General features: G+C 41.2%; 2 protein-coding genes across 3 annotated transcripts in view; both read left to right on the top strand.

Annotated features, from left to right (window-relative positions):
• Window positions 1-14,395: 14,395 nt before the first annotated feature.
• tnrc6c2 (trinucleotide repeat containing adaptor 6C2) lies at window positions 14,396-89,259 on the top strand. Of its 2 annotated transcripts, XM_079840135.1 has the most exons (23): window positions 14,396-15,085; window positions 43,185-43,279; window positions 47,646-47,667; window positions 58,255-58,569; window positions 66,703-68,931; window positions 69,222-69,428; window positions 70,576-70,730; window positions 72,775-72,852; window positions 72,964-73,021; window positions 73,124-73,269; window positions 73,404-73,550; window positions 74,049-74,195; window positions 75,144-75,263; window positions 75,489-75,572; window positions 75,728-75,971; window positions 76,223-76,387; window positions 77,023-77,211; window positions 77,385-77,534; window positions 77,691-77,801; window positions 79,233-79,448; window positions 79,670-79,743; window positions 87,004-87,143; window positions 87,407-89,259. In XM_079840135.1, the coding sequence occupies exons 2-23, from the start codon at window positions 43,223-43,225 to the stop codon at window positions 87,786-87,788; spliced, it is 5,436 nt and encodes a 1,811-aa protein (XP_079696261.1). In that variant the 5' UTR covers window positions 14,396-15,085; window positions 43,185-43,222; the 3' UTR covers window positions 87,789-89,259. The 2 variants fall into 2 exon arrangements, with proteins under 2 accessions (XP_079696261.1, XP_079696262.1); XM_079840136.1 differs by lacking the exon at window positions 77,691-77,801.
• Window positions 89,260-97,577: 8,318 nt separating this feature from the next.
• rhbdl3 (rhomboid, veinlet-like 3) overlaps window positions 97,578-144,179 on the top strand; it is a 76,346-nt gene continuing 29,744 nt past the window's right edge. Inside the window, exons 1-2 of the mRNA XM_079841363.1 lie at window positions 97,578-97,739; window positions 97,989-98,420. Coding sequence (XP_079697489.1) covers window positions 98,256-98,420 — 165 coding nt within the window. The 5' untranslated portion in view covers window positions 97,578-97,739; window positions 97,989-98,255. The remainder of the gene's footprint in view (window positions 97,740-97,988; window positions 98,421-144,179) is intronic.

Consider the following 144,179-nt stretch of genomic DNA (forward strand, 5'->3'; position numbering starts at 1 on the left):
GGATGTGCATCCCACAAATCTCCATCAACTGCAAGTTGCAGTTCAATACTATCAATACGGGCCAACATTTCTAAAGAATGCTTTCAGCACCTTGTTGAATCAATGCCACGTAGAATTAAGGCAGTTCTGAAGGCGAAAGGGGGTCAAACACAGTATTAGTATGGTGTTCCTAATAATCCTTTAGGTGAGTGTAAAATGAAATAAAACGGAAGGGCATTCTATAAAGCTACTCTGAGATGGGTCATTCATTTTTTGTTTCGAATTTCTGCATCAAAAGAAACAAAATTTATGCATTTACTAAACCCAACAAAACAAAAATGTGGAGAGTCTTACAAAAGACACACAATCTATGATCAATAAAATATACTGTCTATTGCATAAGGGCAGACCTGACACATAAAAGAATGCTGTTTCTCTAATTCCCTTTAGTGTTAGTGTCTTTATGACATTGTGTAAATGTTCCTGTTGGAAGAGAACATGTGTTAGGGTTTTGGTAGACATAGTGTAATGTGTTAATTAATTATTGTATTTTGAAAATTAGTTTTAGAGTTTAGTTTACAATGTGTGATTTTGAGCATGAAATTAATCGTTTTGGCAATTGTGTGATGTAGGTGTGTTGGTGCGTTAAGAGTTTAGGAAATTTGTTAAAAGTATTGAAAAAATTGTCATAGCGATTGTATTAAACTTTAATATGCAAATTAGATGCAGTGTATAGATACATTGTATTGGATGGGAAAAGTATGGCCATTTTACCCACATATTACCCACAGATGTCTGCAAGGCAATGAGCCGGATCAGCGCACACAAGGCTGCTGGACCAGACAACATCCCTGGACGTGTTCTCAGGGCATGTGCGGAGCAGCTCGCTGGGGTTTTTACAGACATTTTCAACCTGTCTCTTGCCCAAGCAGCTGTACCAACATGCTTTAAATGCACTTCCATTGTGCCAGTGCCAAAACACTCTGGCCCGAGGTGCCCTAATGACTACCGCCCTGTAGCACTCACACCCATCGTTATGAAGTGCTTTGAGCAGCTGGTCCTGGAACACCTAAAAGACTCTCTACCATCCACATTGGACTCACACCAGTTTGCCTACCGCAGCAAAAGGAGCACAGAGGATGCAGTTTCCATGGCACTGCACTCTGTGCTCACTCACCTGGACAATAAGAACACTTATGCACGTATGCTGTTTGTTGACTTCAGCTCAGCATTCAACACTGTCATCCCAACCAAGTTAATAGCCAAACTTGGAGACCTGGGCATCAACACCTCAATGTGTAACTGGATTTTAGACTTCCTAACTGACAGACCCCAGAATGTTCGATCAGGATTCACCTGCTCCACGTCCATCACACTTAACACTGGTGTACCACAGGGCTGTGTGCTAAGCCCGTTTCTCTACTCCCTCTTCACCTCCGACTGCAAGCCTGTGTATGGATCTAATTCCATCGTCAAGTTTGCGGACAACACTACGGTGATTGGTCTCATCAGTAACAACGAAGAGAATGCTTATAGGCCAGCACCTGGCCACATGGTGCACTGAAAATAACCTGCTCCTCAACACCACCAAAATGAAGGAGCTCATCGTGGACTTCAGGAAGGATTCAAGAGGCACACAGGACACCATCCACATCAATGGAATGGCTGTTGAGCGTGTCTCCAGTTTCAAGTTCCTGGGGATCCACATCTCGGCGGACATGTTGTGGACAACCAACACCTCCAGCCTGGTCAAGAAGGCTCACCAGCGCCTTTTCTTCCTGAGGACACTGAGGAAGAATCAGCTCTCCTCAGCTATACTGGTGAACTTCTATCGCTGCGCAATAGAAAGCATCCTGACCAACTGTGTCGCAGTATGGTATGGGAGCTGCTCTGTTGCGGAGCGCAAGGCACTGCAGCGGGTGGTGAAAACTGCCCAGTGCATCACAGGGACTCCACTACCTGCCATCGAGCACATCCAGAGGAAACGCTGTCTGCATCAAGCTCGCAGCATCCTTAAGGACTCCTCTCACCCAGCCCACAGACTGTTTTCTCTCCTGCCCTCCAGCAGGCATTTCAGGTGCCTCCGGACCAGGACCAGCAGACTAAAGAACAGTTTTTTCCCCAGAGCTGTCTCTTTACTGAACTCTAACCCTCGTTGATCCACTTCCCTCATATACTGCTAACTCTCCTCTCCCCCCTCACATCTGCATTCACTTTGTTATTTGCACTACTGGAATGTCAATTTGCACTACCGACTGTTTATTCCAGTAACAACTGTTTACTTTTGCATTTTGCCCTACCATACCTTAACTGGATTATGCTCATTTGCACTGCCGACTGTTATTTACAGTACCAACTATTTACATTTGCATTTTGCACCGTACTTCTAACTGTAATATGCAATCACTTTCCACTGCACTTTTACACTATTTTTCGGATAGCTTCTGTCCATACTTCATTGCACTACCTTAATCCACTGCTATATTCCTCATCTTAGCCTAACATATCATTGTATCCCTCTATCTGTAAAATTCTGTTTATAGTAATAGCCATCTGTATATTATATTATATTCATAGTACATATTCACCTGTAAATTCTGTTTATAGTAATAGCCATCTGTATATTTATTCACTGTACATATTCACCTGTATATTCTCCATCCATCCATCCATCCATCATCTTCCGCTTATCCGGGGCCGGGTTGCGGGGGCAACAGTCTAAGCAGAGACGCCCAGACTTCCCTCTCTCTAGCCACTTCCTCCAGCTCTTCCAGGGAACTCCGAGGCGTTCCCAGGCCAGCCGGGAGACATAATCCCTCCAGCGTGTCCTAGGTCTTCCCCGGGGCCTCCTCCCGGTGGGACATGCCTGGAACACCTCCCTGGGAAGGCGTCCAGGAGGCATCCAAAATAGATGCCCGAGCCACCTCAGCTGGCTCCTCTCGATGTGGAGGAGCAACGGCTCTACTCTGAGCTCCTCCCGAGTAACCGAGCTTCTCACCCTATCTCTAAGGGAGCGCCCAGCCACCCTACGGAGAAAGCTCATTTCGGCCGCCTGTATCCGGGATCTTGTCTTTTCGGTCATGACCCACAGCTCATGACCATAGGTGAGAGTAGGAACGTAGATTGACCGGTAAATCGAGAGGTTTGCCTTAAAGCTCAGCTCCTTCTTCACCACGACAGACCGGTACAGCGACCGCATTACTGCAGAAGCTGCACCGATCCGTCTGTCATCCCGTTCCATCCTTCCCTCACTCGTGAACAAGACCCCAAGATACTTGAACTCCTCCACTTGAGGCAGGAACTCTCCACCAACCTGAAGTGGGCAACCCACCCTTTTCCGACTGAGAACCATGGCCTCGGACTTGGAGGTGCTGATTCTCATCCCAGCCGCGTCATACTCGGCTGCAAACCGCCCCAGTGCATGCTGAAGGTCCTGGTCTGAGGAGACCAATGCGACAACATCATCCGCAAAAAGCACAGATGAAATCGTATGGCCCCCAAACCGGACACTCTACGGCCCTTGGCTGCGCCTAGAAATTCTGTCCATAAAAATTATGAACAGAACCGGTGACAAAGGGCAGCCCTGCCGGAGTCCAACATGCACCGGGAACAGGTCTGACTTACTGCCGGCAATGCGAACCAAGCTCTTGCTCCGGTCGTACAGGGACCGAACAGCCCTAAGCAGGAGGCCGCCGACCCCATACTCCCAGAGCACCCTCCACAGGATGCCACGAGGAACACAGTCGAATGCCTTCTCCAAATCCACCAAACACATGTGGACTGGTTGGGCAAACTCCCATTAACCCTCCAGCACCCTGGAAAAGGTATAGAGCTGGTCCAGTGTTCCACGACCGGGACGAAAACCACACTGTTCCTCCTGGATCCGAGGTTCCACTATCGGCCGAATTCTCCTCTCCAGTACCCTGGCATAGACTTTCCCGGGGAGGCTGAGAAGTGTGATCCCCCTATAGTTGGAACACACTCTCCGGTCCCCCTTCTTGAAAAGAGGGACCACCACCCCGGTCTGCCAGTCCAGAGGTACTGTCCCCAACCGCCATGCGATGTTGCAGAGGCGTGTCAGCCAAGACAGCCCCACAACATCCAGAGACTTGAGGTACTCAGGGCGGATCTCATCCACCCCCGGTGCCTTGCCACCGAGGAGCTTTTTAACCACCTCGATGACTTCAGCCTGGGTGATGGACGAGTCCACCTCCGAGTCCCCAGCCACTGCTTCCTCAATTGAAGACATGTCGGTGGGATTGAGGAGATCCTCAAAGTATTCCTTCCACCGCCCGACGATATCCCCAGTTGAGGTCAACAGGTGCCCATTTCCACTGTAAACAGTGTTGGTAGGGCACTGCTTCCCCCTCCTGAGGCGTCGAATGGTTTGCCAGAATCTCTTCGAGGCCAACCGACAGTCTTTCTCCATGGCCTCACCGAACTCCTCCCAGGCCCAATTTTTTGCCTCCACGACTACCCGGGCTGCAGTCTGCTTGGCCTGCCGGTACCTGTCAGCTGCTTCAGGAGTCCCACAAGCCAGCCAGGCCCGATAGGACTCCTTCTTCAGCTTGACGGCATCCCTTACTTCCGGTGTCCACCACCGGGTTCGGGGATTGCCGCCTCGACAGGCACCGGAGACCTTACGGCCACAGCTCCGAGCGGCCGCATCGACTCAAACCCCTCCACCACGATAAGGTGACAGTTCAAGGAGAGGCCTGTAAATTCTGTTTATAGTAATAACCATCTCTATATATATATTTATATATATTCAGTACATATCCATGTCCTGCACTTATTCAACCATTGTATATCCTGCACTTATGCAACCGTTGTATATCCTGCACTTGCTGCTATTGCACTTGCTGCTATTGCGTAATGACATGAAAAATACTAAGTTTTAAACTTTTAAAATGTTAAACTTTTTTTCTGGGTTTTTTCTGGGTCCCAGGAGGATATGGTATACAGTCAAAGAGGGCCTATTTAGGCTGCTCTTGTGTAAAAAAGGAACAATATAGAGCAACACAAAGATGTTTGTCTATCTAAGGATTCAACGTCTACCTCCCTCAGGGGGCAGAGGAAAGCTCCTAAATGAAGAAAAGGAACTTGTTGTCAACATGGTGATTGCTGATAATGAAATAAAACTGAAGGGCATTCTATAAAGCTACTCTGAGATGGGTCATGCATTTTCTAAACCCAACAAAACAAAAATGTGGAGAACCTTCAAAAGACACACAATCTATGATCAATAAAATATACTGTCTGTTGTATAACGGCAGACCTGACACAGAAAACAATGCGGTTTCTGTAATTTCCATCTAGTTTTAGTGTTTTTATAACATTGTGCTATGATTGACTAAATGTGTTAGGGTTTTGGTAGACATAGTGTATTGTGTTAGTGAATTATTGTATTTTGAATATTAGTTTTGGAGTTTAGTTTACAATGTGTGATTTTGAGCATGAAATTAATCGTTAATTGCGTGATGTAGGTGTGTTGGTGCGTTATGAGTTTAGGAAATTTGTTAAAAGTATTGAAAAAATTGTCATAGCGATTGTAAAAAACTGTAATGGTTCATAAACTTTTGAAGGGGGTTATTTTAATAAATTCAGCTATTTATGTAAAATATATTATTCAGGACAGTACTAAATAAAAAATAACATGCATTTTGTATGATCTCTTTTATTTAGTTAAAATTATTCAAATTTTCACAGATTCTGAAAGTGGTTCACATACTTTTTCTTGCCACTTTATACAGTAAGTTGTATCTAGTAAAGAGCGGGAGAGTGATCCAACTCACAAACATATTACACCTGTGACTCGAAGACTCTTTATAAATATATATATGACTCCTGTCCTGTCCAGCTGCTGAAAGAGGTTTGAATCAACAATTAATCAGTTTTGACTGTGCTAAGTGCGTGTTCTATGTACTTCACAAAATACGTACTGTAGTTTTGTCAAAGCAAAGCAACACAAAGGTAAGTGCATTGTTATTTTTTTGTTGGTGGATTATTGTACAATATCAATGAATTACATATTTTGGCAGTGGTGTGTGCATTAACGTGCGTTTTATGCCTGCTAATTACGTTGCTTTTTCCGATCTCTTATAATAGGCACTTTTTGCTCTTAAATTGGCTTATTCCTATACTGTTGATATTAAAATGATGCACATGTTTTTTCTGAGGGATTGCCGTTTTGACAGTTTCCACCTGGACAATTATATCTTTGCTAATTATCTTTAATGTATTTGCCCTGTTTGATCCATTTTCCTGGGAAATTTTTTCATCAACAAAAAGGAGATACAAATTGTACTTATCAACCTTGATTGGTATGGCAATAAAATGATATCACATTATTTTGGGTGTTAAAGTTTTGAATGTTTATGTATATTGTGACATACGTCCCGAGCCTCTATCAGCGTCGCCCTGGAAACGGACCAGACACACCTGCACCCACTCATCACGGGCTGAGCGGTCACAGCTGCGGGTCATCCACCATCCCCTATATGAGGCTCAGAGATGAGCAGAGAGGTGAGAGATGTCTCCAGAAGACTCGGCTAACCTTACTTCTGCTAATCCCCACAGACAGCAGCGTGTGACCGCCAGCCCACTCATGGGAGAAGAGCACGGATCCACACTGCACCGCACCACTGGGAGAACGAAGGACGAGACGCCGAGCACCGAGTACCCACCGACTTCACGCCGAAACGGCCCACTTTCACTCTTCCACTTAAATAAAACCCACCCTTCGGGGAACTCACCTGCAACCTCGTGTTAGCACTGACACATTTCCCTGCACGCTGAGTTCGCCACACTTCCGGGTTCATCCCGGAAGTCCTTCGCATTGTTTTGGTTGAGGGATTTCCGGTTGGTTTCTTTTCACTCACCTTCCCTCTCTGTTTCCCCAGGTGGCGCTCCTCCCCCAACATGGACGAGCTGCTGAAACACCTCACCGAGGTGAGCATCCGCCAGCAGCAAATCATGGAGAATATGGCCTCCCGCCAAGGCGAGTCCGAGAGAGAGCTCGCCGCGCTCCACGACGCTGCTGACCAGCGTGCTCTGCTGCCTGATCCCCGCGCCCAAGCAACACAGTTGGTGCCACGAATGACGATGCATGATGACGTTGCGCTGTATTTGAAAATGTTCGAGGCCATTGCTGTCCGGGAGGCGTGGCCCAGAGATGAGTGGGGCCGGATCCTGGCCCCGCTGTTAACCGGAGAACCTCAGCGTGCCTATTTCACACTGACCCCCGAACAGTGCAACCTATGAGGGGCTGAAGAGGGAGATCCTGGGCCGTGCAGGGCTGTCACCGCTGAACGCTGCACAGCTGTTCAACGACTGGACCTATAACACCCGCCGGCCTGCCCGGGCTCAAGCCGCGGATCTGTCTCATCTCGCCCAGCATTGGCTTCTGTCCGGGGATCCCACCGCACACCAGGTAGCGGAGCGCGTCGTCATTGACCGCCTTCTCCGAGCCCTCCCGCGGCCGCTTCGTCAGGCAGCAGGGATGCGGAAGCCTACCAGCCTGGACGAGCTCGCAGAGGCCATTGAGCTGGCGGAAGCCACCCAACAGCGGGAGGTTGGGGAGCGAGCGCCACCATTTCCCCGAAGGGTATATATTCCCGGTCCGCAGGACGAACCCATGCCCACCGAGGAACCCCGCTCACCAGGACGAGCTTGGCTGGCGGGCTGCGTCGCCTGGACCGAGAACGCTCCGTGGGCAGAGGTGACCATCAACGGCCGTCCATATCTGGCTCTCCTGGACTCCGGCAGCGCGGTCAGCCTGGTCAAAGCCACCGTCCTACCCCCACGAGTCGAACCCAAGACCACCTTGTCAGTCACCTGTGTACACGGCGATACAAGAGAGGTACCGGTCCGGCTCGTCACCATCGCGGCTCCTCCCGGAGTATGGCCGGTGGAAGTGGGGATCGTCAAGGATCTCCCGGTCCCCGTTCTTCTTGGAAGGGATTGGCCAGGTTTTGACCGCCTGCTCGCCGCCGTCACCCAGCCCGCCAGCACGGCCGGGAACCGCCCCAAGCGGAAGACCAGAAGGGCCCGACGGCGTCCCGTGCTGCTGGCCTCGGACAGCCCCAGAGATGGTGAGTTGACCCTTAGTGACACTAACCTCTTGTTTGACCTTTACCAGCAGGTCTCCGGGGCTGGGGGTTTTTCCAAGGAGCAGCACGAGGACGACCGCCTGAAACACTGTTGGGACTGGATGGGAAGGAGCTCCAACCTGCACCCCACCCCACTCCGCACTTCGTGATCAACGATGGTCTGCTTTACTGTGTCGCTCAGCGGAGGGGGGAGGAAAAACTTTTGCTGGTTGTCCACCGCTCCAAGACCGGGGAGATAGCCCACGCCCATCCGATGGCAGGCCACCTGAGTCCCCAGAATACGGTACAGCGCCTTCGGGACCGGTTCCACTGGCCCGGCCTGGAGGCCGAGGTCAAGAGGTTCTGCCAGGCCTGCCCCACCTGCCAGTGGACATCGCCCCATTGTCCTCCCCCCAGTCTGCTGATTCCGCTGCCCATCATTGAGGTGCCCTTCGAGTGGATAGGAATGGATCTGGTAGGGCCGCTTCCGAGGTCCGCCCGGGGCCATGAGCACATTCTCGTCATCATCGACTATACCACCCGCTACCCGGATGCCGTCCCTCTCCGCAAGGCCACCGCCAAAGCCATCGCTCAAGAGCTGTTCCTGCTCAGTAGTCGGGTTGGCATACCGTCCCAGATACTGACTGACCAGGGCACCCCGTTCATGTCAAAGGTGATGGCCGACCTCTGCAAGCTCCTCCAGGTGCAGCAGCTCCGCACGACCGTCTACCACCCCCAAACCGACGGCCTCGTGGAGCGGTTCAACCAGATGCTGAAACAGATGCTGCGCCGGGTGGCGGCAGAGGACATGCGCGACTGGGACAAGATGCTGCCTTACGTGCTTTTCGGGATCCGAGAGGTTCCCCAAGCCTCCACAGGCTTCACCCCCTTCGAACTCCTCTTCGGCCGACAGCCCCGCGGCCTCCTGGACGTCGCCAGAGAGGCCAGGGAGCAACAGCCAGCCACCCACCGAACCACCATCGAGCACGTAATGCAGATGCGTGAGCGCATCGACCGGGTGATGCCCATCGTGCGGGAGCACGTCACTCAGGCCCAGCGGGCCCAGCAGCGGCACTACGATCGGGCGGCCCAGCCACGGGAGTTCCGGCGGGGTGACCACGTCCTGGTCCTGGTGCCCACGGCCGCCTGTAAGTTCCTTGCCATCTGGCAAGGGCCGTTCACCGTCACAGAGAAGGTCGGCCCTGTCACCTACCGCGTGTGCCAGCCGCAAATTGGCCTGTATATAGTGTTTAGGTGGGGTTTGTGTATAAGTGAGTGTAGGCCTAATTTAAAAAGATGTAGTCATCGAATTCATTTTGTACCAAAGCGATGTTAAATAACCTTTAATTTAGCCAATATAGACTGATGTTGTGTTCAATGTATGAAGAGTTTTGAAAAAGTGACTTAAGTATTGAGAAATGTGTCCTAGCGATTGTAAAAAAAAAAAACTGTAATGGGTATTTAATAAGCCTTTAATTGAAATTGGATGTGGAGTCCTCGCGTTGATTGGACACCCTGGCACATCGACCGTGGCATGTGCAGCTCATATTATCACGCTCAAAACCAAGCCTCTCTTCCTGGACTTTCGAGAACGTCTTTACTGATCAGCAGGTTCAATATTGTTAAGGCTAGGGTTGGGTGTAGGGGAGGGCTTTATTGATAGGTTTATTGACAAGTGATGTCCCATTAAAGCTATTTGTAATTATAAAAAGCATCTAAAAAAAAAATTCTGTTTTTTTCAGTAAAATTTTTAAACATTTTTACAGGGTAATTATAAGAAAAATAGGCCTAGATAAACTTGTTTTGTCTTTCTCTCTCTTCATTGTTATGTTACATCACACTGTTATCGATAACATCATCAGTTCAGAGAGGATATATGAATGCTCTGATTGTGTGTTTATGGACTGGTGCAACCACACAAGTCATTAATTTAGTTTCACACATTTACTGTGCTTATTAGACTCTAGCTGTGTTACTGACAGTGGTCAGATTAGATTCTGTGTCTTTTTTTATATGGTCATTAGTAGAGACTATGGAACATGTTTCACCCGAAGGCAAATCCTCTCCCATGAGTACTTCTGATGTCTCTGACTGCTCAAAATGAGACTGAGAAAGACGGTTGGAAATTGTGTGAGCATCCCTAAGGTTTAGTCTGATGTGGGATAGCTGGGGGGAAGTGAATGGTGTAAAGCTTCAAGAACAAAAGAAAAGAGGCTTGTCTTTTCTTGTCTTTTTGCCTGTCTCTCAAGCTTTTTTTCCTAAAAGAACCTATAGTAATAGCTGCTCAAAAGCACAGTCCTGCAGTATGCATCAATTTGTCATTCTCTGTCTCGCCCTTTCTCTCCCTCTGTCTCCTCTGGTGTAAGGTGTGTGTGTGTGTGTGTGTGTGTGTGTGTGTGTGTGTGTGTGTGTGTGTGTGTGTGTGTGTTCTGGGAGCACGCCTCAGGGATTATAGCAAGCGGCAGAATGAAAGATTCATGATGCCAAGGAAACGTGTGTGTGTGTGTGTGTGTGTGTGTGTGTGTGTGTGTGTGTGTGTGTGTGTGTGTGTGTGTGTGTGTGTGTGTGTGTGTGTGTGTGTGTGTGTGTGTGTGTGTGTGTGTGTGTGTGTGTGTGTGTGTGTGTGTGTGTGTGTCCAGACTGGAAATAAGGAAGGAAGAGAGAGAAAGCATTACTAACACAGACGGAAGAGTAATGGATGGTACTACATACTGCAGACTCAAAAGGAAAGTCTCACTTTGTTCTTGGGAGTTGGGAGTCTTGAGCTGTTTAAGTCTGACTCAGAAAGATGTGACTCATATCAGCATAAAGTAATCACTCAGAAAAACTGTGACGCTATTAGATATTCAGTCAGAGCCTGCCCATGAATCTCAAAGCCTGTGCTGAAGTTCTATAATGGTTCTGTTTACTTGCGCATGAAAAGTAATTGAATACTTAAGGATGCTTGGAACTCAAGTGTCTGGTCTGGAGTGGCTGTTAGTGAATATGTAGACAATTTTGTTATCTTATCACAGTAGTAATCCTGTAAAGTGCACAACAAGATTTGGATAGGTTCCTGGATCAGTATTCTTCATTGGTCCTAAAACAAATTTCATGTCCTGAATCTTAGTTCGACTCCTAACCCTACAGTTTTGATAAGAATGTTGTTTCAGGGCCATCAAAAATAATGATCCAGGAATAGCCTATGTCTTACTTGATAAAGTCAAGGTTGTCATTATTTCCTGTTGTCTTTGTTTGTGTTTCCCGTCACTTGTTCGTTGGATATTAATTTAATCATCGCAGCTGTTCGTATTTGAGTTTGTTATCATTGTGTACTTAAGTTCCTGTGTTTTCTCAGTTCGTTGTTGTTTATTGTTTGCATTATGTGCACTCTATGCCTTGTGTATTACCTGAGTTTATTTTATTATTAAATACCTTCGTATTGGAATCTGTTGACTTATCGCCTTTGGACCTTTATAAACTGTGACAAGTGGTTAACTTTTTAGCTTGAAAGCAAACTGGGAAAAAAAAAACAGAAAAGGGAAATTTAAAGACAAGATCTCTTGATACACCAGCTTAAACCAGATCCTCTGTTCCTTCAGTCCACCTGAGATCTGCCACCACTTTGGTGCCACCATTTCCTTGGTTCAGCCAGGGACTATCAACCCTCCATCTCCACCCAGATCTCCACCTTGGCTTTCCTAACCTCCAACTCGACCCTGGACTAGTTCCACCAGCTCCACCATGGCCTGCTGATCCACTAGCTCCACCCTGGTCGTCAGTTCCTCTGACCCTGCCTCTGTCTCCAGTCCCTCTGGCTGCACCCCAGTCTCCACCAGATTCCTTGTGGGGCCTCCTTATCATGCTCCTTATCACACACATCTGCAATGGACTGCATATCCTGTATATGCAAATATACGCACCACATACACACTATGGTGTGACTCTTGATCAGGTGTGTTTGTATGCATGAATGTGTGCGTCTGTGATTCAGTTTGTATGTTTATATTCATGCATACTGTCTACCATCACCCCCCTGCAGCAATCCTCTGCTTTTCTAAGGCAGTTGTATTAAAGCAAGTTTGATTACATTTCAGATTAGAGCAGCAGAGAGGCGTTTACTGCAGGAGTGAATTATGCACTGCTTTACCCCCCTCAGTGTCACCCCTCACTCCCTCTGTTCCTCTGACCTTGGGGGTCATACAAAAGAAAGCTGCATTAATCACAACGACACCTTGTCAAAAGAGAGTGAGAGAGAGAGAGGAGGGGTTGTATACCACACCTCCAATCTCTTTCTTTTTCTTCTGCATTTTCCCTTTTTTTATCTCTTTTCTCCCCCGCTCTGTGTCCGCCCGTGGCAAAAGACCTCTGTTTCTCTGCTTCCCAAAAACTAAATTAACCCATTTCCAACCCCTATTACAGCTGTGTACTCCTGAATATCACCCCTCGCCTGAGGGAATGCCTCTAACATTCACAACAGAGGTGGAATTCAACTGTGTTCTTTTGGCAAATAGAGTTCATAGTGCGAGCTATAGCTTTACCTCCTTGCATAGTAAAGGACAAAATTCATACTGTTAAAGCAAATCAAGACAGAGGAATGCTGCCGTTAGCCTCAACACTCAATTTGGACTTTAGGGACTGTAATGAACCAGGTGTCCACCTATGACTGAAATGAAGTCCAGCCAAACTCTTACATGATAAGAGGCATCAAAGGTTCTGGTATAAGTCCATTTGAAACGTCTACACATTTGAAGTAATGTGTTGTGCTTGGGGTATCTTTATACCAGATTTTTTACCAGATTTTTGTTCTTCTGGCAGATGAAAAATCCCACACTTGAAGGAGAGCTCTTTTCGCTTGGCCAGGAGGCAGCCACCTATATCTCCTGTAAATCTGTTGGTTAATATGGCTGCTGCTGGACAGTTGAAAGGTCAGGTGTTCATCTAATTTACACAATGACAGAGATATATTGACAGTGATTTATAAACAGGGTTTTGCTGTTAAAATTATCCACAATTTTACAAGTTTATTTCTAGATTTTTGTTATGTGGTCCCAGAATTTAGGATCCCTTTGCATATATTTCAGTCTCTCTCTCTCTCTCTCTCTCTCTCTCTCTCTCTCTCTCTCTCTCTCTCTCTCTCTCTCTCTCTCTCTCTCTCTCTCTCTCTCTCTCTCTCTCTCTCTCTCTCTCTCTCTCTCTCTCTCTCTCTCTCTCTCTCTCTCTCTCTCTCTCTCTCTCTCTCTCTCCCCACTGGTCATTATCCTCTTTTCCCTGTTCACTTCCAGGTTCTTGAAACAAAGACAATCCTTATTAGCTCCTCATTATTCATTTAAATCCATGAAAGCAATCAATTAAACTTAAGTGTGCAATAAATCAGATTAACCAGTCAAGTCCCAAAACACCATAAAACACCAGCACTGGTCTGATTTTCCGTAATTAGTTTGATGAGAGAGGATGAGCAACAACAGTAGCAATTTTTTTTAACTAAGCTTTAAGGCTTATTATTTTATATCATTAGGTGTTACTTTTGCATAAGACAATTTCCTGTTGGAAGTTTTAATGTAGCCATGCACGTTGTGTGCTGTGTCATACAACAGGCCTACTTCCTTGTCCTCTGTGATGTCAGGTATAAGCAGATTTCATGTAAAGCTGCTCTGAAATTAAATATAAGTTATAAGAGCAATGTTTTTATTATTATTATTATGTAATTAACTAAAGTAAACAAACTAAACAAAAATAACTAATAAACAAAATGACTCTGTCTTGTTTTCTTTCTCTAGCCCTTTTTGTCCCGTGGGAAATTACAACAGCACAGAGCCCCTGCTGCATGAATCTTCTCTCTTTCTCTTTTGTATTTCAAAATCTCACAGAATCACGCACTATAAACAGTGGCAGCAAACCTGGATACAGACTACGATAGATAGATAGATAGATAGATAGATAGATAGATAGATAGATAGATAGATAGATAGATAGATAGATAGATAGATAGATAGATAGATAGATAGATAGATAGATAGATAGATAGATAGATAGATAGATAGATAGATAGATAGATAGATAGATGGATGGATGGATGGATGGATGGATGGATGGATGGATGGATGGATGGATGGATGGATGGATGGATGATGTCACCCAGTGTCAAATGAAAACACACAGTGTTTGTTTGTGTACAGAGCGTGCAGTGGTCTCAGCTGACCGCCCATTCCAGCCCTTGTGAATTCATTCACTGGACGCTTTGAAACCTTTTATGGGCGGTGCTTCGCTGTAAAACCAGTATGTTCGCTTATTGGTTGGTTAAGCGTGATATGGAAAATGCTTTCAGTGGAGAAACCCCTCCCACCGTAGTTGAGCTGCACGTCTGCTGTGTTGATACCGAACAAAATGGCTGCAGAGGCTTGATCCTGACCCGACACTCTCAGCGCTTTATCCGGACACTCCGCACTTATCCCAGGATATTTCCGCAGTCGTTTTAAAAACGTCGCTGGATTTTTTCTCACGACTGCAGCCAGACTGCTTGCCACATCGCTCGCTATCTTTATTTTTGCACTTTACTGAAGCAGCTCGCATCGTAACTGTCAGTCTACCAGACATGTAGCAGCTTCAAACTGCCCTCTTCTTCATTTTGCACCATAGATCAGATGCTATTACCGATGACCAATTTACGCCAATACTTAACAAACTGCCTCGCCGTTTTAATGTAATTTTTTTCTGTCTTTTCGAAGATATTTGGTAGCGTCATGTAAATGTCGTTTGCTGTTTTTCCAGCATGCATGCATCTATAATCTCCATCAGAGCCCAAAGCTCTGAGTCTGCTTAGAGATTTCCATTTGCATATTCAATTTTGTGTTTATTTTCATTCTGCTGCTTTTTGGGACACTTTCGGAAGTTCAGCTACTCATCAGTACAGTGTTACTTGGGTCTGTCTGTTTTTACGGGTATTTCTGTTTCGGAAAAAGGCCTTTTTGTACCGCTGTACGACATGCAACATTTTTTTTTACTGAAAGCTGCCAAAGCTCGACTTGTGAACAAAGGTAAGTGGAGATATTGTCTCTGTCTTAACCTATAGGCTGCTGACTCCTAACATTTATGACTGCAACCAATGCTGTCTAGGTGGGCAGATGACCAGGTTTAATCTTTGGTCATACTGTATCTAAAACGGGCTGTTCTCTAATCCTTTAGACATAGTGTGTTGTACCGTAGTGGTTAAAAACCTTGGACTACTAACTTGCCTAAAAGCTTGCAGGCAACTCAGCGACCAAAGTGACTATAAAGAAGCTTAGCCACGTTACTGCAGGAAGACTGAGCCTTTAATGTGTTTACTGTTACTCTGGGTTAACGCTTCCGATAAACGATAACTGATAAATGGATGTTTTAGATTTTGCCAAATGCTGATTATTCGTGTGATCTGCTGTTAGATCCTCCAAGACTAAAATAAGCTTTATATTTTTTTTTATTCTTTGTGCAATTTTGTTCTGTTTGTTTATTTATTTATTTATATCTCGATACTGTGCTAAAATACGTTAATTAGCAAGCTACCGCAGTTGCATACTAATAAACTATGTAACGTTATAGTGATTGTGGTATTTTGTTGCAAAGTTTATGCTGCTAATTTCTCTCTAAGGGCATACGCTCTGTCAACATCGAAAACATAAGCAATTTTGTGTGTGTTTCCTGTGCTGAGGTGTTACAAAATGAAGGTCTTGATGGGCGCCTGTTACTCAAAATAATAGATAATAATACACAAATATAGAGCTAATATCACATGCATCTGATCATATTGCACATTACAGTTAAAATCCTCAAATTTACAGGTTCATCACTGCTGCCATATTTCTTCCTTCACATTAAGGAGATTAATTCACCATGGTATTACATTTCTGTTGATTATATGATTCCCAGAAGAAAGACACAAAGATGACAGCCTTTAAGTTAAGTCTACTGACATATGATTTACAGTAAAGTAAAGAGAAATCACTATTTAAATATTGGCTGTTGGCTAGCTCAATTCAGCTGTTTATATTATAATATCCAGTGTCATTTGAATAATCTTGTGAAAATAAACAAATGTCATTATTATTTGCTAATTAGTTCAGAGTTGGATATTTGTGCTTTTTAAGATGTAGACAAATTTAACTTAAATAATTTTTGGAAATTTTTGCTCTTTGATTACTAGGTATTTAGGTTTATCATCCTTTATCATCCTTCTTTGCTGCTATTCTAGTACTTTTTTGTCCATATCATCGCCATATTCTTTTGTAGCTTGTGTGCTTAAACGAGAACCATAATTTCATTCTTCAATCTATTTTTCTCTTTTGAAAATCATGTCACACTTGGCTGATGCTGGTGATAAAATGGATTGGGCAATTCACTTGTAATTCATAACCCATCTACCCTTTGAGTGTGTGCTACTCAGCCTTAATTATAAATCACACCAAAACGGAGAGTTCCTTTGCTCCAATACACCCAGATTCAGCTTCCCCCATCGTCTGGGTTTAAAGAACCACTGCCCCTCCTTGCGCTGCAGGGGATTGGGGTCAAAGCTTGGAGGCGTGAGATGCCAGTGTTCAGCTTGTGTCAGAAAGGCAAAAAGGGCAAGCCATACGGATTAACAGTCTCGCTCAGGACTGCAAGGGTACACAAAACCCCCTGAACTGCAGAGCTTGTAGCTTGCAAAGCAGATGAGTGGCTGATGTTTGAAGACAGGGAATTCCTTGTCTTTCATTGGATTCTCTGTGTACATTCACTTTCTATTTGGTGTCTAGCCCCACTTTATTGCTGGACATAATTTAATCTTGGTCTCTGTGGCTGTGGGCTGCCTCAGTCTTGCTCTGATAAAATTAGAGCACATTGTTCTCAGATTTCAAAAACTGGATGTGGTGAACTCTCCTTAGCCGGAGTTCAGTTTGCATTTCTGTAACAGTAGCATCATTTCTTGATTTTAATTCTTGCCTGTGCTCCAGGTTTTTTATATTTTCCTCAAGCAGTTGTGTACTACAAACCACATATAGGCTATCGTATTGCTTAATTTAAAATGAATAATCTCAATAGAGCTGCTCTGGCATCAAAACCCCTGTCTGGTTATTCGATATGTAATTGAATTCTTTTTTTAACTAACTATTTTAGTAGAGTTAATCTTTTAGTTTAAAAAGGAAATTCCTCTCAGATGTCAAATTTTGAGGGGATCATTACAAGGTCTTTCTACCCATATTTCTCTCATTACCTCATCGTCGCACGATAGTACAATTCAGTTGAACATTGAACCCTCTGGCCTCTGATGTAAGAGACTGAAATCCTCTTGTCCGTGTGAGAATGGTGTGCCACGCAGCAGGACAGGATGGGGTACGGGTAAGGGAAAGAGTTGGAGAAGAAAGGATTTGTGAGTGTTGGCTAGTGTCCCAGGAAATGTCCCTTCTGTGTTGTTGCAGGGTCCTGGGCATTTTGCTATAAAGCTTCATGTCTCTGAAATTTTGTGTTTGTGTATTGTGCTTGTTTGTGGATTATTGCAGACTCCTAACTAATTTTGTTTTAATTATTGTGTTCTGATTGGAGTCTGGGGCCCTGTTAATAGGTCAGAAAACATACATGACTTTAGATGATCAGGTTGAGGTTTAATGACTTATATTTGAATAAATGATTAAGAACATTTCAGTTTCACAACATACTTTAAATTTTTTTGAAAAACATTTTATGTTTGGGGTCTCAGTAAACCTAGATAATAACATGAATAAATGTACCAAGCCAAGCAAATATGAAAGTCAATGTCAGGGGAATACAAAGATTTAGATTTTAGATTTGTTTGGTTTCTAAGTATAGTGGAGGGATGGTTTTTGTACATGGCTCAACCATAAGAATTTTCTTTCTGTTCAGCTTTTTTTTTTTTTGGCCAGTACTACAGATTTTCACTTGCCTTGCCAACATTTTCACTCGCCTACTTAAAAATTAATTACGTACAAATATAGTTTTAATTGAAATATATATTTAATATGAAATATAATTTATTTGCAATAAGCTTGTTTATAATAATTAATTATACATTTTATACAGTGATAATGTAACCCCTGATATGAATAAAAAAACAGTTGTTGTAAAATAATGGCATATTATCTTAACATGTTCTGTATATGGTAGGGGTGCTTAGCACCTAAGTCAAAGAACCGCTGAAGAACCACTGAAGCACCAAAATTGGTGCTATATAGCACTTAAAAAGGTTCCCCTATGATTACGAGCCAAGAACTGTTTTTGGTGCCATATAGAACCTTTTTTTTTAGAGTGTGTGATTAACGAATGCCATTGGCAACACAGCATTGGCCTATTAGGACAAGTGACAGTTTTGTCAACAGCCATAAAGCCATCCCTATCATTGAGCCCTAATGTGTTGTAAATAATGGAAATTACTATTGTGAGCGATGAGAGCATTACTCTGAAAGCACCATTATAAATGTGAGTTGGGATGCATTAAAATGAAAATTCTGGGCCAAAACCGAAAATTCAGGATGAAATTGGCTGAGAACCAAAACCAAATATAGATGTGCTACAGTTAGATTTACCTAAAAAAACAAAACAAAGCACTGTTTATTCAATTTGTATCTTTGTTTTATTGTATTTATCTATTCTTGCAATTTGTTTATTATTTTCTGTACAGATGTACAACACTACAAAATCACCCCAATCTTCCTTGAATTATTAATTCTTTACAAATAGAGCTATTCAAATCATCTGGTAAATTGTTTTCATATCGCAATATCAGAGAAAAACAAAATGTCACAATGTCAGTTTTTTTCAATATGGTGCCGCCCTGAAATGAACAATCAATTATTCAAACTTCAATTATTCAAATAGCTAAACGTTTTTAATAAGAGTTTTCTACTTTTTCTGTGTATAGCACTTTGAATTGCCACTGTGTATGAAATGTGCTATACAAATAAACTTGCCTTGCCTTACTCCAGTTTGTTGATTAAATATAACCATTTAAATGACAAACTGTTTTCATGACAGATTTATTCAAACATGCGTATTTTAAATAATAAAGACATCACTAGCAGGTTAAGTAAAATTCTAATGAATATATAATACTGTGCATATATTTAGAAAAATGTTTGGTAACACTATAATAACTACACGCTATGAAGCATTGGTAAATAGTTAATTCATCATTTATAAAGCATAAATAGACATTACTAAGCAGTTTATAAATTCAGCTATAAATGCTTTATTCTTGATTTATAAGCATATGTATAATGTGTTTAATAATTGTACTTTCATACTTTACAAATTATCTATTTATCATTTCTAAGTTAAGTATTACATTATTTACAAACCAGTTATTTAGGAGTTGTCAGTGTCAGGAGTAAATCAGATCATTTAGAAAGTGTAAGTAAAGGATTAATACATTATTTAAATATACATTTATACATCTTATTATTTAGACATATAGTAATAGTTACTCATTGTGTTAATAAATACTTTATTAACATGTATTTCTACTATAATGCATGATTAATTCAGGTAGTTGTCAGTAAGCTATTTTTGTGAGCTCAAATAAAGTGAGGACTATTTATGCCTCGTAAAGCTTTTACAAAGGGGATATAAAGGCTTAGTTCTTTTCTGCACTGCTGTTCTCTAATGTTTTAAAGTTACTACTGTTTTGACACTGCAAAATATTTTATTATATTATTATTGTTTTATCAAAATTTTATTTGTTGTATTTTGGCACTCCTGTAATCCAGTGTGATCCACTGGTACATTTTTATTCAGCAATGTTTACACTTTACATAAATGTATTTTTATATCTGGGGCCAGTTGCATAAACTAAGCCATTATGTTAAAGGTTTGGTTCACCCAAAAATGAAAATTCTGTCATTAATTACTTACCCTCATGTCGTTCGACACCCGTAAGACCTCCGTTGATCTTCAGAACACAAATGAAGATATTTTAGTTGAAATCTGATGGCTCTGAAAGGCCTCCATTGGCACAATGCACGGTTCACTCTCAAGACCCTTAAAAGGTACTAAAGCTGCGTTACAAAGTCCATCTCACTAAAGTGGTTCTACAATAACTTTATGAATCGGCGAGAATAGTTTTTGTGCGCAAAAAACCCCTAAATAACGACTTGTATAGTGATGACGATTTCAAAACACGGAATCATGAAGCTTCGAAGCATTATGAATCACTGAGTCGAATCAGCAGTTTGGATAGCCAAATTTCAGCAGTTTGGCGGTTTGACACGCGATCCGAATCATGATTCGACTCAGTGATTCATAACGCTTCGAAGCTTCATGATTCCGTGTTTTGAAATCGTCATCACTATATAAGTCGTTATTTAGGGTTTTTTTGCGCACAAAAACTATTCTCGCCGATTCATAAAGTTATTGTAGAACCACTGTAGTGAGATGGACTTTGTAACAACGTCTTTAGTACATTTTAAGGGTCTTGAGAGTGAACCGTGCATTGTGCCAACGGAGGCCTTTCAGAGCCATCAGATTTAAACTAAAATAATTTTTAAAATTGAAAATCGAAAATTCATTTCTGTTCCGAAGATCAACGGAGGTCTTACGGGTGTCGAACGACATGAGGGTAAGTAATTAATGACAGAATTTTCATTTTTGGGTGAACTAACCCTTTAAGACAGTGTCTTAAGGTCTAGTATGACCATTAGCAGTTAGTCAAGGGGCATTCAGTCTTACTTTTCGTATCAAATTAGGCCAGTCTATGTTTTTATGTAACTGATTTGAAAAAGTTATGAACAGTCTTAAAGAAAAAAATGGATGTCTAACTTCTAAGACTAGTCTTAACGGTTTATGCAACCAGCCCCAGATTGCAGAGGCTTAGTTTCATTTGACTGCAGTTATGTTTTCTGGCGGTCTACATGAATATTATTTTCTATGACATTGAAGAGGTTTAATTTTAATTTTATATTAAGTTACTAGTTGTACAGTCTACATCTTTGCATTTTGAAATAAATATTTCTATGTGCTATATTCCTCTGTGTTGTTTGTTTCCTTTTTCTGTTCAGAAGAGAACTGAGCCTTTATATCCCCTTTGTAAAAGCTTTACGAGGCATAAATAGTCCTCACTTTAGATGAGCTCACAAAAATAGTTTACTGACAACTAGTAAATGTTTTATAACTACCTGAATTAATCACAAATTACAGTAGAAATACACGTGTTAATAAATAATGTTAATAAACACAATGAGTAACTATTACTATACGTCTAAATAATAAGATGTATAAATGTATATTTAAATAGTTTATTAATCCTTTACTTACACTTTCTAAATGATCTGATGAACCACTGACAACTCCTAAATAACTGGTTTGTAAATAAAGTAATACTTAATTTAGAAATTATAAATTGATCATTTATAAAGTATGAAAATACAATTATTAAACACATTATAGATATGCTTATAAATCAAGAATAAAGAATTTATAGCTGTATTTATAAACTGCTTAGTGATATCTATTAATGCTTTATGTTACCGTTAAGGGATGTACAAGCTGGTTTATTGACGTCTTTCTCCGGTTGAAACTCTGATTTAGCGATTTCATGAGAGGGGATTTATTTAGGTAAGTTGTAATGCATCTTTCAACATACCTTCTGGTGTTCATCCATGTGTATTTTGTGCTATAACTACTAGTAAAGAGGAGGTGAGATGATCGGTTTACATGTGTTTGATCCGACATTAAAGGGCACCTCTTATTCAAAATTCACTTTTACATGGTGTTTGAACATAAATGTGTGTTGGCAGTGTGTTTACTCAACCACCCTATAATGGTAAAAATCCACCCACTCCTTTTTTTTTTTTAATCCCCATAAATCATAACCATTGTCTCAGAACAAGCCGTTTGCAGATTCCTGGGAATGTGATGTCACATTTCACAGGCCCTGCCCACGAGTGTTGATGGACACTGCCTTATTAGCAAAGACCCCGCCCTCAGAGAGCGCTACACAGTTCGCCATGTTTATCTCCTCACCAAAGAATTTAACAGCAGCATTAAGAAATATGTTCTTAATAAGGCTACTAAAGTTCATTCAGACAAGAGCAGTGAGTGATTTTCTGTTGTTCTTCTGTTTGATTCGTATTAACAGCAGATATAGTAGTAGGTACTGTATATTACACTGCTTTCACTTTAGTAGTACACAGATCTAACATTAGGGATGGCTCGATACCACAATTTTGTCTTCGGTACGGTACCACAATCTAATACCGAAGTACCGATATTAAATCGATACCATACAGGGTCTGAATTTTGATGCGGGTATTGCGCATAATTTTACTCACTCTCGCAAGTTTTGGGTTTATGAAGCGGGAAATTACCGCAAATGTTTATTATTAAATTAATCAACAAAGATTATCAATCAGTCATTTGGAAACTTTCTTGTAAGTAATTTCAGCATTACTGCGCGTCTCCATTCTCTCAAAATGAGCAAAATTGCTTCTGGCTTCAAAATTCATCGCACCTGCACTATAAAAGCAACCTGCACGCTCAGATTCAACACTTTCGCTTCCGTTGCAGGACAGCTGACGGAAATCACTGCCCACGTCTTTTTAAACCTCGCCAATTTGAACATGCAAGCGATTTTATAGCATTTCGTAATACATATGGGATGAGAGCTCTTTGAGAGAGTTTTCTTTGCGCTTAAGCCAACAACAAACACACACACACACACACACACACAAGCCTAAAGAGCTCGCGCATTCCAAATTAAGTTGTTTTTCCTCAGTCAAATACACACAAAACTATGTCAAAAATGTCAATCTTTAGTGAGTAGTCACATAAACACAGTTGGTTATTTCTTTCACGGATGTAAATAGTGCAATAGTATGCGTGCAAATATTATGAAACCTAAACGTCACTGGTTGAAACGAACGCTGGAGATTTCTTTATATTTAAACGATACGATCTTATGTATGTGCGTTAATCAGTGTTAAAAGAAAAATGAAAAATCGTTAGAATTATGCACTCACCTGTCGATCTCTTAATGTCTTACAAGTCAGGAATTAAGTGACCGATGCTTGGCAAGGTTTGATGGTTCTTCAGCAGTTTTATAAGCAAAGTAATTCCAAATTTCACATCTACTCCTCTCTTTATTAATGAGTTTTGTGCGTGTTGAGTGAGATGAGTTCTTGTTCTGTTGCCACATTTGCCGGTTTCACGTCAGTTTGGGTTGCACGCTGCCACCTAGCGGTGAACTTCGGAAAAGCAGCATATACCGAAATAAGCAAAATCAGGATATCGTACCGTTTGAAATAAAATATATACTGGTATTTTTCCAGTATCGGTATACCGCGCATCCCTATCTAACATACACACGGGATTTCTGTAACTTACTTGCTGCATACATGCAGAGACATTACCAACTGTTTTCATGTGAACTTTGTGTGTTTCAGACATAACCTTGTGTGCATTTGACAGTTTAATCGCAGTAACACATGTAAGGGAACTAGTCTAGTTTAATAGCCTACTCACGGACGCACCGACATCCAGCTCTCTGTGCGCATGCGTCGGGTGTGTGTGCTCAAGTTTAGAGTGATAAGGCTTTAAAACGCATGCAGATGATATTTCATGTTGATGAAGAACTGCAATGTCACATGAGCGTGTCTGCGATAGAGATGTATCATGTTTCAGTTTTCATTCGCGTGTTCACGAGCTGTGAAGGCTCCGCCCTCTGGGGCCGGGAGCAGCAGCTCATTTGCATTTAAAGGAGACACACAGAAAACAGCTCATTTTTCTCAAACCCAAAAATTGGCATTTTCAAAATGGTATATTAAATGATCTGTCAGGAATTTTGATCTGAAACTTTACAGACACATTCTGGGAACACCTTAGACTAATATTACATCTTGTAAAAAGGACTTTTGATCTGAAACTTCACAGACACACTCTGGGGACATCTGAGACTAATATTACATCTTGTAAAAAGGGGCATAATAGGTGCTCTTTAATGTTGTAGCTTATCCACACTGTGCACAAAATACACGCTGAACACAGTCAGCAGTCCAATATACTGTTACACATTCGTTTTCTTTCTCAACTGTTTACGTTCAGTTAAGACATACTGAGAGTGTTTACAAAGATACTTGGCAAGACAGGCATTTTGACACCTTTTTTTTTGTGTGTGTATTTTTCCGTTCAAGCGCAAGAAGATTCAGTACTAAATTCAGTACTCACAAGCTGTTTTCTGTTTGCTCGCAAAGTCTTGGCCAAAGTCCCTTTCAAGGATATCTAAAGTCTTTCGACTGTGTGTGCACGAGTACTGGATTGAGTTCTCTTTCACGTCTTCTTGCGCTTGAATCTGAGGCAAGTCCTATAATGCACAGATCTGATCTTTTGACCATATCCATTTTTTTGTCCTGCCTGTTTACATTTACTTTAGACACAACTGGTATCCGATATCTGTGTTTACATTTATTTTCGCCCAAAATGAATCTGTTCTGACTATGCAACATAGTTGACCCTCAGGTTTTTAATGTCTGTGCTATTAAAGCTACACTGTGTGATATTTTCTCCCATCTAGCGGTGAAAATGTATATGACCATCCAGTGAATATTAGTTTCAGTTCCTCTCAATTTCGTTTGAACTCCTACGGTGGCCGATTTAGTCCAAGATTAACATGGCTTCCAGTTCGACCTCGTCCACATTCGACACGGTGCCATCGAGTGTTAAAACGCGAAAGGCGAAGCTTGAATTTACGGGTATGTCCCTCTTTGGCTAATGTACTTTCAAGATGGAGGGGCGACCCGCATTTGAACCCCTCACCCGTATGTATTTTCAATGGCATATTATAAACTTACGAGAATACTTTATTACTTGAAAGAAGTAAATATACATTAATGAGCACATATATTTTTGAAAGAACTAAGTGTTTTTAGCTAAGAATAAACTAAAAAAGTTACATAGTGTAGCTTTAAAATCAATTATATAATTCATGTTGAGTGTTATCTAGGGCTGGGCGATAAAACGATAACGATAATTATTGCCAAATAATTTTCCTCGATAAAAACGATAACAACAGTTTAGGGCTGTAATCAACCAAAGAAAATCTTGGTCGACTGAAGTCCTGAAATTTTCGACCTAAAATCGACTAAAACGTTAAATTAATTAGCTGCGCACTGTGCGCAGTACTTGGTAGCCTTGTTGTCTGCCTAAATGAATTATAAATAAACATAAAAAACTAGTAGGCTATTTGCAGTATATTAAATAGTTTTTGAGCTGATTATTTTGCACTGAAATGAGTCTGAGACACGAGTCTGACGGCTCTGACAAGCGTTGCATCGCGTCCACCTGCACAATATTATAGCCTATGACTTCTGAAAATATAGTACTATATGTTGTCAACTAGATATCATCACAAGAACTTTTGAGGAATATGCAACATAATTTAGACAATTGTTTTTGTCATATGTATTATAATAACTGACAGACACTATCATTTCAGCCGCTCTGTGCAGCTGAGCTCAGCTTCGCGGCTGAGACACGAATAGACTATTAACTTAAAGCTTTTACTCTTAAACACAAAAGGCACGTCCACTTTAATAAAAAAATTATATTTATTAAACAAGCCAGATCAAGAGCAGAAAAAACGCTCTCACAATTAAATAAATAATATTTAAGAAAACTAGCCTTCTTCAAACTGTCTCTCTTCTTCAGTGGGTTGGGCTAATCCAAAAGAAGTGGAAACAATGGGGGTGTTCTGAAGACAGTCTGTTACCTGTGAAACAGGGGTGCTCTGAAAACACCCCCATTAGCAATTAGTGCTTTCCACCTGATGAAAAGAACGCGGCGCGGCAAAACTGATGAAATGAACGCGGCAAAACTGGCAGTACAGATCCACTTAGCGCGGTGTTGTGAAGCTTCCCCTCATGTGTATGTTGATGGGCGTTCCTCAAGTTTACCGCTCTGGGCGTGCGTTTGAGCCAGCGGGAATGAAAAACAAAGGACCCGCGAGAGACTTCTCTTCGCCAGTGGGTTGGGCTAATCCAAAAGAAGTGAAAACAATGGGGGTGTTCTGAAGGCAGACTGTTACCTGTGAAACAGGGGTGCTCTGAAAACACCCCCATTAGCAATTAGTGCTTTCCACCTGATGAAATTAACTCGGCAAAACTAATTAAATGAACGCGGCAAAAAATCGACCAATCAGAATTTTGGTCGAGCTAGAACGTATCGACTAATAATCGACTAATCGACTGGGAGATTACAGCCCGACAACAGTTCATTAAATGCTTGATATAATGCTTACGCGCAATGCGTAATGCTGCGCATGCGGTGTGCAGACCGGGCTTCTGGGTGCCGCCCGCGGTGTTGTTAACAGTCACAGTGGCCGACAGGCTGACAGGCTTGGAGGAGTGGAGTGGAGCAAGAACAATGAGCGATAGTGAAGAAAATTCAGCGCTCACGACCAGCTCGGAGAACACAGATATCGTTGACAAGAAAGGTCACTCAACTTCAACTGGTTTGACTTTGGAGATATTTTGGCTATTTGCAATCCGACATAAAACAGAGCGACGTGCACTGCTTAACATAGGTTCACCACACGGTAATATAATAATTAAATTATCTTGCTTCTTCGAAGTTCTTCCATATAGCATTGAGCCCAACACAGCGCTAAATTAGCCTAATATCAGTTCATGCATAGGCTTATATCGCTTTGTTAGTTGTAGTGGGTGACTTTTGTTGTGGCTAACCTTACCAAACTATAATCACTAAAACATCGGACCTATGGAAAAATACATCGGTATCATAATTTGTCTTTGGTGATTTATTAATAAGTCAGCATTGCCTGTATTAAAAGAGAAATAAAATAATTTAATCCGATGTTTAAAGTGAATAAAATAGACTTGACAGCCCTTACTGGAGTTCCACAACTACATTTGTGTCGGTGTGGTGCGCGGTGGACCAATCCACTGTAAGGCAAGAGAGGGGGGGACTCAAAATGTTTCTAAATTTAAAATGCATTTTTTGCCCGTTTGTTTTTTATTGTTTTACTACCTACACAATTATTTTAATTAAGTATATTATATTATATTTTGATATTGATATTGTCAATGTCATTTATTTATAAGGTTTGGCATGCTGACCAGAAATATATTTTTTTTAATTCTATTTTTGTGTATTGACAAACATTATCTTTAAAGCACTTTAACTTTGCATTTGCAGTCAGCAAAGCCAAATGTTATATCATTACAGTTCTAGATTTTACTATAGATATTTATTGTATATATTCTAATTATATGAATAATATTATACTCTATTAATATTGATTTTATTAGTAATAAATAAATCTACCTCAGTTCTGATAAATTGTTCAACTGTTTGGGAAGTGTTTGTCATGTTTTGACAATAAAGGATAGTTTAAAACCACAATTAACTGTCTGTTTTCTACATCTTTCACTCAGGAGCAAAAATATGCCTTTAAACTTTAAAGAAATAAAGATTTGACATTTATTGTGCTAATTATCGATATCGACTGATATGGAAAATGATATCTTGATAATTTTTTGGGGCCATATCGCCCAGCCCTATTGTTATCTGTTTTTTGCCAGCAAGAATAAGTTAAAAGCTGGCTAAAATGATACATACTGATTTTATGATTTTATAACAGTGATTTTCATTTTTTATCTACGGTTCATTTATATAGAGAATTCTTAAGTTAAAAAATAATGTGTTAAGACTACATAAGATTTTGAATGAATTTGAATAAATTGAGAGAGAGAGTTGCTTGTGTCCAGGAATGGAAAGAGTAATGGAAAAGTACCATTACTTTCTAACAGTTCGATTCTTTCAAGTCTGCATTCTGTCCATCCTCGATATCAAGAACACAGATTCTTTTCATGCATCCTCTGTACTTGCGGTATTGGAATTGAACTTTGATGGTTGATGATGACGTAGTACAAGAACACGAGGACACAAGATCGATTAATAACGTTTTCCTACCGTAGTTTTCATGATTTTGGTTTTAAGAATTTAACCTGATTTCTGGATATGTCCGTTGTATTGTCCTTTGAATTGATTCAGTAGTGCTTATTAAGCTCTCAGACATACTGTTAAAAATGAGTGTCTGGTTTTCCTTTCTCTATTTTTAAGTAGGCTGCTTGTTTGCCTTTATTGTGCTTTGTACCCTTGACAGGCTGTCAGAGGCGATTGTCTGTTCTTCTGTGTGTGGCCTGTCAGTATAACCTTCAGCATGAAAAGGAGAACCATTTGGGAATGATACTGACTCCATCTCATGGACCTGTGTGATAGTGTCTTATCCAATTTCACTTTGATAAATTTCATCAGAAAATAGCTGACATTGATGATTTGACAGCTTAGATGGAGCTTTTGTTCCTCTGTTGGCCAATCCTGGCTTATTTAACCTCAATTCTGCTATATGCTTAACATCACATGGTAAGGCCTGAACACAACATAGGGCTCTTTACAAAATTTAAGTGTAACAGTATGATTTGGTTTTGGTCTCCATTTGGTTGCAGAAAGAGTGAGAGAAATGTTTACACAAAATAGTAAATTCTGTCATAATTTATTCACCATGATGTTATTCTAAACATTTTTGTTTGTCTGTGAAACAGACACAGAAGTTTAGCAGAATGTTGACGCTGCTCTTTACCATACAATTAAAGTGAATTGTTACAAGCGGCTGTCAAGCTTAAAAAATGACAAAGTACCACCATATATTCCAAGTCTACTAAAGCCGAATGGTTTTTTTTTTTTGATTGATTGATTGATTGATTGATTGGTTGATTTTTTTTAATGAAAAATTGCAAGTTATTTACTGATATTCCCTTCCTGTGGTCTGTTGTAGCCAAGGCAGAGATTGTCCAACCCGATCTCACGGCAATTTGTTCGTGTTTTACGAGGTGGCTAATTCGTACGAATTTGATGAGTTGGTCCATTTGTATGCTTTCGTATGAATGACCTAACCCCACCCCTAAAACCTTCCAATTACTACAGTATAGACAAATCGTACAAATTCATACGAGTACAGCATTTTTTTTAAAGGTCCCATGGCATGGCATTTTTCTATTATTTTATAATGTTTCCTGAGGTGTACTTATATTGTTAGTATGATTTTTACATCATAAAATGTCATAATTTAGAAATAAAAGGCATTTTTTCTATACTGCTGTTTGTCCTGTGGCTGAATGCCCTGCTTCAAGAGGCGTGTCTGCTGTGAGACTTCAGTAAAAACGCCCACTGTTGTGATTGGCTGTCATCTTTGCATTTTAAATGAGCGGAGGGGGCGTGGTTTAACGAGGCACGAGCAGGCACGAGTCTGCCAGAGACGGATGGACCTGTGTTCACTTCTCATCAGTTCTCTCAGTATGTCTCAGTTCAGGGTAAACTGTTATGTGGTGTTCACACCGGACGCGATTCGCGCGAATAATTCCGCTAATCGCGCGAAGGTGGACGCGTGTACATTTTGAGTTTACTCGCGCGAATCGCGAGTGACATTCACTGCACAACAGATGCGAATTCGCGTCATGGGCGGGGCTTCCGCCAGCAGCTCGTCTCGTTGAGAAATGGCTGACATGGGCTGTGTTTACATGTCTTTTTTTTTGTTCACATCTACTGTTAATGTGTGACAAAACGTAGTTTTAAGACTTTTTCAGTCGATAATGTAGTTGTTTAAAGCTCAAATCTGTGGTTTATTTACATAAACAGTGCCTATTTGAACATTTTATCTGCCGTTGTCGGAGCTGTGAGCTCCAGCGGACAGCGCGCTCGGCGCACGTGAAAGCCGGCGAGGGCAACCTTTCCTCGGCCAGTCCTTCTGCCGTCTACCGCTGGCTCTGATGTCTCTGTGGTGTGTCTCGAGCTATAATTCGTCTTGTAACGGCCGATCTTTGGTCTCATGGATCTATAATTTGTTCCCTGGCAAATCGTTTAGGCTGAGGGCAAAGATAAGTTTCATTACTTTATATTTTTAGGCTATAACTGTACGTTGCAGTTGTAACGTTAGCCGACTAGCACTGACTTTGAATGTTTGACTGCATTGTTTGCTTTATTTCATGTATAGCTTGTTATACATTACTTATACTTTTGTATTATTGATCAGACATAAACTTGCATTTAACAAAAAGAGACTGGGTTGTGTTTCATGTCATTTAATGTTATCACAGTGATAATCATATTGTCTGAACCAGATATTAATATACAGATTTTCTCCTCATTGTTGTCACTACTAGAGCAAGCTCCTGATTGGTTAACGCGGCGCGAAATATCCGCCAAAGTTCAGATTTTTCAACTTGAGCGTTTCGCGCGTTTCGAATCGCGCGTTCAAAACGCTCAATTCGCGTCCTTTGCGCCACCTCAATCGCGCGAATCGCGCCGCAGAATGCCATTTCGCGTCTCTGCATTGACTTAACATGTAAATCACTCGCGCGAATCGCGTCCGGTGTGAACGCACCATTACAGCATATACTTCAGGTTATTAGTTTATTTCTAGTCGGAGGGGCTGTCACTCATGTCAGAAAGTTAGTAACTTTAGTAAATTATGGATCAGCGCTGACTGGAGACGCGAACCGTTTAGAACGATTCAGTCCGATTTGGTGAACTGGTTCGGTTCACTAAAAAGAACCGATTCAAAAGAATGATTCGTTCGCGAACCGAACATCACGGAGACGGAGCGATTGCTAACAAAGTTATTTATAGTAACTTACTGAGTTATGAGAGCGCTGTCTGTCAGCGCGAGTTTATTGTGTTTGTATCTGAGAGTTCTGAATAAACACGAGTCCCAGTCACGCCGAGTCCGTCTTCATCATTATTCTACCAACTTTGTAACACATGCAATGTACCATTACAGCGAGATGAACGAGTTAGTAAGTGTTGAGTATAGCATTATTTCTAGATATGTTCCAATCATATGAATAGCGTCATTGTGACGCGCATTGAGCAACGTTACACAGCGCAAACAAAGACACAACAGCAGTAATCGAATGTAATCCAGTTTATTGTGGGGAAAGCTGGCTAGCCTAGCCGGATACGCTCACGCTTACCCTCCTTCTGCTTAATCTCTGGCCGTGTTTGGCTCCTCCACTGTGGGCAGATGCAGTACAGGGGGTCGGGGATGTTGAAGGCTCAGCTTCGGCGTGTGTGAGGTTTATCTCTAAAGACGTGACTCTGCCGTTGTTGAGCAGAAAAGACTGTATGCACATTTTAGAACAGATAGACGCAACGAGGACATACAAAAACACTGACTCACAAGATAGAAAACACAAAAACACCGTTCTGTCGGGAGAGAGAGAAGCCGCTGCGTGTGCACGAATAATAAATAATTAGCTACACATAAGAAATCAATGATCACAGATCAGAAGGAACTGAAAAAAGACTTCTGTTTTCATTTGTACATCCAAACACTGAGAAACTGCCAGCGTTCACTCGTTCACAAGTAAGTTAATGATCTCTCGCGTTTGCATGGGCGTGCCAGATTCTCTGGGCGGAGGAAAGGGAGGTAACCACTCCTGCTTGGACGTCAAACCAGGAGACTTCAGGATTGGCTCGTCTGGCCTGTCATTTTCTCAAAGGCAGAGAAAGACAGCCAGAACTCGGTTTTACACCGATCAACATTTCTATCCACTTGGGGTCAATATTCAGGCTAGGGGAACTCATATTAATGTTGAAAAACCTCATAAAATGAAAATTTTATGCCATGGGACCTTTAAGAGATCTAGGTCTAACAATAGTTTTCAGGTACAGAAATGGAACCTCGGTTTTCTTGGCGTGCGTTTTGGATGTTTGCACGCACAACACTTCTTACAGCGCACAATTACTAAATTGAGTCCTCTTTCATGTCTTTTTGTGCTTGAATATTTAAATAGATTTTTAAAACATGTGCCTACACTATTTGTAGCTTACTTTTATGGTGTTTTTTTTTTTTATTCTTATTTTGGAGCTTGACCAATTTAGTCCTAATGCACTTTTTGGAATATTCTTTAAAAATTAGGGATGCACCTATACCGATACCAGTACTCAGGTGTCGGTCCGATACTGTGCTCATGTACTCGTACTCGTAAAATTACCCTGATACAACCACACCCGATACCACTTTATGGCAATGCATCTTCGGATGTGGAGCCGCGCGGAAAGTTTCATAATTTGCTGTGCACACCGCCATTGAAAAGGGGTCTCGCTCTCTCAACGTGCACAACAGCAATGACTTCGTTTTTGCAGCGCACCTTCGCGCTATAGTGCAGACACTGCAAGTATAAACCAAGCCTAACCTCTTGTCACGCAGATACCTTAAAGAACACTTAAACTATGAATAGTCAAATCCCATACCGAATGCCGCTAAAAATAGATCACATACATGTGAATGCTTGCCTTGCATTATGATCATTATATTAAACTTGAGCGTTCACTTAAGCACGTGCGTTAGCCGTTATAGACATATAGATTAAAATCAACTGAGTCAATAGTAGGGCTGAAATGATTCATCGAGTTACTCAATTAACTCAATTACAAAAATTCCTAGAGGCAAAAATTCTGCCTCGAAGCCTCGTTAAATTCCTATGACGTGCACTATACGCGCAGGGATCTGATTCACATGGACCGTTGTTCAGTGTTCAGGAAGCATACCATAGCGCGTGATACATTTTGAATTTAGTTGGCGCGATGGCGGAGAGTAAAGATGTAATATTTAATAGCCTATATTATTAACAGATTTCCTCAAATAAAAGTTAGTCCACATAAGTCAGCACGTTTAGGTATTCTTGTTCGTTACCACGGCAACTACTTGTGTCCAGGTATGAACGCGCTTATCGTGTATGAAAAATAACTGCACACATGACAGATGGCAAAATCGCAAGAAAATCTATACATTATTTAACCGTATTTTCATATCTTTAGGATGTTGATATTAGGGATGGGCAACAGTGGTCGAGTAATCGAGTACTCGAATGTGACAGCGATCATCGATCATGAGTACGATGATCGCCCTGAAAAAAATATATTTGTCTCTTTTTTTTATTGATTATTGTATCATTTTGCGCGGTAGCTGAGGTCTGATTGGTTAGCGTTATACAGCACGCCTCCAGACCGTGGCGAAATAAAGTGAAACTGAGGCGTGCACTGCAGTGATGTCTGGAATCACTGTGATCATTAAATGTTTAGTGCAAGATGTGCAGCACCAATCTGTCATAGCATTATAATGAGAGCACGATGGAAATAGAATGTAAATTCTGTCAATTCTCTGTGCTTAGTTCCCCGTGTATCAGCTGATCCATAGAGAAACTAGCAGGAACACTCAGACTAGCGCGTGAAGTTCATGTGCGCATTCGCGTCCTTTTCTGCAGATGCACGTTGTAAGATTACTTTTATGTTGTCTATCTGATTAATCTAATATAAGAAGCGTTTGGTTGAGCTTAATAAGCTAGCAAATTGGCTGCCGTTATACCGGCTGTTGTTCATTCTCTTCAGTTTCAGCTCAAACGCATATTTCATGCTCGACATGATGGTTTAGAGACAGTCATATTCTTTTTAGATATAGGCTATTTATTTCTCAGAATCATTGATATTAGTAATGCAGCAGTGCTATACTTTTCTCGTATTTTTTAACAGTAGACCTAGTTTATTTAAAGTTGTTTTTCGTTATGAGTTCGAAAACGCGCAGTGATGTCTGTAAACGCTTCGATCATGAATAATAAAATTAAGTGCATGATGTGCAGAGTCAATCTGTCAAAGCATTATAATGAGAACACTATTTTAATAAAATGTTGCTTCTGTGTGCTTTCGTTGTCCGTGTATCAGCGTTGTTAAGGGAAGAGCGCATTCAAAATGTTCCGTTTCAAACCATAGCCTGTAAAATCTAGCACACTGAAGTTCACGTGCGCATTCACGTCCTTTTGTGTTGATTTATGTCGTAATAGGTTAATATTAATCTTCATATTAATATTAATATAGGGTGCGTTTGGTTGAGTTTATTAACCAGCTAGCAAGCTCTGCAGGGTGGTGTTATTTCACAGTTTCAGCTCAAAGGCAATTCTCGCTATTACTGACTTGGTTATTTGAGACGGTCATTTTATAAAGATGTTTCTTTTTCAAAGACATTTATGCATCATAATCTAGCAGTTATTTTTTGTTTTATATGTTCATGTTTTCATATACCTGTTTTCATGTCACGTTTGTATTTGTCAACAACCATTTTTATAACAGTATTTTCATTATCTCAATGACGGACATGCCCCGCCCCCTGCACATGCCCCGCCCCTGAGTACTCGAGTACTCGTTTTTGAGACCTATCGATGATCGAAATGAGAAATTGACAAAAATGCCCATCCCCCTAGTTGATATAGCAACTGTTCAAGTGCAAAGTAAGTTTCATTCATAATGTTTCTCCTTTAATCAAATATAACATGTCATACCTTATTGTCCCTCATAACCGGTAGTATAACAAGCCTAAGCAAGCTTAATTGTTATACTAGTTTGACACATCATGGAAAAAAAACCTGAAAATTTTGTTAGCTTTCAAAATCCTCCCTCACCCAAGTGGAGATATATCTGAGGCCGCTGCGAGCACCAGAGAAAACCAACACATGCAAAACCTGAGGTAAAATTAAATGATTTTATTTTGCTGCAGATATACACTTTTTTTTTTTATATATTAATTTCAAGATATAACATTAACATGACGGTAATTTAAACATAGCCTTTGTAAAAAATAAATAAAGCAAAACATTAAATGTGCAACAAAAAAAAAGTTACTACTAGTATTTTCCAAGTCGTCTAGCAGCACTAACGTTTAATCGTCTCGCACATCCCTAGCTCAGTGTTACACATTGTAAACAGAAACAGGCTCATAGATGATAATGCAGAGACGCTTCTTTTCATCAAAAAGAACCTGCCTCTCACTGTTCCGAAAAAGGCTGTATGGCTATATATGATAACATATAATTTCAGTTGTTCTGCTACTATGTTGTGTAGTACTGAAATCCTCTGAATGTTACAGGTTACATTTATGTGAAATGGGCAGCAGTGCCATGTTTGTTTAGGAAAACACCAAGTTGAATGTTAAAATGTCAGCAACAGCATAAATTTGTATATTTACTTTGTTACAGTCAGAAAGTGAAAAACTGAATGAAAGTGAATGAAAATAAAACATTGTTAGAAGAACTGTAAAGGTATTATTAAATACTCGTATCGGTACTTGGTATCGGCAAGTACCCAAATGTAATTACTACTTGTACTTGGTTTGAAAAAAAGTGGTATCATCGGTGCATACCTATTCAAAATTCACCTTTTTGTTTTACATGTTTGGAATGACATAAGGGTACAATATTTTTTTTAATATTTTTTTTGAGGATTATTCTTTTTTTACAGCCATTAGTTTGGCCACTCAGAGAGTCATGTTATCAGGTTGTACATGACAGTCCAGCTTTCTAAATTTAGCAGATAGTGCCCACTCCCCCAGTCGTGCATGTCCTTAGCACTCAGTAAATTTAACACATAGGAAGTACTAAGCTGCTCTTCAGTTGTAGTTTGAGAAGGCCTCTTGATGACCTGGTCAGTGCACTGGCAAGGGGAGCTGCAGGTTGCTAATATTCGACTGCAGGAAGACCAAAGGTTAAGTTTTCCCCCTCCCCTCCTCTGTGGCCTGCCAGAAGTCCTTGTAAGCACAAGTGTCTGCTCACAACCTCAATAGGTCTGTATATATGAACCAGGACAGCACACTCCAAAACAAACAACCTTTCAGTGTGTTCTTCTGTATACCTCCCCTGTTCTTCCCTGCAGGTTCTACAGTAACCACATCCTTCGCAACTCTTCATCTTGAGCGTTGCTTGACCTAAGCTTGGTCATGCAACTTGGGACTTTTCAGGTGGTTTTATGTTTGCATGCTTTACGTGTAAGCGTAAAACCTACAGGAATGAGTCAAATGATGTGCAATACCCACGATCCTGTGCCAAAATTCAGACCCTGTAACACCAACACTATTCAACACAAAATAATGATAAACTGCAATAGATTTGTGGAGAGGGATGGTCCAAAATTGGTCAAAAGTCATATGCCGATACACATTGTATGATTTCACAGACGAAAGATGACCAATTTCTGTGGTTGTTGCTCCTAAATGGTGGTCCCATGTTGTACAGTGAGAGAGGTTATAATAAGGCAGTTGTCACGGTCTTACGACCAAAGATTGCCTGCAATTAATTTTCTAACAGTGTCAGAAATTTGGCATGATCATCTCACAGTGTGTTTCCTGCTATGACCTACATCGACCGACTAGCCAATAAAAATGCAACATGAAATGGCTCTAAAACTAAAATGTTACCTTAAGCTCCATTTGCAAAATTGGCATGCCAAGTTGGCCTCTTTTGCCTAGCCATGACCATGTCCATATTCTCCTCTTTCACTTTCTCCACTTTAATTGCCAAAGTGTGATTCATCTTTCTCTATTTGTTTACCACTAGCGCATGCTGATGTTTTATTCTTCTATTCTAATTTGTGTCAAAGCTAGGGATGCACCGATATGAACATTTTGGCCGATACCGATAACCGATAATTCTTAATATTTGAAAGCCGATAACCGATATATTGGCCGATAAATCTAAATACAAATTTTAATAAACTCTGAGAGCCTGATTACAAAAACAAAAGGCTCACCTTTAAAAGCCATGTCCCAAACACTTCAACATAAATCAAACCTATACACTACAGTAGCCTATTTGAACCAGTGTGAGATTCCTTACCTTTTCAAATTAATTTTACACTCCTATGGCCAAATTTTTATTTTTTTTAACACTTTACAATAAGGTTTCATTTTTGTTAGTATTAGTTAACCAACAATGAATGAACAATACTTCAACAGGATTTATTAATTTGAGTTCATGTTAATCTCAACATATTCAGACCCAAAGTTGTGTCTTTTAACATTAGGTATGAACTGTGAATGGACTGTTACAAAACACAAACATTTTATTACTAAAAGAAACAAAGGTTATTGCTCTCTGTTTGTTCATGATAGTTAATGCATTAATAAAATGAGACCTTATTTGTAAAATGTTACCAAAAATTGTATTGTCTAAAAAATAAAAATAATATACCTAAATAATGCAAACAAGTAATTGAACAGCATTACTTACTGCATAATAAAGAATCAGAATGCAAGTGCATGAAATAACCTCCGCACAGACGATAAAGAAATGGTTTTAATCAAACCATATTGTTGATGGAAATGATACGAGAACAATAAAAGTGCTAATTATAAAAAATAATGCTTCTGTGTTTTGAAAAAAAAATATGTTTAATATTACAGTAATAGTAAACATCTGTAATATTAGTCTAGTCTATTAGGAATAATGTTGCTGTTTGAGAGCGCGCTGAAGCTGGAGAGAATGAACGAACAACCATAAACTGAAGCGCTTAGAAGTTTAATTAACAACTAAACGCATCATATATGAGAACAATCAGATATTTATACAAAATAAATATAATATTACAACTTATATTAGCACAAAATCACGCATAGGTGAAGGGTTATAACTCCTGTGGATGCTCTTCCCCTGTTTGAGAGCGTGCTGAAACAAGATGATCACCGGTACAGTGAAGCACTGCGGGTTATTGACTTAACGAAACACATCCTATATGACTTTAATCAGATGTTTATACTACAAAAACGTAATATTACGACTTACATATGCTTAAAATGACGCGAATGCACAAGCGAACTTGACTGTGCTGGTCAGAATGCGTTGTTGACGCTTCCCACAACAGCGCGCTGAAAAACAACTAAACCCAGAGAATTCACTACGTTTTATAACAGAAATATTCTCATTGCAGTGTTATGTATAGGACAGTCCCAGTAGTTATTAATGCTGTGCATTTCTGTTTGAAATGCGCGCGCCGGTACAATGAAGTGCTTTACTGCATCGTTAATTAACTCAACCAAACGCATCCTATATGGGATTATATACACAAAATAATAAATATAATATTACAACTTACAATGGCACAAAAGGCTGTGAATGCACAAGCGAACTTGACTGTGCTCGTCATGAAGGTGTAACTCCGTGGGCGCGCGCTGAAGCTAAAGACCGGTACAATGAAGTGCTTTACTGCATCGTTTATTAACTCAACCAAACGCATCCTATATGATATTACATACACAGAATAATAATAAATATAATATTACAACTTACAATGGCACAAAAGGCTGTGAATGCACAAGCGAACTTGACTGTGCTTGTCATGAAGGTGTAACTCCGTGGGCGCGCTCTTCCCTCAACAAACACGCTGAAACACAACGCTCTTTTACAGCCTATTCTATTCTCATTATCATTTTATGTAGATTATAGAAGACTTGCGCTGCACATGTTGCACATAACTGTATTTTCCTTTTCGAAGTGATTCCAAACATATTTAGAGCAATTCAAACCCATCATGGTGGACAGCGCGTCCGTCTCAGCTGAAGGAAATAATACATTATCTATCGGCTTGACTATATCGGTCAAATTTTCTTATTGGACCGATAACGATAACATCAAAAATAATCATTTATCGGCCGATAACGATATGTTGCCGATATATCGTGCATCCCTAGTCAAAGCCTATGATTCAATAGGTATCATCATCATACAGTCTGCATTCATGTCGTACCCAAGTTTATTAGATCAATTCTGTGCAGTGTGATTTGTAATGATCTTATAGGTTTGCCGAAATTGCACAGTCTGTTGCAAGTAATTGAAGTGAAGGTGTCATCCGGTTTTTACAATCCAGTCACTCAAATGTGGTGCTCTCTGAAGCAGTTCCTATCTAATTGCAAGCATAGGCCCACATCACACTCCTGGCACATCCCTGGGGTGCTTCTTTTGTACCATATGCAATGACGCCGACCCATGCTGGCACTCTGAATGTCCTGAAGGTCCTGAATGTCACTCACAGAAACAGGCAGATGATCACATCTTCTCTCTTTGGCCTGCCATCCAGGGGAATACCTGTGAGCTGAGCAGCCAGCAGCTTGTGAAAGTTTAGCCGTGTCCATGGGCTTGTCCTGGTGGCGGGCACACAGCTCTTTGTGTAAAATAAAGCTGTTTGTCACTGAAGTGCTGGAAATTTTCATGTACCCCTTCCGTGTTTTACAGTGCACTGACTTTGTTCTTATTGTACTGTTGAACTGCTGTTGGCCTGGAAACAGGAACCCTATGTTTTTGCCCATCCTCTGTCTGCCACCTCAGCACAGTCTCTCCACTGTACACTGTGTGGACAGTTGTGCACATGGAGACCTCCCTTGTGTCCATCCACTTCACTAACAAAAGGTCATCATCTTTGACACAGCACATGGAGCCTCTTGGTGACCTTTTGTTCAAGGCATTTTGTTTGGTGGAGGGAGCACCAGCTCTTCCTTCTTGATATGTTCCTTCTGGTGCAGGTGTCGAAAGAGGAGAGGGCTTGTGTAGAAATTGTAACAGTAAATCACATAGCCTGACCACACGTTGTCTTGGTTCACCAGTGATGTCTGCTTGTGGGTTAGACATAGACTGTAAAAAAAAAAATATGGACGTAGTGTCTGCCGTGACATAGCCCATAGGATTCTGAAGAGCAGTTTTGAAGCGTATCAAGTGTCAAGCTGGAGATGGCAATGTGTCACCGCGCGTTATTTCCGGATAACTGAAAATAGGGCAAAGAGGCGGGACATGGGTGGAGCTGAGGTGACGTGTTTACTAACAGACAGCTGACAAACGACAATCCACCTGTCACTCAAAGTGGCCACGCCCTTAATTATGCAGAACTTTAAGGCTTTATATAATGTAAACGAATGAGTTATAAAAAAATTCACCCCCCTCACAGTTGCTATGAAGGGCAAAATTAGATATATAGACCAAAACCACAATTTGTACCAGGCTGTAAACATGTTTTTTTTCTGCTGTAAATATGGGCATTTTAACATGGGGCTCAATGAGATTCTGCTCCCTTTGGAGCCTGTCTCTAGCGGCCAGTCGATGAATTGCAATTTAAGTCACTTCCATATTGGCTTCAAGAGAAACTGGCGGAGGTTGCCGCTTGGGGTTAGATTAAGATTTAGTAATCAAAGCAGAAATCTAGATATTTTCAAAGCGTTCAGAAATATATTATTGTCGCTGTATAATTATATATGGGCATACAATTATGATTTGTCCATGTATCCATTTAGTGAAAAACGTGTAATGAAGGTTTCTCTGTTTGGGTTAAAAAAATGAAATAGTTTAAGAGCAAACATTGAAAATAACTATTATTGAATATGTAATTGAGTATATTGTTTAGCCCTACTTCAAATGTGTCCGACCACATTACAGACAATATATTTTTACATTTATTTGAAATGTTGAGTAATTAAAACCTAGAATAAAGTTTATTTGTTGTTTGTCTTATTTGTTCTTGCCATTTAATAATAAATTGATCAGAAATAAAGATCACAGTATGTTTACATAATTCCCAGCTGGGACTGTATTAGCACAAATTTCTAGAGCAGATGGTTTTATGAACAGCTGGATGGGTAGGATTTGGAAAATTCTGGCACACAAAGGGTGTGGGATATATATAAAGCAGTTCAGTGTCCCCCTCCACAAAATGCACCGGAGTAATTTCAACATGATCCACTGCCATTTCCTATCTTCTCACTCTGGACCTCTGCCAAGAGGTAATGTGAATGGCAATCACTCAAACGTCTGTGTTCTGATTGGCCAACAAAAGTAGGGAAGAGATTACCAGCCAATGGGAGGTGTTTGGGCCAGAGGGTAAGTCAGGACAGCTGACTGGCAACTAAGCATTAGTCCAGCCAAACTATGCCAGTGCGTTGCTCTCATACAATGCACTGTTGTCACTAGCACTCTGTCTCACTGATTGACAGCTTTTCCATTACAAACTGGCAACACAACAGAACACCTTTTCTATTATTTTGGTGTATTATTTTGCTCTTCATGGATTAATACCTCATTCGGGATCTTTATGTTTGCATTGGCAATGGAATAAGAGCTCTTGTGTGTTGTTGGGTGGAAAATTAGTTTAGATTTGGGGTGTGATAGATTGTGCACAGTCTTACGCTTGGAAAGATCAGAATCATCTGTCATGCTACAGTGCAGTCAAAATACCTACTGGCACTGACAAAATGTAGATGGTCCCCTGTAGCACAATCAATTAGCTAAATCAATGCACAGTTAGAGTTTTACCAAGTCCTTTGAGGTTATTTTGTATTGCATTTTGGTCATTTCAGTGTGGAACTATTCTAGATTCACCATAGTGACTGGTGTCCTCAGGTTGGCCTTGAATGTTCTTATTGCTTTGATGGGTCTTAAAGGGTTAGTTTACCCAAAAATGAAAATTATGTAATTTATTACTCACCCTCATGCTGTTCCACACCCGTAAGACCTCCGTTCATCTTCGGAACACAAATTAAGATATTTTTGTTGAAATCTGATGGCTCAGTGAGGCCTGAATAGCCAGCAATGAAATTTCCTCTCTCAAGATCCATTAATGTTCTAAAAACATATTTAAATCAGTTCATGAGAGTACAGTGGTTCAATATTAATATTATAAAGCGACGAGAATATTTTTGGAGCACCAAAAAAAACGGAATAACGACTTATATAGTGATGGCCGATTTCAAAACACTGCTTCATGAAGCTTTGGAGTGTTATGAATCAGCGTGTTGAATCATGATTCGGATCGCGTGTCAAACCGATGAAATTTCTTTGCTGGCTATGCAGGCATCACTGAGCCATCGGATTTCAACAACAATATCTTAATTTGTGTTCCGAAGATGAACGGAGGACTTACGGGTGTGGAACGGAATGAGGGTGAGTAATAAATTACATTATTTTCATTTTTAGGTGAACTAACCCTTTAAAGCTGATTAATACTTCTGCTTTGTTGTTCGTGTCGATGTGCAATTACACATGCAGACTGCTAGTAGGCTTTGTCCACAGTAGGGTTGGACCAGAATATTCGTTTGGTGGGTTGGTATTCGATTTTCAATTTTGGGTTTCGAATATTCAGGGGGGGTTTTCTCGCACACACCTGGCATTCCCCTCTAAACAGTTTTCCTTCACGCTTGAATATGTTTACACTATAAAATCTGGAATAAAATCTAGATTTTACACTAAAATCTATATAATCTTTTACAATTATCTTATAGCCTAGCCGCTTTTAATAGGATGGACAGTTTGAATAGGAACCCAACCTTGTTATACCTAATAAATATAGTAGCTTTTTCTTAGCCCAAGTGTTTCCTGCAACTGAGAATTCTCTGTCTAGAGCGCACAACTGCATGAGCTTATATGGAAGAAGTGCATGCCTGAGCTTGCATTTTGGGGTAATCTGCATTGGTTTGACATTGTGGAAAATAGAATAATTGAATTGAAATGTATTAGCCTTTTTAGCCATTAGGGATGTGACGGTGAGAGAATTTTTTCTCACCATCACAATACATTGCTTGTGCACTGTGAACGAATGGCCGTGCGCATTTAATGAAAAACACAACAACAAAACAGTACAATAACAAACTCACTTAAAGAGGCGCTTTTACATTTCGCTTTGAAACCAAATCTTCTGCCATCATCTTGTCATTCAGCTCCTCACTCTGCAGTGGGCAAATGATGTAACCGGTGTTATGTCTGAACACCGGTAACACCGACTATCGCAGCAAGCCTATTACCCGTTATTATCAATCTAAATGAATCTACTGTGAAATATAGGAGCTTGTTACTGGGACGTAACAGACCTGTGTGTTTTGTATCACCAGTGCAGCGTTCTCGAAGCATAAGCCCTGCCCGCGTGAGGCACGCCGCTTCTCGAGATTCCTGCCTTTATTAGAGAATATGTCCAGCCCCCTCCCTCCGAAGCTCTGAATATTCAGTGTTGATTACTACCGAAGCTTCTACGCTTAAAAAATTGTATTCGGATCAGCCCTAGTCCACAGGCATGTTGATGGTGTAACCCACATAGGGTTGGGCCGATAGACGACCGACATCACAATGTTGAGCCCAATGAATGAGTAATAAAGCTGGATTTGGAAATCTTAGTTCTTTCACTGTCCTAATCTTGCAGGTGCTATGAGAATTTCTTTGCTTTCATTTTGAGCTATTGCATGGTCTCATGGCTTGGGTGGTAGTTTGATTCTTCCATCCTGTCAATTAGTAACCATTCACCTGTTTCTTCTAGCTGAGAGAAGCTGAACATCACAAGGAGAGAACCATTTGATGGACGAAAAGAAAAAGCAAGAAGTAGAGACAAAGAAGAACACTGCAGAAAAAACGGTCAGTTTGTTTTAATTCTGTTAAAAAAAAATGTATAAGGACAATAACAATTGGATGATTGACATTAAAGGTGTCATGAACTGGCTTTTTAATTTTTTTTATACTGTTGTATGAGGTCAACTTATGACGTTTGCGTTGTTTTTACATTCAAAAACATCATAATGAATAAGTAATAGGCTATGTTCTGCCTTGGTTTTGAGGCTCTCTGATCGGTCGATTTTGATGGGCGTGCTGCACTGAAGACTTGGAAGTAAAGGCCCACGGCTAGGATTGGATAAGATTTGCATATTTAATGAGCTTCTGCTCCCCTGTCAGTGACAGCGTGTGGCAAACGGCAACCGGAATGAATCGTCCAGCCCACAGCCAGGGCTCTCAAAATGTCTTTATCAAACAAACACAGTGATTCATCTCTCATCCACCCGCGATTGATTGGAATGTTATTTCTGTTTTACTTGGCTCACCCGATCATCAGTGAATATAACCGCGAACCCTACACACACACACAGCGCGCGTCCGCTGGCCGGTGATAGCCCGTCTGAAAAACACATAGCCCCGGGGCTTTGCGAGCTGGAGTTACAAGTCCGAGTCTGATCACAAATTAACCAATAACACCTTCTCCAGCCTGTGACAGCGTGCTAAGGTATGTAATCAATAGATATCAAACAATCTGTAACAATGCAATACTAACACATATAAAAAAACATGTTTTACTCACATAAGTGTGTTGCACCGTTCCTGTCGGATCCAATATAGAAGGCACAGCATTGTGTTTTAATCCCAATATGTCTGCAAATCCAGTCTCAACCTCTGTCTTGTTTACAATCAAACAAATGCAATGTCTTACACACGTGAGCTGGAACATGGCATGTTTATTGCTCGGTAGCGACCCGTTTAGCTCCATGAGTCGTGGGCGGGCTTGAGGCGGTGCTTCTGCGTCCTATTACGTCAATGGTCGACATATTGTGAGAGCTCTCGTTTTCTGGGCCTGGTGTCTATAAAAGCTTTTCTTTGACTAACAAGAAAGTTTTCAGCTCTGAAACTTACAGAAGACTGAACAAAAAACTAAGGGCTTATGCTGCCTTCACGTGCTATCGGAATTATCGTAAAAAACAAGTTTTCTAGGTAAAAATTGCACATGAACACCCTCTGATATTGTGTTTACCACTGGGAAGTTCGAAAATAATTTTGATACCCAAATTCCCGAGATGGGCGTGTCATAAACGTTAAACATGGTGGCGGGGAGAACTACTGCTGTGGCAGGTGTGGTATTATTAGTTGGATCCCCAAAACAGCTAGGTCGTCTTGTCTTGACATTAAAGGGGTGGTAAAACACATTCGAACACTAAACATTGGCTTTACTAGAAGCCAAATCAAACACAGAACCATGTTTAGCATGCATGTAGATAAACAATACATAAAAGCTCTAATCAAAGAATAATTTACACTAATGCCAAGTTCGCTGTTGAGATTTTAATGTTAGTGTTTGTAACGTTAGGTGTTCGTCGGATAACGTTAAGTATGAATGAGCATTTAACAGACTGGTTTGCAGAACAGCGTTGTCATCTGTGTACTTCCTTGCTACAACGTACAATTAACAATATGAACTATTATACGAAAACACATCGACGAAAAATAAATCATACTTACAGGTTGTGGCCCGTAAACAGCTTCTGTTTTTAAATCCATCTTTCAGGACAAGCCGTTGTGCGAGTCCTTCATTGAACTCGCGAAGATTGTGGAAGCTTTCCTCCGTGAAATGTGCAGCGGGAGCCGCGCGCGCCCGTCGTGCTTTAACACTGGCAGTGTTTGTCTCGCGCAGCTGAACCGCGGCTCGTGAATTGCAAATACAGACGAATATTGTCCATTATGTCACATTTTCCAGTCTTCTCCTCCGACCCCTGTCTGTCTCGTGCTTTGATTTGTGATGGGCAGCATATATATGCTGCAAATGCAACCTGTTCCCCTCGGTCTCATACACACATGCATATAACATGCTGTATGTTAAACGCACTGCAACGCACCCCCGTCCCTAGGAAGGCTGAACAAAGCAAGTACCCCAGACCTGCAATCCGGATGAAAATAACAGCGTTTCGTCGGCATTGCGGCAACAACACTCCAGCCTACTAACCACAACAACGCAGCGATACAAAATGGCCCCCCTTATTCTCGGAGGAAGGGTTTATGTAAATATTGGGGCTGGTGATGTCAGCAACCCTGTCCTTAGAAATTGATTTCTTTAAAAGCAAATATCTCCCTTTGCTTTAAACTTTGAACGTTGTAACTTTGCAGATGTTGTCTATGCTCAAGCAGCAACATTACACGCTAGCTAAAGTTAGAATAGTGAAATCGTGGTTTACCACCCCTTTAATGTAGTGCATATTTACGTGTATGAGCAATAATTTGAAGCGTATTGTATGTTTGATACACATCAAAAATAGCCTGCATTTGACTGAAATTACAGAATCGGCAGAAAGCGGGCTATCAGGAATGTTTATATGGTTGTCATTGCATGGGACACTATATATGATGTTGGTTTTAATAAGATTTTCCCATTAAATAGGCAAGAATAAACCTGGTGTCCACCATGATTCATGTTCATTCCGCCAACAAAGCACTTGAATGCAACAAGCTCATAATCACAACTTCTAAAGTGATAATTAGGACATTTCCGATAGCACGTGAAGGCAGCATTAAATTCACGGGAGAGATAATTTACTAGAACAGAAACGGGTGCGGGATTAATTAACAACCAAAGCGATAAACGAGGGAACCGAACTCAGGCAAAGCAGAACAGAGAGCAGAGTGAAAATGAAACCAAAACACAACATACATGTTACAATTACATTTAACATGCAACAGTCAATTCTTTGCCTGAGATTAATGTTAGATGGCGACAAGGATAAGTACACAGTTATCCAATAACGACACCTGATTAATGAAAAAACAAACAAACAGATAATCTGTTAACTGATATGCTACAGATATGATGTGCATTCCTACAGATTTTAATAGCAGTTATGGTTTAAGGGTCTTTCATCTCTCAGGGTTTTTTCCCCTTCAAGATTCTGTAATCAGTCTCTGAATCTTAACAATTAGATGTTCTGGGATTCAGCAAATGCACATTGAGTACTTCAGTATCTTCATTCAGAAGCTTTCAGATGAGTGTTCTGGAGTTGGTGTTCTGTACTTAAAAGGGCAGAAAGAAAAGAACAGTCTTTATAACAGTCCTGGAATGGCACCAGGGAATGTAAACTAGCATGCTGGCCTTGCTTCCTTCTCTTACTCCTCTTCCCCTTAGCCTCCTCTCTGACAGAGGGCCGTTTGTAGTCAGTTTCCACTCGATTAGCAGGCCACTGTTTGTGCCAATATGATTCGGTCCAGGACCCTGCTGGGCCTCTTGTCAAGATTATGAGGCCGGGCTTGCTTTTAAGACTTGAAGTTGAGGTTTGTTTTTGGTTGGTGCTTGTTGAGTCATGCTGTTATTCTGGGCTAGGTAAAATTTTGAACCTCCCTTAAGACTGAATAAGAAATCGCTCTACCCAAGGAGGTGAAATCGTATAATGTTTGATTAGTGATGTATTTTAGCAAGGTATGAAGTGTTATATTTCTACCAATTTTAAAGCCACAATAAACGGAGCAATTCCAATAGGGTCCTCACACCATCGGTGCTCGGGCCCTAAATATGTTGTTGAATGGGTCATATAAAAAGCTGCACAAAAACACACATATTACATTTAAATATTGTATGTAGCCTTCAAGTATTTTTATTATGACTAGGGCTGGGAATCAAGAGCCAGTTCTTTTTCAGAACTGATTCCAATTTTTAACACTTAGGTACCAAATCAAGTCTGCGCTGTTTTTTTTTTTTCGGTGTCGGTTTTTATTACCAAAGTACCAGTACATTTGATGTCCATACAAACTTTGTAGTACTAATCGGGTTAAATAAAGGCTCTTAGTAGTTTGGTAACAAACACTCAAACAACAAAACTGGAAAACGCTCTACTCTAGATTTGCAAAGTGATCATGTCCATATTTTTGAGCTTGACAATAATGAGGTGGTTTCAAATAATGGATCCTTTTGTAGTTTTTAATAATTTATAATAACTGTAGTGATATTTTGCTGATATTTATGTATGCCTTCATGCATAAACATTTTCTGACAGCAAAAAAAAATGTACTCGGCATAAATTAATTAGACAATTGGAATATATAATTTATTACCAGTGCAAATGTCAGGTTAGCCTGCTACAGAATTATGGTATGAATATTCATTATACTATGCAAATAACATGTAAACAACTACACCGAACAAGTACAGTGAAATATATCATGGCTTTTGCTGACAATGCATCTCTTGCATTTACAGGTTACTGAACAGAAAACCAAAGGTAAGAACATGTTTTAAGTCCTTTTAGTCTTTGAAAATAAAATGTTGTAACATTTCAACAGAAAAGTAATGTAATTCAGCTAATATTTAATGTGACTCGTGTGTAGTAAGGTCAGCAGATATGGAGATCTTCCTCATTAGTCTGAAGATAGCTTTTGTCGCTCTGATTTCATGCCTGTGCGGGCTAATGCTTGGTGACACATGCATTATTTCATTAGCATATGTTCACTGGGTTGTGAGGAAATCCAGACAGGGAATACCGGGATGGGAGATATTCCTCAGCATCAACAAAATTTAATTTATCGACTGGTTATTGTTAGTTTGTTTTTCTGTGCAGTCTTAAAACAGCTTAAATCACTTGAAGCTCTTATTTCCTTATTTTTTTAATTGTTACTTGCTTGGTGCCAACTTCAGGTGTGGCCGTATTAGTAACGTTTTTGAGGCAAAATGGTCCATTGTCTCCGTTTGACCGTATCTTTACTGTGATAGTCCTAAAGTTCTGTGGTGGTATTGGACTGGTACTGGTAATACCATTTTCTTGAAAATGACTTTGAAAACACTACGGTTCTTAGTTCCCAAACCTAGTGTTAAATTAAACTAGTACAATGGTGCCTTTTAGTGTTTTTTTTTTTTTTCCTGCAAGGGATTGGACACAACTTGTGTACATGTTGCTGTAATGCTGTCTTGACAACATTAGAAATATATTAACAACATACAACTTTGTGACTATTGCGGTTCAGTTTGAGTTATCATATGTGCACTCCAGATGTAGGCTAACTGATGATGGACATTCATGAAGTGTTACTCATTGTGTCTAAGGATGGATAAACATCATCCCTTTGTGGTGTTTGAATGTTTTGCTTGTTCGCATTGACAGATGTTAGATATTTGGTGTGCCGGTATGAAAATTCAGCCTTGTCTGCTTTGTTCTCTTCTCTCTCTCTCTCTGTTCTCTGTTGAATATGCTTAATTAACTCTGTTAGAGCTGGGTTAACAATAATTGCCATTGTTTTAAATGTTGAGGAGATGAAGAAAGATTCGCTTGAGATCAGGACATTGAGATGAGAAACAGATACCCTTAACTCTCCTCAATAACATCCGTTGGCACCAGTTGGTGGCCACAACAGCAGTAAGCATGTTTGAGCTTTGCCTGTGCGGTACGAGGCATCTCCTCATAAAATGGAAATTAATTTACTGTGTAAGTGAAAATGGCTTTTTGCAAAGGCCACCAATTTCTTAGTGTGGCACAGCTAGGCCACAATAATACAGAGTTCAGACTGAGGCATTTTCTGCCCCAATTATGCCCTGCTGGGGTGGAAATTTCCTGGAAGACAGTTGACTTTTTTTAATGGGTAATGGAAAAATTAAATGCATAAATCTTTTTTTTCTTTTTCTTCACAGGTTCATAGTGATTTCTCATAGTAGAAAAACAGTGAATTATAGTGTCACAAATGATAACTGCATCACTTCTCTGCCTGATAAACTGCAATTCTTGATGCAATTAATTTACAATTTCACATCTAATTAATTGCATCAACACTCACCATGAGGCTGATTTTTCATGAATTTCGATCTACAGTAATTAGCGGCTAATTTGCCCAAGCAGAAAGAAAGGAGGGTCTTAAATGTGACATTCTTAAATACACAAATTAATCATGAAAGTGTAGACTGTATAATATTGATTTATTCTGCAGTACATTAATCAGTTTAGAGAACTTTATTTATCATATTATTTAATTGTCCTGTCATGCAAATCAACACTTCTACTTGTAATAAATGAATTCAAACTCCAGAATCAAGAACTGACTATATGATTATGCAAATTAACAAAGGCCAAGCTTATTTTCATCACCCTCAAGAGTGACCCATGTCAGCTTAATATTATATATTTAGAAGATTAAAATATATAGTACAAATATATAATAAATATGTAAAAAAATACAAGGGAGGGAGGAGCCATGTTTTATTCACATATAAACGTTCATCAACTCACACATCAGTTGTGGTAAACGGAAGCTCAAGTATGTTCGCTTGATGGGCGATAACCAATGAGGTTCATTCTCGTGTTACGCAGCGCGTTTGAGCTTCCTCAAGAACCATTGACGTTTGTTCTCGTGCCTCAAGCAGGTTCAGTTCAGTTTCTGTTTTATGTTCGTGATCAATGTTTATATGTGAATAAAATACAAAATTACATTTCGGTGCATCACTAGTCTCAGCTGTCAGGTTTATGTTTAGTTTGTTTAAAAAAAATTTTTTTTTAAATCATCCTCTTCACCATTTTGAACCCTGGACTTCAGGTTATGAATGAATTTTTTGACATTATCTTGCTTTTCAAAACTTGCAGTTTTAGGATCTTCTAATTTCAGGCTTGACTAAGCTTAACCAAGCAGAACAACTCAAATGCTGCCCAGAGTGTATTTTTGATAAATGTTTTATTATACTGGGCCTCTCTCTCTGCATGGTAATGTGCTTTGTCGGCAGTTCAAGCCTGTGCGCCTTCGAGAATTTCTCATTTTCTCTTTGCATCAATAAACGAGTATCCTCCCAAGACAAATGCAAATGAAATTCGTATTTAGATAGGGGTATATAATGTACATAATTGAGTAATATTTACTGGTGTGGGGGGGGGGGGGGGGTTATTAAGAGGGTCTAGGATCTTTTCATATTTATTAAAGGGACAGATCTAGAGGGAAACTGAATTAGCAGAGATGCATGCAAGAAAAATATTGTTGTATTTTAGTTCAGAATACTATAAATATTCTTGTATGTCAAGAAGCAGTGTTTTTAATTTAATTTTACACTTTTAGTTCAAGCTAAGAATGTAATAACGCAAGGATCCAATCAAATACAGATGCAAGCGGATCAAGTTAGTGAAAGATGCATATATACAGTGCTGCTTAAAGTTTGTGAACCTGTGGATGTGGAATCTGTGAAAATGTGAATAATTTAAACAAAATAAGAGGGATCATACAAAATGCATGTTATTTTTTTTATTTAGTACTGTCCTGAATAAGATATTTAAAGGTGTCATGATTTTTTTTTTTTTTTAATTATACTGTTGTCTGAGGTCAACTTATGACGTTCGTGTGGTTTTTACATTCAAAAACATCATAATGAATAAGTAATAGGCTACTTTCTGCCTTGGTTTTGAGGCTCTCTGAAAAACGATCGGTTTTGATGGGCGTGTCGCACTGAAGACTTGGAAGTAAACGCCCACGGCTAGGATTGGTTAAGATTTGCATATTTAATGAGCTTCTGCTCCCCTGTCAGTGACAGCGTATGGCAAATGGCAACCGGAATGAATCATTCAGCCCACAACCAGGGCTCGCAAAATGTCTTTATCAAACAAACACAATGATTCATCTCTCATCCACCCGCGATTGATTGGAATGTTATTTCTGTATCATTTCGCTCGATCATCAGTGAATATAACCACGAACCGTACACACACACACACACACATGTGCGCAAGCCCGTCTGAAAAGCACATAGCCCGGGACTTTGGGCTTTGGGTGCTGGCGTTACAAGTCCGAGTCTGATCACAAATGAACCAATAACACCTTCTCCAGCCTGTGACCGCGCGCTAAGGTATGTAATCAATAGATATCAAACGATCTGTAACAATGCAATACTAACACATATAAATAAACATGTTTTACTTACATAAAACATGTGTGTTGCACCGTTCCTGTCAGATATAATATAGAAGGCACAGCATTGTATTTTAATCTCAATATGTCTGCAAATCCTGTCGCGACCTCTATCTTGTTTACAATCGATTCCGCAGCGTTTAGCTTCCCGAGTCGGTGGGCGGGCTTGAGGCGGTGCTTCTGTGTCCTACTACGTCAGTGGACGACATATTCTGAGATCTCTCGTTTTTTGGGCCTGGTGTTTATAAAGGCTTTTCTTTGACTAACAAGGAAGTTTTCAGCTCTGAAACTTGCAGGATATTCTTATATCACGATTAGGGGTGTGCCGGTTTCAGAATTGGTGATGACGGTTATGATGTGAGTCAAATGGGGGGGGGGGGGGATGTTCGTCTGTTATAGGACAACTTAGTTTGAATAAACGAGCAGACACTGATTAGCTACTTGCTATAAGTTTATTTATATACACACAGTAAACAAATCCTTAACAACAAAAAAACCCTTTGCAATGAACATGCTCTGTTTTAAATAAATCACACACAGTAAACTAATCCTTTAAAACAAGTAGGCTACTTAAATTCTATAAGAGCTGCATAAAAATGAATGAGTAGCCTAGGCCTAAATTACAAATGATAAAATCTACATACCTTTACCAAAGAAAAAAGTCGAACAACGACAGTTGTGATAATACCTTAATTAAACTAACTAAATACAGGAAACAAAAAAAGTGCAATGACATTTTAAATTCCTAATCTTTTTCGACTTCCAAGTTCCGTGACAGGAACACCATGTTCACTTTACTTGGTTTTAGTGACGATCTGACAGGGGTAGCTACCGTATGTTACCTGCAGTGCTAAAAACTCGCTCTGATGCTGTGCTTGTAGCACAAATACACATGTATTTACGTGCCAATTTTGCTAAGAGCGGATAGCGTGTTTCATTGTCTCTCCACCATTCTAGTGGATTAGCCGTAGAGTCAATTGGTTGTTCTTGGAGATAGCGGGTTAACTCCGTGTCAGCGTGCGCTCTGATCGGTAAAGGGGCAGAGATTTCAGACCTCCGTTTATTAAGGAGATCTCCAAGATTTCTCTTCTTGGTAGGGGGTGGTGCACAGACCTCTCCCGAATCATCTCCAGCAGTAGCAGCCTCCGAAGCACCACTAACTCCGCCTCCGTTTCCCTCGTCAGCTGAGGGCTTTTTTTCTTTTTATGTTTGTAAAAAATATTTTAATAACACGGTTTTGGCGGTTATAGAGTTCTAATGACGGTGTTTAACTATAACCGTCGGTCTCACGGTTATATACTAACCGTCACACCCCTAATCACGATGAACTTTTATATACCAAAGGCTCAAAGGAAAGTTGATTTCTCAATTCATCACCCCTTTAAGATGTTTACATATAGTCCACAAGACAAAAAAAAATAGCTGAATTTATAAAAATGACCTCATTCAAAGGTTTACATACCCTTGATTCTTAATTCTGTGTTTCGTAACCTGGATGATCCACAACTGTTTTTTGTTTTGTGATGGTTGTTCATGAGTCCCTTGTTTTTCCTGAGCAGTTAAACTGCCCAGTGTTCTTCAGAAAAACCCTTCAGGTCCCAAAAAATTCTGCTATTTTTTTTGTAGCTACATGTAAACATCTTTTATGTAAAAATATCTTATTCAGGGCAGTACTAAATAAAAAATAACATGCATTTTGTATGATCCCTCTTTGTTAAAATTATTCACATTTTCACAGATTCTGCAAAGGTTCACAAACTTTCAAGCAGCACTGGATGTGTGTGTATATCTCTTCAGTTTCTTCTCCAGCTTCCGAACATTTTAAATCAAAGATGTCATTGGTACGAGATTTGTTCTGGGATTTAGAACCATACGTGAGTGCATACTTATGTAAATTTTTAATAGAGAGAGAGATGGAGTTGTACAAGTAGATATAGGATCACAAAGAACAGAAGATTGACACAGACAGGAAGAGATGGAATGAGAGAGGCCCCATAGCAAATTGCCTGTCTGAGATTGCCAGTGTGAAAAGCTTGTGGTCCCAGTGTCCATCTGCTTCCTGTAATGAATTCACAAGCACTTTGAACAATAGGGACAATAAACGAGCCGAACGGGCTGTGGGGGATGGAGGAGAGAATGGAGAGAGGGAAAGGGTAGAGGAGGAGGGGAAATGTGCGAAGGAGAAGGGCACAGGAGAGAAAGAGGCAGGCAGAGACTGCATCCTGATTGGCTGGAAGCGTGGTCGATGGATAGGCACGCTGGCCAGAATGTAATCATAGATGTGCGTCACCAGCTTCAGGCAGCGGCCTGCAGCTCTGTTTTCAAATATGTCCTGGGGATCTCTGTATTCAATTCACAACTGTAAAACATTAAAGGGATAGTTCACCAAAAAATGAAAATTCTGTCATCATTTACTCACCCTCAAGTTGTTCCAAACCTGTATGAGTTTCTTTGTTCTGCTGAACACAAAAGAAGATATTCTGAAGAATATTTGTAACCAAGCAGATAGAGCAACCATTGACTACCATAGTATTTTTTTCCCTATCTGCTTGGTTACAAAAAAAAAATCAAAATATCTTATTTTGTGTTCAGCAGAACAAAGAAACTGGTTTGGAACAACTTGAGGGTGAGTAAATGATGACAGAATTTTCATTTTTGGGTGAACCATCCCTTTGAGAGTTCTTTGCTCGATTAGTATATCTCCTGATCCCACAACATAACTGCAAGACAAACTCGAGGCTTTCGTTTTGTAAATGTGCAGAGATCTGCATTAAGCAGTTTGATCATTATTCATTTTCGCCAATGTGCGAAATTCCAGTCCATTTAGTTTCCTATGGCAAATCTGCTGTTCAGGCTGTTATAAGTGGCTCATATCAGCATGAAGCTTTTCTTCGAACTGTGTCTATCTTTAACCCAAATCCTTGGGTGAGTTACAGTAACTCTGCCCAGAGCTGCTCAGTGTGTGAGCCTGATGTTAATCCTGTTCTTTTCTTCCGAGCATTGTGTGTAAACTTCTCAAAGAACCTGCCCCAGATGGCCCTCCTGTGAAGTGTTTACCCAGAATACCCAGGAAATCGTGCTGAGGCTTAGGCTGACAAAAACTTAATATTGTTGGTATTCTTTAGTCACTGCAGCAAATAGCTTTTCCTAATGTGTTGTGCAGTAATGTGATGATGCTGATCTGCTCTGGATGTCTTTTACAGTCTTTTTTGAATTTTGTCACTTTTGTAAGGTTCACTGGCCTTTATTGATTTGTGGTCAGAGGTCAAGAACTACCACATCCTCTCTTCTTCTTCAGCATTCATTGTAAACAGTATTGAGGAGATCATCTGTCTGAATGTGTGCAATCCTGTGGCAGATGTTTATTTATTTTATTTTGTTTTATTTAATTTTTTTTTTACATATATGTTGGTTTTTGCTATTTAGGCTTAAAAATATTTGGTCTCACCCTAAAATAAAATGTACACTCCCTCATGTCACTCCAAACCTGTACAACTTACTTTCTTCTGTGGAGTAGTAAAAGAAAAAATGATTAGTGTACTCCTCACTGCCTGAAGCTTCAAAAGGAAACAAAAGTGCAATAAATGTTCATGTGATTTCAGCAGTAGATTCCAAGACTTCAGTAGTCATTTGATAGATCTGTGTGACAAACAGACTGAAATTTAAGCAATTATTCACCCTTGCAGTACATTTCAAAGGAATATTTCACCCAAAAACGAAAGTTATGTCACAAAACCCCATTGGACCACATTGACTTACTACATGGAAAAAATCAGCTAAAACATGAGGAAAAAAAATCAGCCAAAAAAAACACGATTGGAATGCCATGAGGGTTAGTTAATGATGACAGAATTTTAGTTTTTGGCTTTTTTAAGCAAACTTTTTAGGGTGGTTTTGTCAAGTCCATCAAATGCTTAATTTAAATAATCTAAATTATTTGTTCATGAAATTGACGTGTCTTTCATGAACACACCTAGGGAAGCTAATTATTTCATATACTGTGTAACATATGATTAAAAACAATTGAGTGAATTATTATTTTGGTCTGTTTTTCAAACAAAGAGCAGTGTACATTTGTATAGTGCTTTTTCCCACATGTAACACAAATTGATTAGCCTGTATCATCACATTCAAACCAAGTTAAGGAAGGAAAAATACATAAAGTCAGAATGTGTAACTCCTGTTGTGGATGCGCTCTTCTAACAATGCGCTAAACACTGCAACTAAACCCAAAGAATTCACAACGTTTTATTACAATAGAGTTCTTATTATAATGTTATGTAATATGACAGTCCAAATCATAATTATTAAAGCAGCACTAGGTAGGTTTTGCTCTCGGGGTCCCCCTACAGTTGGGAAACAGTATTGTCCTCTTCTACTGTCGTAAACTGTCATCCTACATCAGGGGATGCATCGCACGTGCATTTGTTGACATGACAACTATGATAGCCCTGAACACTGCAGGAGTTCACATGCAGGTGTTCTGCTTGCGTCACGTGTGAAATGTCTTCATCCCAGGTACAGTGGCATATGTTTCAGCATGTCATATGAATATAATTGCATGGGTTTTATTTTTTTCAAATGCCAAATGATCGCGATGCTCACGTTTATAAGCCAGCGTCATTATAGTAGCCTAGTCTATTAGTTACAGTTTTACAGAATCTATGATACTTCAATTCAATGTTTGAGTGGTAGGTAATAACCATACATCGTCAATATTATAATATCAAGCTACCATAGATGAATCTGCAAATTTGAAAAATCGATTTGCATTATAGTTTGAGGCAAGACAAATAAACAAATATCACAGACATGTTAGGTATCCTAAAATATGATTTTGTAAGTCTTATGTATTTACTTGCAAGAATGTAGCCCCTCCTCCTTCAGCTCACGCCAACGAGCAAACGCTGGCCCAATGTTGATCCTCGTCCTGCCTTTAATCCGATCACTTTCTCGTTTCCTCTTTTTGCTTTCCTCCGACAAAACCTTTGCTTTCTTATTTTTCTGTGCTGCTTAGGCCATGACTATAACATTCGGCAAACAAACGATAGTTGGGCTGGCACCGTCGCACGTCCGAATTTAAGGAAGTGGGGGTGGTGGTGGAAGTGACGTATATGCCGTAAAGCAGTCGAATTTTGTAGTTCTTTTTGTTCTCGGGTTACTACCCGAAACCCGAAGTTTAAAAGTACGATTAAAAAACGATACAGACCCCGTCAGGCTATGGCAGACGTGTCATTCAACCTATTGTAAGACGATGTATCATCACAAGAGTCTTGAAAATATATTATAAAGGTTGAAAAGTTACCTAGTGCTGCTTTAATGTCATGCATTGCTGTTTGAGCTGCATGTGCTGAAGCTAAAGATGATCACTGGTAAGCGATTTACTACCACATGAATACCAAATGCATCTTATATGAGATAATTCATATATATATATATATATATATATATATATATATATATATATATATATATATATATATATATATATATATATATATATATATATATATATATATATATATATATATATATATATATATATATATATATATATATATATATATATATATATATATATATATGTGTGTATGTATGTATATGTGTATGGGTATGTGTATATATATATATATATATATATATATATATATATATATATATATATATATATATATATATATATATATATATATATATATTATACACACACCAAAATACATATAATATTACAACTTACAATTGCACAAAACAAAAAGCTACACGTGCAAGTGAACTGTTATAGTCATTTAAGGTGTAACTCTGTGGATGCGCTTATCCCGTAACATTACTCTAAAAGATGGGCAAACAAAGAATTCACAACATTCTTTTACTGTAGTGTTTTCATTATAATTTTATGTATCCTATATGAGATATTTGAGCTACACATGTTGCATTAAACAGTACTTTCATTTTCAAAGTGATTCAAATCATATTTCAAGCAATTCAAAGCCATCATGGCGAACAGTATCTCAGCTGGAGGAAATAATCCATTATTTATCGGCTTTAATTTATTACAAATTTTCTTTAAACTTTATAAATTAACTTGTATAAATTTAAAAATTAAAATATATTGGCCAATACCAATGTTGTGGTATGTGGTGCATCCCTATTAGTATTTTAGACATACTGTAGTGAATCAGGATAAGGCAAAAATATATATTTGCCTCTCTTAATAATTTGTTTTTAACCAGAGAATCAATCTTCTGTGGTGCAGCTTTAGGGACATATTTATTAACAGCTTGCGCCAGCACAAACCCTCTTTTTCCGTTTAAAAACTACTGGACATGGATTTATTTTTGTGTCTGACCTTATTGCATATGCATTTGTAGGAGTTTCCCTTTCAGATGCAACATTTATGAGAGGAGAGTATTTAAATGAATCATGCAAGGTGATTTACTGAGGTTGGCGCATGTCAATTTACTGGGATTTGCGCCATTATTTACCGCACAAAAAAGCATGTCTAAAACCAGACGCTAATTTGAGCTACTCTTGGTTGATTGCGTTGGTAATTATGGAAATTATCCGACTGTGTCTGTGTTATTTGCGCGTTGTCAGTAGATCACGTGCAGAAATTTCTACTCCCATCTGCGCTTTTTTGGAATTGCGCTCTCACGCTAGTTTGCCCTGTTTAGTATATCTGGCCCTTAAAATCTGACAAAGACTAAAAGATGTTTGCAGTTTTATTGTAGTTAAGCTTGTTAACTGGTAGCAGGACAGTTGGCATGCTTTTTTATATTCCCTCATCACATATTTTACTATATTCTAAAGCATTTTTGAATTACAGCCATTTAAGTTCAGATCTATGCGCTAAAAGGGGGTGACAAGTTAACATGTTAATATATTACCATTTATTTTATCACTTAATTTAAACTGTCTTTTTATTTCCCCATCTCTTGCAGTGCCAGACTCTGTTACACCCAATCCCAGCATCCCTTCAAGTCCCATTCTGACCCTGCCTGTACCTTCTGCCTCCACCACCAGCAATGGCAAACGTAGCCCTAGTAATGCCCTACAACAGCAGTTACCTCCATTGCAGCAGCCCAGTCCCCGATATGTGCACAGAGAGGTTCCTCCACGCTTCCGACAGCAGGAGCAGAGGCAGCTACTAAAGAGGGGTCAACCTTTACCTACAGGCGCTCTGAACCCGACCTCTGCTTTCACTCAGTCCGGGGTCATCTCCCCTCCGGAGACGCCCACCAGCAAACGGCACACGGGTGAGAATCATGTTTTGTTTTTAATGGAGAGACTGATATTTATTTTGACAGGCTTTTCACTTGACCAATATCAGGTATGATTAGAGATAAGTTGTGGTATTTTTTTTGTCATTGGTTGTCTTACTAGAGAGAGATTTTCTTCCTGCTCAGGGCCCAGCTGGGATGTAGAAGTACACAGGGACTATGATTTAAAGGGTGGGGGATTGTGTCTCCCACCCTGCTACGCCCTAACAAAGCCTGGCATTGACCTCTTAAGTGTCATTCTAAGCCTAAGGTCATGGGAGCGGCATGGTTGAGGGACTCTGTCTCGAGTGTTTTTTTCCAATTATTGTTTACTTGACCCCCTCCTCTAGACCCCTCTGGTTGATGCCTGAGAGTGTTTGCGATTCACTCCAATCTGGTTTAACGGCAGGTGGAAGAGCAGAGCTTGAGCAGAGGGGACTCAGCATCCCTGGGAACATGGGCTCACCAGCTGTTTCATGGCTTCTAATGGCCTTGTCAACTCTTGGATCATTATTGTCCTCACTGTTTCATATGCATTTGATTTTCTGATGATAAATATTTTAAAAATCTGGGATTCTAATGCCATTAAAAATCCAGGTTAAGCAAAGAACAAGGTTTATTTGTTTGAAATTGAACACTGTTTTTTTTAAACAGAAAAAAGCTGATTTAATTTTGGTTTGTGCAATAATACTTTATTTTCAAATTGGTCTGTATGGTTTAGGCTTTACCCTGGTCGGACACATTTCTTAGGAGCGTTTACAAGCAAATATCTTTTAAGTTATTTTCTATATTTTAACACAAATCATCTATCTATGCTTGGAAATACAGATACACTATTACAACTAAAGAGAACACACAAATGTTTTATATACAGGGAGTGCAGAATTGCTGACCCAACGAGCATTTCACTGTCCAATGGTCACGCCTTAACTGCAATGTCTAGTATTGCATTAGTATTGCATCCTTCTCATGGGCATTTAATAATTTTTGACTTTTCAGTCTGAGTTAAATCTCTTTTTTGGCTCAATTTATCTGTAAAAGAAAACATGCCTAATAATTCTGCACACCTGAATATAAGGTGTTTTTCATTTCCAGCCTTCATGAACAATTATATATCACTTATACATTATTAAATACTAAATTAATAGTAGTTATTAGGATTACTGTGGTTTGGAATTGGTCAAATGTGCCTGGAAAAAAAATATGATCAGAAAATCAACGTGCCTAATAATTCTGCACTCCCTGTATGTGTGTGTGTGTGTATATATATATGTGTATATATATATATATGTGTGTGTGTATATATATATATATATATATATATATATATATTAGTGGTGGGCCGTTATCGTCGTTGACGTGCTGTGTTAACGTAAGACTCTTATCGGGCGATAAAAAAAAATATTGCCGTTAATCTATTCTCAAAGTTGGGTTGGGAGTTGGGTCTATACTGTGCAAGCTATGATGACTTTCACCTTGATATTTTAGCACGGATGTATACCTTGGCGAATTGCACTGTAGGCTGCGAGAGAACGAACCTGTGTGTATGCCTACTAGTGTTGTCAAAAATATCAATATTTCTCTATGTATCGATACTGAAATATCTGAAACGATACGATACTCATTTTCTACAGTATCGATATCAGCTGCGCTCTCCTCTCCGACCGACAGCGAGATGACATGCACCTGCTTCTTCTCATTCAGTCCGTTTAATCCTCTGAACATTGCGAACGGGTGTTCTGCTGGATTTTTCTTTAGCTTGTTAGTATTGGTGTGACCGGTCTGAATTTCGCGCGGGGTTGCATATAACGTTAATTCTACTAATTCCCGCAGATTTTGCGCTCTCATCTGAAGCGCACACACACATACCGCAATAAAGCTGCCTCTGACATACAGGTGCAAAAATGAGCTCCTTTTTCCAGTTTATTAATGGTCTAATACACTCAAAAATGTCTCAATGCCCATCTTGGTGAGTTTTAACGTAAACACAGTCGTAACCAGCTCACAGGAACACTGGGATCCATGCGTGCGTCAGGTCTTAAAGGGACAGAAGTTATTTATTATTCAAACTACAAAAAGACAAACGATCACTTACGAGCACACATATTCTGAATGCCTTCGGCAGAATTCAAATGAGCCATTTTAATCTAGATTAATTCCAAGATTACAGAGAGATTAATCTAGATAAAAAAAAATCTAGATAAAAAAAAAATTATCTATGCCCACCACTAATAAATTTATATATATATATATATAAACAGGCCTATCGAAACAGGTATAAAGGCAAGGACATGCTAAAATAGCATAGTGATTCTTGAGTTATGTTACAGATACAGTATGATCTCATCCATGTCTACACTAGAGGTGGTCTCGTCTCACATGCCAGCCCCCTCTGTGGCTTCATTAGCACAGTGTCTCCCCAGCTGATACCCGTCTGGGTCTGTCTTTTTCTTTCTCCTTTCCCTAAGAGAACACCGTGATGTGATCAAGTTGAAAACGTGACTGAGGACATTTAAAACATGTTTGCCATTTCATTCTTGGGAAGAAGTGAGGCCTTTGATCTGGAGAACAGAATTAGTATGAAGGGAAGTTATTTTCAGACAAAAGCATAGTCTTATACGTCACTGAGACTTAGAGAAAGTCTGGCACTGGAAAGCTGTAATTGTAGACTGGGTTGGGGTGTAATTTTCCAACGTTTGGAAATTCTCCTTTCTGGGCATTAACCAGGATGAAAAACAAAAATACAAATAACTGATAAGCAAATTAAATGTACCATTTAATGCATTGGCAGTACAGGCAGAGACAACTTGCTGCATTAAAAACCCCAGGCCACAGCACTTGCAGAAATTTGTTGGCATCAGAGTAAGATAATACTGAATAACGAATGGGCAGAGCATTTATCTCGCTGGTGTTTATAAGACTAGTAATGTGGAGCCACTAGTAATGTGTGTAAACTAGTAATGTGTGCAAACTCCCATTTCCTGCCTCTTCATGCATCTATTTTGTTTTGTCCAGGATGTTTGAGTAACAAGGTAAAGGGAAAAAGCTACCGCCTTGTGTGTTATGAATTTATCATGCAGTCTTTTTTTTTGTCTCTCTCTCCTCTCTGTGGGGAGAGTGAATGTGACTAATAGTGAGAGCAAGCAGAGGAGGGTGTGTGAGAAGAGAGTGAAATAGGGAATAAAAGCAAGAGAGACAGAATGTAGACAGCAGCCTTTTTCTCTTGGCTGCATTTCAGCTCTGATAAAATGGCATCCCTGAGAGTGCCTGGCTGCAGGAGAATGGGTTGCTAGTTGGGTACCGAACTCGATACTTTTAAGGGCACCGACCGAATTACGTCGGTACAACCGAGTACCGATTCACATTAAATCAATCGGTACCAAATTTCGGTACCTGAGAACGCATCTGGTGATATAGACTAGTGTCTGTGAATATTAAACTGCAAAAAGACTATTTAAATACGAATCCTGCATGTCTCTGTGCGAATGAATACCATAGGACGTGTGGTTTACTTCACATACTCACTCACTCACTCACTCACACACACACACACACTCACTCACTCACACACACACACACACACACACACACACACTCACACACACACACACACACACACACACACACACACACACACACACACACACACACACACACACACACACACACACACACACACACACACACACACACTAATGTAATAATAATAAATTAACAAAACTTTATTTTTTAAGTAATAAAATTAATGTTCTTCATGTTTTAATTTTAATCGTATAAAGCTCAGTGGTGCAGCACTTTGTTTGACAAAAATGTTTAAATAAATTAAAAGATACATTAAATTAATTAGACTTATGTCTTCATATGATTACCAGAAAATACATAACATAATTTGTGGGAAATCTTTTCATAGAAATAAAATTAAAAAGAAAAAAATATAATAGTTGTTTTTATGAATTAAATTAAGTACCTAGTAGCCTACTATTTACTAGTAAATATTAGAGTATACAAACATCACAGACAATGGCAGACAGCGACCAGGGCAGCTCTGGCATAATGTCAATAACACTTCTATAAATGACTTACAGGTTCTTTACAGTTATTGATGTAAACATCCCTAAAGTACCGAAAAAAGGTACCGTTGGGTACCAATACCGGTTAAAATGTGAACAGTACCCAACCCTAGTTGCTAGATTGCTTGAACTCCATCAAAAAGTTTCTATGCCACATTCAATATGTTTTTGTGTTATAGTTTCTTAAGTCTAATATGATCTAACATTTATTCATATGTGACTTAAAGTCTGTTAATCTGTACTTGACAACTACCTAAGATCAGGTTATTCAAATGTCCGGTTATTCAAATATTGCTGTTTTGCCAAAAAGATAATTTCAGATCAAAGATCAATGACATTTCAACTCAATTGTTTCTTTTTTGATAATAGTACCTCAAGAAATCTTTTAAACTCAGTGATATTATGCATTATGAATGATACAGATAACAACACCTTCTTTTGCATTTAATGTAACTAGGCATGTGCTGGTATCAAATTTTCATGTTGTGATTAATTGCTGAAGCTTTTATCACGGTATACGATATTATCACGATATTGAAATACGTTGCAAAAAAGTGTTGTCATACTATAACAGGTTTAATAACTTCCTTATAACAAAAAGAACCGAACATTTAAATACAATAAATCAATACACAAAAATGTATAAAGTAAACAAATATTTAAAACAGTGCTAAAGATTTATAAAGAACAATAGGTAACACTTTACAATAAGGTCTCACTAGTTAATGCATTAACATTAACAAAGAGCGAATAGCTACATTTTTACAAAAGTTATTATTATTTGATAACGTTAGTTTAAAAAAAGCGACTGTTAGTGTTAGCTCAGGTCCAATAAATAATACAGTTACAACTTTTGATTTGAATGTGTTATTAAATGCTGAAATTTACATTTAACTAAGAGTAATAAATGCTTTAGAAGTATTTTTCATTGTCAGTTTGTTAATGAATTAACTAGTGTTAAATAATAGAGCCTTATTGTAAAGTGTGTGACTGAACAACAAAGAATCAGAACATATTAAAACAATATCTAGGGCATGTAGTCCAGATTAAAATATGAATTGTTTAAGTTTAAAAATGAATAGCCTTAAGTCTTTAAGTATTAAGTAATTGGTTATGTGATGAGCACCACAGCGAATACAGAAAACTGCATGGCTGTGTGAAACATTTAAATACTGTTTAGTAGCGCGAGTCTGCTTTAAGAGGTTTCCGGTGTAATGGCTGCATTTCTACTGTTCCATCAGGAGACTGTTCTGTACTGTTCATTACACAGTGTATACAAGTACAGTATATATACAAAGATGGTGCACATATTAATATGAATGGGAGCGCAACGCGTAATATGGCGGAATAAGTCACAACTTCTAAATAAAAGAACCATTCGGCAATTGGTAAATTCATTGTGTCATTGCAGCTGCCGTTATAAAAATCTGGTTGCCATAGAAACAGTCTGGGTCCTGAGACGCATGGTTAGGTTAGGTGCTCACGTTCACATTGGCTGGTCCAGCCTGCTTGAGATTTTAGGATTTCACCATTAAAGTAAATAGGACTTGGTCTTGAATGCCCAAAAATAGCTTCCCGGAGGTGTTGCAAATATAGCCGCAGAGTGAACACACTTTCCTTGAAAGGGCCTTTGATGCAGGAACATTTTGCATGGTGCAGAAATGCACTGTAGTCTGATAGCCATGTGTGATAAGGCTGTCTGGAAAGAGGAGATAAGTGTATAGATGGAATAACTGTGTTCTGAGGGAGTGGGCACTATCATAATCCCCATATTAATTTGAGCTGACACAAATGGATTCCTTCTATTTGACTGACAATCTTCCATACATTGAATCACTATCTGATTAGTTCATTGTCTAAATGAAGTGACGCAATGCAGTCAAACACTAAAGTAAAGTGACAATGCTAAATTTGCAAAAGACTACACTAGATGCTTATGAAAGCACCTATCAAGAAAATATATAAACATTTATGTTCATGAACAAAAGGGTTCTTGACAAAAAAAATTTCTTGAGGTTCACTTAAAATATTAATATTGTTTTTCACAAGAAATATATGCTAAACCGCCATTTGCAGAAAATCTTATCTGCAGTCAAATGGTCCAAAACAAACATAATCCTCCGCAGGGGCGGCATTAAAAATAAATCATCTACTTCAGGGTTCCTCAATGGATGTCCTGGATGACCACTGCCTAATCAAACACACCTGAACAAGATAGTCAAGGTTTTCAGAGTTACGAAAAAATTGCCAGAAAGTGAGTTTGATCATGGTATGAGCTAAACTCTGCAGGACAGTGGCCCACCAGGGCTGGTTTTGAGGAACCCTGATCTACTTTTTCCTGACACTGTTTGGGGTCCTTCTGATGTCTGTAGAGAGACGCAAGTGAGCTGTTCAAACAGGACAGGACAAAGCGAACATCCTTTTTCGCGTTGTCGGCAGATTCAAGTGCGTAAAGTATGTCAAATTGAACGGGTATCTGTATACTGTATCCATTGTAGACCGCATCAATGATTATAAGGGGTTCTATGTTTCTTTTGATGTGGTGCTCGCATCTGGTGTAGACAAGTGTCAGCTGCTTGATTAAAAGCTTTTTTTATAATGAGGAGGATGTTTAAAGCTATGCAACTTATGTCATGACCCCTAACTAAACCTTAGGTTAGTCATGGGCACCATGTTTGATTTATTTAGTGAATCATATAGCTGCCACCTGACCCTTTAAGGGGATGGGTAATACACATGCTTTCTGTTTAGGATGAATACTCTCAGTGGTTGTAGAAGAGTGCAGTGTGTTTTGCATTGCAGATCAATGCCCTCTTTCTACTCTCATACCATAATTTACACACCATCGATTACCTGCTTGCTCATGATTGATTATAGCTGGAAAGAAGTAAAGCGTGTGTGTGTGTGCGCGCGTGTGTGTGTGCGTGTGTGTGTGCGTGTGTGCGCGTGTGTGTGTGTGCGTGTGTGTGTGTGAGAGAGAGAATGTGTTTAGTTCTGGCATCACCTCCATCAGTCTGATCCAGAGTCAGTCCAATATAAAGCCCTCCTCACCAATGAAACCTCAGCAGTCTCATCCTCTAAACACACTCGCTCTTCAACTAGTCCATCAAACTCACCTCCCAATTGACCACAGCTACAACCCCAAAACTATTATTAAAGAAATTGACAAAAATCTAAAAGACACCCATGATGAATCACTAAAAACACATTTTGACCTAAAAAATAAACTCCAATGCTATTCGACCCTAAATAGAACAACTAAATTGGCCAATTATCTAATAATTAAAGAATTTAAAGAAAGACAAATCCTCTCCAGATACAGATTGAGTGACCATGATCTAGAAATAGAGAGAGGAAGACATAGACAAACATGGACAGAGAGAGAACAGAGGATCTGTAGACACTGTGATCTACAGCAAATAGAGGATGAGAGACCCTTTCTGCTTATCTGTACTAAATATCATCATTTAAGAGAAACATTTCGGACCAGATTTGAAACTCTGATTCCATCATTCACTGAACTGAGTGATTCTGAGAAAATGGCCTTCATGCTTGGAGAAGATGTGAGCACAGCCGCACTCACGGCACAATATGTGTTAGCCATTCATAATGATAGAGACCGTTTACTCATTCATTGAGATGGACTTGATTTACTTATTTACTGTGCTACATGTGACATGATCTGTACATAGTATATATGTTTGTTTGTTTGTTTTATTTATTTTTTTAATTATTTATATATACTATGTTAATGCTTTGGCAACATTGTGACACACAGTCATGCTAATAAAGCTGAGAGAGTGAGAGACTGAGACTGGAGAGTACATCTTGGTTTAGTATGACAAGTTAGACTTGGTTTTTTTTATAGAACATTCCACCTCAGCTTTCCTTTCAATGATAGAGATGCTAAAATGAATATCCCTTGCTAATAGTTTTATTTTAAAATAAATAAAAACAATTTATGATAAAATAACTAAAATATATAAAATACATAAATTATGTCTTGTAAAAAATAATATATAGTAAATAGTAAAATCTGTGCTGTGTGCTTGTTTTACAGGACTTCCCCATCAAAGTAGCCTGGGAGCCCAGCATGAGAATTGTCATTGGAGCATCCAAGTCACCAAAAGCAGCAGCGGCAACCAGGATAAAGTGATTATTAACCATAACTACACAGACACTTGGCCTTCCATTACATACGGCAAGAGCCAGCAGACACCAGAATGCACCTTGGACGCTAAGCACGCATCAGAAGTCGTCAGCAACAGTAGTGGCACTATTATGGCTACAGGAGCTAGCCAGCAGGGTCATTACCCAATCAGTAAAGCCAGCGTTAATCTCACTTCTAGTATGGTCTCTAGTCAAGGTGGCCCTACCAGGGGGTGGGTCTCAGAAGGAAAGATTGACTTGCCCATGGATAGTAGAGGGCAGTCCAGCTGGGGTGCCTCTAATCTAAATCTCAACCCCAGTGCCAACCCTGCTGCTTGGCCAGCTCTTGGACATGAGGGGCCTGGGGTAGGGTCAGGCCCTAGTAGCATGGTTTGCTCAAATTCACTTTCACTTAGTATGTGTGGCCAAGGAGGAGTGGCACCACCTCACGGCACCATTGGAAATGGCAGTGTTGGTTGTGGCAATGGAAACCTTGTAGGGGACTGTGCATGGGGCAACCCGGATATCCCAGAACAGCACCAGTCACCCACAAATGTATCTTTCAACATGAAACCTCCTAACCTTAAAACTGATGGACCAAATAACACTAAACCAGAGCCAATGAGTCCAGTGAACAGCTGGAGAGGAAACCTCAGTCAGTCACCTACTGAGCCTGCCAGCGAAGATGGAACTGCTTTCTGGGGCAACGGAGATGCCAAAAATGGAGAATCAAAGGACTCAGGCTGGGATTCTGCAGGCGTCTCCTCTTGGGGGCAGGGAGGAGCTAGCAGTGGTGGCGGCTGGGGTAACTGGGGCAAACAGCCAAGCACTGATGGGACAGGATGGGATGCTAATGATGGTCCTTCCCAAGAACATATGAGTTCCTGGGGCCCTGATACTCCAGCAAGTGAGGGCAGCAGGGGTAGTAGTGAGGGCCACCCAAGAAGTAGAGAGAGGTCCTCAAGTGATGATTTGGCCCCTTTGCTGCCAAGGCAGGACTTGGACCCACGTGTCCTCTGTAACTCAGGCTGGGGACAGACTCCAGTTCGTCAACACACTGTTTGGGAAATGGAAGAAAGTCCAGACAAAAAGAATGATGCAGGGACTGATGTCTGGGGGTCTTCCTCCAACACACCTTTAACTGGACCTACACCACCACCTCCTGGATGTGGCAATCCCAAACTGAATGCACCTCCTAGAATGGACACAAGCAAGAGTGAGGGACCTTGCAGAGCCACGCCAAATGCAGGCTGGGGAGGGTCAGTCCCAGCCTCTGCTCAACCTAATGCTGGATGGGGGGAACCTCCTGCAAATAAAAAGATTCCCAATGGATCAGTATGTGACTGGCGCGATCCTATTGCTGAGAGTCTCAACACCAATGGCTGTAATGGCCAATCTTGGGCTTCTGAAGAAAAGGCTCCTAGCTGGGATGATAGTACTTCTCAGAAGAAAACACAAAGTTGGGGTGATGGACCCAAAACTTCCTCAGGCTGGGGAAGTAGTGGCGGTGGGAATAGTGGAGAATGGAGTGACCCTTCAGAAACACGGAAGAATGGCTCTGGAAGTTCTTCTAGGGACCCTGAAAACAGAAACTGGAAGGAAACCCAGAGAGGCTGGGGTAAAGCAGCACCAGCACAGGGTGGTGGCTGGGGTGATGCTCAACATTCCAATGGTTCAGCCCAAGGTTGGGGTGGAAAACCTCAAGAATCCACATGTGACAACAGTGGATCTGGAGGCATAGGATCATGGTGTGGCCCAAATTCTGTGAAACAGAGCAAATCTGGCTGGGCATCAGGAGGCCGCCATGATCCAGGAGATGAGTCCACAGGCTGGGAAGAACCATCTCCATCTTCTGTTCGTCGCAAAATGGAAATTGATGATGGGACCTCTACCTGGGGTGACCCCAGTGCTTACTGCAAGACTGTGAACATGTGGGACAGGAATAACTCCCAAAATCATCCAGGAACCAGCAACAATGGCAGCAGTAATAGCCTCACTGGGCCAAACAACAACAACAGCAGCAACCATCATCAACACCACAGCCAAGGTCCCACTCAGAATCATGTCAATGGCAGCAACAACAATGGCTCACCCAGACAAGGTGAATCTCCTCTTAACAGGGTGCCCATGGGGAACCCAGGTGAGAGAAAATATATATATTTTCCCCTTTTCAAATGCAAATTTTGGTCATCTGTACATCTGTTTTTATCACGTTTCAGTCAATAATTTGACTCTATTTGATGTAGTGCACTTACTCTTTTTGTATTATAAGAACAAGTTCATAAGACAACAACTAACAGTTATTTTGATAATCGATCTATTGATTATTTGTTTGATTAATCAATTGGACATTAATGGCAAATATTATTTTCTGTATTTTAAATACTTCATCTTAAGTTAATAAACTGATCATTTTTGATTCTCTATCAGGCTGGGGAGAGCTCCCTAATGCCCAGCCAAATACAGAACCCTCTTCATGGGGCGAGCCAGCCAATTCCAACCACTCTGTGGACAATGGCACTTCAGCTTGGGGCCAGTCCTCTAGGGGCTGTGGAGGATGGAGTGAAAGTGCCCATGACTCCAGTGGACCGTATGGCAGAGGAAATGCACCTGCTGGATCAGGCTCCTGTCAGGAAGGTAATGAAATAAAAGAAACCTCTTCATATTAAAGCACTTGCTATAGCAAAAGTGGGGAAACTTAAGCCATTGCTGATACTTAAATATTTTTTTGCAATATTATGATGAAGTTAAACTACACTGACCTCTGGTGGTAGAATAAAACCCCAGTACCAGTAAACACCCAGTTTTTTGTGTTAAAATAGTTTATACTATGCCTGCTTAACATGCTAAGACAAGTAAATTCTTTGTATTATAAAGTGTAAATGTTGTGGCTCTCTGGGACTTTCAAATAATGGCTCTAACATCCGAACCAGCCTGACATAGAAACACTGACGCAACCAGTGGTGTGGGTTTTGGGCAGTACTATCTATTTATCTGACCACTGACAGAAAGGGGCAGTCCGCCATGTTGTCACTTTCATGTGACCTACAGCATTAGTTGCGTGCTTTTAATGTGATTTTAACAATATTTAACGCAATTAACACAGCATCTCTTTTTTTCTGGCATCCATAGCGTTACATTTTATGATCACGTTCTTATTCATGCAAATGCTTTTAAACCATTCAAGCGTGACAGGACAAATGTGCTGTCTGTCAATGTCTTGACACACACAACGCACAGAAACACACGCCAGTATCGTGCGCATCGAATCAAGTTATCTTTCGTGCTTGAACGAACAATAACACACACACAATTATGCCTGTTTATGTCCATTTTTTTGAGTATCCTCATAAGAGCAGTCTTAAATTAGTTAAATAAAGTCTTAAATGAATGTAAAGTGTTGTGAGAAAATGGGACCCGATAGATCCGCATCATGTGCAGCAGCAGCGGCAGATCTTAAAGTGACAGCAGCCTAATAAATAAACACTGCTGATGCTGTGATTCCTCATTAATGTTAATCAAAGAACAAAGGTAACAGAGAAAATTACTCACTGCTCTTGACTAAAGAACTTTTGTAGCTTTAATAAGGATTGATCTATTTTTAATTTGTTATTAATGCAGTGCAGACTGTTTAATAACTTTAATCAATTTCTGTTGTTTTCATTTTCATCGAGACATCAGTTGCTGTATTAGTATCAGTGATACTGGCCTTCAGCACTAATTAAAATATATGGTGTTATACAGCCCTGATTATGAGCAATCTTGTCCAATTGTATTTTTCCAGGTCCCAAACCTATGCAAGATGGCTGGGGAAATGGAGGGGAAGAGATTGGCATGAACACCAGCCAGTGGGATGCTGACGCTGACATGTGGAACAGTCCCACATCCCAAGACTCCTCTTGTAACTCCTGGGGTCAATCCAAGAAGGGCCCACAAAGGGTAATTGAGGCCATTCAAAGCCATCAGTACTCTGTCCTGTAATGATACTAAGTGTCACATATTAATTGTGTGGTTGATAATTTTCTTTCTGAATAATATATACATATACATAAATATATACATATGGGTCAAAGACGAGACGTCACCATTTTGATGTCCATATCAAATTAAATTTACTAAAGTGGTTTTATATACATAAAAAAAAGAAACGATTAAATGCAAGTGAAGTGTCTGCTTTCATGTTGTTTCAAATAACTTTCATGAAAATAAAATGTCAAAATATGAGTGAAATAATGTTCTAAAGTGTAAAATTGTCATTCAACGTAATGGTCCAGACTTTGACCATTTTTACCGTTTACATCTTTAAATAAACATATGAAATACCAAGTTAAAAAATATATTTGTTTTCTTGGCATTTTCCAAGAAATGTTGGCTGTTATATTAAAAATTAATATGTTTTAATGTTTTTTTTTTAAGTGTTAGTGTTAGTGGTCATTCAGTGTAAAGGAACAAGAAGCCATTCTGAAATCATATTAAAAACGTAGTCATTCGACAGTCTGTGACATCATCAAAAGGCACCCTTAAGACTGAGTGGTGCAGCAAAGCTCTTAAAATCATTGCTCTTAAATATTTGTTAATTTTACCTTTTCATTGTGTAGTAACCTAAGTTACAAAAACACACGTCATTCAGTAAAATGCCAAAAAAACGTTTATTGTTAGATTATTTGAAAAATAATTAAATATTGTGAATAATTGTGATTAACTTAACTGGTCAAGCACTCTGTTTGATATAAGCGGCTTTTATAAGCATGCAATTATAAGCTAATGTTTTTGTCATTCAGTGTAATGTAAATGTTCTGTTACACCACATTACACTAAATAAAAGTAACACTGTTTAGATAACAATTTTAGCATCTTATTTATATTACAGATAAATGAGGAGTGTTTAGCACTGACAAATGTGTGTTAAACTTAATAAATATTACTGCATTTTGTATAGTTTTATTTGTGTTATTGATTTATTTTAGATGCCCATGAACAGTGAGAGTTTCTAGGCACTGTACTTTCTGTAAAAAGCCAAAAAGTAAATGCAGACCCAGTAGTTTTGCGTACACACCAAGAATGGTAAATATAAAGATAACCATAAAGATAACTATATTAGCATCCACACCAGCAAACATTACGCTCTGGCTATTCTAAGCATACTCTGATGTTTTGTCCTCTGCCTCCTGTGACTCCAACGATATCGTTTTTCTCTGCCAGTGTGCCATTATCTTTATAGATTGATGTGGACTCTGCTAGTCTTTTTTATTTAGAATAATTTTTAGAACTATATCTTTATCATTATTGTTATAGTTATCGTACTTGGTTAGAACGAGCCTTTAGCAAGGAAACAAGAAAGAGATTGCGGATTGCAATTGTCAGAATAACAGCTTACCGATATTTCTGAACAGAGCCCCCCCACTATTTCACAACTTCAAGAGAGGCTATTGAGGGGATTCTCCACCCAAAATACCCATCCTGATAATGTCAGCAGTAATCATTTTTGGGGCTGAGCAAGTCGCAAACAAAGTGACAAGCTAAGCATGCATGGATGGGTGCATCAGAACAGTAGAATAAAATGCTTATTTTTCAACATGTGCTTCTGCCTCCATTTACTCGTAGCAGGAGTTTTATTAAAACAATTGAATTATACAGACTAATACTAAAAACATTGCAATTATGGGAACATTGACAAGATTATCTCCCTTTTTTGGCAAAACGTCATTCAGAGTAACAAACCATGGTCATTCAGCGTAACGCATATATTTATGTAAATATGAAACGACATACTTATTCTGACCTGTACTTGTTAAAATATATAAAAGAATATGTGATCAAACTAAATTGTATTATATTTGAAATAAAATAAAATGTAAAGCTGTATTATGCTTTTTTTATGCCTGAAAACCCCCTTTTGTCTTTGACCCATATACTGTATGTATATATTATTTGCTTTATGTGGTATGTTATTGCCTTATGCAGTGCTGTTTGTTCGTTTTAGGGCAAGGTCTCCAACAAGCAGGATGACGTTTGGATCATGAACAGACTTATCAAGCAGCTCACAGACATGGGTTTTCCAGTATGTTAAAACTTATTTATTCTGAAAAGATATGTCGCTTCCATCATAAACAAAACATGTAAAATAAACAATTTTTCAGCATAACCGTTTGTTTTCTTCTACCTGGTACAGAAGGATCCTGCAGAGGAAGCCCTAAAGAGCAACAATATGAATCTGGATCAGGCCATGAGTATGTAGTTCCTTTTGAAGTTAACCCATAACAGCAGACAGACATGCAGTGAGTCATATGATCTTGGTCTGGAACACTGATTTTGTACTTGCCTTTCCCTAGGTGCTTTGTTGGAGAAGAAAACTGAACTGGACAAACGGGGGATGGGCATGTCGGACTACAGTAATGGAATGAATAGGCCCATGGTGTGCCGACCCACAAACCTCTCCAAAGACCCCTCACTGGATCGTGCCCCCTTCCTGGACAAGGTATAGGCTTGTCTCCAACTTTTTTTGAGAATTTATTTGATTAAATAAATTGGATAAAAAAAATTCTAATATATTTTTCTGTTCTAAAGTGGAGAGAAATTGTATTTGGGTAAACATATTTTCTGGTCTCTCAGGATGGCAGGCTGTCAGATGATGCTTCAACCTCACCGTTTATGCCTTCTCCTGGCCTCAAGCACCCACTGGCCAATAGCAGCCACCCTAGCCACGGATTGGGTGGGGTCTCCTCTGGCCTGTCCATGCAAAACTTGAACAACAGACAGGTGAGTGTTGTGAAATATCTGCATAGGGCATTGCACACTGTAGTTTTAAGTTTAGATGCAGGCATTTCACCTAATCTGTACATCTGCATCGTCTAGTATGATGGCTTACCATTTGGTGAAGTTTGCATAATTTTTACTTATTTAATTTTTTTTTTAAAAGTGTTGTTAAAAAGCCACTAAGGCTAAAGTGGTGAAATAAACATTTTTCATTACATTTTTCACATCATAAGAGCTATATAAACACTCAAACATAAAAGGCTATTTAATTTATGTATTTTAAATATTTATTTTTAATCTGAAAGCGGTAAGACAATATGACATCGTGTTCAGGTTGATGTTAAAATAATTTTTTTATACAAATTTCATTGTGATAAAATTATATTACATTTGTGCTGAAATCAATCTGGAATTTATTTTCCTGTTAAGTGCATCCAACTATTTAGAGTATATAAATGCTTTTGATCTTTGATCCCCACTCCCCTACTCTCTGTCTCATAGATGCAGAATGGAATGTTCGGCACTAACGGAGCAGCACAAACTCGGGTCATGCAGCAGCAGGCCCCGCCCCCTCAGCCACCAGTGCCACCTCTTAGCTCCGCCCAGCCTAATCTACGTGCTCAAGTGCCTCAGCTTCTCTCCCCTCAGGTGGTACAAATTGCACTTTTAAAAAATTTACACAGAATTTATAATTGCATAAATGATGTTATGAGATTTATGGTTAAAATATAACATTTTGACTATAGAATATACAAATATAAATTGATGGAAAATTTTACTTTTTAAATATTACACTAAAACTGCCAATAGATTGTGGAAAGTCACTGCTTATTGAGTGAGTCATTGAATCATTAATTCAACCAATTTGTTAAAAATAGCTGATTCATTCAGGAACAAAGCAAATGAGTAGGTCATTGAATCATTCACTCTACAGATTCTTTCGAAATTGCATCTTGCTCTGAGACGCACAACTGCCCTGCTGTGACATTGTTTGGAATTATTTTCATTATAATGTTGAGTCTAAAAAGTCACTTAATATTAACTTTGTTTATTGAACTGTTGTATAAAATCAAAAACAGCACTCTTTAGCATGTTTGATTTTGCTATTTCTTATTTTATAAATATTATAAATATATGTTTTATAATTATAGAAAAACAAGAACTCATACAGGGGCAATTTTGTCTCCATATCTTTTTATTATTTTTGGATTTTAGGGTTGGGATCAGCATTTTTTCCCAAGCCTGATAATTTGTCAATTTATTAATATCATAATCATCATTATTGTTATTCTTATGCAAAATACAAAAAATGAAAATGCAATGAAAAATGTATATTATGCATTAGGTACATTGTACAAGGCAATTTTGAAATTGAGTGTCACTCAATTGGTTACTCTTGGAGGTATCATTGATGTAAAATGTCCTTGCTTCCACTGAAACACAATTTTCTTTGGAACATTTCTTAAAACATGCTGGGTAACATAGATTGTCAGGTTTTGCACACATCTGTGTTTCTTTCATTATTATTATTATTATTATTATATATTTTAGTGTCATTTCAAATGTTGGTATTGTTTGTTTTGTTTTTTTCAATAGGTTCAAGCACAGCTCCTACAGTTTGCGGCAAAAAACATTGGACTGAATCCTGCACTTTTAACCTCACCAATAAATCCTCAACAAATGACCCTGCTTTACCAACTACAACAACTGCAGGTGGTGAGTCTCACAGTTCACTCTCCTGCTCTGCTGTTTTACAATGAATACCAGCTATTTGCCATCTACCCACTGGCCTGTCTGCAGGGAGGGATCATGCTTTCTGTCTAGATGATGACCACATCTGCCTTTTGAACACTATTTTTCTTTCTTTGTATTTATTTTCCTCTATATTTCTCTGTATGTTCCTCTCTTTCTCACCTTGTATCTTTTTTCTCTCTCTGTCAGGCATATCAGCGTTTGCAGATTCAGCAGCAAATGATGCAGGCTCAGCGTAATGTCTCTGGTCCCATCAAACAACAAGAGCAGCAAGTATGACACACACACCTACAAAATGGGGAATATTTTTACAGCTACAATAATTGTAGTCCTGAAATATTAGTTTAATGATGACAAAATTACTATGACAAATAATGTTAATTGCCATATACAGTGGAAATGATTATCACTGTCCCTCTCTCATGCAGGTTGCACGTACAATCACAAACATGCAGCAGCAGATCCAGCAGCACCAGCGTCAGCTGGCCCAGACTCTGCTTATGAAACAGCAGCAGCCTCCACCTTCCTCTCACACCGGCCTGCACCCAAATCATGTCAAGGCAAACCTGGACACCTTCACGGGTCACCCTCATACTTCCGGCCTCTCTGTCTCAGACCTGCAGACCAAAGAGCAGCAGTCTTCTCCAAACTCCTTCAGCCCTTATACACTCTGTAAGAGAACAAACCACATATTGACATAATGCCTGCATGCTTATACTTCATTCATTGATCAACAATTTCTATATATATATATATATATATATATATATATATATATATATATATATATATATATATATATATATATATATATATATATATATTATTTATTTTTTGTCTGGCTGTGTGTGTGTGTGTGTGTGTGTGTGTGTGTGTGTGTGTGTGTGTGTATTAATGTGTTGTCTCTCTGTCACCCCCTGTAGCTGGTTTGAACCCGAACATGAATGTAAACTGTATGGAGGGGGGAGGTCTATCTCTGAAAGACCATCCTCAGCCTCAATCCCGACTCTCACAATGGACTCATTCAAACTCCATAGATTCCATGACGGCTAGCGCTCAGCACATGGAGGCAAACCTCAATAAGCACGGTATTCGTTTTTTCACTACTCCAAACATATTTTGGGCTTGATTTTGGTGCTGTCACAGACTGAAGTTTTTTTAATGTAATCTATAATGTCAAAAAAATCATATGCTAACCTCTAGGTCTAACATCCTTTTAAAGACATTTACTTCCACAAACAACATTCCACCCAATGAAAACACATCAATATCTTTAATCAAACTTCAAACTCCAGACACTGAGTCACACTTCTGTCCCTGACATTTTAAAAAGGACAGACCAAACTCCCTGTCAAGTTAAGTGCTTGCAGACATTCCAGAGTTATTTTTTGCTCTGAGTCAGCAGGGCCTTTTAAAATATTATCCTTCCTTGGCATTGATTCTCAGTAAAACTTGCCTGAGCAGTAAGTCCAGCCAAACCGCAGCAGTGTACTGGAGTGAGTTCAGCCAAGGACAAAAGCTCAAGCCTGTAATCTTGAATCTTATTATTCAGATTGTATCTTTGAAGATAAGTCTGGGAATATGTTTAGAGGCAAAATAGCAGTTCAAATATTGGGCACAAAGTATATATCTGAGTTTGGGTTGCTAGTCTCTAAATATTTTATTATTTGAGGTTTTTGGAAAAAACTTCCTGTGATTTAAAGGGACTGTTTTTTTGTTTCAGGTGCAATCTCTGCTGCTCAGTCCCATGTGTCTGTCGGGAAGAGCGCCATGGATGATTCCTTCAGCCCATACAATCTGATGTCAAGCTCTGAATCCCCCACCAGCACCTTGGTGTCTCCGGAGAGCTGGTCACAGGGCAAAAGTCCCAATGAGAAAATCTCTAGTGGCTCCAATATCAACTGGCCTCCAGGTGAGCTTCAGTTGCATATTATAATTTAAAAAAAAATTATTGCTATTTAACACAGAGATATAGGCTCTAAGTCTTAAGTAAATTGTTATAGAATATTGTAATTATCATCAATATGCAGCCGAACAGTATTTACCAGATACAGTGAAAATCTATTTGTTCTTGCTTTCTCTCAGAATTCTGCCCTGGAGTGCCATGGAAAGGTCTGCAGAACATTGACCCTGAAAATGACCCCAACATGACCCCAGGAAGTGTTCCAAGTGGTCCCACCATCAACACCAACATACAAGATGTGAATCGCTACCTGTTACGTGACAGGACTGGAGGTGAGGGATGATTTATAGCATGTGACATGTTGTACTCTTTTGCTTTTTAATTAAAGTTATAACGAAACACACTATATTAAGGAGCATTACATAGTAAATGTATTTCACTGTTTCTGCCCCCTTTTGCTGTCCACTTGGGACCAACGGCTATAATAGCCTTGTCCCCATCTCAGAGTGGGACTCTGTCTTCCTCGAGTGAGTGGTCGGTCAGTGCCTATAATTCATTTGGTCCGTCCTCTCAGAACGAGAGGGACGCTGACAACCCAGGTACAGCCCTAAACCCTAAACGGCCCACTTCCCACCCTGCTTACCCTTATTTGACTCCCTTCTTTGCCTGGAGAGGTGTTTTAAAGTGTGTTTTCCTAAAACCCACATTCTCCCTTGTTCTATTAAACTTTTACTGTTTTAAATGTTTGACAACTTATATCCTGTATTTACAGTCAAACCAAAATGTATTCAACATTTTCCTCACATTATCCGCTATAGTTTAGAAAATGGTAATAAAATATGACAAGATCTCAGAGTTAAACTGTGTCAGAACAAATTTATCTTGATAATGTCAGATAACTTTGATAGAAAGGTATGCAATGGATTACAATCAACCTATCAGCTGCATTGGTGTACTTAATTGGTCATTGTGTACTTAAATTTAAGTATACAATTAGATAATACAAATGTAGGTCAACCAATTACCAAGCAATGCTTAATTTAGTTCAGTCTGTGGTTTAAAGGGTCTCATTAGCAATTGAAGAAAAAACACTTAAGCAAAACATGGTCAGGTCAAAGTGTCTGAATAATTTTGGCCCCAAATTTTTATCAATTTTGCTGGTAGTCCACTGTATGAAGAATTTGTGGGTATAATATGTCACAGTTTACTTTATTTTGCTATCCTCACTTACATAAATGAACTATAGTGTCCTGCGTCCACTAGTAAAAAAGGATGTCTGGTGTTGTTTTTAATACAGAATGTGTTTCTGTCTGAGATCATGGCTTTCAGTAGAAAGTCAGTGTGATGCTTCTTAAAGTTGAATATTTTATTGTTGATTGATAAAGGGAGTTAGCCTAAAAGGGAGTTGGCGTAGGCGATAAAAGCAGACATTTAAAGCATATTACTATTAAAAATATTTTTTGGCAGGTATTTTGTCCTGTTTGCCAACTATACACTACTGTTCAAAAGTTTGGGGTCAGTAAGATTTTGTAAAATATATTTTAATGAAGTGTCTTATGCTCACCAGGACTGCATTTACAGTATGTGATCAAAAACACAGTAATATTGTAAAATAATAGTACAAATAAAAATAAAATAATAAACCAAACCAAACGTTGAGGTCTCAGTTCAAAGTAGCATGTTTGCCTTTTCTTTCTTGTAAAGCAGGGTTAAGAAATAAAGATTTTTTTTCACTTTTTGTTCAAAATTTAGCTTTTTATAATCAAACTTATAGTTTTGATTAAAAACAAACACATGAAGCTAGAATAATGTTTTCTTTTAAGAAGAGGCTCTTTTCTTTCTTTTGAAATATTGCATATTCAGATATTCATACAACAAAATATGCTGGGGGCCATGAATTTTTGCTAAAATGTCAACTTTAGAATAAAATAAAAAACACTGACGGGGAAAGAGTTAAAGGCAGTGATGGACAATACCTGCTGCTGTTATTCATTTGTCTCTCTCTTTCTTCCTATCCTCTGTATTTGCAGGTAAACTCTTGGAAATGAAGTCTACGTGGTCCCCAGGACCCATCTCCCACACACAGGCATCTTTATCTCATGAGTTATGGAAGGTTTCCCCAGGGGCACGTAACTCTAGTGCTCCCTCTCGCCCCCCTCCAGGCCTGACGAACACCAAGCCCTCCTCCACCTGGGGAGGAAACTCCCTTGGCCTCAGCCAGGGCTGGACCAGCTCTTACTCCTCAGGTAAATCCTCAGTCCACCAGTGTGGGGCAAAGCAGTAAAATAAATTACCAATTACTTAAGAGGTGCTTCTATAGTGTTGCTAAACAGTCACCCTCCTTTCTGTCTGTATGAAGTTGTGTGTTTAGAGTTGCAAATGGGCAGAAGTCAAGAATTTAGTGGAAAATATGCTCCGTAGCAAGTGCAACATGTTTTTCCAGACTAATCTTTTCTTTTTGTAATAGAAGGGGGAGCTTGGAGCACTGACAGTCCCAACAGAGGAAGCAGCTGGCTGGTGCTGAGAAACCTCACTCCTCAGGTGCATAGAGCAAACTAGTGGATTCATTCAGATATCAAATTAGTTTTTAGTACATAATACTAGTTCCCTTTCGTTCAGTCACTACGACGTACGTTAGTGACTAACGAATGGGGGTTTCGCTTAGAAGCCAATCATCTTCATCGTATTCAACAGCGCCCAATGGCAGTGCCAATGCCATGGGCATGCGGAATTTGCATGCGTAACTCCGCCCCACCTCGTGGGTATATAAGGAAGTACGCTGCGAACATCGCATTATGTTTCTGCTTTGGAGCCAAGAGGATCTCTTCACTCCTACAAGCCTGAATTCTGAAGTCTTCTCTTCAGTCTTCGAGAGACCAGCGGTTCTCCAGGGTGTTGGTGTTACGGCGCGTTCCAGCGATCTCATGCTGCCTGCCTGCTGATCTGTGCAGTGATCTGCAACAGCTGTGTGTGTGTTTCCCTGGGCGCTTCGGCACTCTGCAGAGCTTTCCTCTCACAAAAAGAGCTTGCGCGTGGCACGTCTTTTTCAAGACGGTTCGCCCGTGCACTTCCGGGTGCGATCGATCTCCGTTGCTGTCTATGGGCACATTCACTGCTCGATGTGTTTGGGCTTCAGCACGTTCGGGCAGTGTTTGTGGATGCGTCATGTTCCCACTGCGGGAACGTGACCATCGCGATGTTGCGGTCGAGACTCAGTGATCTCCGTGAGGAGAGAGAGTCCCCTCTGCCACACCCCAATCTACCGTCTCCGAGTGAGGCGGTACTTTGGCTGGTGGCCAGGGTGACCTGAGTGCGGTGCCGTGGTATTAAGAACCCCGACGATCATTCCTCGGGCCACGCCCCCTCTTGCACATTGCTTAAACCCGCGAGTGTTGGACTGAAACAGCGGCCCGTCTCTGACGCCTCGTTCGTTTCGTTCACGCTCCAGATAGCAGTGAGATGTCGATCGCCGCATCCCAAGGTGGGCTGGAGTCCTTTGGGGATGACGATTAGGAGTTGTGCTCCGCCTCCGGGTGTGTCAGCGCTGCCTGATCCGACCTAAGGTTGACAGCCATGTTATCTCGGGCAGCCGCGAGTCTCGCGCTGGTGTGGAACTCCGCCCAGTCGCGAGTGCTCGTGGTTGCGCGATTGGTTTTTGGGGACGGCACCCGACAGCTGTTGGGCCCCGCCCCCAATGCCTTTCGCTCCCGAGGTGCATGAGGAGATCACGCGGTCCTGGAAGTCCCCGTGCTTCCCGCGATCGTTTGGTGGCCTCCTCCACCTTCTCTGCCCTTGATGGGGCCGCGGCCTAGGGTACACTGGGGCCCCCTCACCCCCACTGTTGAACTCTCTGTTGCGCACTACGGTGTCCACAGAGGGCTTGACGTGGCGTGGTGTGGCTGTCCTAAGCACCCTCCCAAAGCCTGTGGGCTCGTCTACTTCGGTGGCGTGGTCCTGCAGAGCTACGGGCAGGCCGCCGCCCCGTTGCACATGCACAAGGGTGGAGCCGACCCAGGGCTCTTCATTGAGCTGCGTGCCGCGACTGATCCCGCCCCCGGGCGGTGAAGGTGGCCACACGCTCCCTGGGTCGGGAGATGTCCACAGCTGTGGTCCGGGAGAACACCTGGCCTTACCTGGTGATTTGGAGGACGTTGAGTGGGCCCGCCCCCTCAACTCACCCATATCCCAGGCTGGCCTCTTCGGCGGCGCGGCTGGGAACTGCGCCCAACAGTTCTCGGCCGCCCCAGAGCAGACTGAGGCTGTAACACGTACTGCCCCGGCGGCCAGCTGCTGCACCAGCCGCCGGCTCAGTCGCCTCAGTCCGCTCGCCGCCGAGGGCGCCCTCCCTCCTCCCGCCCGGCCCCAGCAGCAGCCTTCACCCGGGCCGCGCCGTGGAGGTGGTTGAGGATGACGCCCAGTCCGCTCCCCAGCCTGGTTAAACGCCACGCTGGAAGTGGACAACTCAGAGATGGGTTCCAGTTCTTCCCAGGGGATGGTAGCAGGGCCTCTCCTTCCCCCGGTGGAGGGCCGGGGGAAAATCCTTCCGCTGCTGGCCCCCGGGCTAGCAGCGCTTGGGAAGAACTCATGTTCCTGTCTCTGAGAACCCAGAGACCGGTGATGACAGTGCGCGCCACCCACGGGTCCCGCCACTCGCATCCCTCTCTGTCGCCAGCCTCCTGGCAGAGCAGACCCCAGTGGAACGCGCGTCCTTCCCTGGTCTCCTCTGTCAGGACGCAGCCGTTAACCGCACCCCCACACCGGGACGCCCAACAGCCTCCCTTGTCCGGGTCGGTAACGCTGCATCGCTGCCCCACTCCGGGTACACCTGTAGTCCGATTGACCCCGCTGGTGCAGTTCCTGGGAGCCTGGCTTCAGATTCCAGGGCTGTCCCGCTGGGTCGCGAAGACAGTCAGGTGCGGCTACGCGATTCAGTTCGCGCAGGTTCCTCCCCGCTTTCGGGGAGTCCGTTCCACTATGATCGGGGCTAATGCCCCCGTCATGCGAGCGGAGGTTGCCACCCTACTGGCGAAGGGTGCGATCGAACCTGTCCCTCCAGCCGAGGTGAATTCCGGGTGTTACAGCCCGTACTTCATTGTACCCATAAGACCGGTGGGCTTGACCGATCCTGGACCTGCGCGTCTTGAACCGTTACCTCCACCGGTTTCCGTTCAAGATGTTGACAGCGAAACGCCTTTTCGAAAGCGTTCGTCCAGTCGATTGGTTGCAGCGATCGACCTGAAGGACGCCTACTTCCATGTCTCCATTCTACCTCGACACAGACCGTTCCTACGGTTTGCTTTCGAGGGGCGGGCATATCAGTACGCAGTTCTACCATTCGGGCTATCTCTGTCCCCTCGCGTCTTTACGAAGACTGCCGAGGCAGCCCTTGCGCCCCTTCGGCAGCACGGGGTTCGCATCCTGAATTACCTCGACGACTGGCTTACTGGGTCACTCTCGAGAGCAGGTTTGCGGACACAGAGATTTGGTGCTCCATCACCTAGCCCGTCTGGGCCTTCGGGTCAACTGGGAGAAGAGCAAACTTTGCCCCGCGCAGAGGATCTCTTTTCTCGGTATGGATCGACTCGGTCGCCATGTGCGCGCTGCTTTCGAGCGAGCGCGCGCAGTCTCTGCTGACTTCCCTTCGACAAGTCGAGGGCAAGAGTGCGGTTCCACTGAAACTGTTTCAGAGGCTCCTGGGGCATATGGCATCTGCAGCCGCGGTAACGCCGCTCGGATTGCTTCATATGAGACCGCTTCAGCACGGGCTACGCGATCGAGTCCCGAGATGGGCATGGCGGTCTGGCACGCTCCGGGTACAAGTGACTCGGGCCTGCTTACAGACTCTCTCCCCGTGGTCGAACCTCAGCTTTCTACGGACCCGAGTGTCCTTAGAACGAGTTTCCAGGCATCTTGTTGTATCAACAGATGCATCATCCACGGGCTGGGGTGCCATGTGCAATGGACAAGCAGCCACGGGCTCCTGGATAGGACCCCAGTGCCTTCTGCATGTCAATTGCCTCGAGTTGCTGGCAGTACGGTTCGCCCTGCACCGCTTCCGAGCGTTGCTGAAGGGTCAACATGTACTAGTCAGGACAGACGACACGGCCGGGCGGTCTACGCTCCCGCCGTATGTCTCAACTCGCCCGCCATCTCGTTTTATGGAGTCAGAAGCATCTGAGGTCCCTTCATGCTGTCCACATCCTGGGAGTCCTGAACCGTGCAGCCTCGAGCTCTCACGGCTTCAGCCACTTCCTGGAGAATGGAGACTCCATCCCCAGACGGCCCAGCTGATATGGGAACGGTTCGGTGACGCACAGGTAGTCCTGTTGCCTCCCAGGACTCTTCCCATTGCTCCCTGTATTATTCCCTGACCTATGGTCGGCACGGATGCACTGGCGCACAGCTGGTCGTCGGGGCTACGCTATTATGCGTTTCCCCCAGTGAGCCTTCTCGCACAGGTACTGTGCAAGATCAGGGAGGACAAGGAGCAGGTCATGTTGGTCGCCCCGTTGGCACGGCCGGACCTGGTTCTCAGAACTGCTACTCCTTGCGACAGCCCCTCCCTGGCCTATTCCTCTGAGACTCCTCAGAGACGGGGCACCGTTTGGCACCCGCATCCAGCGTTCTGGAAGCTCCACGTGTGGCTTCTGGACGGGACGCGGCTGGTTTGAGTAGCCCTCCACCTGCGGTGGTCGCTACCATCACTTCCGCTAGGGCAGAGTCTACACGACACCTCTATGCGTTGAAGTGGGACCTCTTCGTCATATGGTGCTCTTCCCGCCAGGAAGACCCCTGGAAATGCCCGATCGGGTCTGTGCTTCGTTTCTCCAGGAGGGGGTGGGACGAAGGCTGTCTCCTTCCACCCTTAAGTGTACGTGGCCGCAATATCTGCCTACCACGATCTCCTGGGAGACAATAAGGTAAGTAGCAGCACGACCTGATCATCAGGTTCCTGAGGGGGGCGAGGAGACTGAATCTTCCTCGCTCTCCTCTCGTTCCCTCTTGGGACCTCTCAGTAGTCTTAAGTGCTCTGTAGAGGCCTCCCTTGAGCCTTTGCGGTCGGCCGAGATTAAGCTCTTGTCTATGAAGACGGCTCTGCTGACCGCATTGGCCTCGCTTAGAGGGTCGGGGACCTGCAAGCATTTTCGGTTGACGAAGCGTGCCTTGAGTTCGGGCCGGCTAACTCTCACGTGATCCTGAGACCCCGGCCCGGATATGTGCCCAAGGTTCCCACCACTCCGTTCCAGAGATCAGGTGGTGAACCTGCAAGCGCTGCCTTTGGAGGAGGCAGACCCAGCCTTGGCATTGCTCTGTCCAGTACGCGCTCTCCGCGCCTACGTAGACATGACGCAGTGTTTCAGGACCTCAGACCAGCTCTTTGTCTGTTATGGTGGAGAGCGGAAGGGAAGTGCTCTCTCAAAGCAGAGGTTGTCTCACTGGATAGTGGACACCATTGTTTTGGCATACCAGCAGCAAGGCCGACCGTGTCCCCTTGGTGTGAGGGCACACTCCACCCGGAGTGTGGCCTCCTCTTGGGCTCTAGCGCATGGCGCCTCGCTAACAGACATCTGCAGAGCTGCAGGCTGGGCGACACCCAACACATTCGCCAGATTCTACAATCTCCGAGTGGAGCCAGTGTCCGACTTTGTACTCGCCCCCCCGAGGGGCCGGTAATGGACCACGCTCAGGTGTCTTCGCTTGCTCGCCATTCCACTCCCATGACTGGATACGTGCGATATTTCCTCAGGTGAGCTCCCCGAGAGCCCTGAGCTCCTCCAGCACTGTCGACGCCGACATCAGTTCAGTCTGCCCTTTCGAGCCCAGACCCTCATGTCCGGCCAGGTGCTCCGTGTGCATGGTTCCCCTCTGGCGACCCCCACACGAGTATTCCCACCGTAAGCCTCCTCAGTGAGCAGGTGTCTTTCCCTTGGCAAGTCCCTGCCACCCCTAGGGTTAAAAATCCACCTTCGGCTGGTACCCTAGAGATCTTCCATATGCAACCCTCAGCGGGTCATATGTGTATTCTCTAAGTCCTCCCTACGGTAGGCACCTTGGCATTCCCTCACTGGGATATGCTTCCCAGTGTACCTTGGTAATCCTGTGATAAGTGGGAGTCCTAGGGCCTTAAGTGGCGGGATCTCACACTTACGCAGGGCACTGGATGACAGCTGAGTGGCGCTGTTTTACAGGTTCCCCCATTCGTTAGTCACTAACGTACGTCGTAGTGACTGAACGAAAGGGAACGTCCGGTTACGTATGTAACCCTCGTTCCCTGAGGAGGGAACGGAGACGTACGTTTCCTTAGCCACGTCAGCTGTGCTGCCTGGAACGCGGAGTTCAGTCTTGGCTCCTGCAGCAGTAACATAATGCGATGTTCGCAGCGTACTTCCTTATATACCCACGAGGTGGGGCGGAGTTACGCATGCAAATTCCGCATGCCCATGGCATTGGCACTGCCATTGGGCGCTGTTGAATACGATGAAGATGATTGGCTTCTAAGCGAAACCCCCATTCGTTAGTCACTAACGTACGTCTCCGTTCCCTCCTCAGGGAACGAGGGTTACATACGTAACCGGACGTTTTTTTTTCATATTTCATGATATTTCAGAGCTGCATGTCACTTTATATATAACAAAAGTGTCTTTTGGCATTAACATTAAAAAATCACTCCCATTTGGATATTATTTATACTGTTGTTTTATTTTAAGTTTTATGTTGCACTGCACTAGTTTTTAATACTTCTTCTATGTAAAGATGCACTAGATATAACTTTTTTGACCATTGCAAGCTGTTTTTTTTTCATCTCTCACTTGAGTACCACATTTTAGGATAACGTGTCAAGTTGACAAAAAATTTGACATGCTTAGCACCTCATCATTGTGAGTTTTGAAACATTGGGCCAATTACAAGTAGTGGTGGGCAGGCATATCACGAGCATGTGTTTACAGTTGTCATTTGTCATCTATGTATAAAAAGATTTGCTTAGCTATAGTCAGGGTTTTTTTTGTTGCTGTTTTGGCTATTTTTGTTATTAAAGGCTGGAATACACTGCTGTGTTTTGTCAGGATATTTGCCCTGATTTGCAGTCTGGAGGAGTTAATGCTAGTTACTGATGGTATTGAAGAGCCAGAGTTGACAAATTTAACAGAAAATTGCATTGTGTGTAATGGACTGAGACTATGAACACAGCTTCTAACTATGAATCCAACCAGCCTGTGGATATCAAACATATTTTGAGCTGATTTTAAAACACTTAGGCCTCGTTTCACAGACAGGGCTTCGATAAAGCCAGGATTAGGCCAGCATTTAAGCGGCGGCTTTTATAAATGTGCCATAGAAACAAACATTACTGGTGTGTATCTTGAGACAAAACAATGGCACTGATATATTTTAAGATATATCAGTGCAAGTTGTGTTCAGTTAAAATAGCTCAAACATGCATTTTTGTCTGGGACTAGCTTAAGCCTTGTCGGTGAAACCAGGAGATATTCTTTTTATTTGTCATTCGCCTCCCTGCAACAATGTGCAGGTTTATGTTGTGTTCAGTTTGTTGTGGTAATGTGTAATCCTCTGTTGCTTAGTGTATGATCTGATCAGATTTTTAAAACCGTGTAGTAACCAGCCTTTGTGCTTGTTTTTGCAAAGAAATGCTTCATAAAAGCACAAAACCCCTGCACTTTTTTTTTTCTATTCCATGCATGTTTTTAAATGCAAGAACACATTCTCTCTGAACGGCCACTTAAATTGCACTTGCATATGAATAACACCAAATGTAATAACATATCTACGTGTGTGCTTCAGATTGACGGCTCCACCCTACGGACTCTGTGCATGCAGCATGGCCCTCTCATTACCTTCCATCTGAACCTGACACAGGGCAATGCTGTCGTACGTTACAGCTCCAAGGAGGAGACTGCCAAAGCCCAGAAATCCCTGCACATGTAAGACTACAAGATCTACTACTTCACACTTCTCTGAGCACTTTCATTTAATGTTCCAGATCAGCTTTCATTTAGGATTTATAGTGTTAGCCGTATATTTCTTCCTTTGTTCCTAAATTCAAATCCTACATTTTCCCTACATCCACCCTCTAGATAAGCGTGTATGACATTGTCTTTCTCTCTTCAAACTGATTTTATGTGTTATCCATCAAGAAAACTATTTAATTCTTGAATCCATTCCAACTATTTGTCTGCCACTCAAGGTGTGTGCTGGGTAATACTACCATCCTGGCAGAGTTTGCCGGAGAGGACGATGTGAACCGCTTCTTTGCACAGGGCCAATCCCTTACCCCCACCACCAGCTGGCAGGCCAGCCCGGCACCAGGCTCCAATCAACCCCGGCTGGGCAACCCTGCAGCCAGCCACCCCACAGGCCTCTGGAGTGGGGGTGGAGGAGGTACCAAGACAGTCTGCAGTACCGGGAACAGCAGCAGCAGAAACGGAGGCGACCTGCTGTGGGGAGGCGTTCCGCAGTACTCCAGTTTATGGGCTCCCCCAAACGGAGACGACGCCAGGGTAATCGGCAGCCCCATCCCAATTAACACCTTGCTCCCGGGAGACCTGCTGAGTGGAGAGAGCATGTAGGATGTATCGGACATCATAAACCGACAAAGTCAACCTAATGGATCAAAACCCAAGCAAATCAATGTGGCGATAATCACTTTTTGTGGAGCTGTAATGGAGGTTTAGTGTGAGATGAAGCTGCAAACCTCCAACTGCTGTTTATTTGTCCTCTGGTTTTTACGTCAGACTGTTTGTTGTATTCGTGCATCTTGTTCTTAGTGTGCAAAGACCTTGAGAAGCAAGAATCAATAGAAGCAGAAGCCTTTTGATGTTTTTTATTTTTATTTCCAAGGGTTGTTTTTGCTCAAAAGTGTTGTTCAGGAGAAGCCATCAACGAGGCAGCCATCTGAAAGTGACCCGGCACAGTGAGACCTCATGACACCTTTCCCTAAAACGACACTGTTCTGATGAATGGAATGATCCTGGTACTTTTTTTGGTTTTAAACTTTGCATCTTTTCTTCAGAACTTATTATATTAGCCGTAAGTGCTCTCTCTCCAGGTCCTCCTTTAAAACCTTTATTTTATAAAACCAACAAAAAAAAAATACATTGTAACTTGCACAGTTCTGTTTCTGAGCCAGCGAATAGGCCAGAGCAAATGAGAAGAACACTCCTAGCAGTGGCCTGTCATCATGACTAATCACCAATGATCTTTTTTCTTTAATTCTTTTAGTTTTACAAAAGGGAGCTGCACTGCTCTATGATTTCTATTTACTCACGGCAGTTTGTTCGTTATATTTTGAAAGAATAAGCTGAATGTTAAGCTTTGATGTAGATGAATGAATGTCAGAGTGTCTGCTGGAACTTGACCAAGCATCTGTGTGCGAGTACATAACCACTGTTAAAAACACTCTCAGTGGAGGCTTTTAATTATACCTAATGGACATCAGTGCTGAATCAATCAGAAGTTATTCAGTTACTGTGTGGTGTATCTGGTTGTCATTTTTATTGAGATACAACAGAGAGAAGAAACTCATTCTGATGCATTGTGCAATAGAAGCCAGAGACCCTTTCTTCCGTCCACACTGAAGCTTACTGAAACTTAAGACTGCTTTGTTTTCTTTTTTTTGTGTGAAGACTTTTGAAGAATTTTGAAGAAACCTTTGGACTCATTTTCCCACTGCCTCTGTTTGTCTGGCTTGCTGGCTGTTCGGTATTTGTGTGGAAAGGAGGAACTGTTAATTGTGTTTGACGTCACTCCATGCGGTTTAAAACTCTGCATGTGTGGGACCGCACAGTCTCCTGACCACTTCTTCACCAAACAGAAACGAAATCCAGAGCAGAGACGCATGGCACGGGAGTCAGGCACAATACCAAATACAATGTGTTTCTCTTAATGCAGTACAGAATAAGAGATCCTTGCATTTGGTACAAACATAAAAGACATCTACGTTTTCTAAGTCTCTTCTTAAAGGGGTATTATCATAGCACTTATTACAAGAGTGATGCTCCTTCTGGGAAGCCAATAAATCAGAAAACGGAGCCGTATAGTAAAAAAAAAAAAAGAGAAAAAAAAACTTCTTATGGCAACTTTTGGCTTTTTTTTTATTTTATTTTTTTGTACCTTAATGGTATTCAAAAAAGCTTGTTTGTCGTCCATCTCTGGTCCAGAAGCTTGGGTGCAGAAAAGACATTTCAGAATGAAGGGAAGAACAAACTCTACAATCAAACGAAACTTGCAATGTATGTTTTTTGTGTCTAAACTTTTTTTTTCTCCTCTCTCTATCAAAGTGAATGTCATTGTTTCTCTGAAATAGTCAAAAGACTTTACCCTGTCTGGAGGAGGCACCTCGATTGGATTGGATTTAAAAAGGAGGCCCGATGTGGAAACTGATCGAGGATGTTCGATTCTCCATAGCAACTCTCTTTGTGCACCTAGTACAATTGAATGCAGGAAAGGACAGTAATGATGTCTTGATATGGATGTTGGTGGCATCATTGGCGTCCTTGTAGTAACTTGGGTACGAATTTTCAAATGTCCTTCCGTTCCTTCTCTGGATGACATCACACCTCATGCATTCTTCCCACACCCTCCCTCGTATGGTCTTGCATGATTTTTTTTTCCCCCGCTGGAATTTGAAACTGAATGAAATTGCCAGTGTTGTGTAATGTGTTTTGGGTTTTTTTGACATTCTATTGGTCTTCATGCAGTGGTCTTTAACTGCCTGCAGTGCTCATATGCAGATACACTTTAAAAGAGGTGTCTCTATACCTGTCCTGTGTAACGAATGCAAAAAAAGACAGATGATGTGGGCCATATTTGTTTGTTTCATGTCAAAAGTAATTTGTTTTTGTTGTTAACAGTGTTCTTAGGCCATTTAGAATGTGTATGTATGTGTGCGTGACCTCACCCTGGGTGTCCCACCTCTAACTCAGCTGCTAACATCCTCTCTCTCTTGTGTGGCCTCGGTTAAGCCAAGCCTGTTATCGAGACAAGCCGCCTCTACTTGAAAAGTCCTGTCCGAGCAGTGTTTCTACGGACAGACTCTTTCTGCCACTGGCTCTATAACTACAGCACACGGCATGCTGTCACTATGCAAAGTTAGAGAAGATGGGCACGTAATGTCCGCCCTGTGCCAATCTGTGGCTTTGAAAGTAAGTTGGAAATATCTTGCAGTCCTCCCGTAATACTTTCTTACATACCCAAGAGGCCATTGTAAACTTAGGATGTTGTCTGACACTAAGCCAATTTCGTTTTGGGAGGTCTGTGTGTTAATTCTGCTGAATTTGATCAATCTCATTTAAGTACAATCTCAGGGCATGACAAGATGAACTAAATTTATGTTTAATGAAAGTTGATAGTTTTGAAGATTTATTGTCTGTAAGTGGTTTACACACTAAATGATGTGTAAGAAGCTTACGAGTGTACATTAAAGAAACGCAAGAGGATATGCATCAGTGGGGCAATAAAATTAGAAGGCTGGCTAGTTTGGGTCTTCTCAATCCTTCTGAACAGGGACTGCTGCAGAGCCATCAGTTCATTTATACAGTAAATGGGACCTGTGTATCTTACCTCTCTGCTGCTGGTTGTGTTGAATTCCCCTCATGGTCTCGTGTGCCAATGTATACATAAATATATGTACAGTACACTGTGGCATCTCTGACTTCACATTTTAAATTCCAATGTCGTTTTGTTGTAAAGCACTTCTGTTCGGAGGCACTTTGACTTTTCTTGTGTGTTTGAGGTGGGATTGGGTTTAAAAGAGGTTGAGGATATTTGTCAGATATATTTGTCACCTCATGCTGATTATTTGTGATAATCTTGTTGCTGTCATTCGAAGAATCCTTTATAACAAGCAAGAACTTTAACAGCATTGGGGATTATTGTGTGCCAATGGCGTACATATAATGAGTAATCCCTGGTACTTTTTTAAATACCAAAAATGAAATAGCATTTTAGTGTGTTTTTTTTTTTGTTTTGTTATTTTTTTGTTTGTTACAAAAACACGTAAACAATGAAGGAGAACAGATCTATAACATTTTAAAATGCACTTCTTGCTGATATTATCTCCTGTTTGCTGGTCATGTTCTGAAGGTTGACAGCAAGCTGGAGTGCCTTTTGTGTATGCTGTATTAACTGTTTGTTTGTAAAATTGTGCCCTGAACTGTATATTTCCATCTCAGTCTCAGTTCATTTCGGGCCTTTATGCTGTATAAACCTTCTTTTATCTTTTTTTCCCCCTTTCCTTTTGGAAAAAGACATTTCAACAGATGTCTTAAGATGCTAAAGTTGTTCATTGACACTTTTTTTTATTTTTTATTCTATTTCTGGGAGGTGGGGGTGGGGGGATCACTGTTGCCTGTGTGTAACTGCCTTGTTCCAAACTCAGTCGCAGCTGACTGACAGTGAACCACAATGTGGCTGTAATTCCAAACAGTCAAACATCACAGGAAGTCTCTGGTGACACCAGCATAGGTAGACTATGACTACAGCTAAACATTATCCTGTATATTATCATGTTCATTATGAAGAAAAATGCTATCAGATCTCTGAATCCTTCCCTTATAAAACTACTGGGTAAAATACAATTTGAAATAAGCAATAGACCTTGATCCTTACGCAGTGTCATGAGAAAATTTGCCTAAAGGAAAAAAATAAGAGTGATCAATGATAGATCTGAACCAAACAGTCTTACTGATGTTGCATGTTGGTTTAAATGAAATGGCACAGGACGTACATGCAGTATTTGTGATTTTGTGTATACCTTCAATCATTTTGTTGAAACCCATAATTCTAAACGTTTGTCTCTAGACAAAGAATGAATGAAAAATCATAAACATATCAAAAGAAATATCTTCATTTCACGATATACTTGAATTAAAGCGCGCCAATTGTAAAATGTGAATTTATTTTTTCTTAAAAATTTTTTTGGGTCTGACACGCTTAAGGTATTTGATAACATGCTCACAAGGTTTTAACATTTTTCATGAGAAAGAAACAAAGCTATGTTGAAAAACGTTCATTTTAATATGAATTAGTGTGTGTGAATGGTTCTGTATGTACGCTCTCTAATCACTGCTTCCCGTCATGTGGCGACTGCCTGCAATTATGATCCATTTAGTATATTGTACTATCTTTGTTATTTGTGTGTGCGTTTTAAAAAATGTTCCAACATGGTTACTATCTAGCGTTGCACTGAGTGTCTTCTTGCCCCTTGCTCATCTATACAAAAAAACTGAAAAAAAAAAAAAAACACAGGGGAATTGACGACAATTCATGTGTTAATGTTTACTCAAGGACTTTATGGATTTATTTTCATCTTAAAATATTAAATACCTGTACAATTGTATCCTCATAGTGGCTTTTATTGTGGAATAATTCCCACAAGAGTTATCATTTTGAAGTTAAAGTTTTGCATCATTTCAATTGCATTATTTGAAAAATAATAATAATAGAAAAAAAGATACAAAACAAAACTTTGGCCATAGTGAGAAAGTTAGAAGAGAAGCAGTAACATTCACGAACAGTAAAGATAAACAGATGCGAGTTAGTGACATTCTGACTCATTTCAAAAGGTGCCTATCTCTTCCATTCTGTGAAAATCTTTTTTCTTTTTAAGTCTACCTGCCGTTTACAAATGATGGGATTTTCAGAAATTTCAAAAGCAAAACAAAGTAAAGGAATTTACTACGAGAATGCAAGAAAAAAATCAATCCCATCAATTACAATTATATCTTCCATCAAATAAATGAAAAACCGTTTTAAATGAAGACGTATGCTTCTTGCTGAACTCTGGGATTGTTTCAGTGTTGCGTTGAATTTTGCGTATGAATTACATTATTGTTCTTGTTGGTTGAACTTATGCCAAAATGTTTATACATTTTTCATTTCTGTAAAAGCAACATAATTCTGTCACTCTTGCACACTGACAATGGACTTGGATATTTTCTCAGGAAGATAGGGGTCCAGAGTTCCAGTTCCACTGTTATGATGTTGATTATCATGAGAATTTAACAAATCGTTTAATGAAAGAGGACAAAAGATGTTGATAGAAATCCAGTTCTAAGCACTGAAGGTTATGGATTTTTTTTTTTAAATGTCTTTTTGAATTTTAATCCGTAGCAGACACACATTTACCAAATATTAGATTTGTAATGAACCTATGCGTTATATTTCTTGAAGTGGAGTACTTTCCATTTGAAATATGTTTGTTTTTATCTATCGCTTTACGTACCAATACAGTTTTGTTTCTTGGTTAGGTTGTGGAAGGACCTACCACTGTTTGATTTTACCTTGCTTGATGTTTCTCAACGAGGTCCAGTAAAATATGCTTGATATTCCATCCTCTTGTCTTGGAAATTCAGTAGAGGCCTGTATTCAAAGGCCTGAGAATTGTAGATCAACACATAGAACTTTAACTTCTACCAGATTTTCTTACTAGTTTTTGAGTGTGGGTTGAAAATACTCCATCTAGGTTTAAGACTAAAAGATGAAAGTCTTAGAAAGGATTAAGAATCTATGCACAAGTTTGAGGGGACAGTATGTCCGATCATGCTATTCTCACAAGGATCTTATTGGTGGGGTGGGTGGGGGGTTCATACAGTTTCTTTGTACGAGTTCTGATCTGAATTAGCAGATTTTAAATTGTCATCACATGCTCTGTGTCTCTCAACCAAGGAGCATCATCAACCAAGCACTGTGGGTTTATGCCAATCCGTGACATTCTAGTGTTTAAATGGAATGATTGTACGGAGTCTTGTGAAAGGGAATTGAATTGTTTCTCTTTATTGTTCAAATATTAAGAACATGACTGTACTGAGATTTAATAATGTTGCTGGCTTTTAAATGTTTTTTCCTTACCCTTAATAGAATGTGATCGTTGAGGACTTGCACCGAAAAAGTCTTTCCATGTGGTATGGAGATTATTTCAGCCTATATTAATAAACAGCATTTTTTTCTCTTGAAATATGTTCGTCTTTTCTTTATGCTGATATTTCATGTACTCTCCATTTAGTCAACATTTGAGTAGATTTTTCTTAGAACTCTGTGCCTTCTGTAAGAGGTTTATATGCTAGCTGATATGACAACCATGCTGACTCAAACTGAGTCAAATTTATAGGCTGCTGACATCTAGCGGTATATCCGATCTTATTGCTGGATTAAAATGAAAAAGGCAAGCAGGTTTTGATTTTTTATTGCTAGCTGTACTTGAATGACCAAAAATAGATGCCTTGACTTGGACTTTAGCAGTCAGATATATGTGACCCTGGACCACAAAACCAGTCATAAGTCACACGGGTATATTTGTGGCAATAGCCACCAATACATTATATGGGTCAAAATTGTAAATTTTTCTTTTATGCCAAAAATCATTAGGATATCAAGTAAAGATCATGTTCCATGAAGATTTTGTAAATTTCCCACCGTAAATATATAAAATGTATTACTATATAAATAGGACAAAAGACTTATTTAAATATTTAAAAATGTTTTGCACCCTCAGATTCCAGATTTTCAAATAGCTGTATCTCGGCCCAATATTGCCTATACTAACAAACCATACATCAATGGAAAGCGTATTTATTATTGCGTATGATTTTGTTGTCCAGGGTCACATGATTAATCCATTCTGTGGTAAAAGAGTACAGAGATAAAGCAAGCTGTTTTTAAGACTTTTTCCAAAAATACTAGTCATGTTTTTGTGTAAAAAGGAAAAAAAAATTGAATGGGGAAAATATTACTGAGGGTATATACTGAAGATTACTGAGGATATGTAGCTGAACAGCACATGCAAAAAGTTAAGATGTGCTTCAGTCTTTGATCATTGTGGTTAGGTTTTGCATTGCCTTTGGCGAAGAACATTTATAAAATTAGTATCATGTTAACTCTACCTGAACCTACTTCCGAGGGACAGAAATACAGACTAATTATGAAACTCTAGTATTGTCTTCCTACAATATCTCTTAATAGCAATTTAATATATGTGTGTGTGTGTGTGTGTGTGTGTGTGTGTGTGTGTGTGTGTGTGTGTGTGTGTGTGTGTGTGTGTGTGTGTGTGTGTGTGTGTGTGTGTGTGTGTGTGTGTGTGTGTGTGTGTGTGTGTGTGTGTAAATTGATTTAAATAAAGCATTTCCCAAATGACAAAATCTTAAATAGGCCTACCATAGAAGAGATTTTCTTGTTCTTCTGTTGCACTTATAGAAATAATACACAAGAAGGCAGTATTGAGCTATATTAATTTCTATATGCTGTTCTCACCACAGACCTGGAGGACAGCATCAAGTATTTACAAGTACCCATCAGGTTTCTGAGACCCATTTGCCTAATCTTTATAGCATAAACATTCAGGTGTTTGTCAATAATCTTTACACTTCATTTCAGCTAACAATTATTCACACTCATGTATGTGAATATGATTTATGTAGGTCTAATAATGTAAAGGTGCATCTTTCACAGAATCAATGTGAAAATAATCTCAAACTTGTCTTCTATACACTATCACTTTACTTTTCTTTTTTTGTGAATATGCTTGGCAATTGTATAGAGAAACTCCCAAGTCTAAAAATGTTTGTGTAGGTGTTTTACGCTATAAATAACTACCTGTATGTTACCATGGAAATACATCCTCAGGACCAGTGCCAAGATACTACCTACTGTGGGGAACGAGCATGCTAAGTTTACTGACACTACACTGATTTTGAAAAACGTGTTGGCCAAGGAAATGTTTTCCATATAAAAGTGGTTAATTAGAGAAAATTATATAATCATTGATAGACTTTTTACAGGCACAAGGCCACAGGTAATCCCAGCCCTGCAGATAGTCAGAACACTATGATGGTTAGTGTGGTATTAAAAAAATCCAACATCTGTCCTTCAATTTGTGGCTGAGCGGACAATACTGAGAATGGGAAGCACTGGGACTTTTCACTGTTTGTATCACTCTGCTAGTCTTTGTTTATGAAGTTCCATTAAAGTTGTCAGTCTGTTAACTAGTGGTGTGAATTTTTCATCTGAAATTTTCTGCAGGTTAAATTATAATTGATTAAACCTGTAGATAGCAACTAGTGACTTTTTGTGTATTACGAATGAGTCATTGAATCATTCACTCAGCTGATCAAATCAGTAGAGTAAAGTGTTCCTCAGATGCACACTTCAGAGTCTCCATGCAGCAATTTTCGCAATGTTGACCAACAGAAAACTGCTTGGTTTGAAAGTGAATTCTGCGTGAGCCTGCTTATATTCAGAACTACATGACTTTTACGCCGTCCAGGCGTCTTGCCCTGCCCGCGCCGCCCAGGTGTCTGGCTCTGCCATGGAGTTCCGGGAGGGCACCGAAGCCGGAGAAGACCCCGCCTCCCAGAATTTGTGGGGCGCCCTGGTCTCCCAAACTTTCTGTTTCCCCCTGGGCTGTCCCTCCCCTCCTGTCCCACCCTAGTCTGTCCCTCCCATCCCGCCCTAGTCTGTCCCTCCCATCCCGCCCTGGTCTGTCCCTCCCATCCCGCCCTGGTTTGTCCCTCCCATCCTGCCCTGGTCTGTCCCTCCCGTCCCGCCCTGGTCTTATGGAGCGTCTGGTAGCTGCTCCGTAGGGAGGGGGTAATGTCACATGCCTGTCCTGTCTTGTGCTGCACGTGGGTGTTTTGTTATTTTGGACCATGTGCTCGTGTCGTTGTCTGAATCCCTCCCCCTTGTTATCTGATTAGTGTTTGATTTCACCCACCTGTTCCCTCCTGATTATTTTCCCCTTATAAGTCTCCTTGTGTTTGCAGTCTGTGTCGGTACGTTGTCTAATGTGTTCCGTTTTCCCCGTGATCCCGTTTGGTATGTTTTCTGTTTGGTGTATTTCTAGTTTTATGTTTTCCCCCTTGTGGGTTTTGTTTCGTTATTATGTTTAGTTTTGTAATAAAATCGTTCTTCTCCTGCATATGAGTCCTCACCTTAGTTTTACTTGATTTTTACGTAACATATTTAAAGTATAGCCTACTTGCTTATAAAACTACTAAGCTAGTAGTTTACTGAAAGTACACTTCAAAGTGTACGTTCATAAACTAAAATAATGTACTACAAGTATTAAAATAGTAAACTACCATAGTATACTTATAAGTTCACTTGTACAGATGCAGTACACGAGAAACGTAGTAGTGAACTAGTTGTGCACCTAAAGTTTACTGTTACACTTATAGTACACTTAAATGTAGGCTACACTTAGAAGTTTACTACTAGTACATTGATATTAGTATACTTGCTACATAAAGTATACTTAAAAATATTCTTGAACTTTACTTAAAAAGAACTTGAAGTATACATATTTTTCGTAAGGGGATTTACCTCCCATCACTTGAGACAAGCACTTGTAAAATAGCCCACATGATGAGGATCATTAAAAGGAGGCGGGTGCCTCTCACTTACCTCCCCATGCTGTCGGCGCTCATCTCGGTCACAGTGAACTTTGGCAAAGCGCTCTGTGGATGCTGGCAGGAGTCGTTCCTCTCGGGCACTGCTGGCACGCGTTGTGGATGCGAAACAACAGCCAGGTACAATGACGCACCACAAATGAACACTTACGCATTTCACACGGTCTTGTTTTTAGTCTTCCGTGGTTTTACATTGGTACGATAAAGCCGCAGCAGACCTGATCATTTCGTTATCGCATTATGTTTGGTGTCAATACCCTCTATTTGGGAAAATTCACTCCAGCACGACACTGGATGGTAATCATTTAACACAACACACACGGAAGGCTACCATAAAGGGATTTGAGAAAGATGCTGTTTCTTTTGCAGGTGACTGTTTAAGGACGAAGCCAGACGCTACTGGGGAAGACAGACAGACGTGTTTAAAAATCTAACGCGAACTTATGTGTGACGTACTGTGGATTTACAGTGTCTAAAACATCCTGTAATGAAACATGGAAGCGAAGAGGAACTCCACGTACCCACTTAGTTTGGGATAAACTCACTTGCCACAGGATATTAGTATGACAGAGCTGAAATAATGCCATTTTAGCTCTGAGTGAAGTACTGAGTTGCCAAAACCATATATGTGGATATATGTGGAGGACATCATGGGAAAACTTTATGAGAGGAGATAATCGTTTTTTGAGTGGATTGAGAGGGGCTATGGTGAACTCATCCCCAGCCGTCGCTGCTCACGCAGAGGGAGAAGAGATCGAAGTGCTGGAGAGCACTGATGTCCTTCCTGTAGCTCCAGAGGACGTAAGTGATAATGTGCAGATGTATGATTTATGTTGTTTAAAAACAGCAAAGATTCATTTTAGGTTGTGTCATCTTTTTCTCAGTTATATCTCTGTTCATTCCTTTCTCCTCCCTCTTTCCCTGTCTTTCACAAATGCTTCTCTCAGCAATGGAAGTCTCTTTTTGACAAGGTAGGATTTCTGCTCTTGTTGCTGACAGTTTCTTGTCTGTATGTCTCAGTGTGGTGTAACTGTGTGCAGGCCATGCCGTGTTGACTAATATGACAATAATTGATCAAATCATTCATTTAATATAATTATAAAAAGGAAAGTACTAGAATCACAGGGGAAAAGTGATATCTCAGGTAATGGTTGGCCAATATAGCACCAATACAGTACTGCAATACAGTTCAGCAATAATACATTTAATGTACATAACAGGATTGGATGAAATCAATTCAATTCAAGAATGGGTTCTCTTTCAATTCTTTGAGTTAGAATTTGAACTGAACCTCCACCATTCCACATATTTTGAATTAGAATGGCTGGAAGTGGAACTTGCTGAATTTCAGTTAATGGTATTTTTGGAATTCAGTTTGTCTGTGTAACTGCATCCCAATTTGCATACTTAAAAAAGTACATAGAGTAAGTAATTCAGTGTGTTCACACCAGTGTGGAATTTCTAGGAGGCTATCAGACTCTGATGTTGGATGACAAAATAACCTTCATACAAACAAAATTCATACACATACTAGAGTGGTGGTAGAGTGCATAGTTTGTAGTGCGTCATTTGGGAAGTTATGTCTGTATGTAAGGCATATAATGTAAATGATCAACATTTTAAACTTTTAAATAAGATTGTCATGCTAACACAGATTTGTATCCTATTTCTATTTCTATCTCAATTCAAGTGAAGAATTGAATTAAACCAGAATTTACATAAAGGGGCTGAAATTAACATTAATTTTACACAACATTAACTCAAATTTAAATAAATAAATAAAAAGAACAGAAAATGCTTTGACAAAATGCCCAGTGCGGAAATAAACACTTCTGTTAATTGACCAAGTGGACATGGATATTGGCTGATGCTGATAATCTCCAAATATGTCTTAGGGGAAGGTGTGGATCATACAGTATCCTGGTTACAGTTGTTAGTGTGGTCCACTCACTCTGAATCTTGCATTGGGAGGGGGTAGTTAGTGAAACAGAGCTGGGTGACAGACGGAGAGCGGTCTCCCGTCCGCCTCTTCTTTCTCTTGCTTTCAGTCTCTCCCACTGGCTCTGCACCTGCCTAACCCTGACCCCCCATACATACTCCCCAGGGATAAAGACAGACATGAAGGATGAAGGGGCCCAAATGCAGAAAAAGAGAGAGACAGATATCAATATGAAGGGAAAGAGATATTTTTGGGTTAAGAGGGTGGCAGACGAAAACAGAGAGTTAGGGCTGTAAGGGTGCAGAAGGCTCGTGGCTGACCCTCTCCATCTCTGCTGGATTTGATAGGGGAGGGAGGGGGCTCCCTTTCAAGTGGGCCTCTCACTCCGCTCCCTTTATTTAGCCGACAACACTTTGAGTCCCTTAAGTGGCTTGCCGTCTGGGGTTTCGTCCAGTTTTGGGGTCACTGCCATGCAAGGCTGTAAATTGGAGGCATTGTGGGATCTAAAGGCCAGGAACACACTTCACTGATCGCAGATGTAACAAACTAATGAAAAAGAGGAGGAGGAGCTGGGCTGTTATATGACACAATGTTAGAGTACAAACAATTCAGAATTCACACATACATATTCATATGCTCAAACCTGACGGATGATGAAAAGCTGTCAGCATCAGATGATTGCATTCTTGGCCTGTGGTGCCAGTGACAGCAAATGGCTTGTTTGTTTCCGACAACTTATTAACTGACTGCATCCAAAAAAAAACAATCCATAAACATGGAAAGCTGTTAAAAGCTCATTGCAGATAAATAACTCTCTTTTAGTAACATAGGATGTTAGATTATTCCCCCAGTTGAATTAAGTTTCATGACTGCAAAGCAGTAAATAATTCAGTTCTCTGACATATTTAGTTTCTCCACTTAGTTACAATACTGATTATTTTAGCTTTGTTTTCCATTAATTAGGCTCTGATTTGGTTGATTAGCTTTCACACACTGTATAATTCATTTTTCTTTTAATTCAGAATATTTAATAGAAGGCAGCGGCAATTTGCATTAGTGCAAATAGTGATAGGAAAGAAGAAGTAAAAGATGTTAAATTACTGAAAACCCTAACACACTCAACACCCCCGAAGGACATGCATTTCTAATCATACGGTCTTTCTTTTCTCTACTTTTTTTGTTCTTGTTTTTTTTTCTGTATGAAGAAATAAATATAATAAATGACATGATAAATAATTAGAAAAATAAAGCAATATCACTCGCAATCATGCTGTTGTTCCAATCCACATGGTTGTAGTTGAACCATAGGTAACAGTTATACAGTAGTTCAGTAAATAATAAGGTAACTTACATTTTGCCAGTTGCTTTGTCTCTTTTCAATCTGAACACAGGTGTTGTTTTGTTCATAGAAGAATCAGTGTTTTTAACAAATCAGTTGAGTAAATGATTCAATGATAAACATATAAATGCACAAAAGATTTGTGCATAACCTATTGGTGTAAAAATGTTACCTGCTGAATAGGTCACTGAAAACCCCCACCACTAACCAGACTGACAGCCTGTCTGGAACATTGCAAACACAGACAAGCAGTGTGATATAAACAAGTAAAATAGCCAACTGTAAATAGCAAAACAATAGTAAAAACCAACAGAATCCTAAATCGATTACTAGAGGTTGTTGTTTGTTGTGTAACATTTTAATTGACATGCAGTTACGGTTTAACAGTCTGTTGCAGTTCTGCTACTATTTATACATAAACCTGGTTTCAGACATGACCTTTGTGCTATTTTATTGTTTGGATTTGTAGCAGCTCAAAACAAGGGTCTTAGAATTAAGGTGGGTTCTTGCCTGTAATACCCCAAACATAAACCCTACACATAGCTATATTCTACAGATATTTAGCTTTACAATGTCCAAAGTCACACAAAAAAAAAACTATCTGAGCCCTATAAATTAATCGCAAATTCACTTAATTCCTTCTGATTATGTTGAATTTGATGTTTAGACTCCCCATAACCTATCGATAAAAAGACGTGCACTTAATTGTATTGAGTGTGCACTTGCAGTGTATTTTTAAAAACTGTACATGCAGATAATATTAATAAAATAAAAGGCCACTTAAATGTACTTGGAGTACATTTTTATGATTGTTACTTAACACACTTAAGTCCACTTTTAAAAAGTGCACTATGGTAATGTGAAAATAGCCTGGTCTCATTGTTAATACGTAGGTATCAATACGTAACATTTTCAGGTGCAAAACATACATTTTTGTAAGTTTGGATATATGCTGAAACATACAATATGGGCATAAGGACAACATTTAAACCTAATTTCTGTACCTTAATTATAAGTATTATTATTAATATACACTCTAAAAAAAAAAAGGTTCTATATGGCACCAAAATGGTCCTTGGCTCGTAATCATAGGGGAACCTTTTTTAGTGCTATATAGCACCAATTTTGGTGCTTCAGTGGTGCTTCAGTGGTTCTTCAGCGGTTCTTCAGAGGTTCTTCAGCGGTTCTTCAGAGGTTCTTCACCGGTTCTTTGACTAAGGTGCTATATAGCACCTCTGAAGAACCGCTGAAGAACCACTGAAGCACCAAAATTGGTGCTATATAGCACTAAAAAAGGTTCCCCTATGATTACGAGCCTTTTTTTTTAGAGTGTATTAATTAATACATTGTTAGCTAATCTGTGTGCTCTGTATATGTGCATTTCTGAAATGCATAACGTGGACAAATCACTTTAAATTGTAGTGTAGATGTATGGATTTTTTCTGTGAAGCTGCTTTGAAAAGATAGGCATTGTGAAAAGCGCTATACAAATAAATGTTAATTGAATTGTAAACATAAGCAGCTAAAACATGAAATATTTATGAATCTTTAATATCATACAGATATTTGTATAATTGCTCTTTTACCATTTTATAGATACATTGTAGATCCCTTAACCCTACCCCCAAACATAACAGTTTTATAGAGAATATAAAAATAATATATAAACTAAACTAAACTTAACGAGTTTGCAGCCACAGAACAGAGCGAAATTTTATAATTTCATATAAAGTAGATGAGTAAACTGAGTTTAATAAATGCGACTGAAAACACTGTAATTGTGTAATGTAATTGATATGACAAATGAATACAATATAATCAAAATATTAATTCCACAATTTTAATATTGATAAATAAGGATTCATACACATTTGTTTGCCTAAAAGTTGTTCATACATAAATAATTTATGTTTAAGTGCTGTCAATATTGTACGTTTCAGTGTATATAAAAATGCAAGTAAATGTACGTGTGGTTGAACCACACTTTACGTAAAAATACAAATTAATACTCATGAGATCATTTTGTTGCTTTGTCTTGACTAACATACTAAAGCACATAAAAAGTACTTGATTATAATTTGACCTGTATTGTTTTATTCAGTATTACATTTATAATGTATATATTTTTAATGTACGAAATTGCAACATCATTACAAATGTGTAATTACAAAAATATTTTAAAACATGACATACAAGGTTCAATAGAAACTATATTTTAGTTTACCATAAATGCTTGTCAATACATGCAGCAGTACACTTAAACATATTTCCACAACAATAGACGTAATTTTACATAATTATGCACTTAAGTCCTACTTAAGTTGGTTGACAAAAAAGTCCTCTAACATTAAACTAATTGAATTTAATACATACAAATTTTATTGCAGTTAACATGCAGTTCAAAGTTCGAAAACATTGCATTCAGTTCGACGTAAAGGGTTAGTTCAAACAAAAATGAAAATTATCCCATCATTTACTCAAGATATCCTAGGTGTATATGACTTTCTTCTTTCAGCCAAAAAACGAGAGAGTTAAGTTCCGTAGGACGTAGGTATAGCGTAAGCTTAGATGAGAGTAGACGCCTCTCGCGGTTCAAACAAATAGGGCTGGGCAACAAACTCAAGCTCCTCTGACATTTATTTTTTTTAAAATCTCATTTTAGACTTGAATTCATGACCAGTATTTTGTTTTGCTCTATCCTCTACACTTCCGTGTTCTTCAATACGTCACAGTCACGTAAGAGTTCACTCTTCCGTCAGAACTAGACTTTTATTACCGAAATCCAGTGAATATAGTTTATAAAGTTATAAATATGGATATTGTTCTTACAAAAATGCATCGCTTACTTCAGAAGGCCTTTATTAACCGCCTCGAGCCTTATGGATTACTTTTTATGATGGATGGATGTGCTTTTTTATGCTTAAAAAAATTATTCACTCCCATTATTAAGCTTGGATGAGCCAGGATATTTTTTAATATAACTCTTATTGTGTTTGGCTGAAAGAAGAAAGTCATATACACCTAGAATGGCTTGAGGTTGAGTAAATTATGGGATAATTTTAATTTTTGTGTGAAGTAACCCTTTAAGTATATTATTTCAATGCTAAAGGGTACTTCCTTTCCACAAGGGACATCTAAAATCTAACATCAAATGTGTAGTCTGTCTTAGTTATCTGCAGGCACATGCACTGGTAGGGCTCAACCTGTGTAGAGCACATGCTCTTTTTGCCCTTACACTCCGAAGTGCCCTTTTTTGGTGGTGGTGTTTTTTTTTCTTCTTCTAATCAATGCTATTGGTCACCCTATATGTCTGTCTGTTTTACAAATATTTAGCCAATGAAAGGTATTAAAAAGAGCTAGTGACTAAATCTTGTTGGACCCTCAAACTGTCAGTAAACCTCATAACTCCACCCCCTTTATCGTGACTGAATGAACTGAAGTTCAGCAGCAGGGGCACAGAAGACAGCAGCTGAACGAAGTCTTGCAAGGGTAAATAAAGATCTTGTTTGAATAAGTACAGCGTTTTCTTTACGCAAGAAACATTATGTCTATAAAGGCTCATATTTTATGTATTTGAGGTCTTAGACATGTGGGACCGGAGAGAGAGGGCTAGCATTTGCCATCTAGTCATAGCCAATAGCCTGTGCATACAGCAGCATTTCATCTTTTATAAAATGAGATGGCCAAATGTATTTTACAACAGGAAAAACTGAGCGCCCATTTAGCTGCAACAAAGTAATGTATGGTCTGGTGGGGCCAGCCAAAATCCCGGAACACACCACATTATTCACAGTAGCAATAGCGTAGGGGTAAAGTACATGGTACGAAGTTTTGACGCAAGTCGACCCGAGGTTTAAATACTCCTTTTGCTGAACTCGCTCTACTCCCTTTTCCCATCACATAGAAATTCGAAAAGGCTTTTTTTTTTCAATAAAAAGGACAAAAATATTTAAAAAGTGGAAATAAAGCATCTAACGTGTGTTTAAAGTCCCTGTAAAGTCAAAACTAAACATGTGTTCTGAGTTCCTCACACCACAGATAAATGTGTAATTAACCACCCAGCCAAATTTTAATCATAAAAAACTGCGGCAAGTACATAAAATAGCTTATCAAAAACTTGAAAAAATGAGCAGCATTCTCTGCTCTCAAACGCTGGGGGTGTGTCCGCTGTCGGCGCCGAAACCACGCCCACTCGCGGGACAGCTGCAGTAGCACACAGGGTTGCCACAACAAAACCCTCCCAATTGCTACTCAAAACAAGCCCAATCACGTTTCAGGGGGGCTTCCCCGGTAAAAATCACATTTGGGGTGTAAAATATGTGTTTTTTTGACATGGTTGCCTACTAAAATTCGCATTCCCGGGGCTAAATATCACATAATTAGGGTCGCTTCAACCCGCGGACATGAAAAAACAGCCCGCGGCAAAACCGCGGTCTTGGCAACTGGTAGCACACAAGACAACACTCACGTACTGATCACGACTGTCTATGATCACGACGCACCAGATGTCGGCGGGACGGGAGGATGAAGGCCTGGGCGGGGGATAGTCGGTTCTGCAGCGGATTATCAGTGAATCCCAGTAGTCTCCGGTGAAAGTTTGTAAAACTATCCGGTGTAAAGTCACTGCAGAGGCAGTTGTCGGTGGTGATCCTCAGCTCTCCTTCAAGGCAGCTGTTCACAAAATTAATCCACCTCTTCTTGATCATCGTTTTTGTTTTGAAAGCTGTTTTGTAAGTTGTAGACTATAGTAACTAACAGTACTGACAGTAACTCGCGATCGAGCGGGCAAACTGATGCGAATGTGCTCTAGTTATGATCGTGTTAGGGGAGGAGCCAGGCTCGGTGGCTCCAGTGCGTCATCGAGCCACCGTTTTAGCCCCGCCCAGAAAATCCTGAACACAGCAAAGGTGAAAAAATGTTTAACGGTCTAACTTCTGAATTCAGTACTACATAGTTCACAGTCTTTTTAATGTGTTTCAGCAATACATTTCTAACATTTATAATGTGTTTAGAAACAAATCTCATAATTGCCTTTACAGGGACTTTAATAATTAAGTGTTGGGGGTAGGTGAACAGACATGCAGTTGCCCTTGGGTTGCCCTTTTTCAGTTTCAGCACATGCCCCTCAAAAGTTCTGTGCACAGCCCTGGTTCTCTGGTATTGTCTTGAAAAGGCAGTGTACTGTTTTTTCCTCGCCACCTGCTCCTTATGTCTATTCTACAAGCTGAGAGGGAGTCTGCCTATGAAAGAACGAAAGCAATAGAAAAAGAGAGCGACAGTGAAGGGGACCATGTGCATGTATGCAACCCTTTGTGTCCCAGTGGGCATTTAACACATAACAATCAAATGCATTGTGTGTGTCCCTGAGCTCTTTGTGTTTCAGCGACATTCAGTGATGAAAGTTTGCAATATACCTCTACATGTGGTCTTGTTTCTGTTTTCAGACACATGCAGCGAGTGATTGTCCAATATATTTTTCCCTTTCTATTTTCAGTGTACTTTCATCGTCTCTCCCTCGCTCTGGTCTTTCTTCACAGCCCACTCTTTCTCTGACACATTGCTTCTTTAAAGAGACTGTGATAATAAGAGGAATCTCCCACTTGCGAAATGTGAAAAAAATCCTGGAGTGTTTGAACAAAAAAAATAGACAGTTGCTAAAAATATCAGTTCAGTAGTACTCTTTGGAGCGTGAAAGTGTAGAGTGTGGTAACATCCAGTTCAGATGCCTGTGTAAAGGGATCGTCAAGAAGCAAGGGTATGCTTTGTCTCCTGAGGAGAAGGAAGTTGTTCTCTCTTTATAACCAATTCTACTTTTCTGGGATAGCTTCATACTAGAACATGGATTTACAGAACTGCTCTCTTTCCAGGGTTGCCAGGTCTGCACAACAAAACCCGTCCAATTGTGTTCTTGGTGGGTTGGTGTGGTCAGTTCCACTGTAAAAAGCTTGCTTTAACCCGTGGACTACAAAACTATCAGCGGCAACAGTGTAGTTGCAATATTAAAAGTATATAAAAGTAGCCATATTCCGTGGGAATACCATGGACTTGGCATCACTGTCTCTTTCATACACCTCAGTAATGTTAGGCATGTTGGCAGTGGGGCCTGGGTCAGCATTTCAACTCACCTTAAAGTTGTTCAGAAGGTGGTAGAAGCCAGAGTGATGTAATGTGGTGATAGGATGATTCCCAGATGCCCAGCCTAGCGCCCCATGGCCGCGTTGCCGGAGGGAGGAGCCATGGTGGTACGGAGTTTAACGCCACCATGGGGAAGGAGCCCTAGGCCCAGACACGGGCAATTCCGCACAATACTGTTTGCATCAATGACCGACATCATACTGATGGCATCAATGACAAATTTGGGCATCTCCTAGCCAACACAGCAAATTCAGCTGGTTATTCTGTCACAATTGTAAAGGTCCAAAGATAAAGATGAGTCAGCAGATTCTATAATAAAATAAACTCAGGTATTTTCTTCAATTATCTAAAGAGACTTCATTATGAGTTTCAAAATAAACACATACTAAATATTCATGTTAAAATAATGTTTGTATGCACCATTTTTTTTGCGCACACATTTAAAGGGGTGGTAAACCACGATTTCACTATTCTAACTTTAGCTAACGTGTAATGTTGCTGCTTGAGCATAAACAACATCTGCAAAGTTACAACGTTCAAAGTTTAAAGCAAAGGGAGATATTTGCTTTTAAAGAAATCAGTTTCTAAGGACTACAGCAAACGGCCGCTAGGGACTACTACACATTCACCCAGGTTTTGCTGACATCACCAGGCCCAATATTTACATAAACCCCTCCTCCGGGGAATATGAAATAAGGGGGGCGAGGCAATTTTGTATCGCTGCGGGGAAGCGTTAGTAGGCTGTGTTTTTGCCGCAATGCCGAAGAAACGCTGTTATTTTCATCCGGATTGCAGGTCTGGGGTACTTGCTCTGTTCAGCCTTCATTGGGACGGGGGTGCGTTGCAGAGCGTTTAACATACAGCATGTTATATGCACGTGTGTTTGAGTCAGCGGGGAATCAGGCGCGCGCAGGGCTCCCTGCATCCACCGTCTTCGCGATTTCAATACCAGATTTGCACAACGTCAGCTGCATGAAAAAAACACTGCCGGTGCGTGGATGCACGACGCGCGCGCTGCACATTTCACGGAGGACAACACAATCTTCCACAAACTTCGCGAGTTCAATACAGGATATGCACAACGGCTTGTCCTGAAAGCTGGATTTACAAACAGAAGCTGTTCACGGGCCACAACCTGTAAGTCTGATTTATTTTTCATCGATGTGTTTTCCTGTAATAGGTTGTAGCAAGGAAGTAAACAGATGACAACGCTGTTCTGCAAACCAGTCTGTTAAATGCTCATTCATACTTAACGTTATCCGACGAACACCTATCGTTACAAACACTAACGTTAAAATCTCAACAGCGAACCTGGCATTAGTGTAAATGATTCTTTGATTAGAGCTTTTATGTATTGTTTATCTACAGGCATGCTAAACATGGTTCTGTGTGTGATTTGGCTAACTTACTAGTTAAAGCCAGTGCTTAGTGTTTGTTTTGGGTTAGTTCTTGCGACAGATATTTGGCTATAATCGTTCTAAAAATACAAAAGTTAAAGTGCCATTCAGTAGCGATCATTATAGATCCGCAGTCTTTACTCTCGAGGACTGAACAGGTTCTGCTCGATCATCTTCACTCAAATGTTCTGGGTCTGATTCGGGCGGTAAGGGGCGTGACGTTTCCGACGTGCACTGCGGTTAGCGAATCAGAACACACTGGGCCAGCTAACCAATCTGAGCCCACTGCGTATTTTTGAGGGACTGGCTTCATACAACCCGGAAAGCATCAGACCGTTTTACAAGGAGGGACAGAGCAGTGTAGAATAAAGGTCAAATATATGAAAAATAAGGCAATTTTTTTTAAAACGAAGCATGAACACATGTTACAGTGCACCCCACAAACACAATCAAGCCTTCAAAAGAATGTGCTTTACCACCCCTTTAAAAGTTCCTTGAAAGTTCGACCGTCAGAACGAGGTAATTCAACCACAAACGTCTAACCATATAACAAACAACTATACCAAGTGTTTGAAATGACACCCCAAAAATAATAATTTACTAAACAATTAACAATAACATGCAGAAAGCACATACTTTGAGCTCAAAATGTGCCTAAAATGATAAAGTATAAGCCTAATTAAGAGTAGTAAAGATAGTAAAGATTTACAGCATAATATTTCAAAAGTTAAAAGTTGTAATTAATCTACAGTATATTTACTTTTGTAAAAATTAAAATAATTACAATTTTATTTAAAAAATAAGTACAGTTATTATTAAAAACAAAATGTAAAAAATATTCGATAAATACAGTTTTGTTTATCATGCGTATCATTTTATTTTTGTAATGGGTTTTTCTAGTCATAATTTTGCTATAACATGTTTTGATCTTTTTTCTAATTGCCTTGGTTAAATTTGCTCTTTTTCATATTGTGATTTTTGGTGAATTGTATTAACAACAGTTAGTTTCAGTAGCCAAAATAATTATTATTAATGGAACCTACAGCAATTAAAAAACAAAAACCTACTGAACATAGTGTGCCCATTTTTTTATTCATAGATAATAAGTGAAATTTCAATTATATTTTGACTATTGAACTAGGAAATGCCCTTGGTTTCCATTTTAGAAACCTGGTCACCATAAGATAGATATGTAGCGTAATGAGTGTTAATGTATGAGATCACTGGGCCAAGGAAGCTGCATACATTCAAAAAATCATCTTTGATGTTATAATTGAGGGGCAAAGAGGTAACTATACCATCTCTGGTACTTCAGACTTGAATCAAGAATGAAGCAAGAGTGAATTATAAAGAGACACCTGTGTGGGTGTACATGCAAGGTTATCATGGGCTACACGTGTGACAGCTGTGTGTCCAAAATGAAGAACTTTGCTTGCTTTCATGCTCTACTGTTCACATCACTTTGGCTGAAAATTGAGCTCACAGCCCACCTACTGTCTGGTGGCCAACATAGAGCTATCTCTCTCTCACACACTCACAGTTTGTGTGATCAGCATCTGCTCATCAGTGGGGGTAGAGACAGTCTAGTAAAAGATGGTGGTTGCAAGTTAAATCTCAAGTAGGGGCTATGAGTTACTGCAATTCCTCATAATCATCCTTCAATAACACACTCCAGGTTGATCCAGGAAAACTGTCCCTGTAGTTAGTATAATGTGCTCTGGATAAAAACAGTGGAAGTAAGCGAGTCGTACAAAATGTGTTTTTCTGTTCCTTCAATGTCAGAAAAACACATTCTTAAAATCAGATTATTGGTAGGCCTAACTTGTATTTCCATATTTCTGACATTATACCACAAGTGTGTTTTTCCTCCTGCACGTGCTGCACGCACAAATACAGCACGACTCGTGTAGTGCAATTCATATGACGTGCGTTGGTTCTTTTAATGAATCATTCAGAAAGACTCACAACCTCAGCGGTTACGAATCCTTAACAAATCCTTTTGACATCTTTCACTGGCTTCTGAACCAACATGTGACTCACTCACTGAACTGCCAGTTCCATGTCAATGCATCATTACTTCAATATAGCCATTAGGCTGCTCTCACTGTGTGCCACCAAGAATGCAAAAATATATTCTCAATATATCTCTTTATCCTAATGTTTTATTGCTTACCACAATCCTTGTGGTAATGCATTGAAATTGGTAAGTTTAATAATATGAGAATAATTTTAAACAAAGTTAAGTGAATGCATACTGTTTAAACTTTTAAACTTTCTATTCATCAAAGCAACCCCAAAAATGAAAATTATGTCATTAATTACTTACCCTCATGTCGTTCGACGCCCGTAAGACCTCCATTCATCTTCGGAACACAAATGAAGATATTTTAGTTGAAATCCGATGGCTCAGAAAGGCCTCCATTGGCACAATGTTCTTTACACTCTCAAGACCCATAAAAGGTACTAAAGACGACGTTACAAGGTCCATCTCACAACAGTGGTTCTACAATAACTTTATGAAGCGACGAGAATTTTGTGCGCCAAAAAAAACTAAATAACGGCTTATATTAGTGATAGGCGGGTGCACAACACGCATACCGATTTCAAAACACTGCATCATGAAGCTTCGAAGCGTTATCAATCAGTGAGTCGATTCAGCGGTTTGGATCGCCAAAGTCAAGTGATTTCAGCAGTTTGGCGGTTTGACACTCGATCCGAATCATGATTCGACTCGCTGATTCATAACGCTTTGAAGCTTCATGATGCAGTGTTTTGAAATCGGTATGCGTGTTGTGCACCCGCCTATAGGCGAATATTACTAACACACCCTTTAAATAACACAAAAAATACTGACTTTAGACCAGGTTTGATTTGTTGATCAAAAAGTCACTTCCAAAAATTTTGAACATGTTTTTTAGTAGATGATTTAGACCAGGGATGTCAAACTCAGGGTACGTTTACACAACAATGTACTAAACTAGTTTTTCACATACAGATGACAATGCTGTCAAAACGATCTCCGTTCACACACGGATCCGTGAAAACGACTAAAAACGCTGTATTATGCATACCAGGCCAATAGTTGTCAATGTCACTATGTAAAGAAACACTACGCACTAATAGACTGAAAACATAATACGAATGTGCATGGTGTCACAGTTTTCACAAATTAGCTATTTTGTAGTTTACAGGGAGACAATGACGGTATCATATTCAAAAACTTGCACTTTGAAACGTGGATTTTCAGGCCCCCAAAACATTGTTGGAGTGTAAATGAACACCCAAAATGCATAAAAAGTTTTCTGTTTTTAGTTGAAAACAGGGTTGTGTAAACGCCCCTTAGATCCTGGAGGGCCAATGTCCTGCAGAGTTTAGCTCCAATCCTAATTGAACACACCTGAACCAGCTAATCAAAGTCTTTTGGATTATTTGATACTTGAAGGTGGTAGCATCAAGATGAACTTCAAGGCTGCTAGCAAAGTGATGGTTTCACTAAACTTTATGAAAACTCCCCCTTTTTTAGCAGAACTAATGTGAACTGATACATTCTGCATCACCTAGCCTATTTACTCTGAAGGGAGTAGCAAATCCCAGAATGCTTCAGGAAAATGTTTGCTGTCCCTGAAAAGTGCAGTTAATTACCTTTGGATGATCATGTCTGCAAATGTAAAATCTGCTATTCATATCTGTTTTTATTTTGGTGATTCTGATTCAGATCATCAGCTCATTGGGAGATCTTCATGAGAGGCTATGTTTATACAACACCATTTTTTTTTCAACTGAAAAAAACCCATAAAACTTTGTATGCGTTTTGGCCGTTCATTTACATGACAACAGCGGATTGGGGGCCTGAAAACACAAGCTTTTGAAAACAGGTTTCAAAGTGCAAGGTTTTCAAAATTATGCCTTTACCGTCTCCATGTAAACAACAAATATGCCAATTTGTGAAAATGGTGACGTCATGCGCATATTACATGTTTGCGGGGTGTTTCTTGACACTACTCTAAGTAAAACAGGACTTTATTGAAGTCAATATTCCTACAGTGTTTCCGAACTACGTTAGTCTTTTTATGGCTGGAGGAACTCTGTCAATCTTTTATTGATTCAGAGCTTTGCTATGCATAAATTCTGTGGTTATCCATCCTTCATCTGTTTGTGGTCAAATATTGTTTTTCTGGCCTCTAAATGCATTATCGTATACATTAGCTTTTCGTTTGACTTCAACAGCTGCTATCTAGTGTCTGTGTGTGTGTTGCATGCGCATTTAATTTGAATGTGTATTGATTTTATGATTTTATCTTGTGTCTTCCCTCTGTAAATGCATGTGTGTGAGAGTCTATCTCTAAGCGTGGGTGTCTCATCTGTGTTTATTCTTAATTACAGGCTGATAATGCTGATTCATGACTTAATTAGAAGACTCTTAGTGTGTTTAGTGTGGAGCCTATCTGTCCTCATACAAATTAAAAGTAGAAATCCCGGGAATGTTCCACAATGTGGTATAAGATTTGAAACGCTGTGATGAGCTGCAGTATACTGTAGGATTCGTTTTGGCTTTTGGGAATTTTGGCATCTTCATATACACTAATGTTGATAAACAGGCATTTCCTGTTGGCACAAATTGTGTGTAACTGAAAAGTCGAGAAGGCTTTTTCTGATATTTAAAAAATGCACTTCCTCGTCTGTTCTTAATTACAAAAACAGACTTGCTTGTCCCTGTTTTAGATGTGATTGTATGATTGTATTAAAACTGCTGTATATAGGGGCAATTTCGGAAGAAATTTATTTTTAAAGAAGTAATGCTAGATTGTAGAAAATTTGCCCGTTCAGGTGTTCTGGGAGATTGCCAAAGCATGTTGTGGCTATGGTATATAGTCAATTTTTATATCATGTTATATATCAGCCTTTATTTGAGGTATCATTTATATCTTAAATAAGTCAAGTCAAGTCAACTTTATTTATATAGCGCTTTTAACAATGTAGATTGTTTCAAAGCAGCTTTACAGTGTTAAACAGGAAAATAATGCAGCATAATTTTATTCAGCTGTATAGCCATTCTGGAGAAAACGCTGATGTCATCAGTTCATTTCAATTATCATACAGTAACAGTGTGGGCTTTAGATCAATAATAAGTAATAATACTATATACTGATCAAAAACAGTAATTTAGTTTATATGGTTAATTTAGTTTATTAATTAGATTTATTTCGATGTTCAGTTGAAAAATGTAGTGTCCCCAACTGATAGAAAATCAGCAAATTCTTTGATAAAGTCTGTATTATGCCCTGGTGGCCTGTATACAGTAGCTAACACAAATGTTGAACGGGTTTTATCATGTACACTACATAGCGTTACATAAAGCACCAAAACTTTGAAGGAATTATATTTGAAACTAGACTTCTGAGTAATACTGAAGATATTATTATAAATTATAGCAACACCTTCCCCTTTACCTTTCAGACGCGGCTCATGTTTAAAACAATAATCTTGGGGGGTGGACTCATTTAAGGTAATGTAGTCGTCAGGTTTTAGCCAGGTTTCTGTCAAACAGAGCACATCTAGATTATTTTCTGTAATAATATCATTAACAATAAGCGCTTTTGGGGAAAGGGATCTTATATTCAGCAACCCAAGCTTTATCAATTGTTCATCTGTATTATATCTTTTGTTAATTTGTTGGACATCAATTAAATTTTTACTTTTGAATGGTTTTGATGTTTTTTGTATTTACTAATTCGGGGAACAGACACAGTCTCTATATGATAATATCTAGGTGAAAGAGTCTCTATGTGCTGGGATTTATCTGACTCCGGTAACATGAGACAGCTAGCAGACGGTCGGTTTAGCCAGTTTGTCTGCTTCCTGACCTGGGCCCTAGTGAGTCAATGTTTAGCTCTAAGACTATGTGCCAAATTACTAGAGAGAAGAGCGGCACCACCTCAGGAGGGATGGATGCCATCCTTCTTCAACAGGTGATGATAGTCTGCTAACTATCTCATCACTCCGCCTAACAGGGAGTGGTCCAGAACAATAAACAGCCTCTGACATCGTACTAGCGAGTTCACACACCTCTTTAATGTTAATTTTGGTGATCTCCGACTGGCGAAGTCGAACATTATTAGTGCCGACGTAAATATAAAAATCTTAGAGAATTTACGATTAGCTTTAGACAGCACTTTTAAATTTGCTTTGTCGGGCGCTCTGGCTCCCGGTAAACAAGTGACTATGGTGGCTGGTGTCTCTATCTTCACGTTCCGTGTAATAGAATCGCCAATGACTAGGGCACTTTCAACAGGATACTCAGTGGGTGCTTCACTGAGAGGGGAGAACATGTTTGATGTTCTAACCGGAACAGAAAAGCGGTTCTTTGGTCTGGGACTATGCTGCCTCACTGTTACCCAGTTTCCCTGCTGCGAGGGCCCTGCAGAATGTACAGAGTTCACTAAGCTATTCGCATCCAAATCAGTGTCTAAAGCTGTTACATCCTCACTACTCTCAGATAAAGTATGGATGTGTGTTTCTAATTCTGAAATCTTCTCCGTCAGCCTAACTATCTCCTTACATTTATCACATGTGAAGCCCTGTTCGCCAGCGGAGAAGCCTATATTAAACATGCGGCATGCGGTGCAAGTGATAATGACAGGAGAAGACATGACTTACCGTGTTTGTTGATTAATCGAACTTACCACTTACCACAATCGTTTGCTGGACACTATTTACTAATCCAACTAATGAACTCAGAAAAGGTAGACCCGGGTGCAGAGATAACAAGCTAACAGGCTAGCGAAATGCTAACGTGTGATGGTGATTTAGATTAAAAGCTAGCGATGTCAAATTTAACGTGATAGGCAATTTTTAAACAATGTATGGTGATGAGTAAGTTATATTTAGCAGTAGAACAAAGAGGAAATATCAAAATAAAGATTCAAACGTAAGCAAGGCTGTACAGAGCTACAGAGCTACAGACACGGCAGGAGGCAGACAGGAGCAATCGATCAGGCAGGGACAATCAGGGGGGAATAAGTGTGAGTGAGCACTATAAATATAAAATATATATATATATATATATATATATATATATATATATATATATATATATATATATATATATATATATATATATATATATATATATATATATATATATATATATATATATATATATATATATATATATATATATTTGAGGGATCATGTGAGAACTGCAGTTGGATAACTAACATAAAAGAAAGGTGTGAAGAAGCCCTTTACTGATGCTGATACGTGTTTACAATATTTTGCTGCAGTGCTTGTATAATTTTGTAACCGCTTCCTCACGGTTTTCAGATTACTTACAGTTTTCATGGTCCATATTTAACTTTTGTCAGTTTTTGCCTACTAAAAATATCCAACAGTGGACATATATCCACCAGAGCATAACTGTCATTTTTGTATTCATGAATTCACGAAAACTTTTACATTTCAAATTATGTTTTATGTAATTTTGGATGATATTAGATGTATATTTCTCTATCTATCTATCTATCTATCTATCTATCTATCTATCTATCTATCTATCTATCTATCTATCTATCTATCTATCTATCTATCTATCTATCTATCTATCTATCTATCTATCTATCTATCTATCTATCTATCTATCTATATATTAGATGTATATTACTTTATTGTTTTTAATGTTATTTTTTATTCTCTTGTGTTATATATGTGTATATGTACCCAGAGCTAGCAAATATTAAAGGGGTCATAACATACACAGTTTCTGCCAATCTCATGTTAATCTTGAGTACCTATAAAGTAGTATTGCATCCTTCATATCTCCAAAGAGTCTTTAGTTTTATCAGGTTTATAAAAAACAGATACGCTGTACCAATTCTTTCAAAAACAGCTGAGCTTATGGAGGCGTTCAGTGGGCGGAGCTAAAGAATCACGAGCACACACATACACACATCTTTCAGTTCAAATTATCTTTGGCCATGTTTAGCATGATAATCCAACTCTCCTACTGTGTAAATAAGTCAGAATGCATGAAATAGCATTAGACATCCCCTTTAAATATGAATAATTAAGTACAATTTTAATATAATATAATTACAAAATTACATCTTGATTGAGTTTAAGAGTATAAAATAATTTAAAAATACACAAAAAAATGTATGGTTTGCAAAGAGATTGAAAGTCTAGGTCTCAGACAAGGTCATAAAGAGAAAAGAAACTGTTTTAATTTGACCTTCAAATAACAAAAAGTTGAAATGTGTTAGTTTTAGAGAAAAAAATGCATGTTTCCGTAGTTAAAGAAACATCCATATTAGGCAGAAAGGAGAATGTTAAACAGGGAGATGAAAAAAGAGATGGACAAAATGAAAGTGAAGAAGAGAGAGTGAAAGAGAGAGAGAGAGAGAGAGGGGGGGGGCATAAATAAGAGCAAGAAAGGCAGAAGAAAATGCAGAAAGAGAAGGTCTGACCTCTGGGGATTACAGCAATAGGATTATGGCACAGAGAGAGAATGGAGAGTGATCTCTGCACCCAAGACCTCCTCATGGCAGCTAAAGCAGAAAGCAGAAACACAAGTGAGCCAACACCAAACAAAAGCCCTTTGACCTTAACAGAACTGAACTATTTCTTCAAAAGAGAGTTTTTCTCTTTTTATTGCAAAGCTTTTTTATCTCTCTCTCTCTCTGGAGCCTTATAGGAATGACAATAACACAGAGGGCCAATGATGGGTCCTTTTGGGCCCAGATGGCAACCTTGAAAATGTCTCAGACAGTGACCTCCTGGTCCCCTGGCCCTCTACAACACACCTCCCTTTGCTGAATATACAGATGAATCCGGCCCCCTGTGGATCACTGCCGGCCTAGTCCCCCTCTATTAGAGACCATAAATCTCTATGGAGAAAGACATTGACTCTCTATAGCCTGAAGGTCAATTCAGGGCAGGCTGAAGAAGAAAAAAGAGTGAATGAAGATCAAGACAGTGAGAAACTGTTGCTCTTTTTTCTCATTCTTTCTGTCTGCGATGAGAGCCTTTTGTCAGGTTTTATGGTAAGTGATTGCTGTATTGAGAATGGATGGTGCAATCAATTACATTTTTACTTCAGTTTGCAGTGGAGCTTTAAAAACAGGGGCGGCCTGGTCTGCTATAACATGACTCTTTCTCAATCCTTCCAGTATTTGTGTCATCAGTGTTTTTTCAAATTAGAAAAGAATTAAACTGGAAACAAATAAGACCACACCACTGTTGTTGGTTACTTTAGCAAGTGTGTGTCCCATGATGATAGTTTATTTGTGTTTCTTTCTCAAATGTGGTGATACAGGCAGCTGCTGCATTCAGATGAGAATAATTGTACATATTTTGCACATTGTACGCGTCACTTTTTATCTTAAAGGCACAATATGTATGATTTTTGGATTAAAATATCCAACAACCACTAGAACAATGTTATATATTTTGCTGACTTTTCTAAATACATTATCCCGTTTAGACATGTGCCAGTATACGGTAATACGATATATCACAATAATGAACATGCACGATATTGTTATCGTGGGCACTTCAAAATACCATGAATAATTATTTATTACGAATTATTCCGATTTTTAGAATGCATTTTAAGAATACTTAACCCATCAACCGTTTAAAATGAACAACACGTCAAAGAGGAACGCGCACTGATGTAAACAGACCCAATGTGCATGAGCAGCACATGGAACGAGTGAAGGAGACATGCTGAATGAAAATACAAATTCACACTCTCTGACAGCAGAGAGCGCTGATGGAACAGCAGAAATGCTGTTTCCCCGGTAATCCTCGTAAACAAAACACTCGTGCCAATAAACACACAGCCATTCAGATTTCAGAATTTGCTACGGTGCTCATCACATAACCAAATACTTCATACTTAATGACTTAAAAGGTTAGTTCACCCAAAAATGAAAATTCTGTCATTAATTACTTACCCTCATGTCATTTGACACCCGTAAGACCTTTGTTCATCTTCGGAACACAAATTAAGATATTTTTGTTGAAATGTGATGGCTCAGAAAGGCCTCCATTGGCAGCAATGTATTTTGCACTCACAAGACCCATAAAAGGTACTAAAAAGTCGTTACAAAGTCCATCTCACTACAGTGGTTCTACAATAATTTTATGAAGCGACGAGAATAGTTCTCTTTCATCATCTCGTGTTCGAGATCCACCTATGGGAAGGGCATCCGTACCTGACCTCTGCAGAAGCATCCAATTGCACCAAGTCTGACAAGACAGACAGGAGCACGCGGCCAATGCCCGGTATATAGCCATATATAGCCTGCACGCGCTACTGTACTCCAGTTGACATTCACTTCTCGCAATCTCTGCACAGACACAGCTCGGTCGAATTTGCACTGCTCACTTATTGTCTGCAGGAGGAAATATCCTCGGATCAGCCTCCGCCAGGCGTGACAGTTCCTATTTCTGCTAGTTCGCTGTGTCCGCTCTCGGAGCCACCCGCGCTCTTACTCATTGTCCGGTTCCACGGCTGCCGCCACTGACTTTTCTGAGTTTTTCACCGGTATGTCGCTCTCTAACTCTGCTTCTACCGGCAGTAGCGCATCACGGGCCTGCCCAGCCGCTTGTGGTGCGCTAAGGATCTTCACCAGTACTGCATGGTTTGCTTGGGCCTCAAGCACGCGCAAGAGGCTTTAGAGAACCCGGAGAACTGCAGTCACTGCCTGGTGCTGCCAAAGAAACTCCTGCGACGCCGCCTTAAAGTTGCCGCTACCCAGTGCGGCGATCTCGAGTGTGCAGACTCAGATGTGGAACACGGTGACGGCAGCGCGCTACCGGGGACCCCCCGGGGCGTGACTGCTTTTATCTGGGCTGACCAGCCCAATCCTGAGTTCCCCCCTAAACCGGCCCTTCCCCCCTAAACCGGCCCTTCCTAACAAGATGGACCGTTTTTCCGCTTCATTGCACCAGGCCGCTTATAAATCCTCAGCCTTGGCTGTGAGGGCCCTGAATGTCTCCTCCCTCCTCTCCGCTTACCAGGCGGAGATTCTGGACGACCCGGGCCAACAGCTGGACAAGGGATCTCCTTCGCCTGCACTATGGAAGGAGATCATCACGGTTAACGATCTCGTTCTCCGTAACACTTGTCAGGCCGTCCAAGCCTGCGGGCGCTCCATGGCGCTTTCTGTAGTAGGAGAGCGCGCGCTCTGGCTCAACCTCTCGGGCCTCCCGGATAGCGAAAAAAGACGTGTCGCAGGCGCCCCGGTAGAGCCCGGCCGGGCTCTCTTTGGCCCCGCCGTCGCACTGATGCAACAACGGTGTGACGACAAGAAGAAGGAGGATGAGGCCTTTAAGTTGTGCCTTCCCAGGAAGGCCGCCCCACGCCAGGTTCCCCCTGCGCAGTTGCCTAACCCCCCGGGTTTCATCAAAGCAAGGAAAGGCCCCGCACCAATCCCCCGCCACAGCAGAGCAACCCACCATCTGCTAAGCCCTGGAGGAAACCTTCTCCTGCCGCTGCGGGAAAACCCCCGAGTTCTACCCCCACCGACCCCAAACGCAAGCGGCCGGCCTGATGTTTGGCCGATGGGAGCTCGGGGTCCACGTTCTCGAGCGACGAGCTCTTTGGACCCTCTTCCTGCCCCAGAACCCCTGTTCAAAAGACAGAGAGTTTCTTCTGGAGGGTGCCCCCCTCCCGTGGCTGCCCAGCCCATGTGTTCAGTGGACGATGTGTGTTTCCCCCCGTTCAGGGGGTCTGTTGTGAGGAAATGTACCCAAGCAGTGTTACCACACCGCACTCATTGTGTCCCCCTCACCCAGTTAATAAAGGCTTCGGCCCCAGTGTTTTCCCAAAACAAAACACACAAAAAAACACAAAACACGTTAAATCAGACGAATCATATGAATTCATTACAGAGAAATACTCTCTCTCTGCAGGGAAAGCACTTTTCTCTGCCAAGAGTGGACAGCTCTCTGAACCCACGCATGCCGTCCCTAGTTCCCTTTCGTTCAGTCACTACGACGTACGTTAGTGACTAACGAATGGGGGTTTCGCTTAGAAGCCAATCATCTTCATCGTATTCAACAGCGCCCAATGGCAGTGCCAATGCCATGGGCATGCGGAATTTGCATGCGTAACTCCGCCCCACCTCGTGGGTATATAAGGAAGTACGCTGCGAACATCGCATTATGTTTTTGCTTTGGAGCCAAGAGGATCTCTTCACTCCTACAAGCCTGATCTGAGTCATCGACAGCTTTCGAGACGAGCAGCTTTCCAGAGGCGTTGGTGTTACGGCGCGTTCCAGTGATCATCATACTGCCTGCCTGCTGATCTGCGCAGTGGTCTGCTAGACAGCTGGTGTGTGGTCCCTGGGCGCTTCGGCGTTCTCTGCGAGGCTTTCCTCTCATAAAAGAGCTTACACGTGACGCGTCCTTTTCAGGATGTCTCGTCCGTGTACTTCTGGGTGTGGTCGGTTGCTTTCCTCCTCTGATGGGCACGAACACTGTCTGGTATGTTTGGGCTTTCAGCATGCTCAGACAGCGTTCGCGGATGAGTCATGTTCTCACTGCGGGAACATGACCATCGCAATGTTGCGGTCAAGACTCCATGACCTTCGTACTGAAGTGAGAGTCCCCTCTACCACACCCCGATCTACTGAGTCCCAGAGGCCCAGTACTTCGGCTGGTGGTCAGGGTGACTTGACGGTTACGGTGTGGAACAAAGCCCTGACGCTCATGCCTCGGGCCACACCCCCATCTTGCACATTGCAACCCGCGAGTGTTCAGATGCAGATCGCGGGGCCGGCTCCGGCCCCCCCGCGCATCTCATTTGGCGCTCCGGAGGAGGATGCGATGTCGATCACCGCATCACAAGGTGGGCTCGAGTCCTCTGGAGATGATGACTCGGCTGTGCTGCCGCCCTCGGGCGTGCCAGCATTGCCCGAGTCAGATCCAGAGCTGACAGCCATGTTGTCTCGGGCAGCCGCGAGTTTAGGGATCGAGTGGAACCCTCCACCCTGTCCCGAACGCTCAAGGCTCGATGATTGGTTTTTGGGGGCTCGCGCTGACACCCGTCAGTCCTTGCCCTCAATACCTTTCTTTCCCGAGCTGCATGAGGAACTCACGCGGTCCTGGAAGTCCCCGTTGTCTTCCCGTGACCGTTCACTGACTTCCTCCGCCTTCTCCGTCCTCGATGGGGCGGCAGCTAAAGGGTACACTGGGGTCCCTCCAGTTGAACGTTCTGTTGCGATGCAACTGTGTCCTCAGAGCGCTTCAACCTGGCGTGGTGATCCTAAGCACCCCTCCAAAGCCTGTCGATTCACATCAACCTTGGTGTCGAAATCGCACAGAGCCGCGGGGCAGGCTGCCGCTTCGCTGCATGCCATGGCGATCCTCCAGGTCTACCAGGCCAGGATCCTCAAGGACATGCACGAGGGTGAAGTTGATCCGGGGCTCTTAAATGAGCTGCGTGCCGCCACCGACCTCGCTCTCCGGGCGACGAAGGTGACCGCACGCTCCCTGGGTCAAGTGATGTCCACAAATGTGGTCCAGGAGCGTCACCTGTGGCTGAACCTGGCCGATATGCGGGACACCGAGCGAACCCGGTTCCTCGATGCCCCCATATCCCAGGCCGGCCTCTTCGGCGGGGCGGTTGAGGACTTTGCCCAACAGTTCTCAATCGCCCAGAAGCAGACTGAGGCAATCAAACACGTACTGCCCCGGCGGCCAGCTGCTGCCTCCACCCAGCCGCCGGCACAGTCGCCTCAGTCTGCTCCACGCCGAGGACGCCCTCCTAAGGCTCCCGCCCCTCCCACCCGGTCCAAGCAGCAGCCTTCACCCGGGCCGGGTCGCGGAGGAAGCCGTAGGAAGGCGTCCAAGTCCCCTCAGGCCGCCCCGCGCCCCGCTAAACGCCAGGCCAAGCGGCGCTCCTGAGACGGACGGCTCAGGGATGGGAAATTCTTTCAAGGAGATGGTAGCAGGACCACTCCTTCCCCCGGTGGAGGGCCGGGGGAGAATCCTTTGTTCAGCTGCTGGCCCCCGGGTCAGCAGCACCCTATGTTGGTCAAAGAAAGAATTAACACTCCCATCCCTGAGCCCACAGAGTCCGGTGATGACGGTGCGCGCCACCCACGGGTCCCGCCACTCGCATCCCACTCTGTCGCCAGCCTCCTGGCAGAGCAGACCCCAGTGGAACGCTGGTCCTTCCCTGGTCTCCTCTGTCAGGACGCAGCTGTCAACCGTGCCCCCGCACCGGGACGCCCCACAGCCTCCCATGTCCGGGCCGGTGACGCTGCATCGCTGCAAGCCCACACCGGGTACGTCTGTACACCGTATGACCCCGCTGGTGCAGTTTCTGGATGTCTGGCTTCAGCTTCCAGGGCTGTCCCGCTGGGTCGAGCGGACCGTCAGGCGCGGCTACGCGATTCAGTTCGCGCAGGTTCCTCCCTGCTTCCGGGGAGTCCGTTCCACCATGATCGGGGCCAACGCCCCCGTCATGCGAGCGGAGATTGCCACCCTACTGGCGAAGGGTGCGATCGAACCTGTCCCTCCAGCCGAGATGAATTGCGGGTTTTACAGCCCGTACTTCATTGTACCCAAAAAGACCGGTGGGCTACGGCCAATCCTGGACCTGCGCGTCTTGAACCGTTACCTTCACCGGTTTCCGTTCAAGATGTTGACAGCGAAACGCCTTTTCGAATGCGTTCGTCCACACGATTGGTTTGCAGCGATCGACCTGAAGGACGCCTACTTCCATGTCTCCATTTTGCCTCGACACAGACCGTTCCTACGGTTTGCTTTCGAGGGGCGGGCATATCAGTACGCAGTTCTACCATTCGGGCTATCTCTGTCCCCTCGCGTCTTTACGAAGATTGCCGAGGCAGCCCTTGCGCCCCTTCGGCAGCACGGGGTCCGCATCCTGAACTACCTCGACGACTGGCTCATACTGGGTCCCTCTCGAGAGCAGGTTTGCGGACACAGAGATCTGGTGCTCCATCACCTAGCCCGTCTTGGCCTTCGGGTCAACTGGGAGAAGAGCAAACTTTGCCCCGCGCAGAGGATCTCTTTTCTCGGTATGGATATCGACTCGGTCGTCATGTGCGCGCAGCTTTCGAGCGAGCGCGCGCAGTCTCTGCTGACTTCCCTTCGACAACTCGAGGGCAAGAGTGCGGTTCCACTGAAACACTTTCAGAGGCTCCTGGGGCATATGGCATCTGCAGCCGCGGTAACGCCGCTCGGATTGCTTCATATGAGACCGCTTCAGCACTGGCTACGCGATCGAGTCCCGAGATGGGCATGGCGGTCTGGCACGCTCCGGGTCCCAGTGACCCGGGCCTGCTTACAGACACTCACCCCGTGGTCGAACCTCAAGTTTCTACGGACCGGAGTGTCCTTAGAACGAGCTTCCCGGCATGTTGTTGTGACAACAGATGCATCATCCACGGGCTGGGGTGCCATGTGCAATGGACAAGCAGCCGCGGGCTCCTGGACAGGACCCCAGCGCCTTCTGCATGTCAATTGCCTCGAGTTACTGGCTGTACGGTTCGCCCTGCACCGCTTCCGAGCGTTGCTGAAGGGTCAACATGTGCTAGTCAGGACAGACAACACGGCCGTAGTAGCGTACATCAACCACCAGGGCGGTCTACGCTCCCACCGTATGTCTCAACTCGCCCGCCATCTCGTTTTGTGGAGTCAGAAGCGCCTGAGGTCCCTTCGTGCTGTCCACATCCCTGGAGACCTGAACTGTGCAGCCGACGAGCTCTCACGGTTTCAGCCTCTCCCCGGAGAGTGGAGACTCCACCCCCAGACGATCCAGCTGATATGGGAACGGTTCGGCGACGCACAGGTAGATCTGTTTGCCTCCCAGGACTCTTCCCATTGCTCCCTGTATTATTCCCTGACCGAGGGCACCCTCGGCACGGATGCACTGGCGCACAGCTGGCCGTCAGGGCTACGCAAGTATGCGTTTCCCCCAGTGAGCCTTCTTGCACGGGTACTGTGCAAGATCAGGGAGGACAAGGAGCAGGTCGTCTTGGTCGCCCCGCTTTGGCACGGCCAGACCTGGTTCCCAGAACTCTTACTCCTTGCGACAGCCCCTCCCTGGCCTATTCCTCTGAGACCGGACCTCCTTACTCAGAGACGGGGCACCTTTTGGCACCCGCGTCCAGCGTTCTGGAAGCTCCACGTGTGGCTTCTGGACGGGACACGGTAGGTTTGAGTAGCCTTCCACCTGCGGTGGTCGCTACCATCACTTCCGCTAGAGCTGAGTCTACACAACGTCTCTACGCGTTGAAGTGGAACCTCTTCGTCACATGGTGCTCTTCCCGCCAAGAAGACCCCTGGAAATGCCCGATCGGGTCCGTGCTATCGTTTCTCCAGGAGGGGGTGGAGCGAAGGCTGTCTCCCTCCACCCTTAAAGTGTACGTGGCCGCAATATCTGCCTACCACGATCTCCTGGGAGACAAAAAGGTAAGTCAGCACAACCTGATCATCAGGTTCCTGAGGGGGGCGAGGAGACTGAATCCTCCTCGCTCTCCTCTCGTTCCCTCTTGGGACCTCTCAGTAGTCTTAAGTGCTCTGCAGAGGCCTCCCTTTGAGCCTTTGCGGTCGGCCGAGATTAAGTTCTTGTCTATGAAGACGGCTCTGCTGACCGCATTGGCCTCGCTTAAGAGGGTCGGGGACCTGCAAGCATTTTCGGTTGACGAAGCGTGCCTTGAGTTCGGGCCGGCTAACTCTCACGTGATCCTGAGACCCCGGCCCGGATATGTGCCCAAGGTTCCTACCACTCCGTTCCGAGATCAGGTGGTGAACCTGCAAGCGCTGCCTTTGGAGGAGGCAGACCCAGCCTTGGCATTGCTCTGTCCAGTACGCGCTCTCCGCGCCTACGTAGACATGACGCAGTGTTTCAGGACCTTAGACCAGCTCTTTGTCTGTTATGGTGGAGAGCGGAAGGGAAGCGCTCTCTCAAAGCAGAGGTTGTCTCACTGGATAGTGGACACCATTGTTTTGGCATACCAGCAGCAAGGCCGACCATGTCCCCTTGGTGTGAGGGCACACTCCACCCGGAGTGTGGCCTCCTCTTGGGCTCTAGCGCATGGCGCCTCGCTAACAGACATCTGCAGAGCTGCAGGCTGGGCGACACCCAACACATTCGCCAGATTCTACAATCTCCGAGTGGAGCCAGTGTCCGACTATGTACTCGCCCCTACGGGTGGCCGGTAATGGGCCAGGCTCAGGTGTCTTCGCTTGCTCGCCATTCCACTCCAAGGACTGGATACGTGCGATATTTTCCTCAGGTGAGCTCCCCGAGAGCCCTGAGCTCCTCCAGCACTGTCGACGCCGACATCAGTTCAGTCTGCCCTTTCAAGCCCAGACCCTCATGTCCGGCCAGGTGCTCCGTGTGCATGGTTCCCCTCCGGCGACCCCCACACGAGTATTCCCACCGTAAGCCTCCTCAGTGAGCAGGTGTCTTTCCCTTGGCAAGTCCCTGCCACCCCTAGGGTTAAAAATCCACCTTCGGCTGGTACCCTAGAGATCTTCCATATGCAACCCTCAGCGGGTCATATGTGTATTCTCTAAGTCCTCCCTACGGTAGGCATCTTGGCATTCCCTCACTGGGATATGCTTCCCAGTGTACCTTGGTATTCCTGTGATAAGTGGGAGTCCTAGGGCCTTAAGTGGCGTGATCTCACACTTACGCAGGGCACTGGATGACAGCTGAGTGGCGTTGTTGAATAGGATCCCCCATTCGTTAGTCACTAACGTACGTCGTAGTGACTGAACGAAAGGGAACGTCTCGGTTACGTATGTAACCCTCGTTCCCTGAGGAGGGAACGGAGACGTACGTTTCCTTAGCCACGTCAGCTGTGCTGCCTGGAACGCGGAGTTCAGTCTTGGCTCCTGCAGCAGTAACATAATGCGATGTTCGCAGCGTACTTCCTTATATACCCACGAGGTGGGGCGGAGTTACGCATGCAAATTCCGCATGCCCATGGCATTGGCACTGCCATTGGGCGCTGTTGAATACGATGAAGATGATTGGCTTCTAAGCGAAACCCCCATTCGTTAGTCACTAACGTACGTCTCCGTTCCCTCCTCAGGGAACGAGGGTTACATACGTAACCGAGACGTTTCTCCACTAGAGGGCGTCATTGCATCACAAATAAGCCAGCTGGGCAAACACGAAGCCAGCACGGCGCGAGTGGGCACGCTCGCGAGCCGTGTGTTGGCTTTGCGAGCTGCAGAACCACCCGAATGGGTATTGCGCACAATATCGCTGGGTTATCGTCTGCAGTTTGCAATGAAACCCCCACTTTTCAGCAGCGTTGTTTTTCTCACACAGAGGAAAACACGACGCGCGCGTTCTGAAAGAGGAAATCTCCTCTCTGCTGAGCAAAGGTGCGATACAGGTGGTGCCCCCCAATCTGATAAACCAGGGTTTTTATTCTCGTTATTTCCTGGTTCCAAAGAAGGACGGTTCCCCCGTCCTATTCTGGACCTCAGGGTGTTGAACAAACATTTGAGGAAATACAATTTCAGAATGTTAACTCATGGTTCGCTCGCCCGCGCCATAAAACGGAACGACTGGTTCACATCGGTCGATCTGAAAGATGCTTTTTTCCACATAAGCATTTATCCACCGCACAGGAAGTTTCTTAGTTTCGCCTATCAATGCGTTTGTTACGAATTCACAATCCTGCCATTTGCGATAGGTCTACGCCCTCGCAGCTTCTGTCTGTGTGCGGAAGCGGGGTTGACTCCCCTGAGAATGTCCGGTCTATGGATCCTGACATACATAGACGATTGGCTCATCATAGCCAATTCGAGGGGAAAGGTGTTGCAGGACACCCGCGCACATTACATCTCTGGGCTTCAGGGTGAATGTGAACAGAAGCAATTTTACACCCAGCCAGAATGTGATATTCCTGGGCATGGAGCTGAACTCAGTCTCCATTCGAGCGCGTCTCTCACAGGAGCGCGTTCTCTCTCTGATGAACTGTCTGTCGCAGTTCAGAGAAGGGGCGAGGGTGCAATATCGCACATGTCTCACGCCCGTTTCACACATACTCCGTTTGCAGTGCGTGTGCGGTGCGTATTTTTTTCCGTACCCATGTTAACGGATTACAGCTTTCACACTGCGCGCGGATGCTGTCCGTCAGTCCGTTCCAGGTGCGTTGCGTCTGCAGCAGTCCGGCGATAGTTTCCGTACCGAGTCTATTTTTTGCTGTGCTGCACTGCGTAATTAAAGTGACAGCACAATGTTCGCTTTAAAATAAACATGTACTGACACGAAAATCTAGTAATTTTACCACAGATGTATGTCATTTAAAATATACTCTGTTTCAAAGTCAACACATGGCTTTTTTTTCTCGGGTAAAGCAAGGAAACGACACCTTACCTGGCATTTAGGTTAAAAAAATTTAAATAATGAAGAGCACATACGTTCCTGGAGGTGGAAAAACAAAAAGGTCTTTATGACCTGCTTTTAAAAGGGTTTAAAAACGAAAGAGAAGACGAGAGTCGGCTGTTTCTATTGTAAGTTTCTAATTTAAAATGTTTATAGGCTATAAGTTATATTTCAATGTTTTGCCACTTGTGTAGGCTAAAGTAGGCTATAGGCTATATAAAGTTATATAGGCTATATACATATAAAGTAATGAATTGAATAAAACGTTTAAATGTAGGCTACTACAAACGTGACATCTATGAAAGTGTAAACAAAGAGAATTGCAATTCTGACAAGCCATGTTCAGTAACAACTTTTGGATTTGAAATGAAAATAATAATGAATAAATGCTGTGTTTGTGGTACAACCGCGGATCAGTTGCGCGCTGCAAATGCAGCATATATGAAAGCACAACAGCGCGTGCTGCTCCTGCACCGCATACGCAACGCAACACGCACCGCATACGCACTGCAGACGGAGTATGTGTGAAACGGGCGTCAGGCTACAGGGTCTTATGGCTTCATCTATCCAGGTTTTGCCACGAGGACTCCTGAGAATGAGGGCGTTCATGAAGTGGGTTTTGTCACTACATTTCAGCCCGTTACACAATCTTTGCCGCTTTTTAACAGTGACGTGCACCTGCGCTGCAGCTCTGCGCCACTGGAAGAGTGTGGACTTTTACGCACAGGGTGCCCCTCTGGGGTCGGTTATGTTGCGGAAAGTTGTGACGACGGATGCGTCCTTAGCAGGCTGGGGTGCCACCCAAGAGGGCGAAACTGTGAACGATTTGTGGCCGAGCAAACTACGTTCAGAGCACATAAATAATTTAGAGCTCCTGACTTTTTGGAAGGCTCTGAATCATTTTCTGCCCCGTCTGCAGGGACATCATGTGCTCGTACGCTGAGACAATACCACGGCAGTGGCTTATATCAATTGTCAAGGCGGCTTGCGCTCGACGAAACTCCATGATCTAGCTTACTGGTATGGAGCAGTCGATTTTTCCTGTCGTTTTTTCCTGTCGTTTCCTGTCCCGGCAGTGGCTTCTATCGAGGGGGAACCCGCTCTTCGGAGATTGGCGCCTCCATCCTCAGATAGTAGACATAATTTGGATGAGATTCGGACAGGTGTCCGTAGATCTATTCACCTCGCGCGAAAACAGCTGTTGTCCTATGTTCTTCTCGCTAAAGGACTTGGACGCACCCCTCGGGGTGGACGCACTGGCCCACCCGTGGCTCAGAGTGCTGCTGTATGCCTTTCCTCCCCTGTGCTTGATAACTCCAACACTGGCCAGGGTGAAAGAGGGGCACCTGTTTCTCATCCTGATAGCGCTCAGGTGGCCCAAAGCGCCCAGGCTGGCGTAGATAATACCTCTACATGCTCAGCCGTGGCGCCTCCCCCTCCGCACAGACTTTCTGAGCCATCGGATTTCAACAAAAATATCTTAATTTGTGTTCCTAAGATGAACAAAGGTCTTATGGGTGTCGAACGACATGAGGGTAAGTAATTAATGACAGAATTTTCATTTTTGGGTGTACTAACCTTTTAAGGCTAGATATTGTTTGAATATGTTCAGGGGTGTATTCCAGAAAGCAGGTTATGTGACATATACTTTGTATTTTTAAGAGTAAGTAAGCGGATAACCTCGACTTTCGCCTCCAAAAACAGAGGTAACTTTCAGGGTATGTAAGTAGCCATAGCAACTCATTCTCTGAACATGAGCAGGAGCTCCGGAGCAGGTTATGTTCCAGTTTGCTTAAGAGGTATTCAGATGTGTTTAATAACTAATAAATATCCAAATTGTATGTGCGCTGATGCAGCGAAAAGGAGAAAAAGAAAAACGATTATGGCGGAGGAAATGGTTGGGGAGACACAGGGAGCAAGGATTGAGTTCTTTATTAATATAACCAAATTTGTTTCAGTTATATAATATACAATATTATATAATAATTCTAAAGAATTAGAATAATAAATAAATAAAAAATAAGTTTAAATGTTAATTTAATTAAAATATATTTATTATTTGTTTTATTGACATCTCACACATAAATGTGTGTGACAAACAATATAATTTTTTTAAGATTACTTATTAAACGGAAAAAATATTGCATACCCACCAAAGAGGTGGTGATGTGCACTAAGTAGGTTTATGTACATCGCCATTAAACAAAAGAAGAAGAGGAAGTAGAATGGCACATTTTTTCTTAGCGTCTGTTTCCATTGTGAATCATTGATTCGTCGCTCTGTTGAGAATGTCTTCTGTGTTAACTGGGAACATACTCTGAGTTGGCTGAACTTACTCCCGGACTCGTTTTTGGAACCAGCATACCTTGAGTAAGCAAGGTTTGGGTTAATCAACCGAGAGTTCAAGGTATTTGTGACGGTAAGTTAACCTTGCTTTCTGGAATACCTCCTGTATTGCTTCAGATTTTTCTTCATACAATGCAGTTTAAAAAACAGGGTTTAGTGGTTGAGTTTTACGAATATAGTCAACATATCAATATTTGTAAAAATTGAGAAAATGTTATGAATTTACTTACTTATCTTTCAACCATGCTGTACAAATTATGTTACTTCTTGGATGTCTACATTTTAAGGAATGCTACGTTTTGTAATGAGGGACAAACCAGGATGGGACACAGAGTTAATTAATTGAATATCAGTTTGACATTGTTGTATGATTTTAATTATTGCATATAGTCGAAGGTTCAGAAAGGGCAAATCACTATTTTAAAGGGCTCGAGGCATTTTACTATATTTTTTACTATATAACTTTTTTCTCACAACAAAAACATGGGATCCGTGGAAATCACCATGCAGTTGTCACAAATACATACAAAACACTAAATTGAAAGTCATAAGCCATGCATAATAGCTTAGTTCTCTCTCTCTTTCTCTCTCATTCTGTGTTTTGCAATGGTTCATTGCATTTATAATTATGCATTATGATAATGAGCTGAAGACTTTCTATCTGAGTATGGCTCTGTGAGAGGTTTGTGGTTGGACTCCATAAGTATGGAATTAAATTATATTTGCTTAGGGCTTTACATTAAACATGTAGCTGTGGGTTCTCACTCACACGAACAAACATGCATAAAAAGTCAACATAAATGAAAAAAGTCAACATAATCAAAAATGGGCAATTTTTACACTGTAAAAATTATTGTGCCCATAAAAGTAGCCTTAACAACCTTTTCATTGTGATGTAAAAACTTCCGCTGTCTCTAAAATTAATTATGTAGTGTATACTTGTAACGTGTGAGCAGGGATGAAGCAGAGTGAGAATCCAAATGCAGCATAACTGATTTAATAACAAAACAACATCAAACTTAAATCCAAAAACAAGGGTATTCCAAAACAGGCAGAAACACAACGACAGGAACACACATACAGGAGCAACAACCGACAAAAAACAACTGAAGCACTGGGGTATATATACACACAGGGAAACAAGGTTAACAAGATAACAAGAGGGAGTGGCTAAATGGGAAACACCTGGGAGAACTAATCAACATGAAAAACTACAAAGGACTACAAAACATGACAAGACAGGAAATAACAAAAGAGTCCTCCCAAGACAGGGAAACACAGGTTGGAATCATGACAATACTTACATAAAAACGATGTTCCACACCTCTTCCTACGCAGTTTTACTGATATTCTAATTATTGGTTAAATTAATTATATTTAAATATGCATCTCCTGGGACATGAAAGTTGAGGATGCAAAGGTCTCCAACATAGTAATTCAATACAACTGGACATTATAGGCTATTTTTTTGTTGCATTTTGTAGTGCATTTGATTTCACCATCTACTTTAGGTAGTGATGTGACAAATTCCCTTTGAGACAGTCAGAATGATTAAATCAGTTTCACATGGGTTTACAATATCATTGTGATATTCTTCGGTCTCTGACATCAGATTAAATGTTCTTCATTATCAGGGAGTATTGTTTTGTAGTGTGAAGGCATTGTGATTTGTCAGAAACACATAATTATGGGATAGCTGGTCTCTAAGGCAGTATTGATTACCCTGTCAAGCTGCCAGCGCTCTCTCTTGCTCTATTTCTGTCTGCGTCATTGCAAGCTTGCTGATAACACCTCAAAACTGCTGCTGACGACAAGGGCTTGGATGACAACATTCTTAATCTGCTGTACAAACTGCCCTTTTCCAGACTCCATAAGAAAATACTGATCCATCATGTAACAGCAACAACAATATCTGAAAATCAATTCTATAAGCTTTCCCATGTATTTCCCTGTGATTCTGATTACTACTACTTATTTTAATTAGATTTTTTGTATAAATGTTGTATTCTATCCCATAGTGATGCAGGCAGAGTCTGATGCAGTTTTGCCTTTTGTTAGTGGGATAGAAGCCTCTGTTTAAACCAGTAGTCCACTAAAAAACAAAATCATCATGTCTTGGAAATCTGTATGACTTTCTTTCTTCCGTAGAACAAAAAATTAGTTATTTTATTTAAAGTCAATGCTGATCTTTTCCATCCCTTGTGAAGAAGTGCACTTTGACATAGAGTACTTATTACAGAAATAATAAACTTTAAAATAATATACACCGATCAGGCATAACATAATGACCACTGACAGGTGAAGTGAATAGCACTGATTATCTCTTCATCACGGCACCTGTCAGTGGGTGGGATATATTAGGCAGCAAGTGAACATTTTGTCCTCAAAGTTGATGTGTTAGAAGCAGGAAAAATGGGCAAGCGTAAGGATTTGAGCAAGTTTGACAAGGGCCAAATTGTGATGTCTAGATGACTGGATCAGAGCATCTCTAAAACTACAGCTCTTGTGGGGTGTTCCTGGTCTGCAGTGGTCAGTATCTATCAAAAGTGGTCCAAGGAAGGAACAGTGGTGAACTGGCAACAGGGTCATGGGTGGCCAAGGCTCATTGATGCATGTAGGCTGGCCTGTGTTGTCCGTTCAAACAGACAAGCTACTGTAGCTCAAATTGCACAAGAAGTTAATGCTGGTTCTGATAGAAAGGTGTCAGAATACACAGTGCAACGTTGCGTATGGGGCTGCATAGCCGCAGACCAGTCAGGGTGCCCATGCTGACCCCTGTCCACTGCCGAAAGCACCAACAGTGGGCACGTGAGCATCAGAACTGGACCACGGAGCAATGGAAGAAGATGGCCTGGTCTGATGAATCACGTTTTCTTTTACATCACGTGGATGGCCGGGTGCGTGTGCGTCGTTTACTTGGGGCATCAAGCAGGCATTGGGTCCTACACAAAAGAAGACTGCCCCCCTGAAGTCAATCACAGGAAAGATAATACAAGACTGGGCTAAGTAGATGGAGTGATGTGTAGAGCACTACTCAGAGTTTTATGCCTGGGAAAACATGGTCTCTGAGGAAGCCCTGGATGCCATTGAGTGCCTGCCTGTACTGGATGAGCTGGATAGGGAACCCACCCTAGAGGAATTGAATGCAGCATTGGATGTCCTTGCCCCTGGTAAGGCACCTGGCAAAGATGGTATCCCTCCTGAAGTGCTGTAAGGAAACGGTGCTGCATGAAATCCTTTGTCTCTGTTGGAGAGTTGTGCCTCAGGATATGAGGGATGCAAACATTGTCACATTATAGGAACAAGGGTGACAGAAGTGATTGCAATAACTATCGTGACATATCTCTCCTAAGCGTAGTTGGGAAGCTGTTCGCTCGAGTTGTCCTGAAGCACATTCAGGTCCTTGCAGAGAGAGTTTATCCGGAGTCACAGTGTGGGTTCTGAATCAACAGATCCACTGTCAATATGATCTTCTCACTTCAACAGTTACAGGAAAAATGCAAGGAGCAATGGCAGCCCCTTTATGTGACCTTCATCGATCTCACTAAGGCCTTTGATCTTGTTAGTAGACATTGCCTCTTCAAGACCTTGGCCAAGATAGGCTGTCCACCTGCACTCCTCAGCATCATCAAGTCCTTCCACGCTGACATGAAGGGAACTGTTATCTTTGATGGCTCAACCTCGTAGGCCTTCGACATACCAGACTGATCTCATGAAATGGCGTATGTATGACACGCCAATTCGCTATGCCATTTTGGCGTGCTATCAAGACGCATAATCGCTTTTTAGCGTGTTTATCAACGCCGTTTCATTCTATCCCCCTACACTGCCCCTGCCCCTAAACCTACCCATCACACACACACACACTGCCCCTGCCCCTAAATCTACCCATCACAAGAAACATTCTGCATTTATACATTTTCAAAAAAACATCCTTTAGTATGTTTATAAATCCATTTACATTCACGCGGAATCACACGGCGTAGACATACACGCGGAATCACACGGCGTAGACATACACGTGGAGATGATGGTTCGTTTCGGCGTACACATACACACAGAATCACTCGGCGTAGACATACACGCGGATAGCTCAAAATGCGTACAGATAACACGCCATTTGGCTTTAGAAAGTGCCGTGTATGTTTACGCAAAATCATGATGTCATGTTGGACATACAAAGTGGAGTGCTCTGACTAGTTCTCGCGTGACACTGAGCTGGGCAGGTGAACTGGGAAGGCTATCACAACTATGTCCAGACTGACAAAGAGAGTGTGGATTAATAACAAGCTGTCAGAGATCCTCTATGGTAGTGAATCATGCACCCTGCATGCTCGGCTAGAAAGTAGACTTAACGCTTTACATATGCGTTGTCTCCGTCGCAACCTGGGCATTACCTGGCAGGATAAGACCCTCAACTACACAGTCCTTGAGAGAGCTGTGACTTCTGCCATGTTCACCCTTCTCAAGCAGAGACGTGATGGTTGGGTCATGTTGTCCGAATGGAAGATGGGCACATTCCAAAGGATCTCCTGTAAGGTGAGTTGTCACAAGGAACATGACCAACAGGCAGACCTCTCCTAAGGTACAAAAATGTTTGTAAAAGAGATCTTAAGGCCCTTGGAATCAACCTGAACTCTTAGGAAGCTACAGCCTCAGAGACAGTCTGCGTTGTTAGGCCTCTCCTACTTTGAGGCTTTGAGGAGACATTAAATCGGCAGTCTAAGGAAAAGTGGCTATACAGAGGAAGGCCAGGAACAAAGCTATTTAACCTGCCTCAGATTCCATCTACAGGTTTTGCGGACATTCAGCTAAACATCTAATTTTGTGCTCCACAGAAGAGAGAAAGTCATAGCTTTGGTAATGATTACAACAACAGTGTAATGAGAAACTTACTACAACATTTTTATTGTTGACTATTCCTTAAAGACCAGAATGAATCTGGGTAGAAAATACAGCATTGGAACTATTGCCTTATCACATCAGGTTTCACTTAATGAGTTTAATTTCACAACAACAGTGGGGTCAGACTTCTAGGAAAATACATAATTTTGTGTCTATCACCTGAAGGCTAGTTTGGAAATGTCTTAACTTTTCATGAAGTTCCCTTTCTTCTAAGCATATAAAATGTCTATTATAAATGGGTAAAATTCCAACACTGCTTAACCTTGACGTGTGAGGAAGGAAAATAGAGTGAAGTGTGTTGCTGAGAAATACAGTAAGATTATTTAGAGCCAAAATACCAAATGGTTTCATCTAAAGGTAAGAGAGATGAAAGTAGAAACAGGTGTGTCGTGGCCTTGCCAGTGAGAGAGCTGATAGTGTGCCATAGAATATACACGTTTGTTTGTGTGTGTGTGGAATGCAATGTTAAAGCAGAAGCTACAGTGTTGGCACCAGGATGAATTACTTAAGCATTTAGAATTTTTGTTGTGAGGGCATACCTCTTTACATTAACTAAATGTAACTCTGCTAAATAATTGTGTTATATCTTCACTGTCTGGAAAGAAGAATTTACTGTACATGCATAAACCAAACACAATATACCGTGTGTTCAAAACTATATTCATACCTTTATTAAATGTGTCTCTTTTACTTTCTTAATGCATTGTAGTTTACCCAAAAATTCTGTCATCATTTACTCATCCTCAGGTCCTTTCAAAACTGTATGACTTTCTTTCTTCTGTGGAACATAAAAGAAGATATTTTGAGAAACAACAAAAAATCAGCAACCATTGGATTAAAGAAGTGTCCTACATTTTTCTCGTTTAATAGCCATTTCACTTAGAAACATATCACAGCAATAAAATTGGTCACAATCTCGGTCACAAGATTATCATGGACCTACAAATTAGTGATAAAGTAGTGATTTGTTCAAAGGCGTGATGAAGGTCTATTCTTTTTTATTTAGAAAACAAACAAAAAAGCAACTTAATGGATGAATATTAGATGTAGGGGTATGTTTTATTTTGTGATTTGATATCTTGACCTGTACTGTGTGGTGCTATTACTTTCCGTGCCCCATTTTTGGCTGTTAGCAGTTTTTTTTTTCATAGGCTGACCGCTTATCCTATTTCTATGGTGCAGACAGTTAGAGATGGAGCAGTGAAGTAAAGCACAGAGAGCTGCTTGGAAAAATGTCCCATTAGGTTACAATTCATTTTCACTGAGAGGGGTGGGCAGAACAAAGAGCGGGTACAATTCCGTGAAATTGCCCCGAATATGGCGTGCATGTCTGAGCTGCCATTGCAGACTATATAGAGAAGGTCAGAGAATGCTGCCTAAGCCAGTAACCTGCATTATGTAAAGTAAATAATTTCATAATTAATTTGTACTTTACAGTATTGAAGACTCAAAGATTTAAATAGAGCAAAACCACATACTAAAAACATAATAGTTTGGTCAAATGTAGCCATTGAACCCTGTGCCGTTAACAAGAAATATATGGGTCTCATTCACTAACCATGTAACTCCTAGTGGATGCAAGATGTGTTGTGTACATATACATAGAACAATAAATTGTAATAACATTTTCTGTTTGTGCAAAATTTGTGCAAAAATGTGTCTTATAGGGAGAAAAACTGCATGATTATGGTCATTCTGAGCCAGACATTGTGACCTTTACAACAGATGTGAGAAATGGTGTCTGGGAAATTAATGGTGTGAAATATGGCCTGTACACAAACACCCAGTGGCCCTGACGGTTAATCCATCATGAATGGCATCTGGTTTCATGTTGTTAGGAGAAAGAGAAAAAGCACTGAGGATGTTTTGCATATTTTTGAAGTAGAATGCAATAAGCAGGGTAACACACAATAGTTTTAACTAAATAAACAGCTTCAGGGGTTTATACAAGACCCTTCTGCTTTGCGTTCACATTTTGTGTTCAGTAACCTGCAAAAATATTCGTATTTTTTTCTGCTGTAATAGGCCCTGATTTAATCTTTCAAAACATGTACCGTAGTTCCTGTCAGTGCTGGTGTTTGGGGAAACATCCAGAACATGACAGGCTGTACAGGTTTTCTTTCATTTAAAGCAGTGAGTTGAGGCGGAACTGTCTTGATAAGCTGTCTGCCTTTTTGTTTTGGTGAGAAAGAAATTCCAGCTGAAGTGAAGTCCTTTCCACCTAGGCCAGATTTCAGATTTCAAGTGGCTTGTGGCTGAAGGTTCTGTGGGATTTTCTGTTGTTGTTGTTGTTTTTACTGTCTGCATACATGCAAACATATAGGCCTGGTTTCACAGACAGGGGTTTAGATTAAGCCAGGATTAGGCCTTAGTTTAATTATATCTAAGTAGCTTTAATAAACATGCCTGATGATGCGTTCACACCAAACGCGAATAGAGCGTCTGGAGTGAGTGATTTCAATGTTAAGTCAATGGAAAGGCGCGTTACGCGCAAGTGATTTTATTTGGTGCTTTTTGTGCATTTGCACGTTTGAAGCGAATTCGCATCTGACGCCCGAGTTGAAAAATCTGAACTTTGGCGTCAATTCGCGCCGCGTTAACCAATCAGGAGCCTGCTTACTGCTATCACATGGTAAAGTGGAGTGATGACAAACCCTGCATAATTTAAAAAATACTACTGTTATTGTGTCACAAAATTTAGTTTGAAGACTTTTTTAGGGGAGAATGTAGTTGTTTAAAGCTCAAATCTGTGGTTTATTCATAAAGAGAGCACCTATTTAAAAAAAATTATCTTGCGTTTTTGGAGTTGTGAGATTCAGGCGATCACCGGGCTCTCAGCACTCATTAACCCCGGCGAGAGCAGCGTTTCCTCTGCCAGTCCTTCTGACGTTTGCCGCTGGCTCGGATGTCTCTGTAGTGGTTAAACATGAGATAGAATTTGTCTTGTGTAGATCTAACGGGCGATCTTTGGTGTCGTGAATAATAATTTGTTGTCTGGCAAATCGTTTTGACTGAGGGCAGAGAAGTTTCATAACGCGAATGGATTCAAAATGTTCAAGTGTCCAACTAGACACGGTAGACGCGATTTTGATGCTCTATTCGCGTTTGGTGTGAATGCAGCATTAGAAAAAACATTATGCCAATTTAACACTACAGGATTTTAAGCCTGATTTGCAAGTCAATGAGCTCGCCGACAGGTCGGACTGTGATCGGGGGCAAATCAGCGGGTGATCAGCGCTCGCTAGTATTTATGTGTGAACTACTCAACGATGCATCAAAGAGGCCCACTGACGCCTTGCCGGACACCAGACAAATATCTAGCATGTTAAATATCTGGAGCTGTCGGCCAACTCGACATCCTGTATTGTCAAGTGTTGCAACGAGCTGCAGCCAATGAGAGACCAAGGCATGTATCAGCCAGCAGCCATATCCCCCTTTAGCCCAAGACTGGTTTCCCTATGAAGCTAAGCAGGGCTGAGCCTGGTCAGTACCTGGATGGGAAACCAACTGGGAAAACTAGGTTGCTGCTGGTAGAGGTGTTAGTGAGGCCAGCAGGGGGGTTTATTACAGCTCAGACAACATGTACTTACATGTTTATCACTTTTAGCAGTGGTTTATGTAACTTCAAAGGGTTTTCTGTAAAATGACCAACATTTTGAATTTAGACCACTGTATGTGGGTATGGGAAGCTTTTCAATTTGGGTACCAGAGTAATTTAGTGTAAATAAGTTACTTTGTGTAAAACAAATGCCAAAGTGATTCATATCTCCAGAAAGTTGAGACGCTAAGCTTTCAGTACCACCTCACAAAATATTTGGCTCTCCAAGTACCACCATAATGACCAACATTAAAATACAGTAGCGAAGTAGGCCTAACTATTCAGCTACAGCTCTGCTGTAATAATGTTTTATATTGTATAAGTTATCCATTTTGCAATTCAATTTACAGCGACATTAAAATTAGGCCTTAAAGGGATAATTAGAGTTGTTCCAAACCTGTATGAATTTATTTCTTCTGCTGAACACAAAGGAAGATATTTGGAAGAATATTTGTAACCAAGCAGATCTTGCAGATCTCGGCAGCCAGATCAAGTAGATCTCGGTAGCCATTGACTACCATAGTATTTTTCCCTGGTAGTCAATGGCTGCCGAGATCTGCTTGGTTACAAAAATTCTTCCAAAATATCTTCCTTTGTGTTCAGCAGAAGAAATAAATTCATACAGGTTTGGAACAACTTGAGGATGAGTAAATGATGACACAATTGTTATATTTGGGTGAACTATGCCTTTAATATATTTGTCTGTAAGCCACAATGAACAAGCCAAAAGCCTCTGTGGCAAGGAAAGAAAAACTCCATAAGATTTTAGTAGTGGAGAAAAAACATTTTGTGAGAGAGCAGGTCCAGCTGGGGTGTGTGTCCACCACATATTGTTTGCGGAGATGCATGAAGATGTGATAACATGGCCCAGTAGCCTCTGCTGGAAGATGGTATAACTACACAACGTCTGGTTCTGGTTCCTAAAACAATCTTCCTGCACTGAGGGCCGTTCAAAATTATGTGCGTATTCTGACAAAAGTTTGCAAGTGACATACTATTATTATAGTATCTTATGTCAGGATTCAGTCCATCACATATTACAATTTTCCTCTAAAACACTGTATCTAGTTGGTGTCTGAATTTTCGCAAAGAGTATAACATTGCTACATTTTTTAGATCTTGTCTGAAAAAAATCAATACAGCCTTTGTGACAGCAGACATTTTATTCACATCCGTGTGAACTAACTAATTCAAAGGGTCTGATAAAATATAGTGTGGACCATTTTGTGGCAAGATATTTATTATACAGATTAGTCAAATATATACAGTAAATCTCGGGAACATACTGGCCTTTATGTTGTTACCATCACTAGTTGAGCCTTAACAAGAAATTGAGCGTCAGCGTCAGTTCTGGCAGGCCAAGTAGTCAAGACGCTGCTAACGCTATTGGTAACAACACTGTCTCATCAGCTGATTTGCATCAGCTGTTTCAACTCCCCTCGCTGCTAATGGCTACGCTAAAAGCAGGGCGCCTTTTTAAAGCAGATTCAGTTCGCTCTTACTACTTGCTGCTCGCTGCTTTGCAACCCGCCACCTCCCCACCTCCTCCTGACGTGTATAACGTGGCATTTGCTTTATGTCATCGTTGCTGCTCTGTTCATAGGGGGAATAGTTAAGCTCTCCCAGTCCTAAACTGTGTGAGCGTTCCCTAATGCTTCTGCTGTCCTCTGACTCTGCTATTTCATGGTGCTCATGAAAGGTCAGAGGACTCCCTGAACAGAGCCATACCGCCAGAAAAAAAATTTAATTCAGAATTCATCAACTGATTGCAATTTATTCAATAAAAATGTCTAAATCATTTTTATTGTCATGTGTGTTCTTGAATTAATGGACCTGACAGAACTAGCATTAAATATCAGACACACACTTTAGGAGACCACATTTTTCCAATGAGCCTGGGTTGTTTTGTACAGCCCCATGCAGTGCAGCCCTTGTTGGTTCGCAGCCGTAGGGCTGGGCAGATTTACAGTACAGCCTTGTAAAGCAATAACTAACATTAGTAAAGCCCTAATGGCCATGAAGAAACTCAATGGAACTGAGCACCCAGAGAAAAGTGGTTCATTTTCTCTATGCATAATGTTTGATGACACCCTTTGTTTAAAGTGCTAATTACAGTTGTCTGTACATTCTTGATTTGTTTCCACACACTGTTGCTTTGTAATTTTGAATAGCATCTTCGGTACTAAAAGCACCAGCCATGAAATTACTGCACTCCCAAGCAGAGAAAATGAGCTTGTGTTCACACTCCTTTGATGGCGTTGTTTTCACATTTCTTTTAATAGTCACTGTGAATGACATCACACAGTGATCTAGGCACAGTGTTACTGCTGTTTCTGTGAATGCTGTCTTTGAGACCCTTCTGATGAGTATTAGCGGCTTTTAATTAATCTCGTTCAGGTGGGTTCTCTATCTGAATGCTGTACGGAGGCTGTTACTCACACCCAGTGCCAGTCATCCCTAAATGCAAAGTACGCAAGTTACGTAGGACCCCCAAATAGAGCTTTAGATCAGGCTCAAAAAATCAAGCCCGACTCTACCCGAACCCGTGCACGTTGTATCCGAGCCCGGCCCGGCCCAACACATTAACTGTAATTATGAGCCCGAGCCTGATTTAAACCCAACCATTTTTTTATATGTGGGCGTTCTGACGAGAACGAGCCTGTAATGAGCGAAGCGGACCGGTGTGACGCTCAGTTCAATAATCCGCTCTATGCCAGCGTTTCAACTCATGATCCGCTCACCGGTAAAACGATTCACTCAATTTCCTGCTCAGACATGACATTTATCTGTACTGTAGCCTATATACGTGTTGTAGCCATTAAACAATGTATTTTGTTTAATATTAATGTTTAAATATTATAATGTTATTTTTAAATTTCATCTGATTATGAAAAGTACAAAGATGCGAGTGGGTCAGAAATAATTTTGACCACTTCATTAAGTTTTGTAGAAAACCTTTCTTTAAAGTGAATTTCGTTTTGTATAAATTGTATCTTAATTTTAATCAATGTTTCATCAGCAGTGTTGGGGAAAGTTACTTTGAAAAGTAATGCATTACAATATTGAGTTACTCCCTTAAAAAGTAACTAATTGAGTTACTGTAACATACTGCTCTGAGTCAGAAGGTTGAGGATCCAAACGCAGCTTTTTTGAGAGGGTAATCCACAATCATAGTCAAAAACAAGCAAAAGGTCATACACAGGCAAGCAGCCCAAACAGGTAAACAAGGCAGGAGAGACAGGCAAAAGGGTAATCCGGGAGACAGGCAAGAAATCCAAAAACCGACAGACATGAAACCAGGGAAAACGCTCAGAAATGCAGTTAACAACAAACAAGACTTCGCAAGTTAATGACAGAGTGAACATGGTTTATATAGTCTGGGGTAATGGGGTAATGAGGTAAATGAGACAGGTGTAAACAGTGAGTGCTAATGAGTCCAGGCAAAGGATTATGGGAGTCTATTATAGAATGACAGTCCGGGTTGGAGTGCCCTCTGGTGGTGATCACGGGCACTCACATGGGTGAATTGTGACAGTTACTAAGTAACTTTTTAAGAAAAGTAATGCGCTATGTTACTTTTGCATTACTTTTTCTCACCTGGGCTGGGCTTGTTTTTTTTTTATAGCAAAAAAAGTTATATTTTTGTGCAACGGTAAAGACCTCTTCATACCAAAATTGAAATAATAAGCCTCAGGCTGAGGTAAAAATGCAAATTCACGCATGAACAGTAGAGGGTGCAGCTCTGCTGCCATTCTGGATAATGGAAGAATAGAAAAAAAGAAGAAAAAAAAAGTTTTACTAATAAAAACAAATCTAGTAATATTTGCTCATGGTTTAACTGATTCATCAAAGGTCAGCAGCAAGACATTAGTCAATAAAAGTAGATTAAATGCATAAAAATATTGGTTTTATTTAACATTTATATATTTGAGGTTTGCATAGTACTCTGATTTAGCATTTGACTGATTTTATTCATTTTGAGGAGTACGGAATCTTTACTGTGCAAGTGAGATAAACAAATGCTCACATTTAGTCTAGAACTACAATAACACATTTACACACAATGCATCTGTACCTACTCTCAATTTTTCTCAACATGGGGACAGGAGACCTGTCAGTCAAATAAATGTGAAAAAGTAACTTCGATATTTTGTTGTAAATTTGAAAAGTAATGTGTTACTTTACTAGTTACTTGAAAAAGTAATCTGATTACGTAACTCAAGTTACTTGTACTTCATCAGCCAATTGCCTGAATTTAATAAATAAGAAGCAAATAAACTATAGCACACATGAACTGTGACATGAAGGTGCCAGAGCGATCACGATTGCTCTTGAACATTTGATGACCTCATTCAGTTTCTGTATAGTTGGCTTATTATTAGGCTAAATTTATTTAATTTGTATCTTTAGGGGCCGACCACCGAAGGTGCGATGGCACCTTTTGTAACTGTTGGCGTTCCTATTATTATTATTATTAGGGGCCAAGCACCAAAGATGTGTAGGCACCTATTGTATCCGTTGGAGTTCTTAATCCTTTTCTTTTTCCGTTTTTTTCTACCACTCTGGAAGTCTATGGCAGCCCATAGACCCATATGGTAATGAAATTTGGCACACACATAGAAGACAGTCTGAACTGTCACCATAGCAAATTTGGAGTCTCTAACTCAAACCCTCTAGCACCACCAACTGTCCAAAGTTGCACTCACGTTTATGCTAATAACAAGAAGAAAAAAAAATGTTTTCCTTGGCTCAAGTCGATTCGATTGCACCCTGTGACAATTTCCCTCATGAAAATTGTTCCACCATTTTGACTTATCTTCAGGAGTTATGGAATTCAAGTCAATTCGTCAAACAGTTTTTGAAAAACGTGTACGATATACGAAAAATTGCTATTTTTGCTTATATATTCTGAACAGGTTTCCCAAAAATCATAAATGGTCTTGTTAGATTCAGGACAGCATGCTGAGTTGAATGATATCCAGTGTTCCCATATTTGCCATTTAGAATTTTGTTGTAAAATGTTGAAAGAATTAGCGTATCATTACGAAACTCTGTGTGGGTCATCGACATGATGCCCTGAAGGAGCCTGAGAAGTTTTGAGCCAACGGCGCCTAATAATAAAATCAAATATTTGCATGCTTATAACTTTGTATGTGGTTGACTTATTTTCACAGGAGTCTTCTTAGGTTCCTGAGTCCTTGCCGAGTCCAACGATACCAAACATGCTAGGTTTCACCTTATGGGTTCTGCAACGCTGTGATTTAGCATTTAAACAACTTTTGAACGCACTGACAGGGCCCCCCTTACAAAGTTTTGCTTAAAGCCCCCAGAAGTCTAGCACTGGCACTGCTAATACCTGCTGGCATTTGTGACCCTGGAGCTATTCCACTGCCATTATTTAATGTCAATAATTGTAGAGACACCAGCCCCTAGTCTAGCCATTAATCTAAGTCTTGTAACAGAGGTCTTGGAGAGCCAGTTTTTCAGTGTGTGTAGTAGTGTGCTTTTGAATATAAT

Source organism: Gobio gobio (genome assembly GCF_949357685.1).
Source record: "Gobio gobio genome assembly, chromosome: 17".
NCBI classification, from domain to species: domain Eukaryota; kingdom Metazoa; phylum Chordata; class Actinopteri; order Cypriniformes; family Gobionidae; genus Gobio; species Gobio gobio.

Coding starts and splice junctions, on each gene's coding strand:
- tnrc6c2 (XM_079840135.1), top strand. CDS start 43,223: ATGGACGAAAAGAAAAAGCAAGAAGTAGAGACAAAGAAGAACACTGCA. Junction 75,972..76,222: donor CTTCAGCCCTTATACACTCT/GTAAGAGAACAA, acceptor CACCCCCTGTAG/CTGGTTTGAACCCGAACATG. Junction 79,744..87,003: donor TGAGAAACCTCACTCCTCAG/GTGCATAGAGCA, acceptor TGTGTGCTTCAG/ATTGACGGCTCCACCCTACG.